This window comes from Phascolarctos cinereus, unplaced genomic scaffold (genome assembly GCF_003287225.1).
Source record: "Phascolarctos cinereus isolate Bilbo 61053 unplaced genomic scaffold, phaCin_HiC Scaffold_726;HRSCAF=1367, whole genome shotgun sequence".
Classification (NCBI taxonomy): domain Eukaryota; kingdom Metazoa; phylum Chordata; class Mammalia; order Diprotodontia; family Phascolarctidae; genus Phascolarctos; species Phascolarctos cinereus.
In genome coordinates, this window is record NW_027556098.1 from 49,302,600 (window position 1) to 49,424,495 (window position 121,896).

The window sequence follows — 121,896 nt, forward strand, 5'->3', positions numbered from 1 at the left end:
ATACTTCTCTTATTACCACCAAAGTCTAAAGCTCCATCAAAGAACTAAGAAGGTTTATTTGCCAAAATAAGAGTTCTTCTCATTCGATAAATGTTATCCAAAAAGCAAATGTTTTCTAAATATAGATTAAGTACAGAAAACTGTCTTACTTTGACCAAAAATACTTCCAAATGGATTACTGAAGTAGTATCATTATATACAGAATTCAATAAAGAAGATGAGTCTTGGTGGGGCAGCTAGGTGGTACAGTGGATACAACACCAGCCCTAGGGTCAGGAAAACCTGAGTTCAAAATCCGGCTTCAGACATATAACACTCACTAGCTGTGTGACTCTGGGCAAGTCGCTTAACCCCAATTGCCTCACAGAAAGAAAGAAAGAAAGAAAGAAAGAAAGAAAGAAAGAAAGAAAGAAAGAAAGAAAGAAAGAAAGAAAGAAAGAGTCTTGGTTAAATACACTCTTACTCATTGAATGCTTTATCTCCTTCCAACTACTGAATCCACTATAGATTTCCATACGTTAATTAAAACAAGTTGAAGAAGGTGCTCCACCAACACAAAAAGTGTCACACATAGGATGCATTGCTGGTGTCCTAGGCTGTTCCTTGTGTTGAAGTTCCTTATTCAAAGGAGACAAACAGCACAATTCTCAATGGAATGAAACCTATGTGTTCAGTGCCAGTTACTCAATTTCAGCCTGAATATGCTTATACTTTTAAATAACATGTTCCTCAGAAAAAGTAGATAGATTTACTGTGATCATATTGGTGAAAGGATCAGGAAGGCTCATGTTAAGATCTCCTTGCTTACTATAGAATGGCCAGAGTCATTTTAATTGAATTGAATCACAGGCAGTATGCACCGACCCATATGGATTGTAGCAAAAATCCCTTACTCAAGTCACCAAAGCCTTTCTGTCACCCATTAAGACAGATAGTAATCTTGTTTAAAGCTTCCCAACCTTCTTTCTAAAGGCTGAAATGTAACATATAGAAGAAGACTAACTTTCCCCAATAGTATAGGTCCTGTTGCAAAAGAATAGAAGATCAGTATCTCTCTCTTTGTCTCTCTCTCTTTCTCTCTCTTTCTCTCTTTCTCTGTTTCTCTTTCTCTCTGGGTGTGTATATGTACGTGTGTGTGTGAGAGTGTGTGTGTCTGTGTGTCTGTGTGTGTGTGTGTGTGTGTGTGTGTCTGTGAGAGAGACAGAGAGAGAGAGAGATTGATTTACATGGAAATAATGTATCACTGCAAATGGAAACCATTCCTCAGAAATGTAGTGAATGTGGTTTTGATGGGGTGATGGGACCTGGACCCTGAATTTTCCCACACATTTCAGCACCCCAGATCACTGGCATCTTGCCCAAGGCATCTGGCCCAGTCCAGATACTCCTTTCACTGTGACTCTTTGACCCACCCCAGACCACTTAACTCCTTTCACTGTCACACCTGGGCCACCCCAGGCTATTTACCACTCCTTAATCCCATCCAAATCTTCTCACTGTCTTTCTTTGTATATAAATATCAATTTCACCCCCATCAGGGCTCAGATTCATTAGGAATCTATTGGCACTATAATAAACTTCACTACTTTGACTGAAAGAAGGTTTGAATGCTTGAATTCTTTCCAGGCAGACCTCCCCTGTACCCTAACATTTTGGTGTTCCCAGCAACCCCAGACTACATCATATTTTGATGGCCCTGTTACAGGGAATTGCCTGACCCACCTCAAGCCTTTCTCCAGTCAAGACTGGAAGGGAGGTAAGCTTCCTCTCTCTCTAGCCCTCTCTTGCTCTACAGTTGGGGTCACTCTCCTAGCACCTAGGAAGACAGAGGTGCTTTTTGAGCCTGACACTCTCAGGCTCCATTCGAGTCAGACAGTTATGAGGCTGTCTCAGACCCAGGCACACCTTCCACTGCATAGGGGACACCCTATCAGGAAGTATATGCCTAATTCTCTCAATTGTCTAGGATGCTAGGGAATAGGGAAAACTGCGGGTGCTTTTTGGTTTCCTAAGGCTTCTGGGTAAAAATAGGCCAATCTTTTTCAATTTGCCAAAATTCGTCTTTTAAAGAATTGGAAAAAAGTTTGGTTTCTCTCAAGACCTCAAAAATAAACAGCTTGTGTTCTTTTGCAACACAGCTTGGCTTCAGTATCATCTGGAGTAACAAGAAACATGGCCTCTTTTGTGGTCTTTGCAATACAATGCTCTCTTACAGCTAGATTTATACACTGAAAAGAGAAATAGACAGAAATACTGTACATCGTAGCCTTCATGGATGGCTCTCACACAAAAATCCACTATTAGGAAAAATTGTAAGATGCTCATAGCTAGGTTCACCCCACAAAAGGGGAATGGGAACCAATTCGATATCTTAAATGATCCCCTTCTTGTGGCCTGCAGGCCACACCTACACCACCCCTTTCTCCTCCCTGCTCCCTTCCCCTCCCTCAGTCATTGCTTCCCATGTTCTTTCCCTCCTGGCTCCTTCCCTCAAGACTTCCTCTTCCCCTTTCCCTCCTCCTCAGGCCCCTCCCTTCTTATTTCCCATCTTGTTCCCCTTCCATTCTCCTGCCTCTCATGCCCCTCATCTGCTGTTCCCACCTTTCCCCTGCCTCCTCCTGCTGTCCCCACCCCTTCCCTGTCAGGGCATTTATTTGACATCATCTATCTCCCCTACTGCATGATTACATGAAGCTCTACTGACATACCATTAGCCTTTATTGGCCAAAATAAGAGTAATTCTCATTCTATAAATATTATCCACAAAATAAATATTTCCTGGCTACGGATTGAGATGGAAAGCTATCTTAATTTGACCAAAATTACTTCCACCTAAGATAGGATTTTTATATATTCAATTCAATTAAGGAATCTTGGTTAAGTAGGATCATTCATTAATTAGGATGATTTGTTTCATTCAAACACTGCCCCTTGTATCCACAGTAGTTATCCATTTGTTAATCAAGACAAATTGAAAAAGATGCCCCACCAATTGCAAAAAAAAATATTTTCCTGTTATATTAGGCTTTTCCTTTGTGTTGAAGTCATTATCTAGTGGAGTAAAACATTCTTATCTCCATCAGAATGAAACCTTTGTTCAACGCCAATTACTATATTTCAGCCTCAATATACTTATCCTTTACAAAAAAAAAACCCTTAGTAAAACCAGATAGATTTGCTCTTTACCGGTGAGTACTAAACCAATATTTTCACACAATGGAAACTGTCACTCAATCTGTCTGTGGAGTTCGAAATCAAAATCCACTCTAAATTGGAACTTATTTACCAGTTCCCAAAGATACATTACTGAGATTTCCTAGAACAGACAATCAAATGAGTACTGAATTACTCAATTGGCACAGAGTCTAGTCACAGAAAAATCTCAATCGAGTAGGTATGTTTCTCCAGCAAACAATGTAGTTTGGGTTTGACAGTGTGCCTGGGGGATACAAGGATGAAAGGCAGAAAATAGCCTTATTGAGAGAGTCTTACAACATAAACGGAAGATAATGGGTTAGGCCTTTAGACATGCAGTGTGTTATCTTTTATGTTTTATATTTCACCAATTTGTCTGATTTCTTTATTTCATTGAGGCTATTTTCTGCCTTGAATTTACCTAGGAGTCTCACAAACCAAAACTATGTTGGGATTTTTTGGTGGAATATACATAATCAACTGAGATTTTTCTTTGAGAGGACTTGATGGCAATGGAAGTAATTGCAAAATAATTAGATGTCTGCTCCAGAAAATCAAACACATCTTCAGGAACTGGAAAAAAAATTTCAAATTTACAGAGGGGATTTCAACCTCCACAGGAAGACTAAAATACAGTTGTATGGGACAGAGACCACTTACTCAAAACTAAAAACAAAGACTTAGATAACTTGAAAGTAGAAAGGAGTTTATCACTTTCTCATGAGAAAGGGTACCACCCCTAGTCGCCATTGCCAGCCAGGAAACTATGAATTGGTCACAGAAAGGAAGCCTCATTTATACCCTAACTCGAGCTCCTCCTCCCTAACCCCCTTCCCCTTATCCCATTGGCTGGGCTTTCAGGGGGCACAATCTATTCACGGTTACACAAGTTTGCCCAGAGACAAGAAAAGATGGGAAGTTTTGCAAGGGCAAGGAGTTCAGGTTGGGGGTAGGGCTATTCTATTTTGCTACTACTTAAAAACAGGGTCTGAGGGGGGGAGGATTTTGAAAACAATACAAGAACTATCAACAAGAACTATTGACCCTTTCAGGAGGCTTCACTTCTGAGAAATCATCTCTCACACAGTTTTAATGGAGGGGAACAACTTTCTGTGTGAAAATGATGATATGGTATTCATTGGCCTTTCTGGTTCCTTCTGCTAGGTACAATGTGATATCAGAATGCCTTCTTCGGGATAACTTCATGAGAATTTGGCAGGAGGTCCAATGTTAGTTTTGCATTGACTTCTCTTATTTCCTCAAATTGTATCTGGAGATGCAACACATTTGAGTTCCTTATACCACATGATAATTTTTTCATTAGAAGGTCATTTTGACAAATTTGTCCTTCAATTCTTCTATAAGTTACTACTTTCTTATTTTTTCTTTCTTGTTTGACTTTACTGAAGTATACATCCAAGGAAGAGTTGCCTTACACAAGGAAAGTTTTCCCAACATCATATGTGTCCTTTTCAAAATTGTTGATTTTTAGATGATGGTTCATACTCCAACAAGAGTTCTGACAATTCTTAAGGGAGAGTGTTCCATGTGGTGCATTGTGGGCATAATCAACATTCATGCAGGTAAGATTTCTTCTCAGAACTTTTTTGGAGAAATCAAAGGAGGGCTCCATTTCAGCTGAGAGCTGAATGTTTTGGGACTTTGACTGGCCTTCCTAGACCAACAAGATGGGTGCATGTACTCATTCTCATATTTAATAGTGACAAAGCAATTACTATAGTAATCTACTGTTTGATAAACCCAAGACTCCAGCTTCTGGTATAGAAACTCACTATTTGACAAAAACTGCTGGGAAAACTGGAAAATAGTACGGCAGAAACTAAGCATAGACCAACATCTTACACCACATACCAAGATAAGGTCAAAATGGGTACATGATTTAGACATAAGGTAACACCATAAGCAAATTAGGAGAAGAAGGAATAGTTTATCTATGGAGATTTATGAAGAAGGAAAGAATTTATGACCAAACAAGAGATAGAGAACATTACAAAATGCAAAATGGATAGTTTCGATTACATAATTTAGAAGGTTTTGCACAAACAAAGCCAATGCAACCAAGATTAGAAGGAAATCAGAAAAGTGGGAAACAATTTTGACAGCCAATGTCTCTGATAAAGGCCTCACTTCTAAACTATCTAGAGAACTGAGTCAAATTTATAAGAATACAAGTCATTCCCCATTTGATAAATGGTTAAAGGATATGAACAGGCAGTTTTCAGATGAAGAAATTAAAGCTATTTGTAGTCATATGAAAAAATGCTCTAAATTACTATTGATTAGAGAAATGCAAATCGAAACAACTCTGAGGTACCACATCACATCTATCAGATTGGCTAGTAACATGACAAAAAAAAAAAAAGGAAAATGAGAAACGTTGGAGAAGATGTGGGAAAATTGGAACACTAATGCATTGTTGGTGGACTTGTAAACTGATCCAACCATTCTGGAGAGCAATTTGGAACTATGCCTAAAGGGCTACAAAAATGTGCATACCCTTTGATCTAGCAATACCACTACTAGGTCTGTATCTCAAAGAGATTAAAAAAAAAAAAGGAAAAGGATCCACATGTACAACAATATTTATAGCAGCTCTTTATGTGGTGGCAAAGAATTGGAAATTGAGGAAATGCCCATCAATTGGGGAATGGCTGAACAAGTTGTGGTATATGAATGTAATGGAATACTATTGTGCTATAAGAAATGATGAGCAGGCAGATTTCAGAAAAACTTGGAAAGACTTACATGAACTGATGCTGAGTGAAGTGAGCAGAACCAGTAGAACATTATACACATTAACAGCAACATTGTGCAATGACCAAACTTAGCTCTTCTCAGCAATACAATGATCTAAGACAATTACAAAAGACTCATAATGGAAAATGCTATCCACATCTAGAGAAAGAACTATGGAGTCTGAATGTAGATTGAAGCATACTATTTTCTCTTTTTTTGTTTGTTTTTTCTTTCTCGTGGTTTTTCCCTTTTGTTCTGATTCTTCTTTCACAACATGACTAATATGGAAATATGTTTAACATGATTGTACATGTATAGCCTATATCAGATTGCTTGCCATCTTGGGGGAGGGGAATGAGAGGGAGGGAGAAAATTTTGGAACTCAAAATCTTATAAAAGTGAATGTTGAAAACCATCTTTACACGTAATTGAAAAAAATAAAATACTATTAAGGGTGGGGAAATAAAAGTGACAAGAACAGCCTGTTTATGTTGAATACTGAAATGACATGACTATTTCCTCCAATTCTCTTCCTTCCAGGTGTAATCCTCTCTACCTTTGAGAGTTCTGGGAAAAAAATAATGAAAGAAGAGATAAGACACACAGAAAGGGTCGTATACTTCATGTCTATTGTTATTGTTGCTCATTCATTTCAATCATGACCGACCCTTCGTGAGTCCTTTTATGGTTTTCTTGGCAAAAATACTAAAATGGTCTGCTATTTTCTCACCAGGTTATTTGACATTTGAAAAAACTGAGGCAAAAAGGGTTCAGGCACTTGCCCAGGGGCACATTGCCTGGGGATGGATTTGAAATCATGCAGATGAATCTTCCTGAATCGAAGCTCAGAGTTCTATTTATTAGCCTAGTAGCTGTACTTCATGTCTAAAGACACGAGGATCGTTGATTTTTAGTTAGATCATTGTTCATGCTCCAACAACAGTTTTGACAATTCTAAGGTAAGAATGTTTCAAATGGTGTATTTTACATATATCTCTACTCATGCAGAAAAGGTTTCTTCTTAGGACATTTCTTTGAAGGGTCAGGGGAGGGATTCATTTCTTCTGAGAGCTGAATGTTTTGAGTCTTTGGCCTTCCTTTGACCAGCAAGGTGGATGCAAGTACTCATTCTCACATTTAAACATCAACAGGAGCAGCCTGTTTAAATTGAATACTGGAATGATATGACACTTGCCTCCAATTCTCTTCCTGCCAGATCTAATCCTCTGTACCATTGAGAGTTCTGGGAAAAAAAATAGTGAAAAAGAGAAATGAGATGTACAGAAACAGTGGTGTACTTCATGTCTATTGTTGACCTTCATTCCTTTCAAGCATGACCAACTCTTCATGACCCATTTAGGATTTTGCTTGCAAAGATACTAGAGTTCTTTGCCATTTCCTTCTCAACCCATTTTACAAATAAGGAAACTGAGACAAAAAAAGTTCAAGGATTTGCCCAGGGTCCAACAGTCAATAATTGTTTGAGGTCAGATTTGAAGTCATGAAGATGAGTCTTTCTGATTCCAAACCAAGTGCTCTCTTTACCAGTCAGCTAGCTGCCCTTCATATGTATAGATCCAATTAGCTCTCATCTTCCATTTAAAGTTGCACGACATTTTTTTCATGTAGTTTTTTTTTTCTGTTTTGAATCAATCATGGACTCTCAAAACAGGCCTACATTGTGTGGCACAGGAATGCACCCACTCCATTGTGATTTTTCTGTACTAGACTTTGTAACAATTGAAGTATTTGAAAAAAATCAGTTGATCACATCTTCTCTAGGAATTTCAGTCACATATCTTCAAGGAACAGGGGAAAAAGTTGCAGTTTTCAGAGTTCATTTAGAAGTCCACAGGCAGAGTGGGAGAGGAATCACTCCCTATGTGAAAATGTGGGTTTGATATTGCCTGACATTTCAGAATTCTTCCACTTCATACCATCTAATACAAGAATGCCCTCTTATGTAGACCCTCATGAAAACTCACCAGGATTTCCAATGTTTGTTTGGCGCTGACTTCTCTGGTTTCCTTGTATAGTGTCCAGAGCTTCAACAAATTCCAGTTGATGATTTTATGAGAAGGTTATTTGGACAAATTCATCTTTCCCTTCTTCTACAACTTGCCACTTTCTTAATTTTTCTGTCTCTTACTCAACTCTATATCATCCAAGAAAGAATTGCCTTATATGGGAAAAGGTTTCCCAACATTATATGTACCCTTCCTGAGAATCATTGATTTTTTGAGATGATTCCAACAAGAATTCTAACAATTCTCAGATGATAGGGTTCCATGTGGTGCATTTTTGGTATAATCAACATTCGTCCTGGTAAGGCTTCTTCTTAGAACATTTATTTGGGATTCAGAAGAGAGCTCCATTTTAACTGAGAGCTTAATTTATTGAAACTTTGGCTGGCCTTTCCTGACCAATAAGATAGGTACAAATACTCATTCTTACATTTAGGAGTGACAAGAGCAGCCCATTTACATTGACTACTGGGATGGCACCACTGTTGCCTCTAATTCTTTTCCCACTAGATCTCAACTTCTCTACCTTTGAGAATTCAGGAAAAAGTGGGGAAAGAAGAGAGATGAGATGCAAAGAAATGGTGGAGCACTTTGTATCTCTTCTTGTTGTCTCACTCATTTTACAGATAAGGAAACTGAGGCAAAAAGAGTTCAGGGACTTGCCCACAATCAAACATCTAGTAATTGCCTGTGGTAAAATTTGAAATCATGGAGATGAGCCTTCCTGATTCCAAGCTCAGTGCTCTATTAGTCTATTTAACTACCTACCTAGCTGTACTTCATGTTTATAGACCCAAGAAACATTGATTATTGGATCATTGTTCATGCTCTAACAAGTGTTCTGATAATTCTCAGGCAAGAATGTTCCATGTGGTACAATTTAGGTATATCTCCATCCATGCAGATAAAGCTTCTCCTCAGAACATTTTCTGAGGGGTCAGAAAACAGATTCATTTCAGCTGAGAGCTGAATCAACTGAAGCTTTCACTGGCCTTCCTTGACCAAGAAGATGGATACACGTATTTATTCTCACATTTAGGTGTTACATAAGCAGCCTATTTACATTAAGTACTGTAATGACAGGATGGTTGCCTTCGATTCTCTTCCCTCTAGGTCTAATCCTCTCTACATTTGAAAATTTTGGAAAAACTAGTGAAAGAAGAGAGATGAAATGCACAGAAATGGTGGCACACTTCACATCTATTGTTGTTATTTATTATTTCAGTTCTGAATGAGTCTTCGTGACCCACTTGGGAAAAGATATTGGAGTGGTTTGCCATTTCCTTCTCCAATTCATTTTACAGATGAGGAAACTGAGACAAAAAGAGTTCAGGGACTTGCCCATGGTCACACAGCTGGTAAGGTTGGATCTGAAGTCATGGAGATGAATTTTCCCGATTTCAAGCTGAGTACTCTATTTACCAGTCAGTTAGCTGCCCTTCGTGTCTATAGACCCAATCGGTTCTCCTCTTTCATTTAAAGTTGCATAATACTTTTTCTCATGAGTCTTTTTTTTTCTTCCTGTTTTGAATCAACCATGGACTCTCAAAACAAGCCTATGTTGTGTGGTACAGTAATGCACCTACTCCATTTTGATTTTTCTGTACTAGACTTTGTAACAATTAAGTATTTGAAAATTTATTTGATTCAATCCACTCTAGGAAACTGTTACATATCTTTCGGACCTGGGAAACAAGTTACAATTCCCAGAGTCCTTTTGGAAGTCCACAGGCAGAGTGAGTGACAATTTCCAAGGCAGAACAATTCTCTGAGTGAAATATGTGGGTTTGTTGTTGACTGGTGCTTTGGAATTCTTCTACTTGGTACCATATGATATCAGATGCCTTTTTAGGAAGATCCTCATGAAAACTCAGCAGGATTCCCAGTGTTGGATTGGCACTGACTTCTCTGATTTCCTTGTATTGTGTCTAGAGCTTCAATGTGTTCTGCTTCTTTATATCATATAATGATTTTTTAGTTATAAAGTTATTTAGACAAATTCATCTTTGAAGTTACACATTGTTAATTTTTCTGTCTCTTACTCAACTTTACTGAAGTATACATCCAAGAAAGAATTGCCTTACATGGGGCAAGTTTTCCCAAAGTCATATGTGCCTTCCTAAGAATCATTGATTTTTAGATCATTATTCATACTCCAACAAGAATTCTGACAATTCTCAGGCAAGAGTGTTCTATGTGGTGGGTGGATTTTAGGCATATCTCCATTGTTGCAGGTAAGACTTCTTCCAGAGCATTTTTTGAGGAGTCAGAGGAGAGGTCCATTTCACCTGAGAGTTGAATTTATTGAGACTTTAACTGGCCTTCCGTGACCAACAAGAACAAGTATTCATGCTCACATTCACGAGTAATGGGAACAGCCTGTGTACATTGAGTACTGCAATAACATGACTGTTGCCTCCAATTCTCTTTCCTCCACGTCTAATCTTCTCTATCTTTGAGAGCTCTAAAAAAACAAAAACAAAAACAAAAAAAAATCGATGAAAGAATAGAGTTGAGATGCTTTGAAATGGCAGCTCATTTCATGTATATTGTTAATTATTCCTTTCTGTTGTAACTGACTTTTTATGACCCATTTGGGGTTTTCTTGGCAAAGATACTAAAGTGGTTTGCCATTTCCTTTTTAAACTCCCTTCACAGATTAGGAAACTGAAACAAAAACAGATCAGTGACTTGCCCATGGTCACACAGCTAGTAGTTATCTGAGTTCAGATTTAAAGTCAGGGAGATGAGTCTTCCTGATTGCAAGAAGAGTGCTTTATTTACTAGCTGCTTAGCTGCCCTTCATATCTATAGACCCAAGAATCATTGATTATTAGATCATTGTTCATGTTCCAACAACAGTTCTGACAAATATCAGGTGAAACCAATGTAATGCAATCTCAATTCTTGCAGGTGAAGCTTCTTCTTAGAACATTATTTTTAGGGTTTAGAGGAGGGATCCATTTCAGCTGAGTGCTGAATTTATTGAGACTTTGGCCTTCCTTGACCAACAAGATGGATGGAAGTACTCAATCTTGCATTTAGGTGTGGCAAAAATAGCCTGTTTACATTGAGTACTGCAATAACATGACTGTTGCCTCCAATTCTCTTCCTGCTAGGTCTGATGTTCTCTGCATTTGAGCTGTGGAAAATGTCATGAAAAGGGGAGTTCAGAGACACAGAAATGGCAGTATATTTCATAACTATTGTTGTTCTTGTTCAAGCCTTTCAGCAGGTGACTGAATCTTCATGACCCATTTGGGGCTTTCCTGGCAAACATACTAGAGTGGTTTACCATTTCCTTAACTCATTTTACAGATGAGGATACTGAGACAAAAAAGGTTCAGGGACTTGTCTATGGTCATATAATTAGTATCTGACTGACACTGAATTTGAAGTCATGGAGATGAGTTTTCCTGATACCATACTGAGTGCTATCTATTTACCAGTCAGCTAGCTGCCCTTCATGTCTATAGACCTGAGAATCATTGATTATTAGGATATTTTTCCTGTCCAACAAGGGTTCTGATAATTTTCAGGCAAGAGTTTTCTATGCAGTCCATTAGAGGTATATCTCCATTCAGGCAGGAAAGGCTTCCTCTTAGAACAGGGATAAGCAACCTGTGGCCTTCAGGCCACACGTGGACCCCTAGGCAATCAAGTGCCACCCTTTGACTGAAATTTGAAGTTTGGATCCAAAGGGCTGCACTGGAGGAACTAGAGGGCCACATGTGGCCCACCTGTCTTAAAACATTTCTTTGGAGGTTGGAGGAGGGATCCATTTCAGGATGTTTTGGGAGTTTGGTCTTCCTTGACCAACAAGATGGATGCAAGTACGCATGCTTACATTTAGGAATGATAAGGGCAGTCTATTTAGATTGAATACTGGAATGACAGGACTGTTTCCTGATCTTATCTTCTCTACCTTTGATAGTTCTGGAAAAAGTGGTGAAAGAGAAAGGAGATGCAGAGAAACAGCTGCCCACTTCATGTCTACTGTTTTTGTTCATTGTTTCTTTTCTGACCCACCCTTCATGACCCCTTTTAGGGTTTTCTTGGCAAAGGTTCTAAAGTCGTTTGCCATTTCGTTCTCCAGCTCATTTTACAGATGAGAAAACTGAGGCAAAAAGGCTTCAGTGACTGGCCCAGTGTCAAACAGCTAGAAATTTTCTGCTATTGGATTTACAGCCAGGAAGATGAGTCTTGCTGATCCCAAGCGTGTGTTCTGTTAACTAGCTGCCTGGCTGGTTATTAGATGATTGTTCACACTCCTACAAGAGTTCCGATAATTCCCAAATGACAGTGTTCCATGTGGTGCATTTTAGGTAGATCGTATAGGGGTTTTCTTTTTCAAGAAACTATATAATAAATTCAACGTGTCACTTTCAAAGCTGTCCTGCTTGTCTGTTTGTCTCTGAACTTACAAATTTTAACTTTTTCTTTTTTTGGCGGGGGGGAGGTGATGAAGCTGAATTACAAGTCCAAAACACCAGATAATAATTGTGTGCGCCAAATGACTCCCGCCCCCCAAGGGTTGTGAGCCCATTCAATCCCTTCGCCCCCAACCCTAATTAGCCAGAAGAACACATTTCTTCTCCCCTCCCCTATCTTAGAGATCCTCACTGAGCAGTCCTCCTTATCCTTCCGTTTCTTTCCCAGTCACTTTTTCTCCCTTCCGTTTTTCTACTTGGTTTTCTTTCTGGACCTCCCCACTCTTCCCTCCTCCTCAGCCCCTCCCTCCCCCTGTTGTTTCCTGTCCCTCTCCTCCCCTCCCTCCCCCTGCCTTCCCGACTTGGTTGGGGGGAGGGGAAGGGAAGGGAACAAGGTCCCTCCCCTTGAAGTCGCCCGAGCCTCGTCCCCGGAAGTGGTAATGCACCGGGAGACATTGCCGGAAGTGGCAGAGGCCGGGAGCCCGCCGCTCTGGAGGCGGCGGCAGTTGTGGGGCTGTGCTGGTGGGCCCCGGACGGTGCGGTGAGGGCCGGAGGAGGAGGAAGAGGAGGAAGAGGAGGGGACGGCGGCCCCGGGCAAGCGAGGCCTGGGCTGCCCATGGAGAGCGGCGGGGCGAGCCGTGGCTGGTGAAGCTGGACGCTCATGGAGCCTCCGGAGGAGCCGCTCCGACCTGTGATCTACACCATGGAGAATAAGCCCATCGTCACCTGTGAGTGACCCCGGCCCGCGGCCTACCCCGGCGGGGTGCGGGCTGAGGACGCTGTCCCTACGGCCGCGGCTGCAGTCAGATAGCGCCCGGGGCGGGTGGGGGCTGGGGGGGCGGCATTCCCGGAAGTTATCCGCTCTCGCCTTGTCCCCACGAACCTGCACCCCGGTCTGCGGCTTGGCTTGGGGGGCTGGGAGGGAGGAGGGGTCTCCTGACACTCCGAGTCGCCTCCCCTAAGCCTGCTCTCCTGGGACCGTTAGCCTGCTGCAGCCACAGGTCGGGAGTTGCATGTGTTCCTGGGATCCCGAGAGTGCACTCCCGCGTACCCTGGCAATCCTCCCTGGGGTGTGGGCCTAATGTGGGTCTACAAGGAGAGTCGGACGCCTAGAGATGTTTTTAAAAGAAGGTTGTGTGAACCTTGGTCTAGGTCATCGACCCTGATTTTTCAGGGGCTTGTTTTTAGAGCCCTTTCGTAGGGAAATAAAATGTACTGTTACTCTCTGTGCCCAGGTCCATTTGACAGTTCTTTGAAGGAGCCTTCGTTTTGCAGAGGATACAAAAACTTCCCCAGAGATTAAGTGTCTAAGAGGAGCTGACCCAAGGTTAAAAATAGAAGGGAAAGAATGAGAATTATTGTGGAGCCAAATTCACCTCATCAGTTTGTAAACATCACTTTTCTGCACGCCAAAAGGAAACCAAGCTTTAGTTGCTTACTACATTTATTTATATAGGAGGCCAGTAGTGATTTTCCAAAAAGTTAAGAAGTTTTGAATTCACTATATCAGGAAAACTCTTTATCGTGGTGTAGGGAGAGAATAAAGGCATAAAAGTAAGGGGTACAATTTATTTAGGATTAATGGTTGCTTTTTATGTAGAATAAAACTCATGCATAGGGATAGATTTAAATACTTTAAAAACACTAACTTGAGCATTTATAGCTGTGCTAGACAGTATTCTTATGAATGTCTCCTATCTCCCTCTAAGATCCTTCTCTCTCCTTCCCTTGTTCTGGTCTTCCGTTGTAATTTCTATACTGTGATCTTTATATGTGTATGTGTGTAATTGTGCTCAGTCCTTATCCATGGATGCCAGTTCCTTTTGTTCCTTCCTTCCTGATTATGTACTCTTCATGTTATGCACTTCTCTGATATGATAATTATTTCCTTCCTTTCTTCCCCAATATAGTCCCCTGAACCTCCCTTTTTTGTCTTCTAAGACTGCCAATATAGAACAAAGCTTAACCCTCCCTCCCTCTTGCCTTCCCTTTTCCTGCAGAGGATAATATGATAACCACAGACCCTCAGATTCACTACCTAGGTGTAATCCTCAATTCCTCACTGCTTTCATCCCCATATCTTATCTGTTGCCAGGTTTTCACTTTTGCAACCTGTCTTCCAATAATCCCTCTTCTCTCTGACATTGCCCTCATCACCTCACTCCTAGACTACTGAAATGGGGTTTGCCTGCCTCATCTCTCCACTTCAGTCCATCCTCCATTCTCCCACCAAAGTGATTTTCACAAAGCACAGGTCCGACCATGCTACCCCCATACTCAGTAAACCCCAGTGACACCCTATAGCCTCCAGGATCAAATACAAAATCCTCTGTTTGATATTCAAAGCTCTTCTTTACCTAGCCCCCTCCCGTTCCAGTCTTCTTACACCTGACTTCCTGCCACGAACTCTTTGATCCAGTGACACTGGCCTCCGTGCTGTTCCATGAACAAGACATCCAGCAACATCTTCTAACATCTCTTGGCACCTGGCATTTTCTCTGTCTATTCCCCATGTCCCGAATACTCTTCCTCTTCATCTCCTGGTTTCTCTTGGTTTCCTTTAAGTCTCAACTAAAATCTTATCTGCTATAGGGAGCCTTTCCGAACCCTCTTAATTTTAGTGCCTTCTCTCCGTTAATTAATTCCTGTTTATCCTGTAGAGAGATTGTTGTGTATATTTAATTATTGTCTTCCCCATTACGTAGTGAGCTCCTTGAGGTCCAGAACTGTCATTTGCCTCTTTTTTGTATCTCCTTTGCTTAGTCCTGTGCCTGGTGCTTTGTAGGTGATTAATAAATGTTTTATTAACCTGATAACTGACTCATTAAGTCATTATTTTCTATTTGGCTCATCTAATTTTCTGTTCCAGAGTGTTTTTCTACTGTCTCTCGGTGTTAATTTTCCTTGCCATTTTTTTTTATCGATAGCTATTCTGTTTTATATATTTTGTTTGAGTTCTTCTTTGTAGTCATTATGGCTAGGACATCTTTTTTCTTTGAGGCTTTACCTGAACTTGTGGGTTTGCTATCTTTCTCTGGGTTTATTCATTGTATTCAGTTTTCCTTGTTTTTCTCTTCTTTCCAGCCTAAGTATGGGGAGTGGAGTTCAGTGTGCAAGATAATCTTCGGTCAAATTTTGCAAGTAATGACTTGGGCAGGGCCGACCAGGTCCCAAACTTGGTAGCCAAGACTAGGTTCTTCTTCGAAAGGACTCTTGGACTGCTTCAGTGCTGGGCATTGCTTTAAGACTGCCTCTTACCACAGGGCTTAGGACCTCCCCTTGTATTAGGTTCTTCCTAGGTCTTACCCACCCTGCCCTTAGGCTCAGGGCTGTTGTGGTGCCACAGGCTTGGAGATCGCCTACGCAGGTTTTTGCCAAGGGCTGTTCTGCCACCAGGTTCAGGGCTGCTGCTCATTTGGGATACGGCCTGGAATCCCACAGAGCTGCTTCTTAATACGAGACTTCTACAGTCATAAGCTTTGGGGGTGGGGTGCCTGTGGCTTGTCATTGCCTAGGTCCTTTCTTCTACCACTAGACTGGGGCTGCTGGTTGGTGCCTTCTGGGGCTGGGGCCTGCACTCTTGCTTTCCATCTATCTCTGTCTCAACTGGATGGGTTGGGAGAGGGGTGGGCATGTCTTGTCATTCTGTGGATCCCTGGGCTGATGATGGAATCTAAAAGTAATCATTCTTGTTTCTTTTTAGACTAGTATATTTCTAAGCTCTGCTGGCGTCTTTGTGATCTTGTACCCAGCTGTCTTCCCCCATAGACTGTAATCCCATTTTTGCCATTCTTACTTTAGAATTTAATAAGTGAATATACTGTACTATTCTCGTTACTTTTTAGGTGACTTTGCTTTAATTTATGAGCAATTAAATTCAGCCAAATCATTCGGAAGCTCATAGTGATCAGTAAAACCAAACTCTTAGAATGAAATTTTGCCCTTTTTCCTCAAAAGTCTTTTCCTCACTTTTTTCTGAGACAGTTCCTCCTTTCCAAATTGGGGGAAAAACTTAAGAGAACAACACCTGTAGGGTGGGATCTTCAACTCCATATCAGATGGGCTGCTGGAAACTAATTACAAAATAGTTTTAGATTGCTTTTTTCCCTCCACTTTTTTGAGAAACTTTTAAACTGGCTTCAGTACAAGGACTGAGCACCTTTTCTTACTGAATAGATATCAGCACAGACTTACAGAAAAGACAGGACAAACATTTCCATTGCTAGCAATCATTCACTCAAAATCACAAATGCATTTGAGTGCCCTCAATCTAAATGACCCTTTAAAAAAAAACTTTAGCCAATACATTTTACCTTAGAATTTGTGCATTTCCTCTTTCTATTGAGTCAGATACAAATGCTGGCTTTTCCTGACACTGAATTTTTTTATACATTCTGTTTTTCATTTTGAGGTGCCCCCAATATTCCCCAAATTGGACACTCAGTATTGACCTTAGTTGTATGGTGGAGGATCTTTCTTCAAAGCTTGTTGATTCACAGGAACTTGATATCAGTTCTATCCCTCCAACATGGAACCTGGTCATTTTTATGGGTATAGAAGCATTTTAATCACCATTTCTCATTCCTGGAAAAAGACTCTAGCCTCACTTCTTCACAGAATCCCTTTATTCCTGTAAGATGAATCTCAAGAAGGATATCCTGTAGAAAGCCTTTCCTGATTCCTGCGCCTGCTAACGTCCTCTCTCACAAACTGCTTTGTATTTAATTACTCTCTATATATTTGTATTTATTAACTTTACATTTATGATGTATATGTCATGTATACATATATATTATATGTACTTGTCTGCCATTAAAATGTAAACTTGTAAGTAGGGTTTGTCATCTTTGGGCTTTTATCCCTTCTACATGTAATAGAATATCATTCAGTAGGAAAAAGGTGAATGCAAGAAAATCAGAGAAATATGGGAAGATTTGTACAAACTGATTAGGACTGAAATAAACAAATAGAACTAAAAGAACAACATATGCAAGGGCTACAACAATGTAAAAAAATCATTAAAAGGAAATCAAACAGTAATTGAAAAACCAATAATGGTCCCAGAAAAAAAAGTTATGGAAACGTACCTCCCTCCTCTTGGCCAAAGTGGGGACTTCTAGGGCTAAATGTGAAATACGTTGTTAGATGAATTCACTGTTATCTGGTGTTTTGGGCTACAAAGGAGGGGTCAAATGGAGGTAATAATCAGTACTATAGAAATATTTGCAGTATAAAGATAACATGAATACAAAGCCATACAAGATTGTTTGGAGGGAGAAACTATCGGTTAGGAGGAGTTGGAAATCAGGGAGGCTTCGTGCAGAAAACGAAGCTTTATCTTGAACAGAGGGGACTATGAGGTGGCTATAAGGAGGGAATGAATTCCAGGTTTGAGGGATGGCCAGAGAAAGGCACAGAAAGGTGTGAGATGAAATGTCTGGGTGAGGAACAAAGGGAAGAGCCAGTTTGACTGAATTTCAGAGTATAGGTGGAGGAATATTGTTTAAGGAGTCTGGAGAGATATGTTAGAGACAGGTATAGGGCTTTAAGAGTTTTTATTTTTTTCTGGAGGCAATAAGAGTTGTTTGTGTGGGAGAGTCATACGGTCAGATCTAAGCTTAAGGAAAATTACTTTGGCAAAAGTGTAGAGGATTGATTGGAGTTGTGAGAAAATTAAGGCTGGGAGACCAATTAGGGGTTGCAGTTATTTAGCTAACAGGTGAAAAGGGGTCGTGAAGCAAGGTACTAGTGTGTTGGAGAGGTTCGAAAGATGTTCTGAAGATAGAAATAGCAAGTTTGGGCAACAGATTGGATATATAAGGCAAGGGAGAGTGAAGAGTTGAGGATGGTATGAAGGTTGTAAACTTGGGAAACTAGAAAGATAATGATGCCTTTGACAAAATAGTGAAGTTTGGAAGAGGGGAGGATTGCAGGGAGGGGTAGGAATAGATAATGTGTTCAGTTTTGGATAAGTTGAATGTAAGATGTCTCTGGGATCCAGTTTGAAATGTCCAGTGAGCAACTGGTGATAGAGAACTGAAGTTCAGGGCTGAATAAATAAATCTCTGTCTCACCTGCTTAGAGATGATAATCCTACTAGGACTAGAAGGCCCCTAGGAAGAAATAGCTGAGGTAGGATCTGAACCAGCTCTTTCTGACTCCAAGCCCAGGGCTCCTCTCCACTTCACTGAGCTACTTTTTTGAATCTTGCCAGGCTAGTGGCTGTGGCAGAGGCTCCCAGCTCCTTAGGTGGCAGCAGTGGTTCTGGCTGTCCCATCCCCTGGCTACTCCCCCACTCCCAACATTCAGCTGTACTCCCAGAGGCCAGAAAGTCACTCCTCACCTTGTCTTTGATACCCCTCTTCCCCATACCCAGCCCCTCCCCATTAGCCTTCCCAGCTGCTTGACACTCCTTCCCCCTAACCCCCTAGGCAATGACAGCTGCTCTGGCCTCCCCTAAATAAATCTGGGACCGCTGCTGACAGTCATCTAATCCCTGAGTGGCTAGCTTCCTCACCCTGGAAATTGACTGGCCTTGTCACCCTGGAAGTATAATTGGCCCCTTCGACCCCTTTTTCTGATGATGTGATTCCTCCCTATCCTCATTTTAAGGAACGTGCACAGGCTAGCAATGTACACCTCTTACCTGGGTCTCATTCCTAACTCCCCAGACTTTGTCTGCCATTCCTCTTTGCCCATACTCTTCCCCATCTTCCCATTCCTTTTCGGTTTCCTTTGGTTTGTTGTTTTCTCCCGTTAGAATGTAAGCTCCTTGAGGGCAGGGATTTTTGTTTCTTTATTATCACAAAAAGTGCTGCTATAAATGTTTTGGAGTAAATGGGGACTTTTTTCTTATCCACAGCCTCCTTGGCTATAAGTGCAGTATTAGAATATCTCGTTCAAAGGATATGGACATTTTAGTTATGATATTTGCATAATTCCAAATTGCTTTCCAAAATGGCTGTACCATTTCACACTTTCTCCAACAATGTATTAGTGTGCCCATCCTTTCGCAATCCCTCCAACATTGAGTGTTGCCAATTTTTGTCACCTTTTTCAATTTGCAGGGTATTAGGTGAAACGCCCTGAATACTTTGATTTGCATTTCTCTTATTAGTGATTTGGAACCTTTTTTTGCCTGTGGTTGGGAATATTTCGAAGTTCTTTTGAGAACAGTTCATATCCTTTGATCATTTATCTATTGGGGAATGGCTAGTAGTCATATGTATTTATTTATGTTTATTAATTTTTCTTTATCTTGGATACCAAGCTTTTATTAGAGAATTTTGATACAAAGTTTTTTTCCCTTTCGACCACTTCCCTTCTTATCCTAGATGCATTAATGTTGTCTCTGCAGAAGCTTTTAAGTTTCAAGTTCCCTCTTCTACTGTAAACACAGTATTATGTTCCTTCAGCTACTTTAATCTTTTTTTTTTAAATGGCCTTCTTCCCACCAGCTCTTTTCACCTCACTCCTGATCCCCTCTTTTTATTTGATACTCCTTTCCTCTCCTCCCCTTCCCTTAGTTTTTTAATTTCATTTTTTTGTGTGTGTCTCTTTCCAAAAGGATTTCTCTCACTCTCTTTGTTATCCACCTTTTTCTATTTACTCTAGACTCTCATTCTTTGATATCTTCTGTAATTATCTGGTCTCTCTCTTTTCTTCATGCTATCAAAGCTTCCGAGGTATCCATTCTAAGATCTCCCTTATCACCCTTGTAGGTGCTTTCTGCTACTGCCTTGTGGGACTCACCTCATGGATTCCCCTTTTCCTTTGTGCCTCATTTCTGGAGCAATGCCCATTAATAATAATAATAGCTAAAATTTATATAATACTTACTATATGCCAGGTACCATGCTAAGTGCTACAGTGCTGGGAAGATGAGGAAACTGAGGTTAAGTGACTTGCCCAGGATCCCACAGCTAGTACGTGTCTGAAGCCAGAATTGAACTGGGGTCTTCCTTACCCCAGGCCCACCATGCTGTCCACAGGGCCACCTAACACTGTCCCTGATTGCATAGCTTGTTACTGATGTATACACCTTCTCTTGTTGACCTTTTTTTTTTCCCCTGCATTTACAGAAATCTCATTTTCATGCTGTCTTACTACTCTGGGTCCCAGTTGCCCTCAGAGGTTCCAACTCCTCCACTCACTCCTCTATTTGTCCCAGGACACAGGACAAATAGACTTTTCAAACACTGTATTCTCCAGACTTCATCCAGGGTAAGGTCCTCATCTCCCTTCATCCCCCTTCTCTCTTCATTCATAACAACAATTGTTAATGGAATCCCTCACACCTCTTTCCTTTCCCCCTCCTTTTCAGTCTTTCCCCTCTCCTCACTTACTTCCCTGTAGGTTGTTCTCTTTCTGAGACCTCAGAAGTCATCTTCTCCTCATTGCTAATCATTGCTACATCCCAGTACATCACCTACTCATATCTATCCACTCTACTTCCCCACCCCCCCACCCCACCCCCGCTTTTGTAATAAGGTAGTCCTACCACAGAAGCATTCACCTGTAGGCAGGATATTGTCAGGTTCTGTCCAGTTTGTTTCTCTTAGCTGTCACAAAATATTCTACTGTAATTATTTTTAAGTATGTCAGGAATATCTATCAATTGCTTTAAAAACCCAATAATGGAGTCTCTAGTTCAAAAGTATGGACGTTTGATTTACATGATTCCAAATTGCTTTTCCAAATAGTTATACCACATTAATGTGCCTATCCTTCCACAACCCCCCATAACATTGACATTTGTTGTTTTGGAGTCATTTTTGCTTATTTGCTGGGTCCAGTCCAAGGTGAAACCTCAGAGTTGTTTTGATTTGGATTTCTGTTATTATTAGTGATTTGGAGCATTTTTTCATATGATTGTAAATACTTTGCAGTTTTTCTTTTGAGATATATGTTCTTTGACCTCTTATCTATTGGGGAATGTTTGTTTTTTCCAATTCTTCCTTCCATAGCTCTCATTCCCCCTCCCCCAATTTCTTCTCATGCTCATTTCTTTTCCAGTTGTTTCTTCTTGCTCTCTCATTCCTTTTAAAAAACCATTTTTAATTTAAGAAATAACTCTGGCTTCATTTCTTCAAGGAATTCTAGTTGAATTTATGCTCAGGCTGTGTTTTGGAATAATTCTCTTCTTCTGAGTTGGTGTCTTGAACATCCCTGTCACCATAATAGCTCTTTATGGTGAGCTTTTATTGTTGTTTGCTCATTCTTTCAGCTTTACTTTTTGATCTTAGAGTCAGACTATGCATACTTTTGGAGGAAATGGCTGGTCTGTGCTTGGTCAGATTTTGAGTCCTGCCTCTGCTTTTGGGGCTTATTGAGTGTTCTTTGTAGTGAATAAAAGCTGCCAGTTGGCACCTCTTCTTGCCCTATTGAACAACAGAGCCTACCCTTGATCAATCCCTGCTCTGGAAGACTCAACGTGGCTAGCTCTTGGGTAAATCGTGTGCCCAGTGTCTTGAGACTTCCCTGTCTGTCTCCTTATGTCACCTGGGCTGGAAAAATAACTCACTGATGTTTTCCTTCTGAGCAGAGCTTGATCTCTAATGTTTTGTAGATCTTTATTAAGCAGTTGTTGGAGAGAATTCTGCTATACTCTTTCCTTCTATTCCACTGAAAAGATGATCCACTTGTCTTGGCTGGTCCACTTGTTAATATTTTATCCTAATTTGTAAAGTATTCCTTTGGTCACTAGATTGCTATAGAATTTAATCTGTAAATTAACTTTGATAGTATTATCATTGTTATTATATTGGTATGTCCTAGTTGTGGTCACTGAAAATTTTTCTAGCTGTTAAAGTTTTTTTTTTCTTGTTCTTTATTTCTTTGGTAGATTGATTTTCAGATATCTTGTGCATTTTGTGGTTATTTTGAATGAAATTTCTTTTTCTGTCATTTCCTCTTGGATTTTGCTGCTATTATGTGGAAGTACTGTTGATGTTTGGGGGTTTATTTTATAGCCAGCAGCTTTGTTGATTCTATTAATTGTCTCAATTTCTTTGCTAACATCTTAGGATTTTTAAAGTAAATGATCATGTCATCTGGAAATGGTGATAATTTTGTCTCCTTGTTTGTTTTCATACTGTTAATTTCTTTTTCTTATTGAATTTCTAAAACTATGTCAAGTAATAGTATCTTTATTCTATATATATTGGAAAAGCTCCTAGTGTATCTCCCCTGTATGTGATGTTTGCTTTTGGTTTAAGTTACTTTTTTTAACATTAAAAAAAAGATTTAAGAATCACGGTAGCCCTTTCTAAAAGTGATACTTGTTGCTTATCTTTTTTTGACTTTAAAATTTTTTTTAATTAATAGTATAAGTTTTTATTTTTCAGGCAATTAGTGTTGTTTTGCACCATGTTTCCTTAATTTGTGATTTTCTGAATTTATAAGTTTGGTGATAGTAATATGTTAAGAAGCTTTGGCTTTGCTTCCTACTGGGCAGTCTTTATATATCGTTATTAGTTTCAGTGTGTGAAACAGTGTCTGGTTTGTATTCACTGGAAATTACGTTATCCTTTCTTTTTTTAACTTGCTAAAAATATATTTTCTACCTGTTGGGGTGGGGAGTTCTCTGTATGCTTATACTTAGGTTCTTTTTTTGTTTTTTTAGCATTAGTGAATGTTCTGCTTCATCAAAGGCCTTTTCTTCATCTATTGAAATCATAACTGTTATGAATGATTTTGTTTTTGATATAATTAATGATATCAATTTTTTTTACCCCTTGGTGATCTCCTTCCGCCCTCTCTGATCTGTGACACTGGCCTCCTTGCTGTTCCACAAACAGGATACTTTATCTAGCTCTGGGCACTTTCTGTGACTGTCGCCCATACCTGGAATGATCTCCCTCATCTCTGCCTTTAACTTAACTTGGCTTTCTTCAAGCCCCAATTTAAACATCATGTTTTATAAGAAGCCTTTCCTAATCTCTCTTAATTCTAATACCTTCCTCTGTTAATTATTTCCTATTCTGTAAATAGCTTGTTTGTATGTATTTATTTGCTTATTGTTTCCCCTGTTAGATTATGAGCTACCTGACAGCAAGGGCTATCTTTTGCCTCTTTTTGTATCTCCAGTGCTTAGCAAAAGCCTGGTACGAAGCAGGTGCTTTATAAATGCTTATAGTAACAGTTAAGGTGTTGAACAAAAAGAGAATAGGCTGGATTGCCTTTGGAAATTGTAAAACTCCTTTAATGGAACCCAAGTTTTCTATGAAAACAAATTTCTAGCTTTTAAAATACATTCTACTAGGGGTGTAGCTTGGTGGCTCAGTGGATAGACCACCAGCCCTGGAGTTAGGAGGACCTGAGTTCAAAGCCAGTCTCAGACCAGACATTTGACACTTACTAGCTGTGTGACCCTGGGCAAGTCACTTAACCCCAATTGCCTCACCAAAAAAAAAAAATTAGATTCTACCAGCATTGCTATTTTAATGAGGCAAAGAATGGAAGAGGCTCTGAAAAATTAAAAATGAAGACCACACAAAGACCAATGGAGAAACACATGGTTTGAGCAGGTTACAACATATAATCAATGAGGAATTCTTAAGAACAGGAATAAAAGATGCTATCAGGGAATTGTAAGATAGGAAGAGAAGATAGATTGGTCATGTGGGTGAGGCAGTAGATAGCCAAAGTGCTCCGTTGGTGTGTTTGTTCATAATAAAAGGAGAAATTGAAGTTCTTCAGCATGCTGAGTGGACCCCTCATGGCAAGCTTATGGGAGGATATGGAAAAGAGTGACAGGAAATGTTTGTTGATGGGGACTTCAAAATGAGTGAAGTTACAGATTAATTTATTTTAAGTAGTGAGGATATTTTTATGTGTGGATTTTTCTTAACACCTTGCAGTAATTTAGTGATTTTTCCATTACTGTCTGTACCCTACATGTTGTGAACCAATCAGGTATTCAAAAAGAAAAAATTTAAGATTGAAATTCAATTTGCACCTCACTCTACTTTGCATCTGCTGCTCTGTCTGGTTTCATCTTCAAAGAACAAGATGCCCCTCTCAGGATAAATTCATCTCTTCTAATCTTACCGCCATGCTGCTGTCTCAAGCCTTGATTGATACCATCTCCCTCAGCCTCCTCTCCCCTCTGAATGGAGGTCTGGAGGGCAGAGTATCAAATTCCTCCCAATGCCTTCCTTTAGAGGCAGAAACTAAACTCTGCTCACTCCACTTTTCATCGTGCTGCTCTTCCTCGTCTCAGCTCCAAAGAAGATATCCCTTGGTGTCCGTCCCCCTCCCCCTTTACTGTCTCCTTTTTTGTGTTGTCTCCCACTTTAGACTGTAAGATCCTTGAGGTGAAGGACTTCTTTTTACTAATTGTATCCCCAGTTCCTAGCACAATAACTGGCATATAGTAGGTGCGTTATAAATGTTGATCGAATTAGAAATTCACTTAATGGCACAGAAACTAATGTTTTATACATATGATCATAGATCTGTAGCTGAGAGGGACTTCAGACCATCTGATCCAACTTTTTCATTGTATAGATGTGGAAACTGAGGCCTAGGGAGATAGTGCAATTTAGTTAGCAGCATTTAAAGTTGGGTCCTTTGACTCCAGAGCCTGTATTCATGTGTATATGTGTTTACATTTTAAATTTTCTCCCCTTTTTTTTGCATAAATTTAACATAAAGGAAAAGGAAGGGAACAAGCATTTTTTAAGTACCTGCTATGTGCCAGGGACTGTGCTAAGCATTTTACAAATAGTATCTCAGCAATAATCAAACATTTTCACATAAAAAAAGAAAAAAGAAGGGGAACAGTGAATCTGTTACATATAATTTGATTTTTTTAAAGAATATACTTAATCTAATACAATGGTACCAGTATTATCCTGTTGTCTTTATGTTCCCTTCTAAGCTTCTGTTTTTTAAAAAAAAAATTTCTTTGGCCATCTTTTCTCTTTTTTTTTTCATGTCTAATTCTGTTCTCTTCTATTTTCCTCACAAAAACAAGCTTTCCCTTGTAGCAAAAAGTATAGTTAGGCATAGCAAATATCCTCGTTCTGCTTCTCTAGTTCATCCCCTCTCTCTTAATAGGTACAAGGCTCTGCATTTATCTTAAGTCCATCCTTGAAGACAGTTGGGTTCTGAAGGAACACTTGTCTCTTTTCCCCGTAGTAGAATGTGAGTACTTCAGATTGTTCAGATTTTCTACTCTTCTAGTTTTTTCTTGTCTCCAGTATTTACATTTCAAGATTCTCTCCAACTCTGGTCTTTAATCAGGAATGCTTAAAAATCCCTTTTTATAATCCCTCTAGGATTATACTCAGTTAAGTTAAGGCTAAGTTATTCTTAGTTCTAAACCTTTTATTCTTGGCTTCAACCTTTTTTCTTTTGCCTTTTGGAACATCATATTCCAAAATTTCCCCTCTTTTTGAGTAGTTGTGGCATGATCTTAATGTAAATTAGACACTTGAACTCTTTCTTTCTGGATGTTTGGCAGTTTTTGCTACAAAAAGTGTTGTTTTATAGTTTTCCAAATTGGACTAGCAACAATTCAACTCCAGGTGAACTGTCTCTGCATTCTTGATATTAAGCCAGCCTATTCATAATAATAATATTTTGAATATATTTCTGTAGTCTCTTTGATAATGTGCTATTTGAGGTTTTTGTACCAATATTAATTAATAGTATTGGTTTATAATTTGCTTCATTCCTCTTTGGTTTAGGTATCAAGACTGTACTCATTTCGTGGAAGACATTTGGTAAAGTGCATTCTATTTTTAACAAATATATTTTGAATTTTCTTCAAATGTCTTGCCTTCTCTAAACATTCTACCTTCCATTAACCTTGAAGTCTCACAGGACCAGCACTTCAGAATCAGCATGTCCCAGCCCTAGTTCATATCATAAACTATTTATGCTATAGACCTAGTTCGTAACCTGCCCTTCCTTCTGACTTCACTATTTCTAACTATGGCACCTACTCTCCCATATTCACCATTACGGGAGTGTCTTTGTCTCTTTCCCTCACCTTTCAGCAGTTACCAGACTGCTGATTTCACCTCAGTCTTTCAAATTCAGCCCCTTCTCTCTTCCTATTTTGACTGTCCTAGTACATACAGGACCTTATTACCACACTCTGGGATCATTGCAGTAGCAGTGGGCTTCCTGTTTCTTTTCTCCCACCTCCAAACTATCTTTTTTACCACTGTAAAAAATAATCTCTCCTTTTGCATATATATGGTTATTCCATTCCCGTGCTCAGAAAGTAGCTCTCTTGCTAGCAAATAAAGTTCAAACTGTCATGCCTGATTTGCCGTCTTCTCCACTTCCCCCCATGTAAGTTAGGTTGGTTCTTTTCCTAATCCCAAGAATTGATTGGCTCAGGGGTATAAGGCTCGAACTGTCTAGCAATTGGTCCTGCTTTCCAGTGACATCAGGCCATATTGCTGTGGCTTCTTTCTTATCTAAGGACAAGAAAGGCACACCTGTCCAATCCCTTCAGACATATCCCAAGACTGAATGAGTAACCACACTGTGCCCTGCTAGCCAGGTACTCTTTCATTTGGAGACAAGGTGGGGTTGCGCATACCTCATAAGAGTTGATTTTTTGTTGAATATCCTTTCTATAGTATGGTAAAGTAAGCCTCTTTTTGTTAACTGTTGGATATTGTCTCATTTTCTTCCTGTATCTGTCGTAAACTATTAGGAGATGGGTAGGCCTGATTCAGGCATTCAAGGCTTTCCACAGTCTATCACAATTCTACCTTTATTAGCTAATTTCATAGTGCTTTCCTTTTGGTATTCTATACTATCGCCAAATTGAAATACTCTCAGGTCATCTTTGTCTTAAATTGCTTCTTCCTCCTTATTACTTATTGAGTGCCTGCCCACCTCAAATGCCACCTCTTCCAAGAAACTTTTATTCATTCCCTTCTCTTTGATCATAGCTTTCCCTTTTACGCTCTTTAGATCTCATAGCACTTTGTTTTGTAACATATTTCTTTGATATTACATATTAAAGCTATCCATGTTGGCTCTTATACCAAAATGTAAGCTCCCTGAAGGAAGTGGCAGTCTCACCTAAATTTTGTTTCTGAACCACTGCCTAATAGGTGGTTGAGTAAGGGTTGTTTTATTTATTGTAAAGGCTAGGACCTCATGATTTCCTCTTCGAATCTGCCTTCCCTTTGATCCCTACTGGCACCACTTACTTAGGTTTCCTCTCCTCAGTTCATGCTCCATTGGACATTTGTTGCTGTCAGGCTTCTACCTTCTTCTTAATCTATAGCCCCTCATATTCTACAAGTTTTATCAGGACCAGACTCTTCTTGACTTCCAAGATGGTAATACCCTCATCATACAAACCACTCTAATATGAAAAGGTTAGAATTCTTAGGGCTGCCTCTCCAGGTCTTAGGCTCTATGTGTAAGCTTAATATATCAAGGACCTTCTTGAAACAATTCCACATAATAATGCAGGTCGCTATGCTAAAGGCATGTCCAGACTGAAATAATTAGGTCTCTTGACTTCAGTGCCTTTCTCACTATGTTTTGTTTGTTTTTTTCTATCAAGTTGGAAGCAGATGTGGAATGCACTCCTAACTTCTCTATGGTGCTAGAGTAAGTAGCCAGATTTCAACACATTAAAGAAAAAACAGCTTATATGAGGTTCTGTCATGTCATATTTCCAGTCTTTCCCTTAAGGAAAAAGGTCCAGAGAGTTAGATTAGTGGAAAGTACAGAGATGGAAGTATATAACTTCTACCACAACTTCAAATTTTTGTGTATTTTTATCTATATGGTATGGTGGAAAGCTCTAAGCTTGTATTATATTTGACAAGTGACTAGCTCTGCCTGGGCCTTTTTCCTTATTCTGTAAGAGTAGGGCATTGGACTGTTTCATCTCTAATTTCTTTTCTGGATTTGACTTTCTATGATTTTAGCAATATTGTTAGGCAGAGGAGGTATAGAATTAGTCTAAATCTACCAGATGGCATTCTGTACCCTATTATATTGTATTAGCACAGTTAAACAGAATTTACAAGTGTTAGTGTGGAATTTTTAGTCCAAAAGAGTCTTATTTTGACATTACTAATATTACAGCATCATGTCTTAGTATAAAACCGTTGAAGATAATCTTATGTAATAGAAGCATAGGATTTCTAAGTTGGAAATAGCCCAGGCTCTATTTAAAGCACCGCTCCCTTTTGCAACATCCCTAAGAAGTGGTTATCCAACCTCTACTTGAAGATTTTCAGTTAAGTCTACAGCCTGTATGAAAGCAGCCCATTCCACTAAAAGTTGTAATTGTTGATTAATTTTTCCTTTATACTAAACTGAAATTACATGGCTTCTAGTTATTTCCTCCTGTGCCAAGTAAAATGTACCAAATTCCATTTACTTTTGGCACACTAATTATTCATTAAGTTAGATTTATACAGAAATTCTGGAATAGTTCAATAGTAGTAAAACATTTAACGTGATAAATCTGTAATAAAGATGACATCTATGTGATGATATCAATAGATGCGGGGGGAGAAACAGCCTTTGACAAAATATAACACCCATTTATGGTAAGAATAACAAAAAATATAAATGGGTGTATTTTTCTTAGTACAAAATGCACAAGCCAGTGTTATACATAATGGTGAAACCTTAGAACCTCTCTAACTTGAAATAGATCAAGGCTGCCTGCTCAGAACATTATTTTGCAAGATAATCTTAGGGGGAGAAAAGGCTGGACTTAAGCCTAATTCTTCCCTTACTTTGTGCTCAGCACTGTATCCATCATACCATCTTGCCTCTAACCTACAAAAATAATCTGCATTTCTATCCAATAATAATGGAGGGGGTGATAAACCATTTTTTTAAAATGACTAAATATGTCAGCTATCTGGAAATTAATGCTAAAAGATATAGAACTTACATTTTTTTATGTAAATAAGGCACTTTTCATCATTGGGTATAAGCGAATTCCTATGCTTCTTTAAGGGTTAAAGCTATCTCTATCAAATTACAATCAGCATAATTGATATGTGACAGCATGGAGTAATAGAGAGCTCACTTCTGAGTCAGGAAGATCTGGGTTCAAATCCTGTATCTAATGAATGTGAGTTTTGCAAACTTGGTCTTAACCTCTCAGTTCCCCAAGGCAACTTTAAGGTTATAGGTTGCAGGGTAATTGCTGATTTACATTGATTGAGGGAGTCTCTTCGTAGGAACAGTGCATATGGGCAGCTTAAACCTTTTTTCCTTCTGATATACTAAAATATGGTACTCTGAATTGTTTTATTTTCTTTTTCTGGAAGACTCTGGCTTATTCAAGCCATGTTTTCTAGATCAGCTGTTTTGGCTATAGGAAAATCATTTGTTCTTCCAATTTTGATGATTTTGATTTTGTCTTCTATTGTGTTATTGGATTTTTGAGTTCCATTTCATTTTTGTTTTTCCAGAATGTCCACTGTTTTGCCTAATGTCTTCCATCTTTCATTCTTAGCCATAATCTTTTGAATTTTTCATTAAGAGGTCTAATTTCATTCATCTTTACTTTCATTTCCTGTGTTAGGCTTTGCATCCGATGTCTTGAGGTTCCTGTGGACACGAATTGTCCCATAGCTAAAACTAATTTTCTGGTACACTAATTGTAGTTATCGAAAGATTATTTTCTTTTGAATATGTCCCTTTCCATTCTCTTATTCCATAGCGTATTTTTAGTAAATTAGGAACTTACATTTGCATGTTCATTTTCTTTCTCTTTTTGATAGTATCTTTATAGGGGCTTTCCTCATTGGAATATAGTTTTCTCCTACCTCCTTTCCCCATGTAGTTGCTTTAGTTTATTTTACATACCTCTGGCTATTTGGAAATGATGAAGATGAGCTGGATTTGTGTGCAATCTCTTAAGCTATTTTTGTGGCATCCCCCCCATATGTGATTATTTAGGTTATCTACTTACAATTTTTTAGTTTGGGTATTTGATAGTTTTTTTTAACTATTCTTCCCAATTATTTAGATTATCTGTTTTGTTGACATATAATATGAATTTCTAGTTTTATTTCTCTTTGAGTGACCCTTTTACTATGTGTGTCTTGCATGGGACAGTAAGCCATCTTTTATTCCTTACCTGAATCCAATTCTAGATCAATTTGTTATAAGATTCTTCTGCTTAGTTACTTTTCATGCCAAAGATTTTTTCCACTTCTGGATTTTTTTTTAACAAGAATAATTGAAATTTCTTAAGTCATTAAAGAATCAGCTTTTTCCATTATATGCTATACCCAGTTTTGCAAGATAGGTAATTTGGGAGTACAGGCCAATTTTTCTTAGCTTTTCAGTAAAGTCAGTTCTACTGTAACATGATATGCATTTCTAAAACACAGTGTTAAAGCAAAATTGTACAATAAAAATTAGATTTTATAGGAAAAATGGGACTGGGGCATAATGCTCAAAAACTTTGTCCGTGACAAACAAAAAAGATAGGAACCTAGTAAGTAGCAGCACAGTTTTATGTTAAATGGTTAAGAAATACATAAATACTCCAATAAATAGTGGCCGCATCATAACTTGCAGCTGCTGTACATCCTGTACCTTTGGCTACACAAGCCTCAACTCTGAGGATAGTTCTGAACAGCTCTCCTTGTCTCATAGTTCCTACTGTACAAAAGATAGGCAATAAATATGACATGTGGGAAGAATGGCAGCTTGTGAATTATTGTAAAGTGGTGTAGTTTTTTGAGGTGTTTTTGGGTTTTGTTGTTGTTTTGGTTTTTTGCTGTTTGTCGTGGGAAGAAATTGCTCAGAAATGAATTCAAAATTTGCATTATGCTCAAATTTTTCCTAATATATCAATTGAGTTGGAACAAATTTGTTCTTTTGAAATACTTTTTAGTATCCAATCCTTTCATTTCAATCAATTGATAAGTACTTATTGAACGCATTTTATGTGTCAGGCACTGGAATTATAAAAGCAAAAATGAAACAGTTCCTGACTTCAGGGAGCCTACATTCTATTGTGTGAACACACACACACACACACACACACACACACACACACACAAAAATATAAAATGGTTTGTGAGGAAGGCCCTAGCAACTGAGGGGATCAGGAAAGAATTAGACAGTTGAGCTGGGTAATTTAAAAGTAATGTAGGGATTTTAAGAGGCAGAGTTTAGGGAAGGAGTACTTTACCGTAATGAAGAAAGCCTTTGCAAAGACATGGATGTGGGAGAGGCAATATTGTATGTGAGGAGCAACAAATAAGTACATTTAGCTCAATTGTAGAGTGTTTAAAGGGAAGCAATATATTTTAAGCTTGAAGCCAGATTATGAAAGGCTTAAAATTTCAAGCAGAAGAGTTTGTATTTGATTCTAGAGATAATAGTTTAAGTTTATTGAGCATGGGAGTCATATGGTCAGTCTTCCACTTTAGAAAAATCACTTTGGCAGCTGTCTAGATGATGGATTAGAGTGGAGAAAGGCTTGTGTCAGGAAGACCAGTTAGGAGGCTAACATGGCAACACTGGTGAGAAGTGATAGGAGCTTAAACTAGGGTGGTAACTTTGTGAGTGCAGAGAAAGGAACCAGTAAGAGATGTTGTAGACATAGCATTTGCAAGAATTGACAGCTCTTTGGATATTTGGAATGAGAGAGAATGAGAAATCAAAGATGATTCCAATGTTGCAAACCTTACTTGGCAACTGGAAGGAAAATTAGGAAGTTTGGAATGTTGATAGGTTTGAGGGAAAAGGTGATGATGGGCTCTGCATTTTTTATTCTTCCTAAGCCACTTGAGTGTTCCGAGAATCTGCTTCTTCATTGAGATTTCTACTATCTAGTCTTCTTTTAATTCAGTTCAGCTTAACAAGAATTTATTAAGTAACATCTCTGTGTCAAATTTTGGGTATACAGAAATTAAAATGAAGCGGCCTCTTGCCTTCGAGGAAGGGGAAATGACATACACAAATATGAATACCTACAAACTATATAAAGAGTAAACCCAGTATAAGTTTGGGAAGAAGTCACTAATAATAGTTTGGGTTTTGGAAAGAATTGGGAGAGTCCTCCTTTAGGAGGTGGTACCTGAAGTGTTTTGAAAGAAACAAGGGATCCTATAAGGTGAGGAGATAGACCATTCTAGGCATAGGGAATAGCCTATGCAGAAAAATGGAGATGGATGATGGAATGTTATGTTGAGAAGAGCAAGCAGGTTAGTTAAACTAGAATTAAGTATATTTTAGAGGGAAAAATAGTTGGACTCAGACAGTGAATGGCTTCAAATACTTAAGTTCTCTTAAGCACACTTTAATATATGCTTAAGTATATTTTATTTTATATTTTAGCATATTTTAGGTTAGAGGCAATAAGGAGCCATTAAGCTTCTTGAGCAGAGGAGACACTTGACAGTTCTCATGGTTATATTGTTGAATCCTTCTTTTAGCTACCTGATTTCTGACCTTTTAGGTGCTAGTCATTTCTTTATCTCTTATTGTTATTGTAAACTACTCTAGAAATTGTGATAATATGGCATCCTCTTTAGACTTTGATTATTATTTCCATCTTGTTCTTTTCTTCTGGAGATATCTCCCTTCTATTGGGTTTTCGTTTTTTCTTCCTTTCTATTTACCCTCTGGTTCTAGAATATCAGGGCAGTTTTCCTTGATAATTTCTTGAAAGATGATGTTTAGGCTCTTTTTTTTTTTTAAATCATGGATTTCAGGTAGTCCAATAATTATTAAATTATCTCTCCTGGATCTGTTTTCCAGGTCACTTGTTTTTCCAATGAGATATTTAACATTTTCTTCCATTTTTTTCCATTCTTTTGATTTTGTTGTGTTGTTTCTTGTCTCATGGAGTCATTAGCTTCCACTTGCCCATTTCTAATCTTTAAGGAATTATTTTCTTTAGTGAGATTTTGTACCTCCTTTTTCATTTGGCCAAGTTTACGTTTTAAGGAATTCTTTTCTTCATTGAAATTTTGTAAATCTTTTTCAGTGCAGCCAGTTCTTCATTTTAAGGAGTTCCTCCCTTCAGTGGATTTTTGTGCCTCCTCTACCAATCTGTTGACTCTTTTTTCATGGTTTTCTTACATGGTTCTTATTTCTTTTCCCAATTTTTCCTCTGTCTCTCCTGTTTGGTTTTTAAACTACTTTTTGAGCTCCTCCAGGAATTCTTTTTGGGCTTGAGACCAATTCACATTTTTCTTTGAGGCTTTGCATGTAGCTGTTTTGACATTGTTGTTTTCTTTTGAGTTGAGGGTTTTTTTCTCTTCCCTGCTCATTTTTCTGGCCTATTTCTTTACTTTGAACTTTATGTTAAAGTTGGGCTCTTCTCCTAGGGTGTAGGGAACACTGTCCTAAGCTTCAGTTTTTTTGTGCAGCTGTTTTCAGAGCTAGTGGAGGGGGGCAGGTGGAGTCAGTAAGTTTTCAGTTTCGTATATACATATATATATGTGTGTGTGTGTGTGTGTGTGTGTGTATATATATATATATATATATGTATATATATATATAAAATGTTTACTAATTACTCTCTTGGTCTCTGCTCTGCTCTTTGAGAGACCACAAGCATTTTTTTCCACCCTGGAACTGTGACCAGGATCCCTGTTCCCCAGCAGCTGCAAGATCTGGTGTGCTAGTATTCCTCCTTGCCCTGGATCAGTTGCCCCCAAAACCTGCTGCTGGTTTGATAGGGCTCAGCCTGCATGGGACTATGTTCCACTCTCACTCCGGTGTGTTAGACCTTTCCTGCTGACCTTCTAAGTTGTTTTAGGGAAAATTGTTTCAACTGGTCCTTTTGTTGGTTCTGCTGCTCCAGGGTTCATTTTGAGGTATTATTTAAATTTATTTGGAGGAAAATTTAGGAGAGCTTAGGTGAGTTCCTACCATTTCTATACTATCTAACTTTTTCTTTAAGTTTTATGTGTGGGATGGGTAGATGAGATTGACCATATTGGGCAATGACCATTGTCTGAAAAATAAAAGGCATTATTAAAGCTTTTAAAAATTCAAATAAACAACCTACCTTTCTGGTTTTATTTTCCAATGCTCTAAACCCCAGGTGGCTGAGCCAGGTTTGTCTAGTCACTGTTCCTGTAATATTTGGTTCATTCATCCTCAGTAATCTTTGTTCATTATGTGACCCTTAACTGGGATACTCTCTATCTTTCTTTTTGCCTGCTTATCACTCTTTGAATGCTCAGTTCAAGTCTAGCCTCTTCAGTAAAGCTTTCTTTGATCATGTAGAGCACTTCCTTCTTTGAATTCCTATAGCAGTAATCATCTGTTTTTGATTAAAAACTCTTTATACCTTTGGCCCCTTCAGGTGGGTAGTGCACTAGATAGACTACTAGGTCTAAAGTCAGGCAGACATAAGTTCAATTCAGTCTTAGAAACTTAATAGCTATGTGACCTTGGGCACGTCATTTAATCTTTGTCTGCCTCAGACCCCTCATCTGTAAAATGAGGATAATAATAGCACCTCCCTCTGGGCTTGAGAGGATAACGTAATATTTACAGAGCTCTTTGCAAACTTTAAAGAGCTATGAAAATGCTATCTATTATTATTTTGGGGGGAGCATAGTAGGTATTTAATAAATGTTTGTTTACTTGATTTTTGTCTAAAAATTCTTTGTGCTGCCTGACTAAGCATGGTACTCTGTAAGACTACATCAATGGAGTACAAACTATAACAGGTCAGAGTCCTACTGAACTTGGCAAGAAACCCAAGAGACTGTCCATTCCAGCCCTGTTACTTTATAGATAAAGGAATGAAGGCTCTGTAAACATACTTGTCATTCACTTTTTTTAATAAAAGAGATCACACACTTGAACTCCACAAAGAAAAAGCAATACCAGGTACCTTTTTGTACACTCTGGACTTTCGTAACTTAATCTTTTAAGGGATAGGTGAGAAGATTAGAAAATAATTATAATCAAAAATTGCCTGCTTCCTCATTGAAAAAGTCATCATGGGGCAGCAAGGTAGCACAGTTGATAGAGCACCAGCCCTGAAGTCAGGGGGACCTGAGTTCAAATGAGGCCTCAGACCAAACACTTGACACTTACTAGCTGTGTGACCCTGGGCAAGTCACTTAACTTCAATTGCCTAAAAATTAAAAAAAAAAGTCATCATAAAAGGAATTTAAACAAAATCTACTCTCAAAGAGCTATATATTAAGATGAGAGGTGAAATACATATGTAGAGGTATACAGTAACTATACAAACAAGTATATGCCATTGAGGCAACTTGAACAGTTAGTTTCTGCCTGGATATTAATGGGGAAAGAATAGATGGGACTTGTATTAAAACCTAAAAGCCTGTTGGGTTGTGATTTGGTTAATAATATAAGAATTGCTGAATATTTTTACATGTCTAGGGGCTGAAGGAAGGGTTCATAGGATCATAAATTTAGAGTTAAAAGGGAGCCTAGAGGTCATTTTATAGATGAGAGAGCTGAGATTTAGGTTGAAGGGACTTACCCCAAGTCACACAGCTAGTACATGGCAGAGCCAGGATCTGAGCCTGAGTCCTCTAACTCTGAATTTAGCACTTTATACTAACTATTCTGTGTTGTCTCTCAGGTTCATGGATAGGAGAGGTATGTAAATGGGAAGAGGTTAAAGAAGATTTGTCAGAATCAAATGGAGGATTCAAGATGTGTATAGTAAAAGATGACATTAGTTAAGTAGGTTGGGGAAAGGTGATGGAAGATCTTAAAACCAATGGTCTAGATTTTTCATTTGTTTACAGGGCAGTGACCAGTCATTGGAACTGTTCCCGTGGTGCATGATAACTAGGTACAATGCAGGGAATAGAGAATAATAATTGTTCATATGCTTATATAGTGCAGTAAAGCACATCACATATGTTGACTTTCTTCTCCAGTACTTTAAGGTTTATGGAGCACTGTCCTCACACAGCCCCACAAAGACAGAAGTGTAAATATTTTTATCTCCATTTTACAGATGAGGAAACTTAAGGCTCAAAGAGGTTGACAAACTTGAACAGGAACTTCTGATGCCAAGTCCAGTGTTCTTTCTGTTAGATCACCTTGATAAGGTACAAAGTAGCCAATAATTTTCAAAAGATGGTTTGGGGAGGAGAAAAGGAGGAGAAAATTGTGTGGTAGATTGGAAGTATTAAACTATTGATGATGAAAGAAACATAAAACAACTGGACATGTTGGGGATTCTAGGATCAGTGTAATAATAGTATTCTTCCTCCTATTTTTCCCCTTCCTTAAATGGGAAACTTGATGAGGCTCAAAATTTAAAGAAAAGATGAACACTTAAGTAGTTCGCCATAGTAAGATAATACGTGATAGGCTAGTGGGGCTTGCTTCTCCATTTTTATAGAGCTTTGGCATTTGTGAAATACTTTAAAATAATTTCTTTATTGTCTCAATACTACTTCTTTTTCACTTTATTGTGTGCTACATATTACTATCTAGCATTTATAAATCATTTTAATATGTAGTTACAGAATAGCTCCTCAATTTATAAACACAATTATGAGAACTTGATTTTTGTCTTAGTTGATGGACCATATAGAAACTATGACAAAAACTTTTGGTGTATCAAGAATCATAATTCAGTGGATTTGTCCATATCCACTCCCTATTTTGGTCAGATTTGCTCATTATTAACTAGTCTCTTGAGTCAGAGATAGCTGCTAAGATTTGTTTTACTTCTACAAGTTATTGGATTTATAATGTACTTTTTCCTTTTTAAATTTAGGCTTGTTAAGTTACTTAACAAGTAATAACTCACATTTCTGTATTGCTAAAGCACCTCATATGCCTTAGCTCATTTGATGTATGGAAAATGCTTGGCAAATTTCAAGTGCTGTTAATGATGATGATGATGAAAACTAACATTGACATGGCGCTTACTATGTGCCAGACACTGTGTGAAACGCTTTACAATTATTATCTGATTTGATCCTCGTAACAGCTTTGCAAAGTAGGTGCTAATATTATCCTCGTTTTACAGATAAGGTTTGCCTGTGTATCTAAACTCAGCTTGTGGAGGGGGCCCCCTGAACTTGTCTTCTTGAGTTATCATATTTTCCGAAACACTAGAGCCATGTTATGCAGGAGGCCCCAAACAAGTCAAGGATTAAGACCCCGCAATCCTACTCCCAGCTGACATAATTTACTAGTGTATCCTTAAGAATTGATCCAGCTACAAGACAGTTGCCAGTCAGTCTGCACCAGACTGATGAACTGTTTTTGCAAGTGGGACCCTTTGTAGATAAGCAGACCACCAAATCTTGATAGTGTAGCAATTCCCAAGGGAAAAATAATGCTACTTTTGTCATCTTTCTTACTCATGCTCTCTCTCCCTTTGTGTGCCTTTCTCCTCCCCTTTGGGAGGGAATTAGTCTATTTTACCTCCCCTACTGCTCCCTTCCTTCTCCCATGACACTCTCATTTGGGAGGGAATTACTCTTCAGTCCTCCCATGAGACCGCTGCCACCTGTTTTGGTAGTCCATAAATATTCAAGTTTCTGACTATATTGCAGATTTCTTCCTTAGCATAAGGAGTTCCCACATGTATATGCCTTGCTCTTGTAATAAATCAAGTTATTACCCATATCTTGTGGAGTCATGACTTTTGGTTAACAAACTCCCAAACTTCAATTTTTATTGGGTCTTTTGAGATATTAATCAGCCCCCTTTATAATTAAGAATGAATTTTAAAATAACTATAAGCTTTGCCTGCTCATTTTGTAATTTAGATTTTTAAAAACTGATGGATTTTGGTGCTTAGGTATTCAGGCTGTTTCTGGAAACTAGATATAGTAAGTATTGTTATTTAAATTGTCGTGTGTGATGAGATTTCTCATTATGATAGAGTTATTGTGAAGGGCTTATGAGCAAAAACCGTTATGAAGGATGCTCTGAAGTCTTGTGTAGATAAATTTAGTGAAGATTTTGTGTAGATGGCAAACTAGGTATATAAATCACATTTATTGTATTAGCTGTCACCTTTTTTCAGTATTAATAAAGTCTGTTTTTTCCCCCAATGCATTTGGTATCTTTCCCTCCTTCAAACACTCAGCACCATCACAGTTGTGTTACCTGAAGCTCAGATCTTGTTTATATTCACTTGGTCTGCTTTTTCTTCTGTCTGTTGCTTTTAATGCTATTTCTAATTCCCTAGTACGAACATATGATGTCAGGATCCAAGTGTGGTGGATCCTTTGTTCTTGATGGTGAAAATAGTTGTCAAAAGTCTTTTTAGATTATTCATGTTACAAAGGTGTAAGGTTTCTGTTTGGGATATGTCTTTGGCCTTTTTCATTCCTTCATCGTGAACTGTGCTTTCTAATAGGTTTTTCACAATCCTCACCTATACCCGTATTTGCATTAAAAACATGGAGTATCAAATTTTATGTTGATTTAATTTGGAAGGTCTTATTGAGTTCTTTGTAGAATATTTCTACCTCTTTATCTTCTGCCAGTGATGTTGGTACATAAGGTTCAGTTATATTCATGACAGTCTTCTTTCAAATACTGACTTTTAAATACTGCAATACAAGATGACCAAATATCTTGAGATAGTTTTTTGTTGCCTTTGGATATAACATATTTATCTTTATTTATCTTTCTTTGCCTCTCCAAGGGGTATTCATGAACCATCTTTCCATTTAGCTGTAACTTACCTCTTTCTACTGGTTTTGTTTATAGCAAGAATGTCAAGATTGATCTCATTCAACTCCTGCTTAAGTATGTCCACTCATTGAATGTTGGGAAAGGAGCTTGCCTTTAGAATACCAATAATTCTCCCCTCCAAAAAAAAAGAAAAAAGAAAAAGAATAACAACAGTCAAGTTAAAGTTTATAGATTATCTAAAAATCATGTGATTTTGTTCCCTTTTCAGTCAGTCTTCCACTGTTGTTGCAGAACTAGAAGACACAGCACTGTGTCATTTTTGTATTTTTATTTATTTCATGGATTGCCATGACCAAAGAATTCATCACCAAATAGCTAGCCTACTAGTGATATAAAAATGGGCTTAGTCTGTTGCTGGGACCATCCTTGAACCCTTCAAACTTTTTTTCCTTCCTATAAACTTTTTAATTTTATTTTCAAATGAAGATCTGCCTTTTCCCCTCAATTCTTCCCTCCTCCCCAATCAGGAAAGGAAGTGGAGGGACCCTCTTACAGATATGTATAATCAAGCAAAACAAATTCCTATTGGCCATGTCCAAAAAAATATGGTTCAGTCTATACTCGAGTCTGTCACCTATCAAGAGGTAGGCAGTAGTGTATCATCATGAGTCCTTAGGAATTATGGTTGGTCATTGTGTTCATCAGAATTCCCAAGTCTTTCAAAGTTGTTTGTTGTTAAGATGTTGTTACTATATTGTTGTTCTCTTGGTTCTGCTCATCTCACTCTAGATCAGTTCATCCCACCTCACTCTAGATCAAGTCTTCCCAGCTTCCTCTGAAACTCTCCTTTGTCATTTATTACAGTGTAATAGTATTCCATAACATTGATCTACCATAACTTTTCCAGCCATGGCATCTCCTCAGTTTCCAAAGCTTTACCACAAGGAAGAGCTGCTACAAATATTTTTGTACATAAGGTTCCTTTTCTTTCTTTGATTGCTTTGGAGGTACGGACCTAGTAAATACATCACTGGTTTAAAGGGTATGCAAAATTTAATAGCTTTTTTGGCATAGTTCCAAATTGTTTTTCACAATGGCTGGACCAGTTTACAGATCCACCAACAGAATGTTAATGTACTTGTTTTCCCCACTCTGTCTAGCTTTAGTCATTTTCCTTTTTTGTCAACTTTGCCAATCTGATGAGCATGAGTTGGTAATCAGAGTTCCTTTAATTTACTTTTCTCTTAGTGATTTAGAGCATTTTTTTATGTGAAGCACTTCCAGCTTGATAGAACATATCAGATGGCATTATTAGAGAACAATAAAGGTTTTTTGCAAGCAGTATTCTGTAGAGAACATCTTTACTGTTTCACGATTGACTAAAAGATATAAGCATATAAAATATATAAGCTATAAGATCCCACTGTGTTTATTTATTGTAAACAAAAGAAATACAAGAACATAGCCTTTTATTACCTTAGCAGGTTTTAGCAATAACTAACCGACTCCCATGTGTAGCCTGTGTGGGATCTAACTGGTGAGCTGTTTGGTAAATGACGTTAAATAACAATCTATGCTGGGTAATAATCACACCAACCCCTATCTTTCAACCTCCTATTTGACTCATCTTATAAATTCTTATCCCAGTTTCCAAGGCCATAAAATACTATATTTTGATATAGTTTAGTAGATATTCAGTCTTTCTCATTAATTAGTCAATTTCCTTTGAGACCTCACTCTTGTTTATTAATTAAACCAGAAAAGCTAATTTTCTCCTAAGCTTTTATTCACCTCTGTATGTCCGAACCCCTCTGTCATAAACTTAAATAAACATTAGGATAACTAATGATACAGTTTATTAATAACATAACAAACAATACAAAGACATCTAAATATTTCAGTAATGCATTGAGGTGAACAAGATCATAACCAGGATCACTGAAACATCAACTCCAACTAATGTCTTCTTAACCCTGTAAATACCTAGAAACACCTCTAGCAGCATAGTAATTAAAGCTTCTTAAGAATTCTTTTTCTTGCAAGACAATAATTAACTATCAGTTTAAAAAAATTCTCTTGGGTGACGGGCAGGCACCAATCATTCAGTAATATTTGCCCTGTGCTAAGTATTGGGGATTTAGATGTCTGTGTGGTACTATGGTGGTGAAGTTCAGAGAGTCAGAAGTGAAGCCTAGAAAGGAATGATGCACAACCCTAAGGCTTGTCCCCAAACTGTAGGCCCCAGATAGAATTTACCTTGCAAGAGCAGGGTTGGCATGGCAGATGTTCCAGGGTGAGAAGGCAGCTGAGTCAGGATGAAGTCTGGAGAGTCAGTACAGCCATGGCAGGAAAGTCATAGTACTTTCTGTACCTCAAGCAGCTTCTCTAAGGAAAGAAGTTTCTTAGTCTTTAATCGACTTCATAGTCTCTTTAAGGAAAAGTGGTTTTCTTAAGTTATCCCTGTGATCAAGCAGCCTCTCTGGCTATGACAGTTAGCATTTATTCTTTTCAGACTTGAAGTTTAATTCCTTAGGATTATATTCCCTCTTAAAAATGCATTGAGCAATATAAAATTATGAAGAACACACTTGGCCCCAGAGATGTGAGAAGACATCTGTCCTTTTCTTCCCCCCCCCCAGAGGTGGGGGTCCACTGGTGTGGAATATTGCAATTGATAGGATTTTTTTTCATTGTATTAATTGGTTTTGTTGATTTTTTTCCGTTTCATAGGGTGGTTTGACTTTTTTTTTTTTATTATTATTCTTTGTTGTAGTCAGGGCTCTAAGATATCCATAGGCTTTGTGGGAAAGGGCTGTTGAAGCAGGTGTAACAGTTTATTTTAAAATTAATTTCATTGCTATCTTTTATTTTTACCTTGCATACATTTTCCAATGTCCCTCCTTAATTCAGAACAGTTTTAAACAATGAGTTAATACTTTGCACTTCGGTTTACAGACATACCTTTGTAGTCTCAGTTTATAATTGGCAAGAATCATTTGCAGTTCAGCTACTCTAAACATAAACCTAAATGTTAAATATGATGTAGGCTTAAATTGAAGTAGTGTATGTGAATGTTTAGCTAGCCTACAAGTCTGATTTAAATATGATTCCAAGACTAAAGATAAATTAGTGTTTCAAATCCATTGTGGTACTTTGGAAAGTGTGCAGAACTTAGAGTCAAAGAACCAGAGTTTAAATCCTGACCCTGCCATTTAGGACTTCTGTGACCCTAGGAAAATTACTTAACCTCTATGAGCCTCAGATTGCTTATCTATAAAATGAAAGGGTTTGATTAGAAGACTATTTCTTTTGGAGCCACGATCTATAATCGGTTTTGATCAAGTTATATTTAGATTATAACTAAAGAGCTAAAAGAGGCAATAATGGTAACTTAGCCCAATCACACTTTCTACAGACAATGAAATTGAAGTCCAGAGAGGGTAACTTGCCCAAAGTCAAATGTAGTAAGTGGAAGAACCAAAATTTGAACTCAGATCCTTTGGATCCAAGTTCAACATTTTTTCCCACTCTACCAGATTGGATTTTAAAAAACAATCTACCTTTAGCCTTGGGATTCTATTTTTTTTTAATATTGAGTTACATATTTTTATTCTTTTATTCTGAACTTTTAAACACCAAATAAAACAAACACTTCCACATACATAGTAGAGCAAAAGAAAAAAAAAGATTATACATGAAACTGTGAATACTATGTATAGCTTACTTTTCATTTTAAGCATGGGAATCATATTTAAATGTTGGTAGTAGAGGCAGAGTTAGGATTTGAACCTAGTTCTTTTGACTACAAATCCAATTGTCTTTCCACAATATAAAGTTTGTTATGAATTAACCAGTTTAGAAATTTCAAGCCAATCCTATTGGGATTGATTCTTTTTGCTTAGGCACTATACTGACAATTCTGATAGCTTTCATCACTTACAGTTAAGAAACAAAAAGCTGAGGAAAAGACTGAAACCACTTTCCTTAATAACTAACTTACATTACTAAATTACCTTCCCCCACTCTTCTTTTTTAATACTCTATTTGCAGTGACTACTTCATTATTATTATTATTATTATTTTAACTAAGGACTGTGGCTCTACACGGCTTAATGCAGCAGGTTCTTAAAAGCTGTGTTTTCTTTAGACATTTTAAAACACACCCTAAACCAATTTTGTGAACTACTTAAAATAATACCTTTCCACCGAATGATGGCAATTTTGCACTGTTAATCACAATATTCAGTGTGAAAGAGCTGACCTTTGAGACCTTTTTCATAGTCTTAAAGTTAGAAATACTGCCTTGAAGTTGTTTCTGAACATTTCATCATGGAGGAACCACCGCCTCTGTTAGAAGAGTCCTGGCCTAAAAGGCTATCTTTTCTTAGCATAAATCTTAGATGATAAAGTATTTAGAACCTTTATTTAAGGGTCAGTTGTCAAAACAATTACTTCTTAAGTAAGATTTAAATATTGGTGATATTAAGGTATTGATAACTAGTCCTAAGCAAATTTGGGTTATATTTTTATGGTATCAGTTTTACTGAATCTTAACAATGTTTAAAAAAAAAAGTTGGTTCAATAACCTAGAGCCCATATTTTCTCTATATCTTGGCATGCCATAACTGAATTTCTCTGTTACCTTTGTAGGTGCTGGAGATCAAACTTTATTTGCTTCTGTCTATCCAACACTATCCCAACAGCTTCCAAGAGAACCTATGGAATGGAGAAGGTATTTTTTATGCCCCTTTTGAAGGAATTGGAGGGTACATGAGAGAGAGTCTTATTTTTTATTTTTGTTCTTGCTCTTAATGTAATGTGAAAAGAAAATCAGGTTTTCAAAATCTGTTATAATGAGCCAACTAACTCAAAGTATTAAGCATTTAATTGCCTTTTTGTTTTCAAAATGTCTTGCTTAAATTGATGGTTCAGTAAAGAAACTGAATAAATGACTTGATGGTAATATAATAGAAATAGAGACTGAGGTGTACACTTTAGATTCTTTTTTTTTTTTTTTGCTTAGGCAGTTGGGGTTAAGTGACTTGCCCAAGGTCACACAGCTAGTAAGTGTCAAGTGTTTGGTGGTCTGAGGCTGGATTTAAACTCAAGTCCTCCTGACTTCAGGGCCGGTGCTCTATCTACTGTGCCACCTAGCTGCCCCTACACTTTAGATTCTTAATGGTCAGATAAGTATGTTCTGAAAATCAGTTAGTCAACAAACATTGAGCATTTGCTGTGTGCAAAAAGAAAAGAAAAGAAAGGATGGTTCCTGTTCTCCAGGAGATTACATTCTAATGGGGGAAGGTAACGTATAAAAGAGAATCAAAATGTTGAGGTTGAGGGAGATGCCTATGCTGGTGCATGGTAGCCTAGAGAATTTCTAAGAGTCAGAAGCAGAACTGGGACAGGAGGTAAAGATGGCTAGCTTGGGCCCCTCCCCAAATTGAAGGCCACAGGAGGAACTGAGCAGTGTGGGAAAGGGACCATAGGGCTATCGTTCCAGGGTGAGAAGGCCCCAGGGAATGAGGAAAGTTTTAAGAGGAAAAGGCAGATGAGCCATATTAGTGGCCTGGAGAGTCAGAAGCAGGACCTGCAGCATTTTCTAAATTTGTTATTTACTTTATGCAGATCCCTGCTGAAAGTTAAAGATGTGTAGTGTATTTTACATTATTTTTGTTTGTATCGTTTTTAAAATGTTGTTTTTATTGATCTCCTTTGTTTTCACATGAATCAAAAACTTTTTGCTTTTATTAAGCACTTACTATTGGTCAGGCCCTGTGCTAAGTGCTGGGAATACAAATATCAAAAGTAAATTAGTACCTGCTCTCAAGGAGTTAACATAATAGTGGAGGCAACATAATGGGCTAGGAAGTCACAGAGCTGGTAAGTGGAACATTAGGACAATTAATTGACATGCCTTTCTAGAAGAAATATTAGTGTAGACTTGATTACATTTCCAGAGCAAGTGGTGGAACGGGGAGGTAGGATAGACACATTTCAGGGGTGAAAGAGCATGCCCAAACCTGGACATAGCTAGATGCGGTGAAGTCACTACCCACGTAGGATTATTTCTGTAGCCTTCTGGTTGCTTTCCTTGCCTGCTTCAAGTCTCCCCACTCCAGTCTGACCGTGTCACTTCACTACTCAGTATATTGCAGTGACTCCCTACAACCTCCAAGGTCATTTATAAAAATCTCTAGCTTTTAAAGCTGTTTATAACCTGACCCCTTCTTATCTCTCCAGTCTTGTTGTTTTTAACTCCTCTGCCCATATTCTACAATCTAGCGATACTAGTCTCCTTGCTGTTCCTTGCACAGTACACTCTGCCTCCCAACGCCATATATTTATCCTAGTCTTCCTCCATACTTAGCATGTGTTTACCTTTCTAGTCTTCTTAAATCTTACTCCTCCACACATGGCTTTCAATCCAGTGACTCCAGCCTCATGGCTATTCCATGAACAACATACTCCATGTCTTGGCTCTAGGCATTTTCTCTGGCTGTTCCCCATGCCTGAAATGCTTTCTGTCTTACTGACCTCCCTGGTTTCCTTTAAGTCCCAGTTAAAATCCTGTCTTTTACTAGAAGCCTTCTCCAACCCCTCTTAGTGCTAGTGCCTTCCTACTTATCCAGTTATGTAGCTTGCTTTGTTTATATTTGTTTGCATGTTGTCTACCCTGTTAGATTATAAGCTGCTTGAGGGCAGGGATTGCTTCTTTTTGTATCCCCAGCCCTTAGCATAGTGCCTGGCACATAATAGATGCTTAATAAGTGTTTATTGATATTGATGTTCTCCCTACTGATCTCCAACTCAGCTTCTTTGGCCTCCTTCAAATCTTAGCTCAAATTCTACCACCTGTAAGATAGCTTTCCTAATTCCCCCTCCAGTGCTACTGACTTCTCTCTGAGATTACAACCAATTTACCCTGTGTCTATCTTGTTTGTACATAATTTTTTGCATGTTGTCTCCCTTGTTATCGTGTGAGCTCCTTACAAGCAGGTCTTCTTTTTGTCTTTTTTTGTATACCCAGCACTTAGCACAGTGCCTGGCGCAGAGCAAGCCCTTAATTAATACTTGCTACTGACTGACACTAAAATTCTTTTTAAAATACAAATAATTTTTTGGCTTTTAAACTTCAAAATACACTTCCAAGGAGTGTCATAAAATGGCAACTTATTCTTTGATATGTTAGTGAAATTGGTTTCTTTTTATTGTGTATCCATGTAATGAAAAGATAATTAGACTAATCAGAAGACTTGAGTCCTAAGCTTGCATCCTGCTCTTATTTAGTTGGATGACTATAGACAACTTAACCTTTCTGAGCTTTTACTTCCCCATTTGTAAAATCATCTTGATAATTATACTGCTTACTTCACAGGCTTATGATAAGTAAAGCCTTGAGTATTCTCTCAATCAGTACAGTTGACAGCTCTATACATGCTTTCTTATCCTGTATGCTTATCATCCATTCATTGATACGTGTTGATCATTCTCATAAAGATTTCAGTGAAATGAGAGGAGTATACAAATCAGTAATTATCATTGCTCATGGGATCATAGACTTAGAGCTGGAAGCAGCATTAGATATCATCTAGTGTGAACTCTTTATTTGAGCCTCAGAGAAATTACGACTTGTCCAAGGGCACACAGGTGGTAAGTTGTAGAGATAAGATTTGAATCCAGGTTCTCTAACTCTAAATCCATTTTCCTCTCCACTGTAACACACTCTTCTTTTTTTTTTAAATAATAATTGTACTCCTGATTTTTTCCATTAAAAAAAAATTTTCTCCTCCCTGCTATGTCTTATAAAGCAGTCCTTTGGTACTTTAAAGATTGTGTTACTTCAAAAACATATCTTCAGTTTGAACTTGGTCTGATCCAGTTATCCTTCTACTCATCTTCTTGAGTGTAATTTCTATTTACTTATATTTAGCCCATTGGGGGTGGAAGTGTTAGAGTCCAAGTCTGGTCATTTATAATAACAGTAGATCATTTCAGCAAATTTACAGATCTTTCATATGTTATTTTCCTGCCAGTTTCATTTATGGCTGCTCTTGAAATGATGTGACCTAGTTGGGTCTCATTCCAACCTTTCTGTAAACTTTTCTTCACTTGTGCTACTTTTCCCTGTTTTGTGAGGAGGTATTATCAGACCCAGATAAGTTTACATTCTAAACGAGTGTTGCCCTTGGCTTGAGCAAGTGTTTCTGACTCAGGCTGTCTAGGCCCTTTGGGCCTTCTCATTGAAGAGGTTGCTTTCTGTCAAGCTTTTGTGAGAAATGTTAATAAGTAAGGTCAGTATCTTTGCCTTTTTTTCCCCTTTTCCCATTTTTCAGCAGTGTTAAGCTCATTTGAATAGGTCAGTTTGAGGCTATTGTAGTTAGTTACATCTTTTTCCTTTTTTCTCTCTAGTTCATTGACTTCAGTAGGCAGTTATTTCCTGTCTCTTCAGACACAGTCAATTTAAGTTTTTGAGGCAATAAATAATTACCATGTACATTGCCTTCTGATTCTTTTAGACAATAGTAGTCTATATGAGTGTGTGTGTTTAAAATAATTAACATAAGTAATATTTTATTTCAAGTGTTTGATTTGAATACACTATTAGTTTTAGATTGTAATGTGCAGAATTTTAGAATTGCTTTGGCTCTTTAAAAAAAACATAATTATTCTTCTCTTCTGTATTCCCTTTAGTCATAATTTGTATAGTAATTTATTTTCATTTTTACAACTTGTTTATAGGTCCTATGGCCGTGCTCCAAAGATGATTCACTTAGAATCTAATTTTGTTCAATTCAAAGAGGAGTTGCTTCCGAAAGAAGGAAACAAAGCCCTTCTTACCTTCCCCTTCCTTCACATTTATTGGACAGAATGTTGTGTAAGTATTCATCAAAAAAGATAAATGGGTAATAGATTAAGATAGCTTTGAAGAAGCCTGTTACTCATCTCTTGGTTTCATCATTACAACACTTAGAATTTTTTCTCCATTTGCGTTCATGTTTTCTTTTCATTGTTATTGCTTCCTTTATTCTTTTATTAAAATTGTTTTTTTACATATAAAGAACTGTGTTTATGAGTTAGTTTGTATTGTACATTCATGACTTGTTTCACAGAAAACATTCCATTTCATAGATTTTGCTACTTGAGTAAGAAGAAAATTATGTACAGTGACAGCCTTTTGAGCCTTTATGTAATAAAACCGCTGCTCTCGTCCCTGTAAATACAATATATGCATGACTTAAAATGATTTATTAAATTGCCACTAGCTGATATTATTGTTTGATTACTTGATCAAAGCACTACAGAAAACTCATTTTCCCCTGTGCTTGGCTCGGATAATACAGAAAAGATTGCAAAAACAGTCTCTGTGGCATGTTGTACAATTTGTCAGCATTGTATTTTCCTGAAGATTGCTTCCTTGAAAAATAAGACACATTTGCACCTTGTTACGGCAACAAGGACTGAAAAGAAGTCTGAAGCCAGGGCAAGCATTCTGACTATGGCCAGTTACAGTCTTCTTTATTCTGGTTATTGTTATCAACTCAGGGAAGGCTCTTATATTCTGTAGTATAAAAATCAGAGTGAACTTCATAGAAAGACTGAATAAATTTCAGAATATGTACATTTTATGTGTTTGGATATTTAATCTTGTCAGCTTTGGGGAGCTTTTATTTTAGAGCATTGTATTGGTTGCTCCTAATTTTGTCTAATATTTTAATTGTTAAAATCTTTGAAATTAAAGACTTTCGAATTTCTCTGAATTTTTCTTGCCAGTCAAACAACAATTTTGTTATAAACTCTTAAAGTATGTAAGGTTCTCAAAAACCTGAACCCTATGGAAATCTCTAATCTCTAATTGCTATATATGCAATATGTATTCCCACTGTGCTTTTATTCCTTTAAAAAAAACAACTTGTATTTCCAATGGGAGAGCTAGTTTTAGGTTTCCTTAGTGTGACAGTTCGTAGTAAAGTGAGAAGCAACTTAAAGTTAATTTCTGAAAATTTTGATAACTGATTCTCACAAAATGTGGGGTTTAGTTCATTCTCAGGTTAATTATTTATGCTTTCAAGATCAATATGAGATAAATATTATTTGGGGGTCACTGAAGGAATAATGGAATTATTGTAGTTAGCGAATAGTGAAGATTTACTCATACTGTTACAGTTTACAAAAAGTTCCTTTTGAGGGACAGCTAGGTGGCGCAGTGGTTAGAACTCTGGCCTTGGAGTCAGGAGGACCTGAGTTTGAATGTGGCCTCAAACACTTGACACTAGCTGTCAAGCTAGTCGCTTAATCCCAGTTACCTCACCAAAAAGCAAAAACAAAAAGTCCCTTTTGTACCTATTATCCTTTTTTTGTATGTGTTTGTATTTGGAAAGGCATCATAGTATAGTGGATAGAAGGCTTACCTGGGAATCAGGAAAATCTAAGTAGAAGTCCCATCTCTCACATAAATGAACCTTGGCAAGTCACTTTTAAGTGTTGCTTCAAGAACACTTAGAAACAAGTGCTACTCTACATTGGCAGAAGGAATTTCCTCACTGGGAGAACTCTGTCAATGACATAACAGCTCTGAACCGTTTCCCTTCCAAAAAAGGCAGGGGAATTAAAGCCATTTAAACAAAGCAACAAAATCAAAACATGACCATTCATGCTGTCTCAGTTGTAGTGATAGAAAAGTAGGGAAGAAAGGAGAGAGAAAGGATTACATTATGGTGGTATAGGATGGATGAAGAAGGCTGGGGGATTCTAAGATGTGAGGGTAGAAGCTCCAGAACTTTAAGAAATGGCCTAATCTTTGAATCATTTCTTCCCCACTTTGCTGTTGCTGTCTCTTATAAATCTCTGGTTTTAAATAACAGCTTTAAAGGACACTGAATAGTCAGGGACAGGAATTCTTAATCTTACTCTTGATTTTCTTCCCTTGTTGGGCTGAGATCAAGTGACAGGGTGGCTTGCCTTCACCACATGTAAGATGTATCAGAATTGATCTGTTCAGAGAACTGCCATGGGATTATAGTAGAGTTAGAAGAACTGCCAAGAAACAGTTCTATGGCCACAAATAGAAGCTCTCTTTTTTGTCATTGGTCATGAGACATGTCAATACACTTCAGAAAATTTCACCTGGTTTTGAGGAAAAAGTAATAATTTGTCCTTAATGGAAATACTTGCAGTTTATGTTTTTATTAAAAGTGTTGCCTAGTGGTTAAGAGAGGCTATTGAGGAGTCAGGAAATCTGAGTTCAAGTCCTACCTCTGACACAAACTTGCTTTTTAACTCCTAGGCAGTTAGAGTGTCTTGAGGTGTCTCTAATCTTAGAACTTTTTTGATTAGGTCCCCCTGTCAGTAGAATGTTTTTCATCACGTGCCTCTAGTATGTATATTTATGCATTTTATACATGTACTACTATACCACTATATTATGTATATTGTAAAATACATAAAATTTAAAATAAAAAGATGAAATGAAATATTTAAAAATTTATTTTGATGGTACAAAAACACTTTTTGCTCTTACTAAGTAAAATTACATTTTTTCTAAGAGTAATAGGATTGAATATACTTTATTAGTTTTGTAAATTGTAGCATAGCCCTTTGTGATAGAGTAATTCAAAGTTTTGGTTCTTAGGGTTTTTTTGGGGGGGGATACTTGGTTTTTGTTTTTTTCATGTAAAACTTTAAATTTTCACTTCCAAGTATTAAGAACCCTCTAAAATTTTGAAATTTTGAATTGCTTGAGCTTGTTTGAAATTAACAAATATTTAGTATCTAGAAAGATGTCTGTGGGGCAGCTAGATGGCGCAGCGGATAGAGCACCGGCCCTGGAGTCAGGAAGACCTCAGTTCAGATCTGGCCTCAGACACATGATACTCACTAGCTGTGTGACCCTGGGCAAATCACTTAACCCCATTGCCTAGCCCAAAAAAAAAAAAAGAAAGAGTCTGTGTGCTTAAAGCTTGCGATGGCTGTAATGGGACAATCTGATGGTATTTTCTGTTTTTGCCAAAGTGGTTCACAGGCAGAATGTAAAAAATTTATTGTAACTTTTTCACTAATTTCCTGGGAAATTTTGTTTTGGAATACATCTAAACTCTGTATCTTCCTTCTTGTTGAAAAGTATGAGAAAAGACAATTTCATCAGTTAGTCTTCATTTTCAAACGTTATTTCCTGAACAAGAGGAACACATTTATCTTGAGATCAATAATAATCCGAGTCAGTTCATCTGAGATCCCACATATGTCCTCTCTGTAGAATGATTCCCTGATTGATTTCTTTCTGGTTGTGAAACAGATTCAGATTCAGAAAAGAAGACAAACATCATCATCCACATATTGCTACTCCTTCAAAGATTCTTTAGTTCCATATCCTTTTGACCAAAACATCAGTTGTTTTTTAATTACAATCAGGAAATTTAGTTTCTTCCAAGTCATGCATGTCTTATAGGGCTACCTTTTTGCCGTGTGATATAACCTGTTATTTTTGTCACTAGATTCTGACAGTGCGTTTTTTCTTCATCGACATGCCATCCAGGAGCAGGTTTAGAGTTGTTTGTCTTGTGTCTTTGAGCTAGTTTGGAGTGCCAGTTACAGTCTACTCTGGCACACATTACTTGATTCTATTTAGATATTCTTTCTTAATCCCATTGGAGAATTCTTCAAAGATTAGATTCAGCATTTGGCCAAAACCTCATCAGTCAGCACAAAAATTAACAAAGCTGCATCTTGTTTAAAAATTTTTAACTGAATTTTCACTATAATATCCTACTGTTTCATTTATTATTAGGGTAAAAATCCAAGTTATGAAAAGCAAGCAGAGAGCATCTGGAGTTGAGTAAGGCAGGAATGTGTCAACTTTCACTTTAGTGAAGAGTGAGATGGGTGCTGTAGTTAAGCTCTGGGAGAAGACAGCTGCTGCTTTTTTGGTGACTAGTACTGTATTTGTTTTAATGGTGGTCATAGCTAAAAAAACATATCTCACTAAGAGGCATAGATCCAAATGTAAGGAGTATTTTATTGAATACTTACTAAATTATGATGCTCATTCTTCAGTTCCATCCACTTTGTTGAAATTTGGCTAATAAATTTCTGCTTTTCCTTAAGGAATGGAGGAGGGGCATGGTCTCTAGAGATCAGGACCCAAGATCATAGGGTGGCTGTTTCAGGTGGAGAAAATAGGGCAAGAGCAGAGTGGGTGCCAAAATGCCCTGATGGCACTTGGTTTCCTGGTGGTAGATCACCTTCTATGTTTGCTTCTAAGCTTTTTGATAGATTTTAGGCAAGTCTTCAGAAAAGGGTTGTAAATCTGAGTTAGCTCTGTCTTGCCTGCTTGAGCTGCTACCTCACTGGCTGCTACACCTGTGCTGTATCTAGCCTTTTGCTTGTTGCTGCTGTTTGCTTCTGCAGCTTCTGTTCAGCTTGCTTGGAGCACTGATGGTAGGGGAGAAAGGAACCTGGGTAGATAGCAAAGCGTATATTCTCAAGAAGTATTTTTCCTCTTCTGTGTCCATGGATGAGCCACTGCTTCAGGATTGTACATGATATGCTAGTCTGACCTGAGCTTGAGGTTTAAAATGGTGCCTGGTACGAGGGAAGCAGGATCTGTTCAGTAGTTTGAGCCCCTGGGAGTGGGATATAGCTAGGTGTGAGGGAAGCATATATCTAATCTTACCTCCTCCTACCCCACAAAGCCCCAGGAAGTGCTCTGTTTCTGGAGAGGCGGGGTCTGTACTGTTTAATAGTGGGGGTGGGAAAGGAAGGCTCAAGGCCTACTGGGGAGTGACTGTTGTCCTATCCAAGAGGGAGCATCCAGGGGCAGCTAGGTGGCACAGTGAATAGAACTCCAGCCTTGGAGTCAGGAGGACCTGAGTTCAAATCTGCCCTCAGATACTTGATACTTACTAGCTGTGTGACCCTGGGCAAATCACTTAACCCCAATTGCCTCACCAAAAAAACAAAAAACAAAAAACCAAGAGGGAGCATCCAAGGCTGACCATCTAAAATGGTTTGTGCCTGGGATAGAGGCGCTAGGAAGGAACTGAGGCTGGATAGGTAATAAATGCTGGCTGTTGACTTCCATTGTAGCTGATACTGGCACAGGCAGGAAGAAGGGGAGGGTGGGGCAGAGTGGAGAATAACTGCTTGCTTACCTACCTTCTTGGGAATGAGTAGTGGTGTAACTCACAATAGGAGCAAGCAGGAGGAAAGAGAGCAGCAGACAGAGGTGCTTACAGTTGGAAAAATGCTCAGTTGGCTAGGTGGCTGTCCTCTGTTTGAGTATTTTTTTAGCACACCCCAGGGATTGTCTTGTGTGCACCCTGTTTTAGAGACAAGCTTTTAGGGGGCTATTAGTTGCATAATAGTTGTGGATTTGCATTGGTACAAGGAGTTTCTTCACTGTGAGAGTTCTTTATGGTTATGAAATGACAGATCGAGACAATGTGCAGGTCTTTAAAAAAGTGGCTTTCTCAGTTGCCATTGGATAATACGTATTCTGGCTTATGATGAAAATGCATACTGTTAAGATAACTTCAGATTTTTTTTAATGAAAAGAAATATTATTACTATAGTTCAACGCACCTATTTTAAGTTTATTTATTCTTGATAACTAAAGTGATCATTTAAAGTTACCTTGACAGTGACTTATAATTTATTTTTTTAGGACACTGAAGTATATAAAGCTACATTAAAAGATGACATCACCAAGTGGCAGAATGTTCTGAAAGCTCACAGCTCTGTGGATTGGTTAATAGTGGTAGTTGAAAGTGATGCCAAGAAAAAAAATAAAACCAACATCCTTCCACGCACATCCATTGTAGACAAAATAAGGAATGATTTTTGTAATAAACAGAGTGACAGGTAAGAATATAATTTTAACTACTTTACCTAACACCCAATTTTAGGCAACTAGTTTATTTTTATTTATTTATTTTGTGGGGCAGTCGGGGTTAAATGACTCCCCAAGGTCACACAGCTAGTAAGTGTCAAATGTCTGAGGTCAAATTTGAACTCAGGTCCTCCTGATTCCAAGGCTGGAGCTCTATTCACTGCTCCACTAGCTGCCCCGCAACTAGTTTATTTTTACCAAATTTGTTGCCTTAATCTCTTTTGTAATAGATTTTTAACACTGTGAAGGCCCATCTCACATGGGATGTTCTTTCTTTAACTTGGCTGAGCTGCAGTTTCCTCACCTATAAAATGAAGCAGTTGGCCTACATGACTTCTGAGGTCCCTTCTGGCTCTGAATCTGTGATCTTCTCTTCCTCTTCTAAGTCTGCCTGTTCTTAAAGGCCCAGCTAAAATCCTTGAAATAGTTACTCACAATTCTTTGTATAAATCCTATAGTATTTATATATGATCAGTACTGCACAACTGAATACTTGATTATATACTCATATATATTTATGATTATCTCCCTGTATTGTTAGTATTTTGTCTTTAATAAGATTATAAGCTCTTCAGGGGCAGAGATTACATTTTTATTCCTTCTTTTTTTTTAATAAAATCCTTCACAGTTCTGGGCAGATAGTTGGCTCTTAGTAAATATTTGATTTTTATTTATGCATTTTGAATAGAAACAAAATTAAACTTGTACCTAGTTAACCCCTTTATTAAAACTGTAGTGGTTTAAACGTAAATTTGAAGCTGTGTAAGATTTTTTAAAAAAATTTCCTATTCATACTCTAAATCTCTGAAGGGATTGGGAGGAAAAGAGAGAGAAGCAAGGAAGGGAGGGGTAGAGGGGAGGGGATTGGAATAAATGCACATTGAGTGATTGTAATATAAAAGCCTTGGAGTGATAGGCTGACATTGACAAGAAGGGCTGCCTTTTTTCTCTTCCTTCTTCCTCTTTTATGTGGCCACACATGGACAAAAGTGGTACCAGGGAAGGGGGCAGATGATAGAACTTGGGGAAAAGGGGAGCTTGGAGGATTAAGTATAGTTTAATTGTTTAACTTCAGAGTAAAAACTGCTGAAAGGAAAATGAAGCATGGACAGGTAGGGAAAGAGACTGAATGAAGGTCACTAAGGATAAAAGAGAGGTTTAAGAGGTATGAAACAATAGGCAGATGGAAGAACTATAATTTTTGATCAGAGGGAGGGTATTTCAAAGCTCAAAGTCAGAGGTGACACAGTTATAGCTAACAGTGAAATCTAAAGATATAATTATCCCAGAGAATGTCTAAGGTAGAATGTAGCTATAGGTCATGGAACTTGGGGTGATTAATGAACTGAGAGGCCAAGGTGCTTGAGGGGACAGCATTATGTGTGTATTGAAGTCATCAGGGAGGAAAACAGTTGTTGGTATTAAGAGAGAATATCAGTTAGTTAAGCACTGAACTCCTAGAGAAAGGAGGGAGCTTAATGAGAAGGTGACTGTTAGGTTAACATAGCTAGAATGGCCTAGGAATTTAGACTTTATAGGTGAGGAATAATTTGAAGGTTTTGTGAAGGTTTTATAAAATAATTTCTGCTCACACAGACATAAATCACCCTAGTGCAGGCTGAAATCCTTTGCAGTATCCTCCTAATTGGTCTGCCTTCCTTAAGTCTTAGCCTATTCCTGTTTAGCCTCTACATAGCCGCCAAAGTGATTTTCCTAAACGACAGGTCTGACCATATCCCCTTTACTACTTCCCCAGTTTTCAGAAGAAGAAATCAAAGCTATCTTAATCATGTGAAAAAATGCTGTAATTCACTATTGATTGGAGAAATGCAAATTAAAATAACTCTAAGGTACCAGGTCACACCTATCAGATTGGCTAATGTGATAGAAAAGGAAAATGACAAATGTTGGAGGGGATGTGAAAAAAATGGAACACTAATGCACTATTATTGGAGTTGTAAACTGGTCCAACCATTTGGGAGAACAGTTTGGAGCTATGCTCACCTAATTATGTACTGTGTATACCCTTTAACCTAGTAGTACCACTGCTAGGTCTGTATCTCAGAGGAATCAAAGAAAAAGGAAACGAAATCTATATGTACAAAATTATATTATAGCATTTCTGTGAGACAAAGAATTGGAAATTGAAGGGATGCCCATGAGTTGGGGAATGGCTGAGCAAGTTGTGGTATGTGATTGTAATGAAATAACTATTGTGCTATAAGAAATGCGGAGCAGGCTGATTTCAGAAAAACTTGGAAAGACTTACACAAACTGATGCAAAGTGAAGTGAGCAGAACCAATAGAACATTGTACACAGTAACAGCAATATTGCATTGATGATCAGCTGTGAAAGACTAAGCTACTCTGATTAACATGATGATAAAGACTGAAGGACTCATAATGAAAAATGTTATCCATCTATCCACAGAAAGAAATTGATGAAATCTGAGTGTAGATTGAAGCATAATTTTTTCACTTTATTTTTCTTGCTTTTCTTTTTGCAACATTGCTAATATGGAAATATGTTTTGCATGATTTCACATGTGTAATCAATATCACATTCTTTGCTTTCTCAGTGGGTGGGGGAAATGCAGAGAGAGGGAGAGAATTTGGAACTCAAAATTTTTAAAATGAATTTTAAAAATAAATAGTAATCTATTTTTAAATGTTTAACAAAATAAATAAAAATACAATACAGTATAATGTTAATTTGTGGTTTTCCAAGTCAGTATCCACTTCATCCGTTCCATAGGGCTCTCTTTCTTTTGGGGTTTGTCACCACTGATTTAGAAATAGTTGCAAAGGAATTTCATCCATGTCATATAGATACAGGCTAGGCCTTATCACCTTAGTTATATATAGCATAGACAGATTTTGGTCTTTATCCTTTTTATGTATTGAGTCATTTAAAAGTTTTAATATTATTGCTTATAAACTTAGAATAATTCAAGGAATTAACTTTTATTTGAATTTTTAAGTAAAAATTAAATTTAATTTAAAAGGAAATAACTTTTTTTAAATTGTAGGTTAGGCATTCAGTATCAAAATTTGTTTGTTGCCATTTTATATGTATTAGTGGAGGGACAGGCTGTTGTTGAAAGCCCTGAGCCAAGTTACGTTACCTCTTCCTAGGTTGTTAGCATTTTTTTTCTGTAACATTCAAAAAAAATAAATTGCCTGGAAAATGTGGTAAATTCTGCTAAATTTAAGGGGGAACAATTCTTAAACATCATTGTTATTCTTTATTTAAAATGATCTCTTCATATCTTGGCAGGTGTGTGGTTCTCTGTGACCCATTGAAGGATTCTTCCCGTACTCAGGAATCCTGGAATGCCTTCCTGACCAAACTCAGGACTTTGCTTCTTATGTCTTTTACCAAAAACTTAGGCAAATTTGAAGATGATATGAGAACATTGAGGGAGAAGAGGACTGAACCAGGATGGAGTTTTTGTGACTATTTCATGGTTCAGGTATTTCATCAAACACTGAATCAACTTTTTTTTCATTTGATTCCATAGAAATTATTACTTTTACTAGTTTGTTTTTTAAACCAGAGATTAGTAGTAAGAGTAGCAAGAATACTAGACCTTCTTATTTCTTGGCTTTGTCAAACAAGATCAGAGATAAATTCTTAGATAGCTGTATCCTTAGTTTTCCTATTGCTCTACTGCTTGCATCCTAATTTTATTTTGAAATAACTGTAAACCCAGTTAGCTTGGGGTTTTGTCGCATATTATTTGATTCTCAGGGACCTTTTGGTTATTAATACTCTCTGGAAATTCAGGTCATCTGGTTTCAAATCTTATGCATGCTCTTTCCAAAATACCACATTGCTACCCACTGTTGACATTCCAGTTCTTTTAAAATATGTCATATCAGCCATGGTACCACTAAAATGGGGACAGTAGATTAAGCAATTATAAAGTTTCCTATCAGCATCACCCTGAAATAAATTAAAACAAACTTTCCATTTCTGATAATTAATCACATATTGCTGCCTTGTGACTCACATGCAAGTACTTTATAAATGCTTACTGTTATCATCACTATTGTGATTATTATTTTTGTATCATTAGTACTCATTGAATTTAGTGTTAATGCAGTTGCTTTGGGTTTAAATCATGTGAATCATGGCAAGGAATGGCATGCAGTTCATTGCATTTTGTTAACTTCAATTGTCCTTTTTCTCCAAGAAAGATGTGTTAAGTATATATACTGATTTAATCATTAAAAGAGGTAGGGAGCTGATATGTGCCAGATTGTAGTTTGGAAGGCATTCATAGGTCCTACAATTTAGCTCAGGAAGAGATTTAGGATTACTTTAAAAGAATGATAAGCTTTTGCTACAACTTGTGAAGAGAAAGATTGTCTATATTCTCACCACTGTGACTTGATTGAAAAGGCAAATTTACTAGTTGACATTATTTTGCATGCACTTGGCTCCCCTTGCAATTGAGTTATAAGGTAGCAACATGTGGTTAATTACTAGAAATGAAAAGTTAGTTTTAATTAATTTTAGACTGATTCTGATAGAAAACTTTATAAAAATTTCTTAATCCTCTCTCCACATTTTAGCAGTACCAGGATTGATATGACATATTTTAAAAGAATTAGAATGTCTTAATAGTGGGTAGCAGTGTGATACTTTGGAACCAGGTGACCTGGATTTGAATTCCAGCTCTGCCATTTACTTTCTTTGAGACCTCTCACAGGCACAAAGATAAGTCATGTAAACCCTTTGAGCTTACTTCGATGTCTGTCTTTTGTAAAATGAAAGAGTTGGATTAGGTAACCTCAGAGATGGTTGTTCCTTATAACTCTTAATGTCTTATCCTTTGTCACTCTTATTGCTCAGTCTGTTGAAGCTCTCTTAGATTGAGTTTCCTCTTCCTCTTTTAACCTTAATTAAGTTTGCTAGTAGAACTGACTTTTTTAGGTTAATTGATGCCTTTTGTTTTCATATCACCCTTCATTTGTGACTCTGCCATTCCTCTACTTAGTATCCAGGATTAAAATTTTTTAAAGCAGTCCAGCAAAACCAGTTGAGAAATTAACATTGAGTTTAGTTATTTAAGATATTTGATATTGATCTCATGGTAATTATGCCCTATCAGACATAAATTATAAGTTTTAAAAAATTAAAAGTAATAATTACATATTCTTCATGTTCAGATAACATCAGTGAGGCGCATTTTGTTGTCTCTTCTCTGGGCCCATGCTTAATAATTACAATGTGTCAGTTATATTTTATTCTTTCTGTTTATGTTGTAGTGCTTATGTGTATTGTTTCCTAGTTTTGCTTACTTCATTTTTGCATTATTTCTTATGCCGTTCTCTGTAATTCTTCATATTTGTCATTTCTCATGTCACAGTAATATTTTTTGACCCACAGTATTGCCGTTTAGCCATTACTCCATTGATGGACACCTACTTTATTTACATTTCATTACTACCACAAAAAGTGCCTCTGTGAACACTTGTGACATGTGAGATTTTGTCTTTCCCTTCCTTGGAGGACATGCCTAGTAGTGGAATCTGTAGGTCATTTTCATCATTTTTAAGCATTAATTACAAATTACTTTCCAGAGTTGGAATCACTTCACACCTGTACCAATAATATTTCAATGTGCCTGTCTTTTTCTGATATACTGCTATTTCCATCTTTTCAGATTTAACTTTATTTGAGATAAACAGAATTATTTATATTTACATTTCTCATTTAGTTATCTGGAACAGTCTTTCGTATGATTGTTAATAGTTTGTCATTCTTCTAATAACTGTTATAGCCTTTGAAGACTCATCTATTAGGGAATGGCTCTTTATCAGAGATAGTTATATAAAGGGTTTTTTTTCCCCCTGATTTGGCAATTTACATTATCCTATCTGAATTGGTTTTTTTCCGCACTGCAAAAATTCTTCAGTTTCGTGAAGTTAGATAAACTTATTTTATCTTTTTTGACCTAACCCTTTTATTGACTAAGAATTCTTGTTAGGGTTAAGTAAAGATACTAGCAAATTTTTCTTATGATGTTACTTTGTATATTTAAAAGATATCTGTGGCTCCACTCTAAGATTACCTCATATCCTATGCATATATATGTGTGTGTGTGTGTGTGTGTGTGTGTGTGGGCACATGTGAATAGTTAGGTGGTACGGTGGATAGAGTGCAAAGCCTGTAGTCAGGAAGACTCCTCTGCCTGCATTCAAATTTGGCCTCAGACATTCACTAGCTGTGTAACCCTGGGTAAGTCATTTAACCCTATTTGCCTCAATTTCCTCATCTGAAAAAATGAGCTAGAGAAGGAATTGGCAAACCGTTCCATTATCTTTGCAAAGAAAATCCCAAATGGTGTCATAAAGAATCTGACATGACTGAAAAACAACTAAGCAACAACATGAACACACACACACACACACGCGCGCGCACACACATTCATACCTGTTTTCTTACCCTTGAGGCAGGAACCATTTTTGCTTTTTCTTTGTTTTCCCAACAATTGCATAATGCCTAGCCCATAGTAAGAGTGCAGTAAATGTGTTTTGACCAATTGATTTAAATCTAGTATCTGTTTAGAACTTCTTGTGGTATATGGTATGTAAAATGCTGGTCTAAACCTATTTTCCCCCAAATTACTTCCTGGTTTCCCAGTTTTTTGTTTTTCAAGTATAGGGACATAATACTTTATATTCCAGAGGCTAGTGAAAATTGTTTGCTTTCTGGAATATTGTATTCCAAGCTCTCTGCTCCTTTATTGTGGTGGCTGCTAAATCTTGTGTGATCCTGACTGGGTAGCTAGCTCTGAAGTACTAGAATTCTTTTTTTCTGGTTGCTTGCATTATTTTTTAATTGACCTGGAAACTCTGGATTTTGGCCATCACACTCTTGGGAGTTTTTATTTTGGGGTTTCTTTAGAGAGTAACTATAGAGGATTCCTTGTATTTCCACTTTGCCTTTTGGTTCTAAGAAATCTGGGCAGGTTTTTTTTTTTAATTTATTGAAATATGCTATACTCTTTTTTTTTTTGGTCATGGCTTTAGATAGTTCAGTGATTCTTAAATTTTTTCTTCTCAATCTGTTTTTCAGGTCAGTTATTTTTTCTATGAAATACCTTACATTTTCTTTCTTTTTTTATATTATTCAAATTGTTGACATTGCCTTAATATTCCATTTTGTCTCATGGTGTCATTGGTTTCTTTTTGGTCCATTCTAATTTTCAGGTGGTTTGTTTCTTGAGCAAGATTTTGAACTTCTTTTGCCAAGTTGTTGATTCTCTTTGCAGTTCTTTTTCAACTCTTTTTTAAAAAATTCTTTATCTCTTCCAGGAATTCTAGTTGAAGTTTTCCAGGCTGTGTTTTCCTTTAAGTCTTTGCTTGCAGATATTTTGGAGACATTCTCTTCTTCTGAAGTCATGTCACCAAAATAACTCCTTATGGCTGTTAGGTCTTTATGGCTTTTTTTTGTTTGTTTATTCTTCTAGCCTACTTCTTGACTTTAGACTTGATGTTTGCCTTGGGCCCTGCACACTTCTGCAGGGAAATTCTTGGCTATTCCTATTGCTGCTTTATTGGGGTATGGAGTTTTGTTATTCCAGTATCTCAGGGGCACTGGGGATCTGTTGTCAGTATTATCAGAGTAATGTGATCCAGGGCAAAGTCTAATTGCTGCCCCCTGGTTTGAGCTCTGCAAGTTCCTGATCTGGGTTGGGTCAACCCCTTTCAATCATCTAGAAGCTCTGCTGGTTCAGTGACAGAACTCCAGATTCCCTGTTGGTTTTAGATTCCAATCTCCCTGATTGTATCTCTTCAGGCTTTAGACTGCATTAGAAGTTGGAACTGAGGCCCTTCTCTGCTACTGGACTCGAAGTCAGATTGCTGCTGTTTGCTTCTGAATTTACTTCTCTCTCAGGACAGCCTAGGGCCTGTCACCACTCTTTACCCTGGAACGTGGTACAGGTCCCTTTCTCATTCTACCTTGGGACTGTGACTAAGATATGGGTGGTGAGTGACAAAGCTGCCAATATGACCTGTTCTTGGCACTATGCATAAAGTCGAGGTGGCTTGGTATAGGCCTGGAATCTGCCATGGTGTGTAGGCTCTCTCTGTGCTGGAGTTTGTGTGGTGTGTTTCTGGCCAGACACTGTCCCCGGTATCTACAGACCTCTCTGTCTCCCTGTGTTGATGTAGGCTAAAAAAGACTCACCATGACTTTTTCTTGAATTTCTCCATCCGGATTTGGTCTAGTGCATTTTCTAGAACTATTTGGAGGATTTGGGGTTTTAGGGTAGGGGAGAACTCTCAGAAGGTGTGCTAGCCCAGCTTGCAAGAGCTTATTCTTAAATTTTCAGATATTAACACCTTTGGAAGTTAGCAAATGCTACAAATCAGGGATTGATTTATTGTTTTGTTGATCACCTAGACTTAAGAAAGTGATGGAGAACGTGTAACAATGTACAAGTGTCACTGGTTCCTGTCCCCCCCCCCAGAGAGCAAGTTGTTAAACATTTACTAGCCCACCCTTGAAGCTTGCTGTATTTTTTGGTATATTTTTGAGTTTACTTTTCATTCCCCTTTAATCTAGTCTGTTCTACTTCTATTTTTCATCTTTTATTTTTTTAAATATTTTTATTGGTATATTTTGTTGCATGTGCAAAAATGCCTCCCATTATCCTTCCTCATCCACTTTCCCAGAGAGCCATCTCCTACAGCATATTTTTTTAAAAGAAAAACAAGAAGAGAAAAAGCATTGGCAAAACTAATTACTATACTGAAATAAGTCTAAAAGTATGTATGCAATATTCCATACCTGTGGACCTCTTGCCTCTGAAAAAGAATCAGACTGGGCCATGCTTTTATTTGTAATTTTACACCATTCATTTTTTACTGGTTTTTCTTTCCATTTATTTTGTTGTAGTCTTTCGTGTATATTATTTTCTTCACTCTGCACAAATTTCCCTTCTTCTCTGCATTCATACTTTTCTTTTTTTAAACAAGTACCAGGTAGTTTGATGATTATTACTTAGTAGTAACAGAGTTTGAGATCCGGTACTGCCAGATCCCCTTCCTTCCCACTTTTTTCATATTTCCCTTGAGATGCTTGACCTTTTGTTCCTTGAGAATAATTCTGTTAACTTTTTTTAGCTCTACAAAATAACTTCTTGGTAGTTGTATAATACAGTTCCTCTTAAAACTTTAAAAACATTTCATAAATATAAAAAAAATCTTAATTTAGCCATTTCTCTTCTGACTTTAGACTTTGTTGCTTGACAGTGGAATAGAGTAGTCAGCAAACCATAATAAATGTCCACTTTGATTTTTAGCATGTAAAGGGATGATTAGAAGGAATCTTATGGGATTAGTCATTTATCATATGGAGAAACATTTGTCCTTCCTAGTGGCCATAAGTCTGTGGTGATAGCTGAATAATGAAGGTCTTTACCATGGACAGACAATTTTTCTCTAAATGATTGCTTTTGTCAGAAGTGACTTTATGTATAATACATAAAAATAGCTCTGAATGTACGATGTATATTTTTTCTTTTTACCTTTCTAACTAGGAAGAACTTGCCTTTGTCTTTGAGATGCTACAGCAGTTTGAAGATGCCTTGGTACAATATGATGAATTGGATGCACTATTCTCTCAATATGTTGTCAACTTTGGTGCAGGTGGTAAGTAGTGAATGATGGTTCTCTACTGGAAAAACCAAGAGTAAAAAAATGCAATAATTATGCAAGTACATATGGTAGATGAATTTTCATTTTTCTTTATTAGAAATTATAGAATCATAGTTAAGTAAAAATCCGTGTGTGTGTGTTTATAAAGCAAAAGAGAGCTTGTTTAAATCATTCTTCTAGCCTTCTTGAATTATGACATAATGTTTGAACTGGGTTTTGTGCCCTTCTAGAGAGAATGTCTGGACCTTGATCACAGATTGCTTTCATAATCTCAGGGATGGCTCAGGCCAGGGTCCTGTAAAATTTTAGTGCCCCCAAAAAAGTGTAATCTAGGCTGAAGTCTGATTGCTACCCCCTTGGTTTGAGCTTTGCAAGATCCATTTGGGGTCTGGGCAATACAGTGATAGGTTTGGCTCTGGTAGGAACTATAGGAGACTTCTGCTGGCCTCAGCTTCTTTCAGCTAGCTGGAATGCTTTCTGTAGCTGTTTTTGTTTTTGTTTTAGGCAATTAGGGCTAAGTGACTTGCCCAGGGTCACACAGCTAGTACATGTCAAGTGTTTGGTCTGAGGCCACATTTGAACTCAGGTCCTCCTGACTTCAGGGCTGGTACTCTATCCACTGCTCCACCTAGCTGCCCTCTGTAGCTTTTAAGTGACAGAACTGCAGGCTCCCTCTTGGTCTGAACTTCCTGCTGCAAACTTCAGATTAGTCTGGCAGCTGATTCACAGGACCTGCCCAAGTATCAGAGCCGCATAACTGCTGCTTGCTTTTCTTCTGCCTGCCTGCTATGCAGCTGTAAGTTTTTGCCCCAGGCACAATTGCCCTCCTGAGTCTACACTGAGTCTGCAGTGTAGTTCTGGGATCAGAACAACAAAGCTTCCCAGTTGGCAGTTGTTTCTGTTCTCTACACAATGTCAGGCCCTGTCCCTACTGAATCTGATACTACTTCTTGCCCCAGTACGTAGCTACAGGCCTTCATTGAATCCCCTGACTAGAAGGCCCTACACCTCACTTTCTTGGCTAGACTATCCCAAGTATTCACAGAGCCCTCTCTCTCTTATGTTGATCTGGCTCAGAAAAATGAGTCAGTATAATTTTTTCTTGGATTTCACATTCGTGATAGTTTGCTGCTCTTTGTTGTTAGAGTAGTTATGGGGCATAGCTGCCATACTGCTTCCTCCTACTCTGCCGTCTTTGCTGTCACAGTAAGACAAATTAACCCATAATTGGTTCCTTGTGTTTATTTAGATGGTGCAAACTGGCTGACTTTTTTCTGTCAATCAGTGAAGAGCTGGAATGGATTGATTCTCCGAAAGCCAATAGATATGGAAAAACGGGAGCTGATACAGAGTCAAGAAGCTACGCTGTTAGATCTTCGAAGTTACCTGTTTTCTCGACAATGCACATTGCTCATCTTTTTACAGAGACCATGGGAAGTATCTCAGCGTGCACTAGAACTCCTTCACAATTGTGTGCAAGAGCTCAAGCTACTAGAAGTGAGTTTAATGTCTTATTTTTATATTATCTTGATGAATAATAAACATTTCTGTACTCTGACATCCATGGTATTAAACTGCTTGTATTTACTGAAGACGTATTCCATAGGTATAAAATTTCAAAGTTATTTTGATAACTTTATTCCAGTATAATTGGTTTCCTTTGTAATCTTATGTATTTAAAAATGTTATTCTGAGAAGGAGTCCATTGGATTCATTGTACTGCTAAGGAGGTTCAAGACACTTAAAAGGCTGTATATTTGTTGTATGTTTCATATTTTGTATATTTTGATATTTAATTCTTGATTCTGCTCCATATTTAACTTTTTAAAATTTTGTTAAATCTTTAGCCACCCCATCTCAGCTACACACAAAGATGGTCTTCTTTACTTTCAAAATTGCTACTTCCTATTGTTCTTATTCCCTTGAAACTACTACCTCTGTTGTGATATAGGTCCTTCCTCCTCTTCAAATGGGCAGATGTTTACCCTCCTGATATTATAATTGGACCAATTTTTACTTCCAGCTTTAAGCTGGGAGAGATTCTACCCCTGTTTTTGGTACCTCTAACATTATCCTTTTAAGTTACTTTTCCATCCCTGAATTTAATCATTGTAAACTTATAATCATTCTTTTAGATTATTTTTATTCATCTCTCTAAATTACTCCAATTCAATAAGGTAACTAGAATCAAGAAATTAATACACACAGTGACTTTATAAGAATGAGAGGGAAAGTAATCAAATGAAACTGAACAATATGTAATTATGAAGACCAAGCTTAGCCCCTGCCAGAGAAGAGATGAGAAAATGTACCTCCCTCCTTTTGGAGAAATGGGTAACTGCACATGTTGGAATGTTGTATGCAGTCACTGTATCCATTGTTTTTATGAAGTAACTTTTCTTCTTTAACTTTTGTTACAAGGGAAGGTTTACTGGGTAAAGAAACAGTATTTGGAATGAATGAGATGTGAAAACAAATGGCATCAGTAACACTAAAGAAAATTACTCTGGTTCTGCAGACATTGACTTCAATCATGATATGTGTTTTGAGTTTGTATCTCAAGGTATTTTTAAAAATCGTATTAATATCGATCAACTGTAAGGAGATCTGCCCATTTCCATGGAAAGTTTGTTACTAGCATTTGTCATTCATTAGGTAGCATCTTTGACAAAAATATCTCTAGAGGTAGTGCCTCTTTTTTCTTGTGGTGGTGATTCTTTTCTTCATGAGCATTGTACAAAGGGCCTGAATAAATGTTTATTTCATGTAACTGAGTGACTCTAGTCTTGTGATATTAGCTCTTAAGAATTTTCTAATGAAACTCATTTTGTCCTGTCTCCTTTCATTAAAAAAGATTATAGCCATTAGAGATTTAGAACTAAAAGGGACCTTCGATACAGACCCAGAGCAGTTAAGTGAATTGCTCAAGTTGACATATATTATGAGTAATATTTCATTACCCATGAAAGAAATCACATATGAAACTAGATTCCAGTGTGTTACTTTTCATATACTAATTTGTTGTTTAATACCCAGAGTAAATATTTTCATTTTACTATCTTTAGCTGGTGAAGATTAATTCTTATTAGAATCTGTAGCTTCTGCCACTATGTAAATAAAAAATTGTAATCCTTAATTTATTTTTATTTATGCCTGTTGATATTTTTAGCCATGTTATTTTGAGGAAATCTTAATCTCTAACTTCATCAACATTGCAGCAATTACAATATATTCCGCATAATAGTACTTCCTTCAAGTCTCAGCTAAATTCCCATCAGCTGAAAAAAAAAAACATCTCTTGTCCTCCTTTTAGTACCTTTCCTCTGAGATTATCTCCAATTTATCCTATATATATCTTTTTTTGATTATAATTGATTATAGTATCAGCTAGCTGATAATACATCATACAGACCTACAAAACACATTTAGATCCTCCACAGTCTACAAGTTCCAAAAAACAGTTAAACAAAACATCATAGAAGAATAATTAAAACAGATAGTAGATGCAACCTTACATTTTAGTATTTCCATAGAAGTAGTGTCCTAATAGTAATTCCTTAGAACAAATTATGGGTACTTTAATTTTAATGTCATTCTTGGTTTTGATTTATGTTGCTATTTTAAGTTATTTTTGTTTAAATATTGGTAGTTGTCTATATAATTCTGATTTTCTCTCTGCATTACTATAGACAAGTTTTCCCAAGTTTCTTTAAATTCTTCCTGGCTATCCTTTATAGCACTATACAGTTCTTTTACCATATGAAAGAACATTCTCTCATATACCATAGTCTGCATCCAACCTCTTGCTATTAACAAATAGTGTTGCTATGATTGTTTATATGTAGTTGAGCCTGTTTTTGCTGTTAGTAAATCTCATAGTAGTATTGCTAGGACAAAGTATATGAACAGTATTCCAAATTATTTTGCAAAACAATGGAACTACATCACAGCTTCAATAGGAATGGAGAAGCAGCATGGTATGGTAGATTCAAGAGTCAGCCTTGGAGTCAAGAAGACCTGGGCTAATTTTTTCCTCTGACACATTCCAGTTATGTAACCAGGGCAAGTCATTTAACATCACAGTGCCCCCAAGCAAGTCAAATAAGACAATGAAATGGAAGGTTTCTCCACCAATAAAATCACAGGTCTAGTCCCATCCCCCACTCACCCCATGACTATACATAATTTAAAACTATTTTTCATAGCAGTGAAAGAATGTGAGCATGTTAAATTACCTTCTTTTTCACCTACACTTAAATTTACCTTGGATTTTTTTCCTTTTCTACAAACTACCATCTGCTTTCTCTTCCACATTTCACATACCCTTAGAATTGACTAGCATGCCAAAAATGGGTTTAAATGTTCAACAATAAGTAATTAATCTGCAAATTGAAAACACGAGGTAGAAAATTCCATTTATATTTTTTCCTAAATTCAAATTTATTACCCAGATCCTGCTATTATTTATTGAACTTGTAGTCTTTCTCTACTCCTCAACTTCTGCTCTTATATTTGGAGATTCCAACATATTAATACTCCCTCTAGGACCCTAACTGCCCAGTTCCTCAGTCTGCTCAGTTTCCATGACCTACTCATCCACTGCACCTCAGCTACACGCAAGACATAGTCATACTCTTGATCTTGCTATTACCCATTATCCGTGTTCATGAATTCTAAAATTCCTTTATTTGAACTCAGCCTATCATTCCTTCTTTCCCCTGTGCCTTTTAACATCCTCACCTTGTTCTTCACCTTCATTATGCATTCCAGTTCTTCCAACTGTTAGCTCTTTCCCAAGCTATCCTCTCTATGCTGGCTACACTCTCCTAACTTCCCTATCTCAACCTTTTGATGTATGGGTTCAACTCTACACAATCCTCTGCTTTCGAATCTCTTTCCTCTTTGTCATGTCATTGATCATGTCTTTTCTAACCCAAACCATGGAATATTGATACCATCCATCACTTTTGCTCTTTTCATGTGCTGCAGAGTAGAACTAGAGAAAGTCACAAAACTATGTTGACTGGGTCTACTACAAATTTATTTTCTGTAATCACAGCTGGGACCTCACTGCAGCAGTCTTACATCTACCCGAATGATTCACTCACCACTCACTATAACAGCTAGTTCCAAACCCTTCTGTTCTGTCCTCAGACCTCCCATGGCACCCTCTTCCTTTACCTTATTAATTAAGGATCTCACTTCATACTTCACTGGAAAAAGATGGAAGCCACTTGCCAAGAATTCCCTTTTCTTCTCTCTTCTTCTCACATCATTCAGAGGTCTTCCATTATTTGCCCTTTCATCCCTGTCTCTCATGAAGAAAAGTAGCTCTTCTCCTTGCCCAAGAAAAATATTGGATGCATACATCCTTGATTTTGCCCTGCCTCTATTTTCTCTGTTAGATTGCCTCCTCTGTTATCTTATCCTCAGCTTCTCCTTATTTACTAACTTCTTCTCTCCTACCTATAAACATGCCAGTGTCTCCTACATCCTTTAAAAAACCCTCACTTAATCCTTCCATCTCTGCTACCTGTCTTCCTATATGTCTTTTATACCCTTCTTAGCTAAACTCCTTGAGAAAGCGATATACAATCTATGTCTTCCATTCTACAGCCTAGAATCTGACATCATTTGACTAAAACAGCTCCCTCCAAATCAGTGATTTTTTTTAAGTGCCATATTTAATTGCTTTTTCTCTGTCCTTGTTCTCTCTCTCTTTCTCCTCAGCCTTTGACACTATTGATCACTGTCTTGTCCTGGATACTTTTTCCTCTCTAAGTTTTTGTGACACTGCTCTCCTGTTATTTCATGTAGCTCACTCCCACTAAGCATAGATGTCCCCCAAGGTTCCATGCTGGAAATTCTTCTCTTCTACCTGTATACCATTTCATTTGGGGATTTCATCAGTTCTCATGAGTTCGATTATGTCTATTCAGAAGATTCTCAAATTTACATATCCAGCCCTAACATCTCCTGAGTTACAGTCTCACAACTGTAAGTGCCTATTGGCCATCTTGAAGAAGTCCCATGAGTATCTCAAAATTCAGCACCTCCAATAGAGAACTCATTAATTTTTCCTCAAGACCCTCTCCCCTCTTCCAAAATCCCCTGTTACCATGGAAGGCACCACCATCCTTCCAGTCAGGCTCCCACCCTGTTATCTTTGACTTTTCTTTCACATCCATTCAGTGTACCCAATCTTTTGCAAAGTCTTCTTCCTGCCTTCACATCTTGTATTTGAATATCCCTTTCTCTCCACTCACAGCCACCACAGCAGCTACTCATCACACCTATGTTATTACAGTAGTGTTCTGGTTCTTTCCTCATTCAAAATCCACCTTCCACCTACCTGCCAAAGTGATTTTCCTAAAACACAGCTCTGACCATTTCATCTCCCTACTCTCTGAAATCCAGGATCTTCCTCATTACCTCTAGGATCAAACATAAAATTCTCTGTTCAGCATTTAAAGCCCTTCACAGTTTTTCCCATTCCTCTTTTCAGTCTTCCTCCACTTTATTCCTTGCTGTATTCTTTATGTTCCAGCAACACCTGCCTTCTTGCTGTTCCTTGTATATGACAGTCCATCTCCCAGTTACATTCTTTTTAATTTTTAAATATATTTAATTATTTTCCCCAATTACATATTAAATACAATTTTTAAACTGTTTTTTTTTAAATTTTGATTTCCAAATTTGAGTTCCCTTCCTGCCCTCCCCCCTCCCTGAGATGTTAAGCAATCAGATATAGGTTATACATGTGCAATCATGTAAAACATTTCTATATTAGACATTTTGTACAAGAAGACTCAAAAGAAAATGAAAAATAGCATGCTTCAGTCTATATTCAAACAATATCAATTCTTTCTCTGGAGCCACACTTCATCATTAGTCCTTTGGGATTGTCTTGGATCATTTTATTGTTGAGAATATCTAAGTCATTAGTATTTCTTCGTCATACAACATTGCTGTTGCTGTTCTGATTCTGTTCACTTCCCTTTGCATCAGTTCATGTAAGTCCAGGTTTTTCTGAAATCATGCTTCTTGTCATTTCTTATAGCACAATAATATTCTATCACAATCATATATAACGCTTGTTTAGCGATTCCCCAAATGATGGGCATCCCTTTGATTTCTAATTCTTAGCCACCAAAAAAGAGTTGGTATAAATATTTTTGTATAAATAGATCCTTTTCCCTTTTTTTGGATGTCTTTGGGATATAGACCTAGTAGTGGTATTGCTGGATCAAAGGGTATGAACAGTTTTATAGCTCTTTGGGCATAGTTCCAAATTGTTCTCCAGAATGGTTGGATTGATTCATAATTCCACCAACAGTGCCTTAGTGTCCCAGTTTTCTCATATCCCCTCCAACATCTATCCATCTGACAGAGACTGGTACCTCAGACTCATTTTAACGTGCATTTCTCTAAATCAGTCGTGATTTGGAGCATTTTTTGACGTGACTCTAGATAGCTTTGATTTCTTTGTCCTTTGACCATTTATCAATTGGGGAATGACTTTTTTTTTTTATAAATTTGACTCCGTTGTCTATAGATTTGAGAAATGAAGCCTTTATCAGAGATACTTGTTGCAAAAAAAAAATCCCAGTTTCCTACTTTCCTTTTAATTTTGGTTGCATTGGTTTTGTTTCTGCAAAACCTGTATAATTTTATATAATCAGAATTATCTGTTTTACATTTTGTAATGCTTTCTGTATTTCCCTTGGTCCTAAATTCTTCCCTTATCCATAGTTCTGACAAATAAACTGTTCCATGCTCTCCTAATTTGCTTATCATATCACCCTTTATGTGTAAATCATGTGCCCATTTTGACCTTATCTTGGTGTATGATATGAGATGTTGGTCTATACCTAGTTTCCATCATACTGCATTCCAGTTTTCCCAGCAGTTTTTGTGAAATGATGAGTTTTTGTTTCAAAAGTTTGGATCTTTGGGTTTCTCATATACCAGATTACTGTGGTCATTTACTATAATGTAATTTGTACCTAATCCGTTCCAATACTCTATTTCTTAGCCAGTACCAGATTGTTTTGATAATTACTGCTTTATAATTACATTCTTTTTCAACGACTCTCCCCCCATTCTAGGAATATTTTCTCTCTTCTCCTCTGCCCTCAGCTTCCTGCAAGACTCAGCTCAATTCCCACCTCTCATAGGAGGCCTTTCCTTGTTCTCCCACTGCTTGTGCTTTCCTTCTGAGATTACCTTCCATACATATCTTGTATGTATATAGTTGTTTGAAACTTTCCCACCCCCAATACAGTGTGAGCTCCGGAAGAGCAGTAACTCTGATTTTGCCTTATTTTGTATTGGTGCTCAGCATAATATATATTTCAACATAGAGGACTGACAGTGACTGAAGATTTCCATAATAGTTTCTTAGATGGTGGTACTTTTTAATTGTAATGAACTTATGTGCTTTTTCAGGTTTCTGTTCCTCCTGGAGCTTTGGACTGCTGGGTCTTTTTGAGCTGTTTGGAGGTGTTGCAGAGGATAGAAGGTTGCTGTGATCGTGCACAAATTGATTCCAATATTTCCCACACTGTTGGCTTGTGGAGTTATGCCACAGAAAAGGTAGACAAGATATAGTGCATAATGTTTTGCATTTCCTCTGGATTCTGCTAGTATGTGAAAAATAATAGGCAAACTACTTACCGTATTATTCATTTGAAGTGACAGTAAGTAGTTCTCATTACTTTACTGTGGTGCTATACAGCAGATATAGAAGTTGTCCACCATCTATTCATTCAATAGATACTTTCTAAATACCTGCTATCTGTCTATCAGAAACAGCATTGCATAGTTGTGGGTAGCACGATTGGCTTGGAACCAGGAAGACATGCACATTCAGATTGCTTCTCTGACACCTACTATATGTGACTCAGGGACAAGTCACTTTACTTCTAGCAACTCTCTAGGATTTATCTTCCAAATTGAGGGGGAAGTTCTCACTCTAGGAGTTTGCTAGGCAGATGAAATGACAGGTGCTTTGTGTAATGCATGTGTGTGTGTACATATATATATATATATATGTATGTATTTTTTTTCTTTTTTGAGGGCAGGCAAGGCAGTTAGGGTTAAGTGACTTGCCCAGGGTTACACAGCTAGTGAGTATCATGTGTCTGAGTCTGGATTTGAACTCAAGTCCTCCTGACTCCAGGGCTGGTGCTCTATCCACTGAGCCACCTACCTGTCTCTGCTTTGTATATTTTGAGTATGTGTATAAATGCTATGCTACAGATTTCTGGAGGTATAGAAAAAATAGTATACATGGCTTTTAATCTGATTAGGAATGACATGACCATACACATGAAAAGTTAAACAATAATGATATAAGATAGGAATGAATTGTACAGACAAGTGATAGAGGAGTAAGCCGGAGAAATAAGGACATTGGTGAAGGAAGTAAACTTTGAGCAAAGCTTTGGAAGATAGGTGGGTTTGTTAATAGAAAGCTTTTTGTGGCTAGGAGTGAGGAAAAACCCAATATGAAGACAAGTAGACAGAGAGAAATGCAAGAGATGTTTTTAGGCAAATATGACTAGGTTAGTCTATCTATAAGGTTCTTTTAGATAAAAGATATGGTATGAGATAAAAGTTGGGAAGACAGTCTGGGACCAGATTGTAAAAGGCTTGATATTGTTACCCTAAGAAGTTTGGATGTTTTATGCAGTGGGGATGCCATTGAAGCTTTTAAAATATGAAAATGATGGAATTGGAAAAATAGGAAAAATGATGCAGTTGTCCCTCAGCATTCATGAGGGTAAGAGGCATGGGGCCCCTGCAAATATGAAAGATCATGATTAACTGGGCCCCACCCTAACCCTGTATTTTTAATAATTTTTATCATATATTTTTAAACTACAAAACAAGTGAAACAATACTCTGCACCCATAAAAAAGTTTCAGTTTCTATGCAGGAGAGATTACTATCTTACATACTATGCAGTCTTCTCAGCTGCTAATGTAGCTGCAGCAACTGCTTCATGGATTTCCTTCTCCTATGAAAAGTGAAAGATACAAAGATCACTGTGAAAGAAAATCCCATAACTTAGTCTGGATGGTAGAAGCAAGGAGGAGCCATTCCTCAAGAGAGTCTGAAGCCCATAGTTCTGTAGTGCACTGAAACTTTTAACAGAATTTAACTGTTTATAATAAATTCATGTATCTATACTTATGGTTGTGAATTATAAAATAGATTAATAACATGTATTTATGCATTTGCGACTTACTAAGTGTTTTAGTTTTCTTTACACATGTGCATTGTCTATGATTTTCCACAGTATTCTGTAAATCTCCCAAAATTCCCATTTAATTATCAATGGCCTATTCGTGAATAACCAAAACTGCAAATGTGAAACCCATGAATGTCAAGGGATAACTAACTGTAGGTTTTTAAGAAAGATTAGTCTGGTTGCAGTATACAGGATAGATGGAATCAAAGAGAAACTAATGTGAAGGATACCAGTTTCTAGGCCTTTATAAAGGTCTTTAAGCTTTTTAATAAGTTAACTAGGAAGAGCCTCATCTTAGTGGATAATCATTTGGGAGGGATTGGTAGGTTAGTGGTAATACCTCTGTTTACAGTTTAAGGCCACTCTGTAAGGCTTTCTTTGGTTTAGTAATATCTTTACTTACATGTTAATTCTGACATCTAAGAAGAAATGCTGGGTGTAGTATTTCAAACTCATGGGAAACAGAGTTCATTCCCCTTCCCCCATTTTAAATGTTCCAAAGACAGAAATAGAGGACTATGTGCTATAGTATAAGATACAAAGTAACTACTTAGTGTTTCCTGTGGATTTTGAGTATTTAGTTTGGCGCTCCCAAAACTTCAGCTTAGAGAGAATTTTATTTTTTTTAGGAGTAGCATGAAAAGAATTATATGTCGTTTTTCTGACCAGTTAGAAAGGGGCGGAGGGAATGGGACTTGAGGCAGAAGGGGAGGAGGAGCAAGTGTTTAGGGAATTATGTAGGTAAAATTAATTATAAGTGCCTATAATTGATAGAATTATTACCACAGGTGCTCTGTATGAAACTACATCTTAAAGAATGGTATCATTGCTATGAAGGTATTGGAAATGTAAGATAGCCTTGCAGAAAGGTGTACTACAGAAATAACTAATGGCTTTCTGTCTCTTTGCATAGTCTTATTAATATTCTGAGCTATTTTTTTACTTTTCAGTTGTCTAAGAAGTCCTCAGAGGATGATGTTTGGTGACTACAGAATTTCTAGCATTATCTCTTTCATTTCCATCATTAGCCTTCCTTGCAGGACTCTATTATAGAATGATATATCAATATACTTTATAAATTATAACTAATTGCATAGATTTTTACATTAAAATTATTAATCTCTGTACTTTTAATAATATCTTGAAATATAAGTTTACAATGTGAGTTTTCCTCAACAGCTAAAATCCTTGGGATATCTCTGTGGACTTGTGTCAGAAAATGGACCCAATTCAGAGGATCTTAATAGGACAGTTGATCTTTTGGCAGGTTTGGGAGCTGAACGGCCAGAAACAGGTACTTGTGGAAATGTATCTATAGAGGAGTACATTGAAAACTAATAAAAAATGATTAAGAGCCAGTTTTGAGACATAATCTGTCATGTTAAATCTAATTGCTGAAAGCATACTTTGAAGCAGTGCAAGAAGTTTTTCTTTTCAGCTTACTGCATAGGTTTAAAAATTACTGTTACATTATCATTAACAATATTATGAGAGAACGTGGAGTGATTTTTTTTAGTTGTTTTGGAGCCACATCAACTGCTGTGAATCTTTTACATCCTGTATATAAATTTTAAATACTTTAATGTCATTACCCTTTTTTTCTGAAATACAGATAAGCTATCCCTAATACATCATTGAACAACTCATATAATTGTGTTATAATCCAAGGATTAGGTACCATTATGTTTTAGAGGGAGTTTTTTTTAGTAGCTGGCAGGGTATTGTTTAGCACTTCATGCCACAATGCAATAAAAGTACCTAGTAACCTAAAATTTGCTCTATCTTATGGTACTTAATTCTCAGAAATAACATTATATTTCCCTTAATTGTAATTTAGTAAGCATGCCATCCTGGAATAGAGGGCCAACTTTCAAGTCAGGAGGACTACAGGGATTAAGTCCTACCTGTGATATCTCTTTGTAACTGTGGGCAAGTTACTTCTTAGTGCTCTAGGCAGTTCTCTGAGACTGCTAATTACAGATAAGTTGCTGATTTGCATTTGGTGCAGGGAGTTTCTACACACAAAGTTACATACATATAGTGATGAAACCACAGATCATCAAATCTTTGCATTCCCTTCATTCTCTCCCTTATCCCACCACCCCCACTCACCCAAAGCTACCTCAAGTCCTTTAGAAAGGAAAACATATTATTTTAATAGGATCTGGTCTAATACTATTAATAGTAGCAGTCAAATACTTAAGTTTTGTACTTTGCATTGATAATCAGTAAACATGTTAGGTATCAGCAAGTATAGCTAATAATTAAGATATCTATTGTACATTATCTAATGACAGGACGAAATTTTGCCCTGATTGGGAAAACATGTGTATGTAATTGTCCCATATACTTAGCTACTTTTAAGATACTAGAGTTATTATAATACTGTTAAGCATCCTGAATCAGATCGTTATTGTATTGCTGGAAATACAGCACCACGTGAATGACTTAGATTGTATCTTTAATATTTTAATTGGAAGTGAGTATCAGTAACATTATACTTCAGTTTTCAGTGTGCTGCTAAAATATTCCTTGAAATTGCTATAGTATCATTAAGTTATCTGGTTAAAATTGATGCCTTAATTTAGCTCCTAGTTTTAAGGCTATCTGAAACCTGAAGGATTTTAAGTTTCGTTTCCTCATTGCTTAGTTTGGGGTAAACATAGATGCAGATGGACATAAATACTGAAGATGAGTAAGTGGTTGTTTCTTTTTGTTTAAGCCAAAACTGCACAGAGTCCATATAAGAAACTCAAGGAGGCCTTGTCATCGGTAGAAGCTTTTGAGAAACATTACTTAGTAAGTATTAGATGTGTGTAAATCTTTGTGATGGAGAGAAGTAATCTCTCAGAGCACTAATATATACCTACAGAGGTGTGTGATGTGGCATTTGAATTATAGATGATTAAGTGATCAACAGCTGCTTCGTGGTGCCCTAAAGAGTTGGGAAGAAAACACATGGATTGTTCATATGTCTTTTCATAAGTATCTAAGATGCCATGATCTCCCTAGACACAGCTCTAAACATTTTTAACTGCATTAAATATATTTGCACATGGCATAGATTGGTAATAGTGTGAATAGATGCTATGTGACTTTGCATACTAAAATGAAATAATTTGGCCCTAATAAAAATTATTATAAATTAATGAAAAACACTGTGGCATTTTTGCTGGAATTTCTTATAGTGATGTTACCTAAAGAAGAGACTTAGGCTGGTTAGGCATATAGACCAACTTTTAGCATAGCTAAACTCTTAGCATAACTTTTTCAGGATATTTTATATGAGTTAATCCATGTGGTTATTGAGAATATGATCTCTAGGGCAGCTAGGTGGCGCAGTGGATAGAGTGCCGGCCCTGAAGACAGGAGGATCTGAGTTCAAATCTGGCCTCAAACCAAATACTTGACACTTACTAGCTGTTTGACCCTGGGCAAGTCACTTAACCCCAATTGCCTAAAACCAAAAAAAGAGAGAGAGAGAGAGAGAATATGATCTCCTTTTTACTGTTTTGAAATTTTCTCTTAAATTAAAAAAGTCTGATTAAATTATGAGTAAATTCATATGCATAAAATGGCAAGAAAACCCAAAATCATTTTTAGTTTTGTTTCTTTGGCAACTCAGCAGTTTACATAAAAATGTAAATTTTTTTCTTATTCCTATTGAGCAGTGACAACTATAAAAGAAAATCACTGAGAATCCCATTACACAAAGTAGTACAACTTAAAGGAATACATATGTAGAAACCTTTATAAAAATATGAAGTGCTATGTATATGTAAAATAGTGGGGCATCTAGATGACACAGTGGATAGAGCACTGGCCCTGAAGTCAGGAGGACCTGAGTTCAAATGTGGACTCAGATGAAACACTTGACACTAGCTGTGTGACCCTAGGCAAGTCACTTAACCCCAATTGCCTAAAAAAAAAAAATTTAAAAAAAAAAAGAAACATAATAAATGTAAAATAGCAAAACAATTTAAATAATTGTGGGTTGTTTCTTTTTTTGCCTTTTACACAGGATCTATCTCATGCTACCATTGAAATGTATACAAGTATTGGAAGAATTCGATCAGCCAAGCTCGTTGGAAAAGATTTGGCAGAGTTTTATATGTAATTCATTTTTATCCTTTTTTCCCCCCATTTTTGACAGTACTTGGGCATATACGATCATACATAATGTTGTATAAATATGTTTGTAAATTTATTCACAGTTTAGGATTTTTTAACGACACCACACTAGGCAAAAAAAGTCATATAAAAAATGTGGTCTCACAGTTGGCAATCCAAAGTATTGTGTGGAAGTGAAATTGATACATGTTATAAGTAGATGGTCAGTTTTCAAGTCAGGAAAACTACAGGATTTAAGTGTGGAAAGGTTGCAGGCTTAAGATGCAAAATATTTAGCATAAGACTTAGTATGAAAATAATTTAACAATCTTTTATTTTTTAAAAAAAAAGTTGTTTTATTAACTTATCCATTTAATGTTCTTTGAAGAAAGAGGATTGTTGTAATAAACTGTAAAATTTCCTTCTTTTTTTTTTTCCTCAGTACCATTTTGACCATAGAACAGGAATTGGGGTAGTTTATGTAAACCTCTGGTCCTCATAACCTTAAGCAACCTTAACTTCTCTTTGAGGTTCTTACTTAGAAAAACATATGATCACTTATAATTGTGGTTCCTGTAAAGTACTGCTTAGAAAGAAAAAATATATCAAGACTGGAAGCCTTTTATATTCCTGAAAGAGCAAGAGATAAGTATGTTATTTCAGGTTTGGGGGCTAAGTACTTTTGATTCTTGAGCAGAAGAACCAGGGTAGTACTGTAGCTTTCCTTCAGAGTTTAGAAGTATATTGAACTACCAATGAAGAGGATATAGGAGGAGAAGAAAAGAAAGAAATATGTGCAAAGCAACACAAAGAGATTAGAAAGTGAGTTGAGTCTCCCAGTCATCTTGCAAGTAGCTATTGTTTTGGCTTATTTTTTAATATTTACCTTTTTTTATTGATACCCTTTGGTTTTATATTGCCTCCATTTCCATCCCTCCCTTCCATATCTAGTGATCCAGCCATTTTAACAAAGACTAAAAAAGAGCAAAACAGCATTTAGCAAAATAACCAACACATCATCCATTTCTGACAAAATACACAATACTTCACACCCATAGTCTTCCACTTATGCAAAAAAGAGAGAGGTTACTTACTTTCATTTTATTTAACCCCATGTTTGCATTTTCCCTCTTTTCCTTCCACAGAGTCCTCCTCTGATCTTATGGGGTAGACATGACTCTGGGTTCTCAAAGGTTCTACCAGACGAGGGTTAACTGATGGGTCTTGCTAAGCTAGAAAGGTTTCAGCTGCGGTCCTGAGACAGATTCAGTTTGGTGTCTGTGGTCCAACTTACTACAAAGAAGCTCATCACCCCCTAGCTGATCAATTATTTCGTCATGGCGACTCTTGAGCCAAGCAAAAGAAATGCAAATGGCTCTCAGTCTTATGCATTTCCATCCCACTTCCATGGTAACCATGGTAGAATGACTGAAAAGAAAGCAAAGGGTGCTGGGAGCTAAGAATCTCATGGTTTCTAGACAGTCTATAAACATTCACTTATCAATGAATACTTTAAACGTAAGATTTTTTTGTCCAGTGATTACCCTATTCATTATTCAAAAGAATTGAAATATATCACCATTAAGATTTTTATGGTGACTGGAAGACAAGAAAGTTGCAGCTAAATGGAAAAATGTTTCACAGTTTCTCCTTGAGGAAAGAAGCAGAGGAGTTTGCAGAGGGGGGTTCATAATGTATCCAGTAAAAAACATCATTTCATGGGATGCCTAGTAAACTTGCTTTGCAGCATTCACAATCAACATAGGCAAAAAAAGACCCCCACAAACATGACTGCAGCTTATGTCCTAACAATCTATCTCAGAGGATAAAGTGGAAAATGCTACAAAGAATTGTTAATAACGTTCTACAAAACAAGGCACAGTATACTTTAATACTTGGTGACTCAGTGGCCATAGGGAAAGACAGTGAAAAGTATGTTGGAAAATATGATTTAAGTTGAAAAATAAAGAGGCAAAGAAAACTGAAATGTAAAAGGCCAAAGGCTTGTAGGCTACTCAAAACCTTTACTTTTTTCAAGACAAGTTGATCATATAGGAAAAACAATTTCTTGGTTTCCTTTAAAATGCCTATTTAGGTAATTTATGCATGCATGAAATACAAGAGTAAATCTGGCATTTATTTTTTAAAAAAATAAAATTTTATTGAGATTTTTTTAAATATCATAATTTCCAGTGTATCTTCGCTACCCACTATCCCCTCAGAGAATACAATTCCTCATAACAATGAATAGAAGAAGAAGAAAAAAACCAATAGAGCAAAACTAACCAGCATATCAAGAAAGCCTTGTAAAATTTCCAGTACAGGTAGATCTTAGTTAAAGTGAGTAATGAATCTCCTGAAAGTTGCATGGCGTATTTTCACCGGGCTAGAACCAATTACCTTATTTGGCATAATTATAACTTCAAATAACTCATTCACCCATTATCTCATATATCTACAAAGAAGCAAGGGAGATGCCATCTGATATCTCTTCTTTTGGGGCTAAACTTAGCTTCATTATAATTTAGCAGAATTCAGTTTCAATTGTTTTGTTCTTGTTATTACTATTTACATTATTATAATCATTGGGTATATTGTTTTCCGGGTTCTTTTTACATCAATTCACATAAATCAGTATATGCTTCTCATTATTCTTAATGTTCGTTATTTCTTCTAGCACATTAATGATATTCCATTACATTCATGAACCATGACTTGTTTGCCATTCTCTAATAGATTGGCATTTACTTCGTTTTCAGTTCTTTGTTGCTACAAAAAGTGCTACTATAAATATTTTCATGTATAGTGTCCCAAATGTTTTAGTGCAATTTTAAGCTGTTAAAGGTTAAAGCTTAGAACTGTACTAAGACATTTGGGACACCTTGTATATAGGGCATTTCTTTTTGTCACTGACCTTCTTGGAATTTAGCTCTAGACTATATATCCCAGAATCAAGTGGTATGGACATTTTAATCCAATACCAAAATCATTTACTTTCAGAGTGTATGTTTCATAACTGGTATGACCAGACTAAAACAGAATTTTAGAGCTAGCAAAATACTAGAAATAATCTAGTCTCCTTTATTTTATGGACAAGGAAACTGAAGCTTAGAAATTTTAACTTTCCCAAGTTAACAAAGTGGTTTGTGTCAGAGCTGGGACTAGGTCCTAGGTCTCCTGACTGTCCTGTCCTGTATTTTGCTGCCTGGATCATGTTACACAGTGAATAAGTAATTAGTAGAGTCAGGAAGAAGTGCCTTTAAAATGTTGTTCAAGAACTTAGCTCCCGTTGAAAGTTCTAGTTAAAAAGGATAAAATATTCCATTCCTACTACAAATAATGAGCATCAATGTACTGGTTCCCTTTCAGGATACTGTTTACATAGCGGATATTGGTACTTAGCACACAGAAAAAGACAAAAGTTAAAGATGATTTGAGAAACTTTGTCAAAATTACCTAGGTTAGGAACATTTTCTCATTATTTGATGCAATTACAAAACTGAGACTTTGCCACTTGCCCAAAACAGCTAGAATGTTACGTACTTTAGCTGAGCCTGTTCTTTGTCCTTTGAAGTTATCGATCACAAAATCTCAATGTTAGAAGTGACCTGAGAGCCTTTCTAGTCCAATTCATAGCCCAAACTAGAATTTCCTGGCGAGTGGTTATCTGGTCTTGTTTTAAAGATCTCCAGTGAGGGGAAACCAACTCACTTTCAAGTCTGCCCATTCTCAACCTTCTATAGAAAGCCCAGTGCTACAGAAAAAGCCAAGAACCACTTCACTTCTGGCACACTTTGTAGAGTTTCACTTTAAATCCAGGTTGGTTTTTGGTTGAGCAATATTTTAAGTTTAAATTAAGACTAGGCATGCTGATACCTGGTATGTGCTGCCTTCTGATTCCTCACCTTTATGTGAAAACATCTGGAAATTGTTCCTTTGGCATTTGGAAACTACTATTTGCTGAACTTTGTCCCCTTGGTTGATATTTTCCCCACCTTCACATGAGGGGTCTATCAGGAATAGTGGAAAGAAGACTGAATTAGAAGTAGAAAAATATGTATTATGAGCCTGGCTCTACCCCTATTTAATTTTAGACAAATAATTTAATTTAAACAATCTGAGCTTTATTTTCCATATCAGTCAGTTGAAGATAAGAAGGCCTTTATTGTCTTATCTATTTCACTGGCTTATTGTGGGATAATGAATGTGAAATTTTTGACAGTTAAAAAATGATTTACACGTGTAAGTTGGATTATTATCATTTTTGAACCCATAATGCCCCAACCTTGGATTCTGGACAAATTAACTGTTTATACATGCTGTACCGCTTCAGTTCAGGGAAGAAGTAAAGACACGGGTGTATATGGAGTGAAAAGGATAGAGGAAGTTCTTAAATTGAGTTTTCAAACTTGTTTTTGCTAAAACTATATTTAAACTTCTTGTCTGCTTGCTTTGCAAGGAGGAAAAAGTCTCCCCAAAAAGCAGAGGTCTACCTTCAAAATGCATTAAAGAATTACGTGGCTGAGGGTTGGGCATTGCCTATCACACATACAAGAAAGCAGTTAGCAGAATGTCAAAAACATCTTGGACAAATTGAAAAGTATCCTTTAATAAAACTAGTTTGTCTATTTCTGTAGTATAAGATTGTATTTATATAATACACATGATGGCTTTCTCTTAAAATAATGATGTACACAGGTACTGAATCAATGCTTTTTGGTGATAATGAGACTAATATCCTTATTATTTTTCTACTGATACTTTTTTGGAGGAAATGCTTTTAAATATATTTATCTTTTATTTGAATTCATGTTTTGTTTTTGTAAAGAATGGGCTCTTGAAATAACTTACCTTTGGCTAGACTTTAATGAATGCCAGAGCATTCAGAAAACAGATTTATACTTTAACACTATTCTTAAAAATAGCTGTGGACTCCTTTTCATTCTCCTTAGCTCTATTTTCAGCTACCTTCAGACAAGCAGCCTTTTAGCCAGTGATAGTCACTTAACAGAAGATGAACGTAAACATTTTTGCCAAGAAATACTCAACTTTGCCAACCAGCAAAAAGAAAGTCCAGGTAAGGCCAGATTAAATTGTAAAATTCAGCTGGTAATGCATTTTAAAATCTTTTAAATGGAAAATTACCTCCTTCAAATGAAAGTTTAATGATTTGTCCCAGCTTCTAAAGAAATTAAGTGGCAGGGATAGAATTTGAAATGAAGTCCTCTGATTTCTAATCTACTGCTATCTCCACTTCACTGCCTCCTTCTGAGTAATATAGTGGAATCCTGCTCTATTTCTTGTTAATTAATGATCTTATTTCTTGAGTCCTGATTTGCGTGATAATTTAACCTGTTGTTTGTTCAGATCTTACTGGGATGAAATTCTGAAAATACCACAGTTTGCTCTGAAATTTTTCTGTTTCTTTTAATGTATGCTTTGTGAAGGGGCCCCCTGAACTTGTTTTCTTGAGTTGCCCTATTTTCTAGAGATGAAGCCTCCTTGAACTACCTTCACAGTGATATTTTGCAACTGAACTCTGTTAAATGCTCAGTGCCAAGTCAGCTACGGTCCTGGCTCCAGCCAGCCTAACCCAGACTGATAAATCATTTGTGCAGCTGAGACCCTTTCAGATAAGCAGAACATCCTTCCTCCATGATCCAGTGTTACTAACCCCTCCTGCTCCTTCTCATTTCCCCTCCCCTACTACTCCCTTCCTTCTCCCTTGTCACTCCCATTTGGGAGGGGATTGCCCTCTACTCGAGACCTCCCCTTTTTCCTGTACCCCATTAATATCCAAGGCATCTTCTGTGGGGCAGGCTTCTTGGTATAAGGAGTTCCCATATGCATGTTCCTTTCTCTTATAATAATTCACATTACTACCTATATCTTGTTTTTTTGTTTTGTGTTTTTTGCGAGGCAGTCAGGGTTAAGTGACTTGCCCAGAGTCGCTCGCTAGTGTCAAGTGTCTGGGGCTGGATTTGAACTCAGATCCTCCTGACTCCAAGGCCAGTGCTCTATTCACTGCACCGCCTACCTGCCCCACTATCAGTATCTTGTGGCATCATGACTTTTGGTTAACAGCTTCAATGAGATAAGCAGAGTTCTTAGTCATTGGTTATATTAGCTATACAGTATAGTCTGTATACTCTTTGTTTAATTATAATTCTCTTGTGAGAATGCGATTTTGTTCTTTGCAGTTGGGTTGAAGTATTTACTAATAAATAGGATAGGAACTGTACTAAGTACTGGGGATACAAAGAAAGGCAAAGACATGTTCTTTTCCTTTAGGAGTTCACATTCTAATGGGGGACACAAACATGTAAGTGACTACATAAATTTATGTTATACACAAAGTTATATACAGAGTAGATGGAAGGTAATCTTAAAGGGAATACACTAGTATTGGGGGGACTGGGAAAGGCCTTGTTCAGGAGGGAATTTTTGAGCTAAGTCTTAAAGGAAGCCAGTATGCAGAGGTGAGGAGTGATAGCATGGCAGGCATGGAGGACTGCCAGTGAAATGACATGGAGATGGAGTGTTGGGTGCAAGGAGCAGCAAAGAAGGCTGTTATTGCTAGATCATAGAGTATGTGGAAGAAAATTTGACATAAGGAGACCAGAAGGATAGGAGGAGGCAAGGTTGTAAAGCGCTTGAAATATAAAATGCCTTTTGAATCCATATAACTGGAATTTTCGTCATGAAATCAGGCAGTCATAAAAATGAGACTCAGTGTTTTAAGTGGGAAAAAGACCATGGAGAAGCAGTTTAGCTTCTTGAAACTTGAGGAACACACATGCAATCATTGCTGAAACCAAGATGGGAGTTTGTTTATGAATAAATTTAAGCGAAGAGGATTAGTTAATCTGTATTTATGTTACATTTGGCAGAGGATAGCTCAGAAGCCATGTTGTCTTCCAAGTATGTGATCTCAAGTAGCTGATACTATACTTCCATTCAGCTTTCAATAATCAATGAGCATTTATTAAGTACTCACTGTCTACCAAGAACTTTGTTAGGTGCTAGGGATACAAAGACAAAAATAATACTTTCCTTCATACATTTTGGAATATGAGGTTGGGTTGGGATCTAAACTTAGTTTATTGAGAGTATCGCTTTGACTTCAGGGTCTCTAGCTTCGACAAAGACTACTTTATCACTGTCTCTAAAAACCACTTTTTTTGATATATAATTTGCAGGTCTCAAAGTAATACTGTCTATGCATTCCTTCGCACAACTAAAACATCTTCACTTTGATCCTTCAAATGCTCTTGTCCACGTGGGAGGAACTTTGTCTATTGAAATTACCTTGTTAAGCCAAATGCCTGTCTCAGTCCAAGTAGAACAGATTGCCATCAGTGTTCACTTCAGCATTGAGAAAAATAGCTACCGTAAGACTGCTGAGTGGCTTACCAAGCACAAGACATCCAATGGCATTATCAGTTTTCCAAATGAGAATTCAAGTGTTCCTTTCTCCAGAAGTAATTCACCTGCCCTGGAATTATATGAGATGTATGAGAGGAGCCCCTCAGATAACTCCTTGAACACGACAGGGATCATTTGTAAAAATGTTCACATGCTACTACGAAGGCAAGAAAGCAGCTCCTCTCTGGAAATTCCTTCAGGTGTGACTCTAGAGGATGGGGCACACATATTAAAATGTAGCAATGTCACTCTGGACCCAGGGGTCAATAAAATAATATTCAAAACTCAGGTATGTTTTAAAATTGGTAAGTTGAATTTAATGCTACTAATACAAGGCTGTTGAGAGGCAGCATGGCCTAATGGAAAAAGTAGCTCACCTTGGGAATTAGGAAGACCTGGATTCAGTCCTGTTCCTGACACAGACTGACTCTTTGGCTCTGGGCAGATTATTTAACTTTTCCATGCCCTAAGTAACTCTCCAGGATTATCCCCGGCAGAGCAGGTGTGGATCTACATTGATAGAAGTAGTTTCCTCATTGAAAGTTCCCTACACTAACACAGATCCAATTCAGAAATAAAGGGCTAATGCTGCTGGCATTTCGGTTTTGTCCTTTTAGATCATACTATTGATAATTGGCATTTATCCTAAAAGATTTGTATTATTTATTAACCAGATTGGAGATTTTGATGACTGTCTTAGTTACCAGTAGTATTGCAATGTAGTGATGTATGTGAGTCAAGAATTATGTGGAGATTATTTGTATGTATGTGCACATAAATTGTGAGTTTTAGAACTGGATTTAAATTTTAAGTTGGAAGGTATTCTAGAGGCCCATTCCTTTCATTTTACAGTTGGGAAAATGTAGATCCAGGGCAATCATTTCATAAGTGTCAGGTGGCAGAGTCTGAATATTGAAAACCATTCCTCCAGCTCTAGCTCTCATATTCTTTCATTGCACCATGCAGCCACTCAGGATTGTCCAGCCCTGCTTTTGCTGTTCCTTAAGAGGTCTTCCAGTTATCCCAAAAATGTTATTAAATTTTTAAAAACAAAATTTAAATTTCTCTTTATTTAATATATGATATAACACTTAGGTGAAATCCAAAAACAGTATGATGTTATATTTTCTAAAAGGGAGAAATCAGTGTTTTGGTAACACAGTTACCAGAAAAACACCCAAATTAGTTGTCAGAGAAACCATTCAGAAATCAATCAGTGAACATTCATTGATCACCTACTACTCACCAGATGTTGTACACACGTATACTCCTATGACTCATGTGTATATAAATTTCCTCTTTTGTGTAGCATATCTTCAATATACATACAATTAGCCAGACTGTCAAAAAGAGAGGAAAAATATTTGTTTATTGAGTCTCAATTTGTTTTCCAATTTTAAAGTACGTCTTGAATGTTTCTGTATACTCTCCTAGAACAAATCCATCATGGATTTTCTTACATTAAAAACATAACTCCTGGAACCTTAAAATCTGAATGCAGAGTAAAATCTGTTCAACTTACCTTAAACCTAGGGGAGTTTTCAGGCACCACGGAGCATTAGAGTTGGAGTCAGAATACTGGGGTTCCAGTTTTGGATCAGCATTTATTAGTCATGTGCTCATATCCATCATTTAATCTTTTAAGCTAATGAGCCTCAATTTCTTAAACTGTAAAAGGAATTAAAATAATACCCCTACTTTACAGAGTTGTTTTGAAGAATGTATTTTATGAACTAAAAAGCACTATCTAAATGCTTGCCTGCATAAGTGCTCTTGTTTAAGAGGGCAAATAGGCTGATAAAGGGGCTAATATCCAAAAATTCTGGCTGTGCCACTTGATACCTATGTGACCTTGGGAAGGTCATTTAACCTCTTTGGTACTCAGCTTCCTCGTCTGTAAAGTAGGAGAGTTGGACTCTGGTACCTTAGAGCTCTAAATCTATGATCCAGTGATTATTCGAGAAAATAGAATTTGCCTGTAGAAGAGAAGATTTTGCATGGAACATAATTGCTTTCAAGCATTTGGAAGGCTGTCACATGGGAGAAGGATTATTCTTATTCTACTTGATCCCAAAGGACAGAATCACAAGTAATGAGAAGTTGCAGAGGGACAGATTGAGGCTCTATATAAGGAAAAACATCCTAATGTTCCAGAATATATAGGCTGCCTCAGTAAGTTCCCTCTGCTTTCAAGTCCTTTAAGAATAAGCTACATGACTACTTAAGAGGTACATTATCCAGAGATTCTTGTTCAGGAATGGGTTGGACTAGACGACTTCTGGGCCACCTTCCAACTCAGAATCTGTATGTGTATATGTGTACATATATGTATTTGTGAATGCATGCACACACACACACACACACACACACACACACACACACATAAATTATAAAGATCATAATTTAGAAATTATTACAGCTTCTCAAGTCATGCATCATTTCTATTTTAGGCTAAAGAACCTGGAACATATACTCTCAGGCAGATGTGCACCTCAGTAGGCCAAGTGCAATTTGTTCTTCCTCATATTTACCCCATAGTACAGTATGATGTCTACTCTCAGGACCCTCAACTAAAAGTGGAACCATTGACTGGTAAGAATACTTAGATATCTAATCATTTTTAGTATGGAGATGAAGTGAAAGAAGGGGGGAAAGATTATAGAATAAGCCTAAAAATTGTTTGTTTTGATCTTCAGAGTTTCCTGGTTTTTTTCTTTTGCCTCTGCTTTTGACAGTATAGCTGAGCAGTTTGAAGCATAGGCTGACCAGAAAACCTAATGTCTTTCCTATCTTGCTGAACTGCATTTCCTATAAATGTCAATGATTGATAAAAACTGTATCTGTGTATGTGTGCATGATATACATGCAGGTATAATTACTTGCCTACATGTTGATATGCCTATTATAGCCAAAGACAGTAAACAAATTTGTGGATTCTACTTCTTTACAGTGAAAATGCTTAAATTATTTCCTTATCTCTGTTAGTGATTGTGTTGTAGATATAGCTGGAGCTCTTTAATTGAAATGTACATATAGGTGTATCTATAATTGAACGAGTTGTATCAACTCACTTAATAAATATTTAAGCGAAAAAAGAGAAGTTATTTGCTTATTTGTTCATTGTCCTTCCCTGTACATTTATTGACATTTGACTGGTCTTTGGTGATAGATGGATACATGGATGGATGGATGGATGGATGGATGGATGGATGGATGGATGGATGGATAGATGTATATATATGCATATGTTTATATGTATACACATATATAGCTATGTATGCACACATATATACATATAAAAACTTGACTAAGAAGTTTGCTTAATTCAGAGTTAGTAACACCAACTAATGAAAAATTAGAAAAGTTTTTAATTTTAAAAAGCTAAAATGTCGTGGAAATGTAATCAGTTCTCATGAATGGATGGGCCATTTGTTCAGATTAGAATGGGAACTGTAATGTTTACTTCTGTGATCTCATCCATGTGATAACATTTCCTTCAGTGATACAAATTGTAATCCATCAATACTTTTTCATCCTATGACATCCCATAAATCCTCCAAAGGGATTACACACAAAATACCGGTAACCTTCTATGTCATGTCATTGTGTGTTTATTATTGCCATGTTCAAGCTATTTATTTCTCATCTTCTGTATAACCAAACCATCTCCCTTTGTGGTCCTAATTTATATTGCTCCTTAAATATGATTTGTCATTGGTAAGATGCTATGACGTGTTCCTGCCATACATCTCTCAGTTGCCCTTTGAATAATACACTATTTTTATTCTTTGGAGATTGTGGCATTCCATAATTTGTAGCAGTATCATTTATATGATGTCATACAGATATCATTGAAAAAGTATTGATGTTAAAAAGATGTGACATTGTTTCAGAAAGTTTGGTATCATTAACAACACTGTATATACAGCTTGCCAATGCAATTCAGCCTGTTTTGGGGAGGCTTTTTTTTTTTAAACCATTTAAAGGGATCCATTTGGACTCTATGCTGGACAATTCTAATTGACAGTGAAAAACACCATGGCAAAGGTGTTTCCCTCTTTTATGCCTTATTTGGTATATTAATACAGACAATTTTCACTTTATATAAATTCACATTATACAAATTTGACTTTACATAAAGAAATCTGCTTTCCAAAAAAAAGAAATGTTAACTTTACTATACAATACTGTGTTCTCTCTGCTCCTGCCCCTCAGCTCTATGTTCCATGTCCTTCCACCCCCCTGTCCCCATCAATAAAAAGAAAAATCCTCTTAAAAAAAAAAAAGAAGAAAAGAAAACCTCTAAGTGAAAGTAGAACAACAGGAAGCTTGTGAGCTCAGTTTGAGACCATCAGCATTGAGGGAGAACACCTTTTCCCCATTCATCCACACTTGGGTACTATGTGTCTGTCCTTTGCCCCGCCTGTCATCTATCCTGTCTTGTCTTTGTCTGTGTCCAGACCCCACATGTCTGCCCCTCACATTTTCTTCCTCTTAGTTCAAGTCAGGCCCTCAGGTGTTCTTCCTCCTGCTCTGACTTCTTTGTCCCCAGGTCCCACGTGTCCTTGAACCATGTGCCAGCTCCATGCGTCCACATGTGCCCAAAGCCCCCTTTTTGCCTCCCTCCCTCCCTTGCCCATGTCCTCTAGCATATTCACATTACATAAAAATCACTTTATATAGAGGCCTGTGGAACTGCCCACTTATGTAAAACAAGAACTGCCTGTAATTATGAGAGCTTTCAAACAAAGTTCCCACTATTGTTTTTGTCAAATAGTGAGTTCTTATCCCAGAAGCTGGGGTCTTTGGGTTTATCAAACAGTAGATTACTATAGTCATTGACCACTGTGTCTTGTGTACCTAACTAGTGCCTCTTTCTTAGCTAGTTTCTTAGCTAGTACTAAGTAGTTTTGATGATTGCTGCTTTATAATACAATTTAAGATCTGGAACGGCTAGGCCACCTTCCTTAGCATTTCTTTTCGTTAGTTCCCTTGATATTCTGGGCCTTCTGTTCTTCCAAATGAATCTTGGTATTAGATTTTCTAGCTCTATAACATAATTTTTTGGTAGTTTGATTGGTATAGAACTGAATAAGTAAATTAATCTAGGTAGAATTGTCATTATATTAGCTCGGCCTACCCGTGAGCAGCTGATGTTTTTCCATCGGTGAGATGCTTATTTATATTCATTGACTGCCATCTTCTTCCTTTCTCCCTTTCACAGAGATCTTGAGGGCAGGGGGATTATGTGAATAAATGTATTGCTACTTATGAAATTAATACTTGCTAATTTGCTTATGTTTTAATCTAGAAATAAAACTAGGTGTTATTTTTCTCTTCAGATCTGTTTTGCATAAAAGCTAGTATAGCAAATAATCAGCATTGTTATCCAGCATATACTCTTTCATAGAAATCTCATTTTAAACACATGGCCTTTAGGGACAGATTAAAGTCAAACCAATATAATAATTGGATTTTGTTTTGTGTTTTTTTTCCTTTCCAGACAGCCTTTTAGCTGGTATTCCTCAAAAAGTCAAATTTACTGTCACTACTGGCTATTATACAATAAAAAATGGGGACAGTCTACAGCTTAGTAATGCAGATGCTATGCTTATTCTGTTCCATGCAGAAAATAGAGCAATAATCTATTCTAACACCAGAGGTAAGCATTGAACAGCCACAACATAGACCAGCATGATGTAGTGAAAGTACAGTATTTCCACTTGCACAACTATATTCTAGTTGTTAGTTGAGATGTAATATTATTTTATCTTCTCATTCCCATCAAATGATTATGAATTAAGATCTTGTACTGCAGAATTTATAAGATAGATACATTCCATACACAGGAAAGGTACGGCATTTTTTTTTTTGCTTAGATAACACCAAAAAATACATATGAAAGGAGTTACAAAATCAGCCTTTATAGCCAGTGCTATCTGTGGACATAGGCTTACAAAGTAAATGTACTGAAAAGATCTCTAGTTATTATATACTTTAAAGGGAATTGATGGGGAGAAGAAGAAAGGCATTAATTTGCTGTTTGCTGATAGCGTATAATTATGTTGGAGCAGAACGGTGGTTGAAATAGGAAATCACTGCAAGTGCTGCTCAAGGGCTAAGTGGGCACCTTAAAAATTCTTTCCTACATGCCACGTTTCCTTATTAAAGTTGGGAAAACTAATAATGCCCTTTTATGATTATGTAGCACCTTTAGACTTCACAATCTCTCAGACATTCTCATTTGGTTCTCTTGACTCTATCATGGCATGATGGAAACTGATGCCTGAGACAGGGAGGTGATGTGCTCCCCATTTCATGGCTAATTTCTTGTCCGTGCCATCTGTTTGTTTTTTTAAGTGGTGTTTGCCTTTTGGCTGTCTCATCCTCCTACCTCCATTTGCAGTTTTCCCTTAATCCTCCTATGTAGACTTGGCCTCCCCTAATAATAGAGGTTATCATGAACATGACTTTGTATCCCTATTGCATTGTCTAATAATATGAAAAAGAAAAAATGAAGGCAGAGGAATAATTCTGAAACTGCATTTTGTGTCATTTTTAGAAAAATCTTCAGAAGCATCACTCATGATTCAGTCCTCAGAGAAGGTCACCAGTGTCAGTTTGCCGATGGCTCCTGCATACCACATGATTGAGTTTGAATTGGAGGTTCTTTCTTTACCTTCTGCTCCAACAACTTCAGGGGAAAGTGACAAGCTAGGGAATAAAGACCCTCATAGGAAAAATAAAGAGAAACAGAAAGCTGGTAACTGCATGGTTACTCTAGACCAAAAAGTAAGATGTGGGGTGGGTTTTTTTTTATCATTTTCTTTTATATTTAAACATGTTACAATCTTGAAAGTATTAGAAATGAAAATGATAGTAATTTCTGCTTAACATTCCCATTAAGCAGTTAAATTGCTTAAGTACCCAAAATCTGAAAGACTACTTCAACAGAAGTCAAAGATATAGAGGATTTATTAATTCCATCAACATCGAATGAGTTTTTCCACTTATTTCTGTTACTCTCCAGCCTTTGGTTAAGGGGCTACATGAAAGCCCACTTACAAAGAAAAAAAAAAGACAAAATGAGCACAGATTTAGGGATGGAAGCAGTTCTACAAGAAGAATAACAGTTACATAGGATTCTGGGGGGTTTGGTTAGGGACGCAATTGATGCCTATCTGGCACTATCACTTTCAAGTAATTTTCATGACAGTGACCTTGCTAGTTAGTATATTAAAATGACAGGCCGATACTACCTGGTATGTTCTGATTTTGTCTACTGAAAATTCAAAGTTGGTGAGAGAATTTACATCAGCACATAATTTTTCCTTGCTACTTATTAGTAACTTTTTGATCAAGCACATTTGATCACTGACTCAGGAGTCAGACAACTTAGGTTCAAATCTGGCCTCTGACACTACCTGTATGACCTTAGGCAAGTCACTTAACCTCCCTGGGCCTCAATTTCTTCATCAGTAAAATGAGAGGGTTAGATTAGATAATGGCCTCTGAGGTCTCTTCCAGCCTTAGATATATGATCTTGTGTAATTCCTGAAATTGTGAATGATGTTTGATTTAATGTAGAGTCTTCTTAACAAAGTCCAAGTTTGAAGTTTCTAGATCTGAATACATGCCAGATATCATCAATGAGTTCAGCCTGTAAATTAGTGGTAATTGTTAGGGTGTACATATACGTTTTTTTTCTTTCAGTTAGCCCTTTTCTAGGGTATAGTTTTTGTTCTAGAATTGCCCATATTCATATAAATATGCTATTTTCAGGCAGTGGTTCTTTGGAGCAATGCCAACACTGAACAGCAAAACAATAGAAGAAAAAGTTAAGAATTATGATTTTTTTAAAAATATGCATTTTACATACTGTTACATTGCATACATATATAATTATCTCAGACCAAATGTAGTCAGCTGAATAATTTTCTCCCTGAATAGATTTCTATTACTTCAAGGAAATGTGGCTAAAGGAGATCTTCCCCTTTTTCATATCTCTTAGACCTCACCTTCACTTCGAAAAATAAGGTTTGAGCTTACATATGTAGTCTGTTTGCCCCAAGATTCCAAAATAATTGGTAGGTTCAGTCAGTGTGGCTGTTTGGTGTCACGTCGACTCAACAGTTGGATGACAAACTAATTTTCAGATTGATTTGGTGTGCTTTGGACCCAGCCTAACAGAATGATTTCTGATTGTCATCTGCTGCTTATTTTTTAAAAATTTATTTTTGTATTATGTATTCATAAGCAGTGGTTGCTAATAGGCTGCTGTATTCACCTAATAGTAGTAGCAGCAAGGTTCCTTTCTTTGGCCATACATAAACATAAGTCTCTAGCCATGGTTACTCTATCCACTGGTGATGACAAAAATAAATATTTTCCACAAACCCAAGTATCAACAACCACTAATCCATATTTTTGTGTAATGGTAGGAGACCTTGCTGCTACTTGGTGATGACAACAGATTCTCATTGGTGACACTTAAAGACTGTTTTGGCAAATTTCATTATGTATTTTACTTGTATATGAATCTGACTGTGGGCTCCTTTTTTGGTGGCTTTGTTTGCTTGATTTTATCCATCATTCAGAAGGATGATATTTGCAGTCATGAAAAATAAGTGGGGTTGGAGAATAGGGGTGGTGTTTTTTAAAGTCACATGAGTACCATGAATGTAATTTTTTCCCCTTTTAGGTGTCTATTGATTGTCCATGGTCAATTTACTCCACTATTATTGCATTAACATTCAATATACCTTTTAAGGCCACCCATTCTTTGCTGTCAGCCGGAAAACGGTAATTAAATATTAATGATTTATTTCTTTTCCCAAAATGTCTGAAGTGGAGACACTGTTTTTCCAGGCATAACTGTAGGGAAGAGGGAGGGGAGGAATGGGGCCTTCTTTTTCTTTTTTTCAAATGACCATAGATAAAAGAAGAACAACTTTATAGAATCTTAATCATCTTTGAAATTGTTGAGGAAGATACCAGAGGATATTAGGTTTCATTATGTGTGTAGGAAGTGATTTGGAAAGTAGTTCTTAGCCAGTATTTTTGTTTATTTCAAAAGGTATTTTGGCTTCTTTGCATTTTAAGTTCAACAGTTGCTTGAAAGCTTTTAGTATAGATGTTTTTCATTCACAAAATCCTTTCGTTTTACCTTGTTTCTTGAGGAAAAAAATAACTAAATTCCAAAGTAAAATAAAACTTCCATGAAATCTGAAACAAAAAATCATAGGCTCAGAGATTTAGAAGTAAAAGGTACCTCAGAGGTCATCTGGTCCAATCCCCCTTTCCTTCCCCCCCCCAAATGAGGAAACTGAGGCTCACAAAGGTAAAGTAACTCATTCATGGTAGTAAGTAATTAAACCAGGGGTTTGAATCTGTACCCCGATTCTCAATTCTTTCTTCTACTCCAGCCTTTACCAACATGGCCACCATCTTCTGGACACATTCATTTTTAAATGTCTTTCTTAAAACGTGGTGCTCAGAACTGAACATCATAATATTCTAGATGTGTCAAATGTTTATTTCAGGCAAAATTCCATCATTCAGTTTTTAATTCCAAACAATCACCTTATATTTGTCATACTTCTGTACTTTTTTTGTTCATGTTTTGGAAAAGTAGTAATGATAGGTGTTTCTAGTTCCAAAAAACTCAGGTAAGAGTAATGAACTGTTTAAAAAAAAAAAAAAGATATCACATTTCTGTGTGCTCTTCCTGAAAGATTTTATGAACTGAATCAACTGAGGCTGTTAAAACCATGCCTTATCAGCTAATGAAGAGGTCCCAGATCTCTCCAGCTGACACACAGATTATCTAAAAATCAGGACTTTGCATCTTGTGTTACATGAGAGGACCAAAAATTTTTTCTCAAATGTAAAATCTGTCAAATAAGGCCAACCTATTAACATTTTCTTGTGGTTTTTTTTTTTAGCCTTTGTAATACAAATGTGAATGATAGGTGCTCACATCTGTGCAATGTGTGAAGGCCACATTATGTTCTTTTTAGGCCCAGATGTGTACTTTGATTTTACATGAAAAAAAATAAACTACACATACCTAGTTACTTGTAGGAACCTGAATTAGAGGATCATTTTTTTGCTCCATGGTGAACCCTATTATGCTCATTTGAATTAGAGCTTAAAGGACCCTGAAGGCCAGAAGGGTGGAGTGATTTGTCTAAGGTGTCACACAATTAGTGTAAAGCCACAGTTCAGATCCAGGTCTTCTAACTTCAAACTGAATGTTCCTTCTGTTACATCAAGTTACTTCTCATGAAATAGAAACTTTTTTTAAAAATCATCTTCAAAGACTAGAGAACTAAGTTGTTAATTCCATAGAATAGACCTTGATACTAACCGTTCTAAAAGAAATACTGAAATTTTTCTGTACTCTTACTTACCTTTCATAGTTCTTGCTTATTATATATAATTGCCATCACCCTACCTTTCTAGCCTTTTCCCATATTATTGCCCTCCATATACTCTATCCTCCATTCCAACCTAAAATGGGCTACTCTCTGTCTCCTGTTTTTGTTCAAGTCATTCTCTTTGCCTGTAATGCCCTCTCTCCCTGTCTTCACCTTTCGAATTCTTATTCTTCCTCTAAACCCAAATCAAATGCAGCCACCTCCCAGAAGTCTTCCCTAATCTGCAAGTTGAAAATTACTTTCTTTCACAGACCTCATGTGAGCACTTTGTCTTATAACCCTCTCATTGTAAATATTATGGATTATAGCTAGCTATGTGGTTATTTTAGCCCATGATATGTACTATAAGCTCTTTGAGGTCAGCACTAGGTTTTAGCTAAACCGTTTATCTCTGCCTAGTGCCTAACAGAGTGCTCTGTAATAAATGTTTTGTTCATTTTGAAATTAAATTGAAATCTGAGTTCCTCAGTGAATCCTTAAAATTTGAAGAGATTCTACTTCTGTTTTCCTTCCAATATAGTTCATTGGAATACTTATTAACACTGACTTGTGAGGTTTGGCATGATAATACAAATTGAGTTGGTGTGATGGAAGAAGCAGGGAGATGGGGAGAATATTTCATGTTCTGTTTTAGAAGACATCAGAATAGCTTGTTTAGAAAAATTGGCTCTTACTGGCATAGTTCTATATTAGGAATCAACAAAATAAATGCATATAGGGCTGAATTATATTTTTTTCACCATTGCTATCTTACCTCAGAGCATTTTGTAAATCCTATATAAATATGACATGTTGTTATTACTTGATTCTTAGATTAGTTCCTTTTAGCGAGACAGAAGGAAAATTATTAAACTATGTGGAAATTTTAATTTTCCTTTTTGTTCATTTTTTTTTTCTTTTCTGTTTCAGGAAATATATTCAAGTTTGTGTCCAGAATTTGTCAGAACTTGGCTTCCAGCTGTCAGATAGTAACCTTATAGATACTGGTAATAGCCCAGAGCTGCAACTAGTTCCATTAAACGCTAAGTGCCAGCAGGTAAAATTTTTCTCAAACTCTGCTTTTCTTTCTCAGCCAAATAACCGGGGTGAAGCTGAAGCTTGTAAAGTGTAGGGTCTAAGTTTGCAATGTTACACAACTTTGGAAAAGTCATTCATTTAGCCTCTCTTTTTCCTTATCTCTAAACTAAGAACATTACTGCTTTTATTACCTACCTTACAAAACTGTTTTAGGGAAAATGCTTTGTCAGTTGTAAAGTACTAACTACATCAGCATGAGCCACTAGTCTTCTCCTTCTGTGGTGCCCTTGATTAGTAAAGTGCTAGACCGTGAGAGGCATTCTGTGAATGTTTGTTCACTTTGAAATAACACAAAGAAAGAAAAAATCTTATTAGTGAGTAATTAAATAGTCAAACTTGCTTTAGTTCCCTGAATTTTATCTAACATGCTGTAGCTGCATATAGTTGTAGTTCATTTTGTTCCCTTTCTGTGGATATACTGTGGACATAGGGAGAAGAGGAAAATCATTACCTAGATCTCCTGATATCAGTTTATATTTATTTGTACTTGAATACTATCTACATGAGTACTCTCATTATATGTTATATTTTGGAATGCCTTTTCTCTCTAGCTTGAAAGGGCTGGAGTTAAGAGTAGCTGATTATATGAAAAGTGAGGATTCACATATGACAATAGTTCAGTCAAAGAAACTTGTGTTTGTCCACACTGCCTGGCTGCATTTAACCTTGCTTCTGCTGATCTTTTTCTGTGTTTTTAGAGTATACTTGGTATTTGTTTGGTGGGGAAACTGAAAAGCTTTTTATGTCTTTTTTTATAAATATATCTTTTTAGCATTTTGAAAAGCTTCTCCCTAAGTTATTTCTGAACATCAGAACTTTGTAGTTTTACCCTCTTACCTTTAATTGTGGCTTTATGCAAAGCTATTGCACAGTCCCTAAATTAAGTTCTACTTATTTTTTTTAACTTGATGTTGCATATCAAATAATTGGCATAAATGTAAGCATATACTTTGTGGACATTTTTTTAAAGTCAACTTTGTTAGAATGATCATTTTTACCCTATTGTGGAAGTGTATGGTGGGCTGCCACACTTTGTTAAATTATTTTATTGTATTTTGTGATCCCTTCTGCTTTGTAGCTTACGGAATCATAAAAAATTAAACCATTTTTTACCAGTTTGTGCAGTATTCTGCACAGCCAGGCAGGAGGATGCAAAGGAAGTGGTGGGTGATGCAGAACCAAATAACAGCATATACATATAGGTATGTCATAAAAGAAGGCCTTAGTTTAAAACAACAAAAACAAAAACCATAATGTTGCCTATGAATAAAACAAGTGTTTAATTTAAACTGGAATGGCTAATTTTGTTATATATGAAACTTTCAAAATTGTTCATAAAAAATTATCACTTTTTTTCAGCACATCTACAGCAAGCAATCAGTGTTCTTTGTGTGGGAGCTAATGTGGACAAAGGAACTTCCACCTTCTATGCATTGTCACTTTTCACTTGATTTTTATCCAGCTTCTGAAGACCGGTCCATTTCCTTAAAACCGTATAGTTATGAGTTCCAAGTGGAAAATTTTTTTGTAGGTATTATATTGATATGTACTTTACAGTGTTTTAAAGAAGATTTTGGGAAGGGATAATATTTTAAAATATATGGAAAAGAAATTACTTTTTCAAAAGTATTCTGGTTAGAGTATAAATTCCTTAAGCTGTATACATTCTATATGCTGTCCGCCTGTAATATACAAGCTTTATTCAGAAAGTACTATAAGACAAGTGATGGTTATTCATGTTAACTTGGAATATATTATCATTGACTTTAATTTCCAGACACTTTTCCTATAATACATCTAAATACTATATAGTAATAGTTCAAACAATTAATCTTGGTTAGCTTCTGTTTATGTCAGTTTATTAAAATGTATTTTAAAACAGCCTTTACTGCTTCTTTAAAGAACTCAAATACTTATTTCTTTTTTAAATAAAATTTATCGATAGATATCTTTTCTTTTTACATCACCTAAATTTTCCTCTGTCTCTCTTCCCAGAGATCCATGTAACAAAGAATGTTTTTTAAAAGAAAGAGGAAGAAGAGAAAAAGTCAGCATAATCAATCAATACATTGAAAAAAATAAGAAACATTATGTTATTGTCCGTACTCATAGACCTTCCCACCTCTGCAAAGGATTGAATAAATAATTTTTTCATATAAATATTGCAGACTCTTTTTTAGCTTAAGTTGTGTAATTCCAGAAAGAGCTTTAAAATCATGAAGATATTTTTTAATTATTATGTTAAAAATCCAGGCTCTATTTAAAATATTTGCAAATGAGGGGCAAGCTAGGTGGCACAGTGGATAGAGCACCAGTCCTGGAGTTAGGAGGACCTGAGTTCAAATGCAGCCTCAGACTCATGATACTTACTAGCTGTGTGACCTTAGGCAAGTCACTTAACCCCGATTGCCTCACCAAAAAAAATTTTGTTTTGCAAATGTTATTTTATCAAGTCATTTACTCATAAATGACTTAGGGCTGAACTTGTAGTTGGTGGCCAAAATAATATTAAGGTTATTCATGATGCTTTTCTCCCTAAAAGAGATATTTAATAGGTTGACTGATTAAGTATTATATCAGAATGCATACATATATACACTCATATGTATGTATATGTAATATGTGTGTGTGTATATTATATATATATTATATATATATTATATATAATATATATATATATACACACACACACACACACACACACACATATTTATGTTTATAGACACAAACTTGAACATATTTCCTGAAACAGAAAAGGAAAAAAAATGAACACAAAGGAAAATTGAAATTTACACAAAGTTTAAGAACTTTAAATGTATTTCTTATCTTGCTCAAAGGAACTAATCTAAGGATCAATAATGACATGTCATATTCATATAGGATTTACAAAATGTTCTAAGGTAAGACAGCAGTGACCAAAAGAGATGAAATTGAGCTCTGTATGCATTCATTTTGTTTATTCCTAATGTAGATCTATACCAGTAAGAGCCAACTTTTCTAAACAGTTCATATACATACATACATACATACATATCTACACACACACAGAGTCCATGATAGCTTAATTTTTTACCTTATCTTCCAGTTGCCAAATAGTATGTTTTAATGTGAGAGTTAGTTGTATAAATGTTACCATTACCAGATTTTCCTCTTCCCTCCCAAGCTTCTTTCTCTCGCTTCCTTCCTGAAAAGCCAACTTAATATTAGCTAATGAGTGAACTTAAAATATTGGTAGTCATTCTTCAAGCAGAAAAATGCTTCAGAAACAGTAAAACTTGCTTGAGTTGCTGCAGCAGGTGAGCATCCATATGTATATCAAGCAGAAAGTGGTATTGGAGAATTTTGAGTATGATTCACAACTTTAGTCTCAACAGATACCATTTAGGTAATCCCACAAGCTAGTAAGTATTAAGTAGTAAAATCAGTTTGATGAGAAAATAGCAATTTAGCTGTATTCTCTTAATTTGTTAATTTTAGGATCAGAGCTTCCTAGTCTGTGCTTATTCTGGCTTTATCTCTAATAGTGCTTTGAGAGCTTCACAGCATCCAAGCTTTCTTTTCTTTCTCTTTAATTAGAAAGCATAAATTAGCTTCCAGATAACTTCCTAATAGGTTATCAAAGAGAGCATATTAATTACTTCCTTGCCATTCTTATCTCTGAATGTTCTTGACTTTTATTACCTTTCTTACATCTTATTTTTCATATAAATTTTTCTTTCCTACACAGTCTACCTGTATGTGCTTATTTCTAGGCAGCGAAAAATCCCTATCATCATTGTCCTTTGTGTCCATATATATTCAAAACACTGTCTAAATCCATGTAAAAAGTGCTTTTTGTATTAGAAGAAAACTACCTTGACAACTGAGTTACTCTTTCCTCCCCCTTCCAGATGATCAAAACTAATTATCGTAGATTTACCTATAAAAGCTGTGTATACATTGCTAAAAGATTAGATTTTAGTTATCCTTATAAATCCTTGCAAATTTTTTTAACCTGACTTGAGGCTTCAGACAGCCTGATTTTCTTTCTTCAAAAGGCTTGTCCTTTTTTCGTCTGAGCATACTGACCCCCAAAAGTGAATGTCAGAGTATGAACCCATTATCACCTTAAACAAGTTTTGATTCTCTAGTTATTCTCTAGTGATAGACATTCTGAAAATGCTAATATATTAATCGTATGTGAGAAGTTAATTTAGAATTGGTTCTTTAGTAGTAATGGTGTCATAAAGGTATTTCATCTATAAGAAAAGACATGTAAAATAACTAGCTTCAAAGTGTTCATTGATCACTTTATAGCCTCATCGGTGCTCCTTTTTAGAAAACAATTTGCAGCATTCAGTAGTTGCACATAACTCATTATCCAGGTGAGCGCGTCTTAAGTATAATTCATTCTTAACAATAGCTAATTAATTTTCCTCTGTATCTTTCTCCCTCACCCAGACATTATATAATGTGAAAGCTGAGATATTCCCTCCTTTAGGAACAGAGTATTGTAAAACAGGTTCACTCTGTTCTTTGGAGGTGTCCATCACACGACTTTCTGACCTCTTGGAGGTGGATAAGGATGAGGCATTAACAGAATCCGATGACTATTGTACGACAAAACTTATGTATGAAGGTGAGTCTATAGACTTTCTCATTGTAATATTGTGAATAATTAAATGGCCTACTTCATATTAGATTTTATGAGGTAGTTTTGCTCTTACATATTACAAAGCTTATGTCTTCCTAACACAATGTTTTGGTATCAAAATAATTTGCTTCCCTTTTAAATTGAAATGCACAGTTGCATTTCATCATATAATGAGGTCTTAAACAAGTTACTGAAATTCATTTGCAGATTTTGGATCCAATCATTTTTCCTTTTTTGTGAATGACTCATATCCCTTTATTTTCAGCCATGGCCTCTCCTTTAAACTCCTGGTGTGCATTCCCAGTTTACCAACTGGATGTTTCCACTACTTCAAATTCGTCATATCTAAAACTGAATTTCTCTTGACCCTGAATCTAGATCACATTCCTGGCTTCCCTGATTATTTTAGTCCTGCCCATTCTTCAATACATAGCTTCCATCTCTTCCATTAAACCTTCCATGATCAGTGCCACTTAGAGTGATCTTTCTGTCCTCTGCACTCTTGTTTTTGCCTATAATGTTGATTTGGCAACTTACAATACACTCTTTGTACATCATCTTGTACTTTTGAATCTTTTCATTTTTGAACATAACTAGATTGTAAATAAGCTACATAGTCAGGGATTTTCTGTCATACTTCTTTATATCTCTCACAGTGTCTTGTACAGAACAAAGGTCATAATAAAAGATACTTGTTATCTATTACATGAATTAATAGGGCTCTATATCACTTTTTGAGTGATTTTCTTCTACTTACTTACTCCATTATTTTCTTGTGGACAAAAGTTTATTTGCCTTTTCTCTCCCATGACCTCTTCAAGGATATATCATTTCATTTGTGTGCCTGTTCCCTGCAACAATTCAGTTTGCAACCCTTCTTTGCCTTAGTAGATGCTAGTCATTGGTAACTGAAAAAAATTATCATCTATTACCCTAAGTGGTCTGGCAACCAACTTTCTGTGAGTTCTCAAAAGCTTGACCAGGGGAGCACAAGCTCTGATAGATCCTACCAAAATGCAAATTTTACATGTCATCACTTGACTATGTGCCTTTCATCTAAAAGCTAATCCATCTAAATGTGGAGAGGCTTATGATCAGGTTTGCCACTAGATGATCAATTTTTTTTTGGTCATTCTAATTTATAAAGAGTATCTAATAAGGCTACCTCCTCTACTCCTTCAAGATGGCACATGTACAGAAGGTTGTACAAAGGCTTTCAGCTGTAGCTGTGGTTGCAAGAGGAGGAACTGTATGAAAATCCTGTGCTGACCTGTAAAGGCTGAGTTCAGTTAAGAGAGGCTGAAGTTGTAACTCTTCTGAATTAGTTTTGGAATCTTAACTCAGGTATTGACATCTACAGGTGCTATAGGTTTTCACCAAACTTCATGCTTTCACTCCATCAGTAAGAACTTTTTTTGTCTCAAAGTTTTTCAGCCACTTTGTGGAATCTAGGTAGACTAACTCATATAATAATTGCAGTACATAATTTGAAGATGGCCAAGTGTAAAAATATGCTAGGCGCCCAGGTAAGTGAGACGGTTCATCTTCTCTACTATGTTGATGGAATTCAGAAATAACAAGTTGTAACTACTGCATCTAATTAAGAAAAGTACAGTTGAAGACTTTCTGCAGAAAAACAAGGCTAGAGGAATGTATCATGTCTGCATTGAGGCAGATGATACAAAAGCAGCTATGACAGATTTAAAGCAAAAAAAAAATTTATTTTTCTTCTGAATAACAAGGCTAAAATAGGAGGAGCACATGGCAAACCAGTCATTTTTCTCCATCAGGAGTCTTCATGAAACTTGAGCAAGTTTGATTTTAAATTATGAAAAATTTATGAAAGAGAATCCTCTTTGGAAGGGTATCAAAATTTTATCTTGTATTTGATCTTTGTTCAAAGTCCTTGGTTTTCACTTTGGCTTACAATTTTAAACTTCAAACTAAGTGACAGAAGATTAGGCTAAAAAAAACCATATTGTTTTTTTTTTACTTTTTCCTGATATTTGGGGAAATAGTGGTTATTCAAACCTTCAAAAGAAAGTAGTAAAAGGTTTGTTTATGGAAATAAAATTATCTCTATCTTTAAAATGCTATTAATATTTCTTAGATAATGTGTGCCAGTCATATGGAAGATTGAATGTTTAGAGTGGGGTGGGTGGCACCAGGCCTGGAGTCAGGAAGACTCATCTTCCTCAGTTCAAATCTGTCCTCAGACACTAACTAGCTGTGTGACCCTGGGCAAGTCACTTAACCTTGTTTGCCTCGGTATGGGGTCATGAAGAGTTGTACACAACTGAAACAACTGAACAACAACAAGAAGCTCTATGAAAAGATTAACCCCCAAAGCCTTTATGTGGATGTAGATGACCAGGTTTTTAGGGTGAATCTGTTTAACAGTTAAGCTGTTCTATAGGCTATTTGGGGCCAAATTATTATGTTTTAATCAAGGTATTTTAGACCAAAACCTTCTAGATTGTTGGGGAACACTTTTTCGGAGAAGACTACTTCAGGCCAAACTTTTGAGTTCTGGGATATTAGAATGAGAGAATGGAAAAGTTTGTGAAAATTTGAACAAAGATATCTGGGTTTGTGACTGAGCAGATACAGAAATAATTTAGTTAGTTAATAAATAAAGACCCTTTTCTCAGAGTTTACAAGAAACCTGCCATACATGGAGCAGTCAACTTTTTAAAAAAATTTCATTGTGGTTAGATTGGGGGCAATGGAGTGAATCAAGTTACCCTGCCTCATTTAAAGTGTCAGGATCCTACATTCTGATAACTAGGTGAAGTCTCTTCTCTGTTGAATCAATCATAATCTTTAGATTAAGTTCAAAAAAGTCTTTGGCAAGCGAAGATGTTTTTGAACCATTGGATGAACTACATCATTTTTGCTTGGGTGTGTTCAAGTTGGCTGAGGAAACTTGGTGGTTCATCTTAAAATGGTGAGCCAGCTTAGAACTGAGTTTTTAAAGCATCTGTTTGCTTAGGGGGATCTTTTCTGTCAGGCTCCCTGAGAAGGAATCTCTTGGGATAGAAGAGAGTGCCTTGGACTTGGTCTTCTCCCTCCCTATTTCCCAAATGAATAAAAGAAAACCTTATGAACTTTAGATGACCAGAGGATTTGGACTTTTCATTGGCATCCCAGTAGTGCCCCCCAGAACTAGCTTGTGTCAGTATCTGAAGCAGGAGCCAAGGATAGATTGGACATCATGTGGAAGAGCAGATTCAAGGTTCTACGAGACTATACCTAAGGGGAACATCTTAAGTCCTCTAGTACAAGCACTTCCAAGAGCTATGGAATATCCCTTTGATAAACATGATCTTTAAGCTGTGGCTTACTTTGCATCAGACTCTATATGTCCTGGAGGGAAAAAGAAAAAAGTGTGTCAGACAGATGTTCATACCAACTATACCTCTCTAATAAATAACCATTTCTAAAAATCTTGGGGGAAAAAAATGTCTACTAGAAGCTAAAGGACACTATGTTATTTCTTAAAGCCCTCACTCAGAACCCTACAAATCTGAGCCTAATAATCACTGAAAAAACATGGATGTTAAATGAAAGAGGGGCATTTGGGGCATCTTGCATGCCCACCCTACCACCCAAAAGAAACATATAATCAGAATATTTGACTTACAAACACCTCATACAGCAGAAACACAAAAAGGTAAATAAATACAATTACTAAGGAAAATAAGTAGTAAGATAAATTACCCCATTGTTTGAAGTTTTGTTTTTCTAAAGAGAGAGGCTAACTTATGGAGTTTTTTAAAAAGGGGAGGGGGGGTTATCAAGAGCTAAAACATTCAAAGGAATAAAGCTATAAGCAAAATTTATTGAAAAAGGATTAGTGAAGATTTAGAAGCAGAACCTGGAACTAAATCTACAACTCCCTACAGGTGAATCAGTTTCGTTTTTTGTAAGACAAAATTGCAGATTGGGAGGGTACATAAATGGGGAGAGGGAGAGGCCTCCCAAGAGGCAGCGATAAGAAAAGAATAGATGATATACCTCTATCCTTATCAAATCAATGGCTGAACAATAAAAGGATGGTAATTCCTGTAGTCTCAACAAGAAAAGGGCGTAAAGGAGAATGGAAGTTTATTAGTAGGAAGCAGGGAGTCCCACTTAAGAGTACTCCCAAAAAGAAAGCAATATATGCCAAAATGGAGACTTGCTGATGGTTTTAATATATGTTAATGATATGTTTAATGTGATGGAATTTAGTATTTTGAGACACTTATTCTTAGAAATACTGTGCGCTTTTGAACATCTGCCCCAGAAGAAGAGAAATGTGAGTTCCTAGGTGGTGCTAGAGTCCAGAAGATTTTATCAGTGGGGAAGGTACATAGATCTAGACATGAAAATTGATATAGCCAATGGGGAAAGGGATTGATTATGGAGAAGTCAGAAGGTAAAATAGAAAAACACAATTTAAGACATAGTTTAATTTCTATCTTGAGGTACTGTTTTCATCCCTCTTAACTACCTTCTTTAATTGGTACTTCTAAGAATAAGGCATAACTGGAAGGGGTGGGGGGATAGGGCAAGATATATAAAGGCAAAAGCACATTGTTCGGTCATTTTAGTTTTGTCCAACTCTTTGTGACCCTTTTTGGGGTTTTCTTGGCAAAGATACAGGAGTGGTTTGCCATTTCCTTCTCCAGCTCATTTTACAGATGAGGAAACCTAGGCAAACAGGGTTAAGTTACTTGCCCAAGGTCACACAGCTATTAAGTGTCTGAGCCAGATTTGAGCTCAGGGAGATGAGTCTTCCTGACTCCAGGCCCCACACACTATCCACTTCTCTACCTAGCAGCCTCATATAACATAGAAATTGGTTATAAAAGGGAACTCAAACCTGGCACTTAACGGAGTTTTAACTCCCTGGAGATGACAAAGATATTAAAGAAGCAATAAATAAGGATGTAGGTATAGACCATGAATTCATTTAAATTTCAGAATAGTTAGCAGAGGAGGAGAGTTTTTAAGACAAATTTTTATTGATACCCTTATTTTTATATCATCTACATTTTCCACTTTATTCACTTCCCCTTCCTGGATGGAAGAGCATAAATGAGAACAAAGGAAAGAAATTCTTAGGAAAGGGCATGTACAAAAAAAAAAGAACAGAAGTTTGAGGGGCAGAAAAGCGGGGATTTGGGGACTAGTCATTTAAGTGGCAGGAAGAGGAAGAAGGAAAAAAATAAGAGAGATCACTAAATAAAACAAAAAAAAATTCAATAAGTAAAACCCCAAAACTAGGAATAAGGGTAAATAAACTGTGTGGAGAATAGCAAGAGAAAAAAGCTTATGACAATAGGATTGCATCAATGTAATCAAACCAAATTGTGTCGGCAAAGTCTTGATTTAAAAGAAAACAGGGAAATTTTTTTAAATTATTTTTTAAAAGCAGTAATAGAGGCAGAAATGGAAGAAAATAAAACATTCTCAAAACTTTAAATATGAATGGGTTACAACAAAACAAGAGTGCAGAAAACAAAACTCCATGATCTCATTTATAAGAAACACACATACAATCATGAGAGGCTTGAATAATATTTATTATGCATCATTTGAATCCACAAAAGCAGGAATTGCCATGCTATCAGATAAAGCAAAAATAAAAATTCACAGCATCAATAAATAAGGAAGCTATACTTAAAGGAACCCTAGAAAAACAGAATTAAACTTCAGCAGACCTAATGGCATAGCTAATGCTTTGAAGTTTGTAAAGTGCTGTACATATAATATCTCATTTGAAAAAGTAACTGAATTACAAAAAGACAAAGTAATACAATAATACTAAGAAACTTTATAAAGTTCCTTCCTCAAAGAAGTCTAACATATACAAAAGGAAAACCATAGAACTGAACAAATTGTTGGAAAAATCAGAGCTGAAAGATTAATGGTGCCTTCTGAATTGGACCACTTAATAAAATACGTATTTTTCAACACAATGTGGTACTTTTACAAAAGTAGACCACATGCAAAGAAATTACAAATAAAGCTTTAAAAAGCAGAAACATTAAATACATCCATCAAGGACCGTGGCACAAAAAATAGTAATCATTTAAGGGAGCCCAAGCAAAAGACACAACCCTAAATCATAACTTCATAGTGAAAAAGTAAAATAATGAGGTGAAAAAACAAAATATAGACATAACTGTGAAAAACAATGATAACATGGCATTACATCAAAGTTTCTGGGAATGCAGCTAAAGCATTTCTTAGAGGAAAAAGTATATCGCCTTTTTTTAATACATTAACAAAATAGAGAATTAATGAACTGAATATGCAGTGTTGTAAAATTATTTAGACCAGCCATTAAAACCAAAAAAGCATAAAGGAAGAAATCTTGAAGAAAAAAAGAAATCTTGAAAATTATAAGAGCAACAGACAAATAGGCAACCAAAATACTATGAACTAATGAACAAAAAACTAAAAGCTGATTCTTTAAAAACATTAAACAGATTGATAAACATTTACCCAACTTAACTTTTAAAAAAAAGGAGAGGAATTCAAATTAAATGTTGTAAAATCACAAGTCCATAAGAAATAAAAATGATCAAATTAAGTCTATGAGGATTTATTCAGCACTGTACTCTGTGCTAAGTGCTAGGAATACAAAGAAAGGCAAAAACTGTCCCTGCCCTAAAGTAGCTCACAATCTAATGGGAGAGAGAGAGTACAAACAAACTGTGTACAAACAAGTACATACAAGAAAAATTGAAGATAATCTCAAAGGGAATGCACTGAGATCAAGGAGGACTGAATATCTAGACAGCCATGTGCTAACAAAACTTTAAAATTCAAAAGATTAGAGGATAATTTACAAAACTATAAAATACCCAAATTAATGATACCAAATAGAAATCTTAATCCCAGAAAAGGAAATTAAACTAGCTAAAAAGAAACTGCCAAAGGAAAAATGTTTGCATGGATTTATAAGAGAATTTTAACAAACTTTTAATGGACAATTAATACCTGCACTCTACAAATTATTCTCAAAATTGAGAAAGAAAGCACTTTTGCAAAACTCCTTTTATGAGACAATCCTAATGTTTAAATTAGGGAAGGGTAAAGAATGAATATACATTTAAAGTTTTTTTTTAATCCTGGCAAAAAGAATTCATTATCTTATCCAAGAAATTAATTATAATCTAGTTGGATTTCAGGGATGCAAAAATAGTTCTGCATTAGGAAAACAACATAATGATAAAACCAAAACTACACTTTTATGTCAGCACTCATTTATACTTTTTTTTAAAAACTACCAAATATAGGCATAGTGGGATCTTTACAATGTGTAAGAGGATCCAAAACTGTAAGCAGAGAACACAGTAGAAGGTTTCCCAATAAATACGGCCATCAAACAAGGCTGCCCTCTTTGATAGAGTTCTAGGAATCCTAGTAATGGTAAAGAGAGGGAAATTAAAGGCCTAAAGAAAGGCAAAGAGGACACAAAACTACCCCTAATTGCTGCTGATATGGAGAGAAACTGAGGCTATTAGTAAAGTTATAGTCTACAAAATAAACTCACAAAAGGGAACACTATTTCTATATAATAAAATCCAGGAAACAATAATAGGAAAATATTTTCAAAACCACTACAAGACTCCAACTCTCCCACTTTTACTCTAGCAGTGAAATAGTAAGAGCCCTAGATTAAACAGTGACATATAAAGAGAGACATCCATAAGCTACCTCATCTAGCCTAGGACTTCCCAAAAATACACCCAGAATCTGTGGACACTTTTTGTTCTAATCTTGCCAGAGTAGCAAAGGATAAAGCACCATAAACAGAAAAGCCTGTGGCAGGAAATCCAGCGTAGTCCATAGATCACTCATATTAAGGAAACGTCTAGGGAAACTTGAATTTAAGCTCTGCCCCTCCAGCCATGCAGTCTGTTCCCACTGGTGCCAGAGAGTCTAATGACCCAGTTCTGTGTCCAGTTCCACTTCTGACACCAGTCGATGTCAACAAGACTGGAACTGGTCTCTGAACTGGGTGGCTAGAGCCAAACAAAGCAGTAAAGTCAGGAATCAAACAGAAGTTTAATTTGAGAGTGAAGAAATGTGCCAGAGCCCTGCCCCTAGTAGGGAGATCTCTATGTTTGTGCCTATGGCTATGCAGTGAGCTGTAGCCCTGACAGTGAGACAGTAACAAGGTGACAGGTTTGATTCATAGCTGGGCTTCATGACCAGAACATGGGTACTAAAGGTGCTTGTCCAAGTTCAGAGGCCACCTGATGTGGATGTGAAACAACTCTGGGATTTTGCGGGGGCTGAAATCATCCAGAAGATGAGCACAAAGGATTATTGTACCAAGCCCAGGGCACAGCCCGGCTTGCAGGGCTTTAGCTCTGGAAAACAGGGTGTCTCCAATATTGACAATCAGAAGGAACAAAAAAAACCACCTAGTACCATGATCCAGGACAGCCGGCCCAGAACTGACCCAAATGCCAAAGTCTGCCACCTGGCTGAAAATAGGTGCACCAAAAGAAGTAGAAGCCCATAATAGAAACCCAGGAAAGTGAGGTCAGGACTAAACAGGACCTGACAACTCTGTAACAGAGTGTGGGAAGAGTCTAAACCTGGCCTTGGTGCTAAATCTCAAACCAAGAACTGAGGCTAAAGATGTGATAAAATGTGACCAAACACTAGAGAAGTATTTTGGGTTAAGAATCATCCACTGGGAAAACCCAAAAGAGAATAAACCGAAACAACTTATAAGCTCAACCTCAGAGAAGAAAATTTCTTGGCCACAAAGACAGTAGGAGTGCCTAGAAGAAATAGAGCAAGAGATTATAAATTAAATAAAAGCACTGTAGGAAACTATTAGAAGGAGAATAAATAGCTTAGAACAAAAGGTGGTAAATCTTGCCCAAGAAACAAACTTCTTGTTAAAGGTACTCAAACAGCAGTCAAATTCCATGAAACAATAAGATATATTTGAATAAAATCAAAAGATTGAAAAAATAATAAGATATCCACTATTAAAAGTTATTGACTGGAAAATATGTTAAGGGGAGAGAATATAAGAATCATTGGACTCCTTCAAAGCCATCACTAAACAATAATGATAATAGTCAACATATATACATATATATGTGTGTGTATATATATATATATATATATATATATATATATATATATTATATCACTTACTACATGCCACTAACTGTGCTGAGGTCTTTATAATTATTTTCTCTTTGATTGTCACAATAACCTGTCTTGAATGAAATTCAACAAAGATAGAGGCACGTTTTCTCCAAGCAAGATAACATTTTAACAGGGCTGCTACCTGCCAGTAGAATGGATCTAATGATTATCTCAGTGACATAAAAGACCAAAAATTGAAGATAGAACTCATTTTTATAAGCATAGAACAAAGAGCAGCACAGGGTAGGTGAGGAAGTAATACAATTGGTTATAAGGTTAGCAACATCATGAGGGTGAGGGCAACATGATTGGTTACATTAAGGGAAGGCGTTTACGCACATGGGACCTGGACCACTTGTCTCTGTCTTAGAGGAATGCTTTATGGTTTTGTGGGACCCAGCTGCATCCCAAGGCTCTTGCTAGTGAACCAGGGACAGTAGACTTACTGGCTCCTGGGAATGAGATAAGACTACTTTTAATTGGCAAGGAGGAGGCTAAGAGGGCACAGTGTCAGCTTGTGTGCTCTCGAGGATAACATACATCTCAAGGAGTATCTCAGGAAATGAAGTTATGAAGGATAACATACTTCTTGTCACAAAGCAAGTGGTGCTAGGATAACAGTTCCTTTAGAATTAAAGCATTTTGTGAGGGTATTGAACTTCTAAACTTTAGCTCAGAGTTTTTCTTTGATTAAAAGTGATTGGTAGGAAAACTAAACTGTGGCATCTAACTTGTGAGAAAAAGGTTAAACTTTGAACTCATGAGCTTTTTTACTCAAAGAGGCTCTGAGGTTTGTTACGTAAACAGTATGGTTACAGAATAGAATCAATTACAGAATGAAATAAAATACAGTATCAGTAATTAATTTTCACAAACCCCATTTTACAGATGATGAAACTGAGGCAAATGGAGGTTAAGTGTTTGTGGGTTTTGAGGCCAGTTTTGAATTCAGGTTTTCTTGACTGCAGGCACAGAGATCTATGTACTGTGCTATCTGCCTGCCCTATAAAGTCTAGATACCATGTTTCAGGGAATTGTAAAAGAAAACTGCCCAGATGTTTAGACCCATGGAGCAAAATGAAAGTAGAAAGAATCTGCCAATCGCCTCCTGAAAGAAACTCCAAAATGAAAAGTCAGGGATGTTATAACCAAAATTCAGAGCTTCCAGGTCAAAGGAAAAAAGAAATACTGCCAATAGCCAGAAAGAGTTTAAGTAAGGAAAAAAAAAATAGCATGGTTAGAATCTCACAAAGGAGAAGAAATCTCCAGAAAATTCCATTAAGGCAAATTGTAAAGGCATGCAACCAAGAAAAACTTATCTCGTAGAACAATATAATCCTACAGGAAGATTTTTTTTAAATAGACCTTTAATGAAACAGAAAGTTTTATGCATTTCTAATTACAAGGAGCATTTCTGATTAAAAAGACTAGAGCTGAGTAGAAACTTCAAACTATAAATATAGGACTAAGGAGAAACATAGAATGGACTAAATGATAATAAAGGGCTTTTATTCTAAAAGGGGGAGAAGAGTAAAGCACTCCTTGGTAATTTTGATGTCTTCAAGAATCATAGGTAGAATTAAAAGACAAGCAGAGAATTAGGAGTATATCTGTTATGACAGTCATGCAAGGGGCAAAAAGAAAAACCAGTATACTAAGAAGAAAGTAAAAGGAAGGAGCTTAATATTTTTCATAATCGAGTATGCAAGTAGAAGAGTATATAGACATAGAGAATGGACTGTGGGAAATGTGTATCACATAAATATCGCTCTTATCTGAACTGGGCAAAAGGAGATTTAAACCTTCACAAAAAGTTTTGTGCAGAAATACATTGAACAAGCAGGGAAGGGGGAAAGAGTTTAAGAAGAAGGGTAGTATTTTGAAGGGAATGGTCACAAAACAGTTTACAGGTAGTTTACAAGAGGGAAAAAAGAAAAGGTAAGACTAAAGTTCAGAAGGGGGGCGGTTGGGGGGGAAGGGATGTGAAAGGAGCTAGGGAGAAAGGAGAGGCAGAAGAAAGAGAGTGAATGTGTTATAAATCACTGTTATTAATCACATACTTCTTTAACTAGCAAGGTAGTGAAGTAGATAGAGCTCTGGGCCTGTAGTCTAGAAGACTTGAAATATGATCTCAGACCCTTTAGTCTGGGCCCTGTTTCCTTATCTGTGAAATGGGGTAATAATAGCACCTGCCTCTCAGGGTTGTTGTGAGGATTAAACATTTGTAAAGATAACATTCCTAAAGCACTTAACACAGAACCTGATACTCGGTAAGTACTTAATAAATGCTTATTCCCCCTCTCCTGACCTCTCCTCCCTTTTGCTCCTTTAACGGCTGCCTCCTAAAGAGCAGGAGCAAAGCAAAGAAAAAAGTATGAGTTGGAAAATGCAGATGATATAAAAACAAAAGTGCCAATAAAAATTTATTCTTTGTCTTAGGAAGACAGCTTATAAAGTGGGAAGTTCATTGACTCAGAGAACTGGGTTTAAATACTGCCTTTGACACTTAGGGTGTGACCTTAAGAGGATCACTCAACCTTCTTGGCTTTAGGTTACCTCGCCTGTAAAATGAAAGAATTAGACCAGATGGCCCTTGAAGTTCCTACAGCTCTGTAGCTGTGATCTTAAAAGGTTTAAGGATGTTCATTAGAGAAAATGAATATCTCTCTTCAATTTGCATCTGCTACTCTGCCTGGTTTCAACTCCTCCCTACCTTACTGCGAACTCAAAGCCTTGACTGACACTACCTCTCTCAGCCTTCTCTCCTCTCTGATTGTAGGCTGGAGGGTAAAATACACCAAATTCCTTCATATTCCCTCCATTACAGAAGATAGGAACTAGACTCTCAGCTCATTCTACGGTGCATCTGCTGCCCTACTTGGTTTCAGCTCAATGGAACAAAATACCTGTACTGGGTACCTGGCGATGTCCTGACTCCACCCTGCATCGCCCTATTCTCTTTACCCTCCCTCCCCTCATTTTCTTTTCTCCTTTTGTGTTTTGTTTGCCCCATTAGGCTGTAAGCTTCTTGAGGACAAGGACTGTCTTTTTATTAATTGTGTCTCTAGGGCTTAGCACAGTGCCTGGCAGTAACAGGTGCTTAGTAAGTGTTGATTGGATTGGAATATGAATTCAAGGGACTTTAGAAGGATTGAAAAAGTTGAGAAGTTAAATGATAAGTTAGCAAAGTACCTTTATTTTTAAATCATCAAGCTTTTAACTAAATATGCAATAAAATTTAACACTCCTTAGGGTAAGCTTTGCATAGGTTTGTTAAGCACTAACTGTGTGTGAGGTACTGTGATAAGCACTAAGGATAATAGACTAAATATAGGACAATACTTGTCATCTAGGAATTCACATTCTACTATATTAGGTAATCAGATGTAAACAAGTAAGTGCATAATAGCTTGAGAAAGGAGGAACCATTAACTAGTGATCAGGAAAGGTGGCGTGTGATATGAGCCTTGAAGGAAGCTCGGTTTTCCATGAGGTGGAGCTAAGGAATTTTGAGCATGAAGGACAACCTGTATAAATACACCAGGAGAGAGTGGTTTATATAATGAAAGACTTTGTTTTTATATAAACAAAACAAACCTTTCCCTTTTTTTTTCCAGTTGTTGACAATAGTAGTAATTGGGCAGTATGTGGGAAAAGTTCTGGAGTTATCTCAATGCCTGTGACAGCACGAGCAACTCATAAAGTCCACATGGAAGTGATGCCTCTCTTTGCTGGCTATCTCCCCTTTCCTGATGTCAGATTGTTTAAATACCTCCCTCATCATTCTGCTCATTCCACACAACTTGATGCTGGTAAGAATATTTTTTAATAGTGAAGATTTCATGTTGGAGATTGTGTAAATGATTTAAGTGTGGAACAGAATATAAATTAGTGTTTTTAAGAGCTTACAGGGATCAACAACTATTTCATGAGGTTTCCGACATACTCGGAAGAAATTTTTAAAATATAATCTTTAATTTGTGTTTGAGGGAATATACACTTAAGTTTTATTTCTTATTTGAACACTGTGGCAAAAAATAAAAGTTTATACTAACACCTCACATTACCAAATATAAGAAACTTTAAAAAATCAACAGAAGAATAGAAAGACTTAATAACTGTGGTTAGAGAAAGAAGTATTACCTAAACAAAGGATATATAATCTTTTGATTATAAAAAATAAAAATGAACAGTTTTGATTACCTAAAATTGAAAAACATTTGAATGAAAACAGTGAAGGTGAAATTAGAAGAGAAGCAAATCTTGAGTTTTCATCACTCAACCATCTGATTAGCAAAGAAGAAAATAGTAATGTTGGAAAGATATGAAAAGACAAGCATACTAGTGTACTATTGGAGCTGTAAATTAGTCCAGCCATTCCAGAGAAAAGTTTGCAGTTATCCTGAAAAAAGTCACTAAACTCTGTACATGTACCTTTTGACACAGTGATGCCACTACTGATCCAAAACAAGTTCAGAGGCAGGAAAGGGCCCCTATGGCATCACTTTTTATTGTAGCAAAGAACTATAAAGTCAGTACCTATCAATTGAGGAAACTTCTGAACAAACTGGCATATTAGTGTAATAGAATGTTATTGCACTATAAAAAAATGACACACATTGGGGAATTCAGAGAAGTTTGGGAAAGACTATTGTATGAACTGACAAAAAATGAAATTAACAGAACCAAGAGAACATTTAACACAGTGACCACAATAATGTACTATAAACAATATTTAAAGACAAATGTAGATGTCAAAGTACTGATGGTAAAGAAAGAAATGTATCCCATCTCTCTCTCCACAGTGAAGTAGATTTTAGGTTTGGAATGAAGCATACATATTTTTTTGGACATCTTGAGAATGTTATTTTATCTTCTTTTTTTTTTTTTTTGCTTTATGGTGAGGCAATCGAGCTTAAGTGACTTGCCCATCACGCAGGTAGTAAGTGTCAAGAGTCTGAGGCCAAATTTGAACTCAGGTCCTCCTGACTCCAAGGCCAGAGCTCTATCTACTGTGCCAGCTAGCTGCCCCTCTTTTACCTTTCTTTACCTTTGTTACAAGGAAGGGTTCTGTTTCTCAGGAAAGGGTTGAAATGTATTGGGAAGTGAAAATGATAAATCATTGATAAATTATCAAAATATCAAGAAAATTTAAGTGAGAAAAAGATTTTTCTTTTCCCTTAAATACAATCTTATTAGCTCTTCTGAGTTAATGTAATACTAAGAAATAGAAATTAATATACTGATATACTTGATAAATACTTAAGATTAACATAATATTGAGTCCTTTTTATTTTATTTTTTTTCAGACAGCTGGATTGAAAACGATAATCTGTCAGTGGACAAGAATATGGATGATCAAACTGACAACAGTAGTCTAAAGAGCAAAAGCAGCTCCCATTCAGCAGCCAGTATGGAACACAAAGGCTTGCCGATGCCTCGGCTACAACCATTTCCATCTGGTCAAGTCTTTAACTCAAGCACTGGCATGCAGATCCTGGTAATCCCTAGCAAGGACGACCACATTCTGGAAGTCAGTGTTACATGACGACGCCATGTGTATACCAAACAAATATTAGAAACTGGATATGAATGCACTTTAAAGGATCATAACCTGATTGTTCTTCATTGTAATATTCTGGCCCTAACTACACTTGTGGTGACGCTACATTTGCCTACCATGGAAACATTTGACATTTGTACAGATTTCAATGTACAATGCAGCTTGTATCAAGTAGTTTATAATGTTACTTTTAGAAAATGTTCTATGTGATGTGTATTATTTATGTCATTTACCCATCTCCCAACGTCCCTGCTGTTGTGTTCCTATAGTGTCCTCCCAGATGTCCAACTTTCTTAACTTATGCTGCTGATAAAATAAAAATGCTTGTAATTGGGCTATCTAAATTGAGCAGCCTTTTAGTCTGCAGATTCCTTTTTTGTATGTAAATCTGTCTTTCAGGTAAACATAACAAAATCTTGTAATCCTTCCTTGTTGGTTTGTGTGTGCCTTTTTGGTCACACAGCTGCCCAATTTCTGGACCAAGGTAGTTTCCTAAATCACCTAAGGAGAAAATTATATTTTACCCCATAGCATCTCTGTGACCTTTTCTAAAAAACCGTTGAAGAGTGGGGGAATTAGAGGGGGGGGTAGGGGAATAACTTAACCCCTTTTGTGCCTTGGGGATGTCTGAATTACAAGGATATTTAAGGTCTACTTTATCAGGTTTTTGAGCCATTTTAAAAGACCTCTTAAAAAGGTAGGCCTGGTCTTGAAAAATAAATTGGCATTTAACTGATTTAGTTATGAATAAATGTTTCTGAAACCTTTTTTCCACCCAGAATGTTGATGAAGATTCAGATCTTGGTTTTAGGTATATATTTGTTATATTTAATTGTCACAATTTGTGCTCTTTGGGATTATTTTGATTTGTGTTGTTTCTTCCCAACTCTTAACCTCAATTAAAATGTTTACTTTACTTTTAATTGTGGAGTATTTAACCATTTTTTCACATTGTAAGTGTAGAAATTAAGAAGTTTAATTAACAGTGGAGGTTATTACAGAGACTTAGTGAGTTTTTTATTTGGTTATGGGGAAAAATTAAGATCCTGGAAGTAGACTTCTGATCAAGCAATCTACAGTCATACCATACCAACTGATTATTTCATTCTCATTTGTAAATTTGCTTGTATATATGGTTGATTATTATTTTGAAAGGGAAAAAGTCCAAACTAACTGAAATAATATTTAAGTTACACCAAAAATCAAGAACAAAGTAAGTGTGTGTTAATTTTTATTGGTATCAAAGGTCAGAGCTTGTAAATAAGTGCTATATGTTTTAAACTTTTTCCAGCTCTCAAAAACTATGTATTTTTGTACATATTAAGTACTCTCAAATTCACTGGGAATGCTTTTGGTTGGGATTTTATTTTAAAAATCCATGCAAATTGATAGTTAAAGCAGATGGTGGGGCCTCTTCTGAATAACCTCAAAGGTATGAGCCTTAAAAAGAGGAGAAAAAGAATCCTCATAGCTGCAGCTGTTCCAGCAGGTTGTTAGATACCTGACAAAAGCTGATTAGTATTCTTCAATGTAGGGAAGCACAGAAAAAATAATTATAAAATATCATCTTCGTTTTCAGTATTCTGTATGTTGTGTTTAAGTCATTCAAAGAAATAAAGGTGTGATTTTTTTTCCTGTTCTTCTCATTTGTATTTTACTGGAGTAGTATACAGAGATAATAAATATTTAGTTGTTCACTAATCTGCCCAAATAATTGTACTTTGATTACATGCAACTTAAAACCATTAGTCTTAATCAGCCTACTTTTAGGAAGATAGAGTTTTAAAGTCTAATAGTTGTGTTTAATTTCTCATAGCTTCTTTTTATGGAAATTAGGTAATTACCCAACAAATAAATGACTTGTAGCTGACAGATGGATGAATTATATAACATTAACAAGAACTCCAATGAATAAAAACATCATTTACAATAGGAAAAAGTCAAGTGACATCTGTACTTCATTTTAGTGTGCATTCTTCTGTAAGAGTATACTTTTACCATATCAAATTTAGCATTGCCCACTGTCTTTGAGGCCCCAGATGGTGATTGAAGCTTTATTTGTTGACGTTTAGTTTTTACTATCCAATTTTAACTCCTGCAGGGAAATCTTACTTTAATATTTTAAAATAAAAGACTAGATGAAAGAGAAGAGTTAAGGTAAAGACAGCCAGATGTTGGTATTTCTTAAAATTGTCTAAAAAAACCCCAAACAAACCACATTTGCCATATATTTTTCTAACTACCTGAAAGTTTTTACTGGAATTTAAGTTGCATGTGTTCTCTGCTTTACTTTTAAAACAAAAGAGTGTTTAAATATGTTGCTCAAAAATTCAGTGGTCAGCATTCTACGTATAAGCCATACAGTCATCTACAAATATTTGAAATTATTGCTGCTGAAAAGTGAGATTTAGGCAAAAGACAAACCTGATTTTGTTGTAAAGCTAGCAGTTATAGAATGATTATGATGTCAAGCTTAAAGTTGAGAATATAACATTATTTAAAATACTTGTTAAAAATGTCAATAAGAATTTTTTTGTTATAATTTTGTTAATTTCAAAGAAAAAGGATTCCCTTCATTTCCTCTCTAATATTGTTCCATTTAGTGTGAAAATGATCTTTTTTTAAAAAACCACACAGTTCCCTAAAATCCAATTGTCAAGATAGTGCTTAGGGTGGAAATCTCTTAAATAATTATCAGGTTTTTTAAATGAATTGGTTGGGGAAAAAAATCTCCACAACAGCTTCTTTTCACTTTTCTTTGTCTGTAAGGTTGTATTAAAAATGAAATTAAAGAAATCACAAATTGTGTTGCATGTGGAATAGATATGTAGGGATGAAAAACAGTAAACTGGTAGTCTAAATGAGTGATCTTAAATTGTAATTTAGAAAATGAGCCATATTATTATACTAGTCTTTTTACTTGATTATATTTTTGTGAAAGAATGCCTTTCTCTTGAAATCAGGATAAACCTTTAAGTATAGTACAGGTTTTGGGAGCCTGACTAAAAGAGGTAAAAAGTTAGTGACTTTGACATTGCAGATAATTTATTTTGATAGTTTACCATAAGGCAATTTTTTATATTATCCTGTAACATATTGTTTAATTGTTTTATTTATTCATTCCTCCCACAACTTTCCCCCAGTAAGCAAATTTTCTTTTAAAAAGTTCTTTCAATACATATATAAAACGAATTCCCACATTAGCCATATTGGATAATGTATATCTCCCTCTACATTTTACATTTACATTTTACATCTTCATCCTTTGGGACTTGTGGCTTATCATTGCATTGATCAGATTTCTAAAGTCTTTCGAAGTTGTTTTGCTCTATAATGATTTGTGTATAAATTGTTCTAGTTCTGCTCACTTCACTCTGTATCAGTTCATAAAGATCTTTCTAATTTTTTCTTTCATTTCTTTGGTATATAGGCCTAGCAGTGGTATAGCAGGGTGAAATGAGCATTGTTCCAAATTGCATTCTGGAATGGTTAGACTAATTCACAACCCTGCCAACAATGGATTAGCACACTTACTTTCCCATCCTCAAACTTTTGTCATTTTCACCTTTTGTTATCTTTATTATTTTGATAGATGTGAGTTAAGCCCTCAAAGTCGCTTTAATTTTCATTTTTCTAATTGCTAGTGATTAGAGCATTTTTTCACATGATTGTTAATTGCTTGGATTTCTTCCTTGCCTGTTCATAGCCTTTGACCATTATTTATCTATTCAAAAGGTAGCTAGGTGGTACAGTAGATAAGAGTGCTGTACTTGGAGTCAGGAAGACCTAGGTTTAATCTAATATCAGGTACTTGCTACCTGTGTGATTCTGGATAAGTCACTTAACCTCAGCCTCAGTTTCTTATGTATAAAGTGAGGACAATAAGAGCATCTACCTCCCAGGTTGTGAGTATAAAACAAAATAATGCAGGTACAACACTTGCAAACCTTAGAGTGTTATATAAATGATAGTTGCCATTATTACTACAATTATTTTCTTTTGGGGAATGGCTCTTTAGTTTTGTTTTTTTGTTTTTCATTTAAATCTGCTTCTTCTTTCTTGGAAATGAAATCTTTGTCAAAGACATTTGTTGCATTTCCCTTTACTGTATTAGGTCTGTTTGTGACAAAACTTTTTAATTTTATATAATCAAAATTGTCCATTTTATTGTCTCACTTCTTTAGTCATGAGCTCTTCCCCTACCCATGGGTCCCAAATGTAATTTCTTTCTTGTTCTTATAATTTATTATGTTACTTTTTATATCTAAATCATGCATCAGTTTGGAGATTTTCATAGTGTGTAGTGTGAAGTACTGGTCTAAGCCTAATTTCTGCCAGACTGCTTTCCAGTTTTCCCATCATTTTTTGTCAAATAATGAGGCCTTCCTTCAGTAACTGGGGGAATAAACTGGATTTATCAAACACTATGCTGCTATGTTTGTTTAATTCTGTGTATTGTATACCTAATATGTTCTACTGGTCAGTCTCTCTTTTAACCAGTAAAAGTAATTTTAAACAAAATTTTTAAATAACAGATATCTATTTTCTCTTCCCACATGCTTCACTCTGCCCACCATACGAGTGAGGGGGAGAATCTTATAAAAATATTCATGGTTAAGCAAAAGAAATTCTATAATTGGTTTTATCCAAAAAAAATTTACTGCTTTATAGTACAGTTTTGAAATCTGGTATTAATAGTCCCCTTCCTTCCCACTTTCTTTCCTACACTTGAGATTCTTGATCCATTATTTATTAGCATATGAATTTTATTATTATTTGTAACTCTGTAAAATATTTCTTTAGCAGTTTTGTACAGCACTGAATAAATTAATTTAGGTAGTATTGTTAGTTAGGTCTGTATTTCTACAAAGAGTGTTTCATAGTATTCTTAGGATTCCTGGATGTTTTTTAATATATTCCAAAATATTTTATAGCTTCTATCACTTTTAATGGAATTTCTCTTTCCAGATATTATTTCTAGGTTTTGTTAGTGAAATATAGGTAAGCTGATTATATGCAAATTTATTTTATATCCTGCAACTTGGTAGAATTTATTGTTTCATTAACTTATAGTCAGTTTGTTGGTGTTTTCTAAGTAAATCATTATGGCATCCTCAAAAATAGATCATTTTGTTTCTTCTTTGCCTATAATTATTCCTTCTTTCTCATTCTTGTCTTATTGATATAGCTAGCATTTCTAGGACTGTGTTAAATAGTAGTGATAATAATGGACCTCCTTGCTTTACCCTTGCCCTTTTTGGAAACTCTTCTAACTTTTATTCATTACATATAATGTTAGCTCATGGATTTAGGTAGATACAATTTACTATTTTAAGGAAAAGTCTTCATTCTTTTGCTTTCTGGAATTTTTTTAATAGAAATGGTTGCTGAATTTTGATAAAAGCCTCAACATCTTTTGATAAAATAATATGGTTTATTATTTAAATATTTTATTATATTTACAGTTTTGGTTATGTAAAACTAACCCTGTATTTCCAGTAAAGTCCAACCTGGTCATAATATGTAATCTTTCTAATATTATTTGAGTCAGTTTTCATTAGAAAAATTAGTTTTATTTCCCTGCTTTTCCTCTCCCTGGTTTAGGTTTCAAAAACATTTGTTTCATGGAAAGAGATTGGAAAGGTGCTTTTAAAAAAAATGCAAACAGT

General features: G+C 36.5%; 1 protein-coding gene across 5 annotated transcripts; it reads left to right on the plus strand.

Annotated features, from left to right (window-relative positions):
* Positions 1-12,844: 12,844 nt before the first annotated feature.
* Positions 12,845-117,866, plus strand: TRAPPC10 (trafficking protein particle complex subunit 10). 5 transcript variants are annotated; one of them, XM_020995897.2, is made up of 23 exons: positions 12,847-13,134; positions 43,643-43,724; positions 47,735-47,870; positions 53,655-53,851; positions 57,157-57,352; positions 63,437-63,548; positions 64,804-65,051; positions 72,003-72,149; positions 74,989-75,103; positions 76,532-76,608; positions 77,831-77,922; positions 82,379-82,519; positions 82,884-82,996; positions 85,119-85,633; positions 87,795-87,936; positions 90,848-91,006; positions 91,907-92,136; positions 94,046-94,146; positions 96,693-96,819; positions 98,220-98,387; positions 101,301-101,478; positions 114,282-114,476; positions 115,974-117,866. In XM_020995897.2, the coding sequence occupies exons 1-23, from the start codon at positions 13,068-13,070 to the stop codon at positions 116,210-116,212; spliced, it is 3,777 nt and encodes a 1,258-aa protein (XP_020851556.1). In that variant the 5' UTR covers positions 12,847-13,067; the 3' UTR covers positions 116,213-117,866. The 5 variants fall into 5 exon arrangements, with proteins under 5 accessions (XP_020851560.1, XP_078002660.1, XP_020851556.1 ...); XM_020995898.2 differs by lacking the exon at positions 12,847-13,134 and adding an exon at positions 20,530-20,629; XM_020995899.2 differs by lacking the exon at positions 12,847-13,134 and adding an exon at positions 36,365-36,435.
* The last annotated feature ends 4,030 nt before the right edge of the window (positions 117,867-121,896 follow it).

Bases quoted from the DNA above. Each gene is read 5' to 3' on its own strand.
- TRAPPC10 (XM_020995897.2), top strand. From the start codon at position 13,068: ATGGAGCCTCCGGAGGAGCCGCTCCGACCTGTGATCTACACCATGGAG. The intron at 43,725-47,734 runs GTATTTTTTATG...ACTTGTTTATAG, and splicing joins GAACCTATGGAATGGAGAAG to GTCCTATGGCCGTGCTCCAA. The intron at 57,353-63,436 runs GTATTTCATCAA...CTTTCTAACTAG, and splicing joins GTGACTATTTCATGGTTCAG to GAAGAACTTGCCTTTGTCTT.